Raw genomic sequence first — 115,381 nt, forward strand, 5'->3', positions numbered from 1 at the left:
CCCATCTTACTATCCCCAGGCTCCTCAGACCTGAACCCCTTCTCGGATCCCCGCCAGTTTGACCGCTCCTTCCCTACGCTGCAGAGCCTCACGGAGAGCCGCTTCCCGGACCCCAGGATGCACTACCCGGGCGCCATGTCTGCTGCCTTCCCATACAGCGCCACACCATCAGGCACCAGCCTGGGCAGCCTGAGCGTAGCGGGCATGCCGGCCAGCAGCCGCTTCCACCACACCTACCTCCCGCCGCCCTACCCCGGGGCCCCGCAGAGCCAGAGCGGGCCCTTCCAGGCCAACCCCGCGCCCTACCACCTCTTCTATGGCGCCTCCTCCGGCTCCTACCAGTTCTCTATGGCAGCTGCGGGCGGTGGCGAGCGCTCGCCCACCCGCATGCTGACCTCCTGCCCCAGCGGCGCTTCGGTGTCTGCGGGCAACCTCATGAACCCCAGCCTGGGTCAGGCTGATGGCGTGGAAGCCGACGGCAGCCACAGCAACTCGCCCACGGCCCTGAGCACACCGGGCCGCATGGACGAGGCCGTGTGGCGGCCCTACTGAGCATCCCGGGGACTTGTGGGCCACCCGGACCTGACCAGTCCCTCCAGCCCAAGGCTAGGGCTACAGGAAGAAACAGACTTTGGCCTGGTCCCAGGGGCCAGAGCTGGTGATGGCTCCCAGAGCTCTGTCCAGCCACAAGTCTGAACAGAGGATGTGGGGACCTCTCACAGGACACTGCCCCAGCCCAGACCTGTGTCCTCTCTCCCCTGCTCACCCCCAAAACACATGTTGTCCACAGCCATTGCTCAGGGGTAGCTCCTGAGTCAAAGGCTATCCCTGCCCATGAGGGAGGTGGCCTTTGCTGGCAAGAGAAGTTCAGGCTCAGAGATGTCCAGACATTTTCTCACCCTCCACCCTGGGGACCAACCTTCCCTCTGCATCCATACTCATCAACTGGAAACCCCACATCACTGTAGAGAGAGGGGACCCAGGACATCACTCCTCAGAGAAGATTCAGCCCTGGTAGCAGGTCCCTAAAGTGAGGACCGTTAAGCATATTCCAGCCTGAAGCCTAGTTCTCAGGAGCAGAGAGCTCCTGGCAGAAAGTCTTACCTTGGGGATGGATGGGGTCTCTGCTCACTAGGGCAAGCCAAGCTGTGCCCCAGGCCTTGCCTCCCCAGCCCACAACTCCACTCCCAACTTGTTTGTACCTAGAAGCAAACAACTTTGAACACCCCCCACCCCCCCCAAAAAAGGTGACTCGGCAAGAATTTTAAATCAAGGTCTCTGATAGGTGAAGCTCTGTGTCTATGAAAGGCCCACCCCCTGCTAGTGTGATGTCATGGAATCCTGCCACCTCCCAGACCTCATATTCCTCACAGAAGGGGACCTGAAGCTCTAGGAGGCCTTGTGGAGGCTCTGGTGAGGCGTATGATGACACAGCAGTGTCCAAGCAGAGGTCAGATGTCACCGTTAGATCTGGCGGATGGGAAAGGGAGGCTTTGGCCTAGGGGGCTTGAGTCATGGGGCTTGTGGGAGATTATCAGTAGGACAGGCTAAAAAGCTCTTAACCAAAGCTGGCCCACAGGTGATTTTTTTTCCTCTGTGGTGGTTGAACTCACCTCCACAAGGCTCCTTAGGGATGCTCTCTGTCACAAATGCTTGGACTTCTTCATTGCCAGCACCTGTAACTGCCACATACATGTTCTGGCAGGTCAGGGGGTGCTGACAATTCTGGGCAGATACCACCTGTTACAGGTTTTTTGTTTTTTGGTTTTTTTTTTTTTTTTTTTTTTTTTTTTTTTTTGTTTGTTTGTTTGTTTTTGGTCCCACCCTTACTGGGGAGGGGGTAGGGATCGCTCTTGGAAGTAGCTAAGGTAACCTTTCAGCTCCCTGCACCCAGAGGGGACTCCCCACTTCTCAGGAAGCAGTTAAACCCCATTGCCGTCCCACCTGGTCTGCTACTGGTCCAGATTTCCAAGGGAGGTACTTTGGAGCGGGGGTCCCAACGCCTACCACTGTGTAAGCCACCCCAGACAACTACCCTTCCTGATCCCCAAACACTGATGAAGATGGAAAATCACCCCCCCCCCCAACCTCCCTACCCCATGGTCATCACTCTTTTTTCCCATCCCAGATTAACAGGGACAGCTGAATCTCTTGGTTCTACAGTGCAGCCCAGGCTGGTGGGGGGAGGGGAAAGGCTCCTTATCTGTAAGGCTACTTTAAAGTGCTACTGGAAAGCACTGGCTAGAAAGAAAGCACAAGGAAAGCCGAGGGTCTTGATACAATGTTACTGTGGGTGGATGAGTACTGATCTTTTGTAACATTGTTACCCCCAAGGTATCCTACCTGCTGTGAGCAGGTCTTCCTGTAGCGGGCTCAGAGTCGTGGGCAAGGGAGGGCCTGCTTTGCACTATAGGCTGCTTGGTGTGTTTTTTGTTTTGTTTTGTTTTGTTTTGTTTTTTTAATGCACAACTTGCTTGTACAGTCAGCTGCCCATCTTGGGTACTATTTAACTGTAAAGTGAAAATTGTATTTGTTACAATAATATAACAGATGCCTTGAAGGACCTGTGTCAGGCTCCTGGAGTTGTGAAGGTGGGTTGGGACCTCCTGGTCTTGGGTGGGAGATAGGGGATTGGACATGGTTGAGCTGGCTGTGTCCAGGAGTACCCTAGTGCTGGGGTGTCCTCCATCCATCAGGGTGGCAGGCTACAGAGACCCTGGACCACGGACCTGTGGAAGGCTACCTTCCTGCCTGGGCTAGAACATCAGATGGGCTTTCAACATTACACCAAACTTCTTTCCCTCAGCTGGCCCTGTCCATCACACAGATGCAGAAGCCACTGTGTGGACCTGACACCCAGATACACATTTGTTGAAAGAACAACCAGCCACCACATGAATAGGGTCCTCTCTGGAATGGGTGTGGCAGAGGCCCCTCTAAAGTGGAAACCCCTCTTGGGTAAAGACTTTCCCAGACAGAGTGAAGGGCTCCAAGGGGATACGGATCCCTCTTGGAAGCTCCTAGGAGGTAGATGCACCCCTTACCCCCGCCCCCACACACACACACTGGGGTCTGCTTGCTGCGACACTGGCAGCAAAGGAGACAGGACTGCAAACCGGTCTTTCAGAGATGAGATCATCCTGACTAGCAAAGAACTGTCACGGAGTCCATGGCTCCCTGGAGCTTCTTAGTTTCCAAGCTGAGATGGTAGCCTGAAAGTGGGGGGCTGTGGGTGATGGTGCGGGGACCTAGCCTGATGATCCCCTTCTATCCTTTCATCAGGGAAGCCCAGAGCCCCACCTCAAACCTGTGCTTCATCAGATGAGACAGACAGACAGACTTTCATAGGATAGCTGTGGTGCCCGCTTCTAAGTTCCAAGCTCTTACCGGTTGTAGCATTACTTTGCCTACGATTGACCCCCAACAGGAAGCTCCTGTTTTCCCAGCCCAGACCCTGGACCCTTGCCTTGCCTACCCAGCAGTACCTCTGCCCATCAGGATTCTAGCCACTGCTGCTGCAGGACCTGTCCCCAGGTACATCCTGGATGAGTCACCCAGCAGGACCTCTCCCTGGGTTAGAACAAACCTAGAAGTAATGTCGTCACAGTCCCCACGCTTCTGTTTGCTTTATCTGAGGGTGGACCTGTAGGTGGACCCTACAACTGAAAAGCAAAACCCCTGACTTTTAATTCCTGTCACCCGCACCACACCTGTAAAAGGAACCAGGCCAAAAGGGCCCAGCCAAGCCAGAGGCCTGGCCCTGGCTGGAGGAAGCCATTGTAGTGGCCTATGGGTGGCAGCTGGAGAGACTTGCAAGCCACAGAGAGAAAGCAGCCAAGCCAAATCTCCCCACCTAAGCCCCCTGCTTTGGAGAGAAATGTGAGCAGCTCTTAGGAAGAACTCTCTTGCTGCAGGAGAGTGGCTCTTGGCCTGCCTGGCAGTTTCCTCACCCAGCAGTGGTAGTGATGGTAGCAGCTTCCTGTCTCTGACCCTCAGAGCCACCCTCCTGGTCACATGTACCACATGTCAGCACAGTTACAGACCCTGAGCTTCCCAGGCCCCACCAGACCACAGGGGCCCGGAAGGAAGAGCTGACTTCTGGGTAAAAGGCTTAAGACACCCCAGCCAGGCTCATGCACTTTCCAGGGTCAGAGGGTCTGACACTGCCAACCCAGGTGAGGAGGCCAAACAGTGGCCAGCCTGGAAGTCCTGAGGTGCTTATGTGTCATCTGAGAGTCAAGGAGTCCATTTCCTTGATGGTGTGTGCCTGGCTTAGGGACAGGCTGAGAGGCAGCTCCCAGGAAGGTTCCAACCCTGTGACACAAGGCCTGGGATGGCTTTGAGCCTTGTTCTGAGAAGTGGACATCGTGTCTCAGCCAAAGGAAAGCAGGTCTGAGAGAGCCAATGCTGTGTGACCCAAAGACACGGCCTGACACAGACCTGGATCTGCCTCCCTTCTCAGCCTGCATCCCTCCCTGCCCCAGACTGCACTCCCACAGACCGCCAGACCCCTACCCCGGGAAAGAGCGGTTCTCTTCTGCACCCCACACTCAGCTCGGAGCATGGAGCATGTTAGTGGCTCCGTTCATTTCAGGGTCGTAAATGAAATGAGCTGTCAAAGGAACCGAGTGTAAGAACCTTCTCTGGCAGAAATCCAGACCTCCCTTGACTCCTCCCCACGGGGGCCTGAGCAGAGTGCGGGTGAGGGCCCGTGTCCCCCCAATATCCGCTGCTACACCTGTGTGGTCCAGACCAGGGGGGTTTGGGAAGCCGGATTCCAAGCTTCCTATTTTTAGTTTGCAACTAAGAGTGGGCTGCTTGTTTTATATATTTATATCCAGCACAGAGTGCCTGCTTGAGCCAGCCAGGAGGAATACAAAGGGGTGGGTGGCCCTGCTGCTGTCAGTGCCACTGCCCTGCTGTGCCCCAATGCTGGAAGCATCCACGGCTCCTTGGTGCTCTAGTGGGTGGCTCCCATTGACCACACGACCAACTACTTCTGGGGACAACTTCAAGGCTTTGGCCTTGGACTCATTCAGTCATCGCCCAAGTCCCATCTACAGATGAATAAGTCACATCAAAACTAACTTCTCCTCGGGACAGACAGATAGGACAGCAGGTTGTAGAAAGCACAAAGGCTCAGAGGAGGAGGAGGAGGCATCTCTCCTCCTCAGACAAGATGGAAAGATGAGCTCATAGGACAGACAGGAAGGCCTTCTCCATGCCGAGAGTCTCGTGTATAAAGGTCTGGGGGTTGGGCTTAGAGTTAAGATGGAAAGGAGGGGTGGGGAAGGGGGGGCTAACCTTGGCCATGGGGCACTTGGGAGCCAAGCTGGGGAGGGGAGTGTCAGAAAGAGAGAGCCAAGGAGAGAAACTTGCTTGCAGGCCTCATGATGGTCTGAGCACAGGAAGGGGAGGGAAGCTATGAGCTTTGAAACGGGAAGAGCTAGACACTGCCATGGGTACCTCCAGCCCTGACATCACAGGAAGGACTCCATGCCCTGACCATCATCAAGTTTGGACAAGCTCGAATTGTGTAGTCCTGCCTGTCCTGAAACTTCCTATGTAGACCAAGCTGGCCTCGAACTCACAGAGATCCACTTGCCTCTGCTTCCAGAATGCTTAGGTCAAAGGCATGTGCCATCACGCCTGGCCAGGGTGAATGATGTTTAATGAAGACATTGGAACAAGACTTTAGGAATAGCCATTGTTACTACGCAGTTAGCTCTTTTTGGGATTTCCCCATCCCTGTCTTAGTTTCCTCATCATAGGCCTCTAACTACAGCCAAGGTCTTGGGTACCACAGTCTAATGCAGCCATACACTCTCTGCTGGAGACTCAGGATGCAGAGGTTATTAGAGGGAGTCCCGGGTCCCCACATTTATGTATTACATTTTAAATACTTTTTTCTTTTTCAGTTAGTGTCTCCTGTAGCCCAGGCTGGCTTTAAACTCCTGATCCTCCTGCCTCCACCTCTCAAATTCTGAGATTTAGAGTATAAACCATATCCACTAAATAGTGTTTTTAAAAATGACATTAAATAATCCCTTAGGGGGTCTGGAGAGATGGCTCAGTGGTTAAGAGCACTGACTGCTCTTCCAGAGGTCCTGAGTTCAATTCCCAGAAACCACATGGTGGCTCACAACCATCTATAATGTGATCTGATGCCCTCCTCTGGCCTGCAGATGTACATGCAGACAGAGCACTGTATACATAATAATAAATAAGTAAATCTTTTTTTTTTTAATCCCTTAGCATGGAAGGAGAAATAGAGCAAAACAGATTCCTAAAAGGAACGTAAGAAAATTTATGGGTAAGTTCACTCCCTCCAAAGGTGGTCACTGTGACTGTTTAGAGTTTTCTCACATTCAGGCCTTTGTCTTGTATGAAATACATTTATCAATGTAGTTTTAAAACTAGATAAAGAGGGTTACACAGAGAAACCCTGTCTTGGGAAACAAACAAACAAACAAACAAACAAACTAAAGAGCCAGGCATAGTGGCTCACCCACTCAGCACTCAGAAGGCAGAGCCAGGTGGGTCTCTGCGGGTTTGTAGCCAGCCCGGTCGACAGAATGAGTTCCGGTTTCCCATATATCAAGTCTTCGTAATCTAAAGCAAGTCCCTCAGGGAAGGGGTTAACACTAGCCCTGAGGGGAAACAGGCCGTTCTCATCCCTTCTGTGTTGTGCCTTCCATGACATAATTTTGCTATTAAAAAAAAAAAAAAAACCATCATCGGAGGAGAAAGGAGGAAGTAGAAATGAGAAAAATGTCCTTTCTTAAAAGCCGAAATGGGAAGAGCGCAAGGCTGGGGATGAGGCTCCACGGAGGAGTGCTTGCCTGCTATGCTTCAGGCCTAGTTCCATGTCCGACCCCTGCACAAGCCAGGCACGGGTGCTCACACTTGTCATGTCATCACCCGGGAGATAGAAGCAGGAGGATCAGGAGTTCAAGGTCACCTGCAGGTATAGCGAGCTCAAGACGACGACGATAGTGAGTCTGGGCTACATAAAACCCTGTCTCAAAAATAAATAGATAAATAAAGATAAAGAGAGAGATGATAGATAGATAGACAGATAGATAGATAGATAGATAGATAGATAGATAGATGAAAGGCTGCTTATAGCCCCTTCTCCATTTTAGAAAACAAATTGATTTCCTGGTTGTGTATGTTTGTGTGCATGTGCATGTGTGTACACACGCATGTATGTGTGCCTGTGTGCATATGTACACATATGTGCTTGTATGTATGCGTGTGTCAATTTGTGTGCATGTATAAATCCATCTATATGTATGTATACACATGTGTGTCTGTGTATATGAGGTGCCAGCTGAACCCTCCACCTGGTTATGCATTTGGCACTGTCCTGTGCACTGCATTGTGCCTTTCAAATTTTGTTGCCATGGGGACCTCAGAGTGTGTCCTGACTTGGAAACAGGGTCAGTGTGAGGCCTCTGGTCCAGGTGGGGGCACACTGACTGAGCTGGAGCAGGAGTTTTCCAAGTGACAGGGTCTGCATCAGTACTGTGACTGGCAGCATGGGGAACCAAACCCAGGCTTCCACGCACACTGGACAAGCATGCTGCAGACACGCTCTGAGCCAACCCTCAGATACAGCAGATGTCTGCCTTTAAATTATTTTGGTTTTGTTTGTTCACCTAATTTTTTTTTTAAGATTTATTTATTTATTATTATGTATACAGTGCTCTGCTTGTATATACTCCTGAAAGCCAGAAGAGGGCGCCATATCACATTACAGATGGTTGTGAGCCACCATGTGGTTGCTGGGAATTGAACTCAGGACCTTTGGAAGAGCAGGTGGCCCTCTTAACCACTGAGCCATCTCTCCAGCCCCTGCTCACCTATTTTTTAAGTAAAGAGGGAGCTGGAGAGCTGGCTGAGTGGTCAGGAGCACTGGCCTCTGGGAGGTAGACACGGGTATCAGGAGCTCCTGACTCAGCCAGTGCAGCCTGGGAATTTGCATTTCTGGTAAATTCCCCTAAGGGTGCACTGACATTTGCATAAAGTCACTTGTAGACAATACTCTAGGTCCGACCCTAGACTGAAGACTCGGTGTCCTGGGAACACACTGCCCTAAGCCCCACAGCCAAGCACTCCTGTATGCTATTGTCTTGGTTTTCCAGTTAGGGAAACTGAGGCTCCGAGAAAGCAGTGGCTACTGGTAGTAAGGAGAAGGGCAGGACACGCAGAGCTGGGTCCTGAGTCCACGGCATCTGGCATTGGTTTGAAGACTTGTCCCAGAATTGGAGGTGGGAGGGGACCAGCCCTCTGCCCTCACCCCATTCCCTAACTCCCCACCTCTAACTCAGGATATGCTTTCCTCCTCCGTGCCACTCTCCCTTCCCTTCCTCTGCTCTCTCTGAAGCAGAGGTTCCCCACCCCCACCCTCGCAAGAGCATTCTCCCAGGCTGTCATTGTTTACTTTTGTTCTCAACTTATCCCAACCTAGAATCACCTGGAAAAGGAAATTGATGAGGGACTGTCTACATTGGCTGGGGGAATTGTTCCTATGTCTGTCGGGGGTGGGAGGTGGGGGTGGCGGTCATCTTAATTAAGTTGATTGAGCTAGGAAGACCCAGCCCACTGTGGGCGGCACCATTCCCTAGTCAGGGGGTCCTGACCTATCTAAGCGTGAAGAAATCAGACTGAGCACCACGCAAGTGAACACGCATGTATTCATTACTCTCGGCTCTTGACTGGTCGAGACGTGCCCAGCTGGTCAACTTTCCGCACTTGACAATGGTGGGATGAAACCTGGAAACATAAATGGGAATAAAACTGTTCTCCTTGGGCTGGAGAGATGGCTCAGTGGATAAGAGCACTGCCTGCTCTTTCTAAATGGACCCAGGTTCGATTCCCAGCATCCACATGGCAGCTCACAACTGTCTGTAACTCCAAGATCTGACACTCTCACACCAATGGACATAAATTAAAATTAAATAAAATATTTTTTAAAAAATGTTTTCCTCTAAGCTGCTTTTTGTCAGGGTATTTTATCACAGCCGTAGGAATGAAACTAGGGTACCACTCAACCTGGGCCTGGCCTGTGTCACAGCAGGTGAAATCAAGATAGGACAGTCTGAACCAAGCCACGGAAGACATGGTTCTCCCAAGGGTTCGTCTGAAAACAGTCACAGCTGGGCATGGTGGCACATCCCTATATCCACAGCACTAGGAAGATAGAGGCAAGAGCGTCATGAGTTCAAGGCCTACCTGGGTAACATGGACAGGTCCTGTCTCAAATACTAAAACAAAATAAAGACTCTCACAATGATTTCCATGGAGCTTGTTCAAGGCCACGTTGTATCAGTGGCTTCTAGCTGCTGTCACTAGTACAGAAAGTGGCCCTCGCGGGGCCAGCTTTGCACAGCGAAGGCACTTGCTCCCAATCGGTCCTTCGCTCCCTGCTTCAGACGTCGCCTGGCTCCTGCTCTGTCTGAAACATACTTAGCTTTGGGGATACAATTTGGATCCAAATCCAGCTGTAGGAGCTTCGGAGCCAGTGAGGGCAACCTCTAGCCTGGAAAAACCATAGCAAAGGGTGTCAGGCCTCATTCCAAGAGCCCCATGCACAGGCGCTAGAAAGCGTGGCTCAGGCCACACCGCCGGATCCAGCAGGTGGGGGTGGGGGCGGGCGCGAGCGTGTGAACCACAGACCAGGGACACTGGTGGCCAGGAGGACGTGGTCCTGACTACTTCTTAAGACTCAAGTCTCAGGATTGTGCTGCTTCTCATACGCCCCGTTTCCTGTTTGACACACACAGTGGTCCCCAGTGGGGAGATGCTGTGTTTGGGTGTCTCTGAGTGGCTGGGGGTTGTCGTGTTTTAATATTTCTGGAATTGGGTGTGTCCCACCGCAGCTGCTGGCAGGGCTCTCTCGTTGCCTGCCGATGCTGAACGTCACATTCGTAAGGGACTCTGTGGCTTGGGAGATCCCTTGGAGACAATGGGGGAGTGTTCTTTCAAGTTCTAGTAAGCCAACCATTGTGGGCACAGGGTGGAGGAGGTGGTAAAGCCTACAGGCTTAGCAGCATTCTTCACTGGGGAGTCGCAGACACTGGCCACACAATGGCATGGCTTGTGCCGGTGGCTCTTGGCCATCTGAGGACTCTGAAAACAAAAAAACAAAAAACAAAAAAAACAAAAACCACTGCTTCCAAGTTCAGCTTGGTGACTCATGCCTGCAACCACAGCACTCGGGAGGAAAAGGCAGGAGGAAGGACCAGCCGTTTGAGGCCAGCCTTGGCTGCTTATGGAGCTCAAGGCCAACCCGGGCTACACGAGACTGTCGTGTCTCAAAAACAAGACAAACCAACAAAGAATGAAACAAGAAACAGCACAAGCAGAAGCTGCCTAGGTAGAAACAGGCTGTGGAGTGTCCATGCCCGGCTAAAAGAACTCTTAGGAATAGAATAAAATGGCCAGGTGTGGTGGTGCACGCCTTTAATCCCAGCACTTGGGAGGCAGAGGCAGGCAGATCGCTGTGAGTTCGAGGCCAGCCTGGTCTACAAAGCGAGTCTAGGACAGCCAAGGATGCACACAGAGAAACCCTGTCTCAAAAATAAAACAAACAAACAAGAATAGAATAAAATGTTACAAGGGATAAAGTATTGTGATTTTACTGACTGTGCTTTTATTTTCCTAGGGCATATAAAATAAAGGTGTGTCTACTTTGAAAGATGCTGTAGACCTGTTAAAATAGAATCATAAATCCCTTTAGGGTTTTTTTGTTTGGTTCGTTTGTTTTCTTTTTTCTTTCTTTCTTTTTTTTTTTTTTTTTTTTTTTTTTTTTTTTTTTTTTTTTGGTGCTCTTGAAAGCTGGGTAGAACCCTGGGCCAGGAATTAGGACTAAGAGATGGGTTGTAGGTGTTCTGTGCTGTGTGACTTTAACCAAATCAGTCATCCTCTCTGATCATCAGTTTCCCTAGTTCCAAAATTGGAACTATACTACTCTCTCCCCTACAGGGCTAGGTATGGTAAAGCTTCTGTGCAGGACGGTTGATTGCGGCATGCTTTAACAAGGCAACTCCTAGCAGCTGTTGTCATGGCCCTAGTTCTCCCCTCATGTGACACAGATGCAGAAGAGACACCCAGACTGTGACTGGACATGTCACCCACAGGCGAGGTAGGATGCATCCTGAGAACAGTGTGACAGGTTTGAACCCACTTCCACACGTGGGAGAACATCTGTCTTGTGGTCAGACCTGCTACCCCGGCCTGGCGTCTTGCTCACTCAGAATGGAGAAGTGGCTGTGTGAACGACTCCCTCTTCTGCAAGGGGCTGACATAGACCCTGCGACAAAGGAACCAGACTCTCACAGCTGAGATGACTCATGGGAGCTTACCCTACTGCCCAGCTCGGTGGGACTGAGACCTCGTGGCTGGGCTATCCCAGGCTCTGTCCCCACTAGCCTCGCTACCTCAGGGCCCTCCTCTCTGAAGCTTGGCTTCTGCTGCTGAGCAGTGCGGATGATAACATCTGCTTCCGGAGTCTGGGAGGATTCCAGCCGGCGACGCTTACATCACGGGCAGCATCCCTGCACACTGTGGGTGCCTCCGTTGGTGCAAGCGTAGAGAGGCAAAGTCAAGTCCCAGCACACCGGTACTATGGACGGCGAAATCCACACTGAACAGAATAGGTGCTCGGTGGAGAGGGAAGCCTGGCGCTGTGAGACAACACGGGGGAACTGTCGCACAGTGCGGGGTGCGAGTTTCCTAGGAGAAATGCATCTCTTTGGTGGTTGGAGGCTAACAGAGAGCAGGAGAGCAGGCATTGCTGGCTGGTGACAGCCTTCCGCTACAAAGGCAAGCCCGGCTTTAGGTTGGGATTTCAGAAAGCTCCGAGCTTGCCCATCGCTGTAGTCAAATCCTCGTGCACTGCTGGCCTGGTCGGCACTGAAAGGACCCTAGCTGCTGCCTTTGGAGTTAGCCGAGAGCTTCCCGATGCCCAGAGCTTGACTGGAGCCCCCTCAACAGTGCTGGACTCTGACGTTTGTTGTGTCCTTCCTGTGTTACAGGGGGCTGACCTGCATGCTGCTTTGTCCTGGCCTGCTTTCAGGGTATGGAGAGAAGCTGGAGTGTCTCACTTCCCTCTTACCTCAGCAGGTCCCCTGGAGTAGCCGAGCCTCCTCTATGTCCCACCCAACAAGCCTCTGGTGGCCGCTGTGGCTGGGACTCTGGCCTCTGTTAACCCCATCACTTCTGCTAGTCCTTCCATCTGCAGGATGGTGGCTATCTCCCCAAGTGTTTCTTCTCCAACTCCACTCACTGTCTCCTCATTTCATTGGTCTAAGCTCCCCTATAGCCTGTGTGCCTAACTCCCTGTATTAAGCCCTTTGTCCATACAGAGACAAGAGCGCTTCTGGCCTGGCAGTGGTGGTGCACGCCTTTAATCCTGGCACTTGAGAGGTAGAAACAGGCAGGACTCTGAGTTCGAGGCCAGCCTGGTCTACAGAGTGAGTCCAGGACAGCCAAGGCTACATAGAGAAACCCTGTCTTGAAAAAAAGAAAGAAAAAAAAAAGAGTGCTACTGTTTCTGGAAGGTTCTTTGCAAGCCTCAGTCTCTGGGCTTAACCTTAGGTGAGGTCATCACTATGCCTTCCTATGTGAACGTCAACTTCCCTGAGGTGGGCATCAGATATGCCACTTCCACCCAGGCTGACAAAGGTCCAACAGCAGAAACTTCCCCCCTCCAAAAAGACAGACAAGCAGCAGGGCAGCCCAGCTGAAAGAATTATCCAGAGTGCTGGAGATGGTCCCTCGTCCCACAGCTCCTCAGACTGGCATCCACATGCATGGCTCGCAAGGCCTTCAAGAGGCTCAGGGCAGACAACTGCCACCGACACCGACACTGACACCCCCACATGAGAGTGAGAAACTGAAGGAATTTCAGCCAGCCAACAGGGAGGGACACAGATGGTGTGGGACTACCAGGCCTCCAGCCCAGGCTGGGACTCTGTCCCCTAGCATACACAGGAGCAGGGTCCTCAGTTCTTGGTGAGACTGGATCAAGGTGAGCCTCTAGAGAGTGACTTGGCAAAGGCCAGCAAACCTACGCTCGGCAGCTAAGACTTAGGGAGCCCACATTGGGGGAGCCTCCCCTTAGCCATGTTCTCATGCAGAGTCAAGTTAATAAATAATACAGCAGCCTCCTTGAAAGGGAATCCCAAAAGAACTTCGTGGCTCTCAGCAGGCAGTTGGCTGGGGAGCAGGGAGTACCCCACCTTGTTGCTCACAGGCCGGTGGGCCAGTCTGCTGTAGCCACAGCAGGCATACGAAGAAAACCTCCATAGCTGTGATGGTGCAAATGAGACTGTCCCCCTGGGCTCAGATGTGTAAATATTTGGTCCCAGTTGGTGGCATTGCTTAGTAAGTTTAGGGGGTGTGGCCTTGCTGGAGGAAGTATGTCACTGGAGGTGAACTTTGAGGTTTAAAAGCCACAAGCCATTCTCAGGGCACTTTCCCTGCTTCCTGCTGCAAATGGCCTAAGCAGCTTTGAGGGATGAGGTGAGAAGAGTGGATGGGTCATAGGAGGTACAGACGCATTCTTTGATCTCTAGGGTCCCTTCCACCTGAGTTTATGACCCATGGCTGCAGGACCCAGGACAAGGACTGCACCAGTAATTTTTCTTCTGCTGTGATAAAACCTGAAGACCAGGGCAACATATAAAAGGAGGCAACTAATTGGCCTTCCAGTTCCAGGGGGCCAGAGTCTGTGATGGTGAGTGAAGGGGCAGGAACAGCTGAGAGCTCACATCTTGACTGGCAAAGCAAGAGGCCCAGAGCACTCTGGGAATGGTACACATCTTTTGAAAGCTCAGACCCTGCACCAGTGACACGCCTCCTCATCCTCCCCAAATAGTTCCACCAACTGAAACCCAACTATTCAAAGATGAGTCTACGGAGGCCGTTCTCACTCCAATCACCACAGAGAAATATCAGTAGCACCCCACACACACACTGGCTGAACTATACTGTTGCCACACCCTACTTGCCGAGGGGCCTAGAAGTGACATTGTGCCTCACAGCATTGCTGACCGAAGTCGCCTGAACCTGGCCAAATCACAAGTAAGGAAAGAGTCTAGGAGGCTGAGATTCCAGAAGATCCCATCAGACTCTGATGCCAGGAGGATCCATCCATGCCAAATGACACAAAGTCTTGGCTGTCAGCTGAACGCATCTTCCAAGCCAGCCACATAATCCCCAAATGGTCTGTGAACAGGATTTTTTGTTTTTGTTTTTGAGACAGGATTTCTCTGTGTTAGCCTTGGCTGTCCTGGACTCACTTTGTAGACCAAGCTGGCCTCGAACTCAGAGCAATCTGCCTGCCTCTGCCTCCTGAGTGCTGGGATTAAAGGCATGCGCCACCTCGCCCGGCATGGACAGGATTTTTCATTGGGACAATCAGAGTGAGCCAGCTTACCCCCGAGCAATGGAGTCTCCAGTCTCTGGATGCATGGCTAATGGGTTCTCTCCAGAGTCTGTGCTAGGAAAGCCAGCTGCACCCTGCTGCTTCAGCCACAAGGTGTAGTGTGGGCCATTGAACCTCACAGTCCCCACAACCATAAGCTGCAGAGACCTTCCTTCTCTGTAAGTTACCCAGCCTGTGACCCTCTGTCGCAGCCAGGACAGTCACCCCATCCAGGCCTGCCAACGCCCGTGCTACATGTTTTCACATTCTGTTCTGTTCCATTCTGTTAAGAAAAAAATGAAACCCTCTCTCTCCGGGGTGGCACATACCTTTAATCCCAGCACTTTGGGAGGCAGAGTTTTGTGATTCTGTGTGAGTCTGAGGCCAGTCTCATCTACACAGAGAGTTTCTGGACTGCCAGAGTGATGTAGAGAGACCTGTCTATAAAACTAACAACAACAATAATAACAATAACAATAAATAATGATGATGATGATAATGGTAATAATAATAATAATAATAATAATAATAATAATAATAATAATAATAATAATAATAATAATAATGCAGCCCTGAAAGCATGACAAGAAAAGCAATCAAGCCCAGATTCCTCTCCCTGGCTTCACCCCCCAGTTAGGATGCAGCTCTTTTCTCCCCACCCCAACAGTCCCCCACACACATGGTATCTGTTGAGCTCCGGGTATGACATCAACCTAAGCCGACTGTGCTGGCTTTTGAGTCCCCTTCAGCATAGCCTTATGAAACAAAGACCTTGTCCTGCACAGCCTGGAGCACAGCCATCACTTGAAGAGTGAACATGGGCAAGGGTCGGCTCCCATCCCAACAACCCAACCCTGTCCTTCCACAGTCGTTGATGGCTTTGAGCTGGGTTCTCAATTACCTGCCCTCTTCTACCCGCCCTTGTTCCTGGTCTCCGCTCAGCCCACTGGTACGTGAATGACCTGGATGCTGCACATCGTGTGTTTTCTGTCACACGGGAGGCTGTCTTAGACCCCCACACACACCCTGTGCCCTTGGCCCAGCTCCACTCAGTCCCGCCATGACAACTTGGTGAGTACAGGCTCTGTGGTGCTCCAGGCCAGGAAACAGGCCCTCCTGACATGTGACATGTGACATGCAGGCACCGCTGGCTCAGAGCAGCTCCTCTGTGGGAATGAGGGGCAGGAGGCGGAGTCACTGCTTATTTATTGGAAGGCTGGGTGTGAATCCAGAAACACAATTGAGGTTTTGAAAGTTTGGGTTAGCATACAGAATGATGGGTTAGGACATCGTCACACATGTGCGTTGTCACGCTTTGTTCTGATTCTGTCCTTCCCCATACAGCCCTGCCCACACTCCTGAACTCTCTCCCTTCCTTCCCACAAGATAGCCCTTTCTTCTCTGTGCCGTCCATCTCCCTTAAGACCTCTTTCTCAGCCAGGTGTGGTGGTGCACGCCTTTAATCCCAGCATTTGGGAGGCAGAGGCAGGTGGATTGCTGTGAGTTCGAAGTTAGACTGGTCTACAAAGCAAGTCCAGGACAGCCAAGGCTACACAGAGAAACCCTGTCTCCAAAAACAAACAAAAGAAAAAAGAAAAAACGAACAAACAAACAAAAGACTTCCTCTTTCTCCTCCTCTCAGGGTCCCCTTTCTAGTTTCATGTAAACACACACACACACACACACACACACACACACACACAATTTTAAGTCTAGGCCACATGTGTGAGAGAATTGTGTGACATTTGTCTTTCTGACTGACTGTGACTTATTTCACTCAGAATTACACAGTTCCAGTCCTGTGCATTTCCCTGCAAATGCTTCACTTCCGTTACATTTCATCCATGTTTTTATTTTCTGTACATAAGCTGCACAAAAAGTCCATGGTGTGTCTGAACAGATGGCTTAGTCAACAAAGTGCTTGTGGCAAAAGCACGAGGTCCTGAGTTCGAAACCCACCACTTGCATAAAAAGCCAGGCATGGTGGTGTGAGTCTGTAGCTTCAGCCCTGGGGATCCCCAAAGCTCACCAGGGCTGCTGGTCTAGCCTGTCATCAGTCTCTATATTCAGTGAGAAATTCTGTCTCAAAAAACCAGTGTGGAGTGCCAGTGAGGTGGCACAGTTCTGAGGACCCAAGTTCAGTGCTAGGACCCATATAAAGGAGGGAAGAAATCCATTGTTTTCTGACCTCCATATGTAAACTGTGTCACATGGGTACTCACTCACAACACAAAATAAATAAATAGATGAAAAAAAGAAAAGTGGAGAGTGACTGTGGCATATACCAAATGGCAACCTCTGGCTTCCACGTGCACACTCACAAAGTGCACACACACCTATTGCACACACCCATATGCGCACAACGCATGCATATAGTACAGACACGCGGAATCATCCCTCCTGCCTTCTGCTCAGACTTGCACAGATGGAGATGTTTGCTGGACATGTGGGAACCCCATTTTCCAGCCTGGAAACTGGAGTTCCTAAAAGCAAAGGACATCTGCCAAAGGTCACAAGAGGAGGAAAGAGGCCACCCCTGAAATCTGCACCTTCCACCTCTGGAGTGCCTGAGGATACCATCAGGAATTGGGGGATCAATGGCCCCTCCCAGACAGGTTGCTCAGTGCAGCTTCGCTGACTTCCTTCACACATTCTCCCTTAGCAGGCGGAAGTCTGACATGATGGGTCGCCCAGGAGAGAAGCAGCTAAGCTGACCTCTGCATGTGTAAAGGACAAGGCTAGCAGAGGGCAGGACAGGAAGCGCTCTCTCTCTGTCTCTCTCTCTCTCTCTCTCTCTCTCTCTGTCTCTCTCTCTCTCTCTCTCTCTCTCTGTCTCTCTCTCTCTCTCTCTCTCTCTCTCTCTCTCTCACACACACACACACACACACACACAAAATCTTTATGCTTACCTGTGTTTGCCTTATGAGCTATAATGTGTACCATGTGTGTTCACGGGCCAGAAGAGGATGCTGGACCCCCAATAACTAGAATTATAGATGCCCAGTATGGGTACCAGGAACCGAACCCCGGTTCTCTGTCGGAACAGCTCGTCCTCTTTACTGCTGAGCTACCTCTCCAGCTCTACGGAAGGGCCTCATCTCTACATGGTTTATGGCTTGGAAAACAAGCATGCATTTTTTTATACTAAAAAGAGGAATAAGAGCTGGGCCTGGTGGCACACGCCTTTAGTCCCAGCACTCAGGAGGCAGAGGCAGGCAGATCGCTGTGAGTTCAAGGCCAGCCTGGTCTACAGAGTGAGTCCAGGAAAGCCAAGGCTACACAGAGAAACCCTGTCTTGGAAAAAAAAAAAAGGGAATAAAACAAAACAAAGAAACAAGCCAGGAGGAGTCGATGGAGGCAAGGAAGGGTGCTGATGAGAGAAGCAGGTGACATCATGCTCTGTCCCAGGGATCCAGACACCAGGACCTAGGTGAAGCAACAAAGGAAGTTCGGATCTGTCATCGGAGCTCAGAGTTCTACATCTGGCTACATGAAAGTGACACACCCAATGTTTGGAGTGGAGGATCTGGGAGGGGACCGGGAAGACAGAAAACAGAGGAAAGATGCAGTTTATAGCCAGCAGCACTAAATCGCATCCACTGGGTCCCTTGCAAGGATGACGACGACACAGGAGCATCTCGGACTCGAGAAGATGGAGAATGGGATTAGCCAGATGCATATATGCTTGCACACACCTGCAGAGAGAGAGCGCTCCTCCTCAGCCTTGGGGACAGGGACCATGCCCAGCAGTGGTGCTCAGCGCCATGCCCCCAAGAGTCCCAGTATCCTGTTCACTTGCAAGGAGTGCCTGCTGCACACTCCCGCAGATTCTGACACCTTGCCTGGCAATTTCTTCTTTCTCCACTGGGACATCTTGATGCACTGTAACAAGGTTGTCTGTGGCCCTCTCTCTGCCTTCTCTGGTGGCTGGTGTCACGCTCAGGCTGTGTGGCAGCCATATACCCCAATAGCAGTGCCTGTGACCCACTACCTCCACGCAGCATTCTCTGTGTCCTGTCTCCTGGCTTTTAGCTGCCACCCCAGGCAGGCTCCCAGCAGCACTTCTGTGATATGCTGCTAACCTAGCTCACCCGTTCCTTTGGGGGAAGGCCAGCTGCCAGGTCCAGGTACCCTGTGGAGGGCCACCAGCACTGCAGTCCCCACCAGTGCTCCCAGGAGGACTCTGGACATGGTCATTGCACTTGCTGAGAAAGCTGGAAGATGGCCCACACAACTCAGAAATGGCTACTTTAGGTTTGCCCAGAGGAGGAGAAACCTTCAGTTTTCACACCAAACTCACCTGTATTGGGGGAAGGGGGGATGGAATCAGTTTATAGTACCCTAGTATGAATCCCCAAGCACAGCACAGTGTGCTAATAATAAGAAACCTACTGTCCACACAGCATCTACTATGTGCCAGGAGCTGCTCCGTGGGCTCTAGGCTCATGAACTTCACTTAAACCCAGAGTGCAGTCCTATCTACACACTGTCATCACCTTTCCACTTTAGGGCCACTTTCTCCTTCTGGCCACCGAGGGCCAGAGCCAGGACTGAGACCTGGAAGTCTCCTGTATCCTGGTGATGCCTGAGAGCTTTTGTCCTGGTGATGCCTGACAGCTTCTCTCTGTCACCTCAGAGGCCTCACATAAGCTCCTTTATGTCAGCCTCTGTGGAGCTCCTTGATCGGTTCAAGTACTGTAGATAGACAGCTATAGTCTTTATCTAGAATATTCTCCAAAGGCCCATGTGATAAAGGTGTGTGGTCACAGCAAGAAGGAAAGAAAAAGAGGTAGAAAATGTGAGTGTGGGGCCAGGAGAGAGATTTCCAGGCCTTAGGCACCTGACTTTGAAGGAAATTGGAAAGCCCCAACAGTTTCTTCTTTGTCACCATCCCAGCCGTAAGTTGAATGGTTTTACCCTGTGGGGCAGCTGCCACCACTGTATGCCACCATGGTGGACAGGTCCTAGAGCATCATGGCCAGTGGACCAGAGGCTGACACCGTCAAATGCAGAGGTGCAAGCTATGTGTTTACAAGGCCCTGGTCCCAGGGCGGGGGACAATGTGCTGGCAGTGGGGACGTGGACTCAAAGATGAGGGGTTGAGCAAGACGGCCCCCTCGGTAGCTTGCCCATGTTCTCTCAGCTGGGGTGGAAGTGGCTTAGGATAGCAGGAGTCTTGTCTGACCCACCCCCCCATCCCCCCCCTAGTCTTCTCAGAGGAAGGAACACAGGTGTGTGTCTACACAGGCCGAGCAAGCCCTCAAGCACTCCCCCTGCCCACAGATGCCTCCCACACCACACATTAGCCCTGGTCACTGATGCCCAGGAAACACTAAGTGCCATGGGTCTATGTGACCTAGGGCCAGTGGCCAGTGGCCTGGGGACAAGGAAGGTCAATTCTGCCTCCTCAGGCTTGAGACCTGCCTCTGTGGTGAAGTGGGAGTCTTGACATCCTATCCGCCTCCCCACATGCCCCAAAAGTGAGTCTCTCCCCTTCACCCATCATTCCCAGTACTGTTGGGCCCCAGAGTGGTCACACCACCCTGGAGCCACATCTTGGAATTCTCAAAATAAGACCTGGCCCAGCACCCTGGAGGAGACACACCCCCATGTGAACAGTGGCAGATCTGGGGCGTGAAATTGTGGGTAATTTTTTATTTCCGTCTTAGTACTTTCCCACAGCTTCCAGACTTTTCCACAGTGAATAGGCTATTAAAATTAGAGGAGGGGAAAAAAATAACCCCACTGTGGTGGGTTTCCTTTTTTCCTCCCTTTTTTTTCCTCCCTGGGGACATAAACATCAGAAGTCTTTCTACCATCGAGTGTCAAAGGCACCAAGCTTGTTAACCCAGAAAAAGAAATGGAAAATGAGAGGGGACCACCCTCACTGGTGCCTGCCATGGGGCAGATGTGATGGCATCGACACCTCATCCATTGACTCTGGTCCCCAATTCACCGGTGAGGGTACCGAGGTATGCACACAGGTGGAGCAGCTGGTGCATGGTCAAGCACCTGTGGTAGGAAATTCAATCAAAACATGCAGAGGACCAATCACGAAGGAGCCTGTACCTCATGACAGAAACACCCCTTCAGCCGTCAAGGAGCCACAATCCTGAATGGCTGTTGACATCTGTCATTTGTCATTTCCATTTCTTTTACGTTTTGTTTTGTTTTCAAGACAGGGTCTGTTTCTTTGTGTGTAGACCTGGCTGTCCTGAACTCGCTTTGTAGACCAGGCTGGCCTTGAACTCACAGAGATCTACCTGCCTCTGCCTCCTGCATGCTGGGATTAAGGCTGGGTGGTGGTGCACGCACCTTTAATCCCAGCATGCACGAGGCAGAGGTGGGGGATCTCTGAGTTCGAGGCCAGTGTGGTCTACAAAGTGAGTCCAGGATAGCCAGGGCTACACAGAGAAACCCTGTCTCAAAAAACCACAAAAAAAATTTTTATCTGATTTTTAAGTGTGTGTGTGTGCACGCACACACACATGCACATGAGTACAGATTCCTTCAGAGGCAGAAGAGGTCACTGGATGGCCCGGAGCTGGAGTTATAGGCAGTGGTGAGCGACCAGTGTGCTAGGAACCAAACTCGGGTCCTCTGCGGAAGCAGCACACACTGTTAACTGCTGAGCTGTCTCTCTTGCCCTCGTTTTCTTCAGGACTGACGCCTGAGTTCTACGTTGTATACACTGGCAGCACTGGTATAGATAAAGCCAGACTGCATTTGCCCACGACTTGCTTTCTTTTCTCGGAAACAATAACCATGAATATGTCAAGATCCGTTGACTCAGGGAGTCCGAGTTGGCATGAACAAATTGCTTAGAATAATCCAGAAAGAGGAAGCCATGTGCATAAAGACGTCCATGTCAGTGTCAACTTCTGCAGCAAAGAACTTCCAATTCCAGTAACCAATTGGGAAAGACTATAAAAGGGCATTGTCTACAGTGGGCTAATAGTGGGTGCCAGCTTCTGCAAGGCTGTTGGTGATGCCACCTCCTGATGAAGCCCTTCTTATCCTGAACGGAGCCAAACTCAGTGGTTCAGTGGTCCAGAGATGATGGAAGTACCCCTAAGTAACTTCCAAGGTGAGGTCATGCAAGGCATTGTTGCAACTTCTGCTTTGGTCTTTATAGCTCACTCTGGGGAAGCCGGACTCTTGAAGCACACAGTGGAGGGGCCCGAATGCGAAGCTCAGCAGTGGGGTGGCACAGACATAAAGTGAAGCGAGAGGTCCAGATGTCAGAGAGGACAGCTCTGTGATTTTATAGACGCATGGATCCAAAACAGCCGAATCTCTGGCACTGTGGAGAGAGATGTCTCCGTGAGGGAAGTGTTTGCCAAAACATGGAGTCCCGGTACACAAGGAGAAGGCATGGCGTGGCAGTGCACACCTGTAATCCCAGTGCTAGGGATGCCAAGACAGGAGGAAGCCTGGAGCATCCGGACCAGCCAGTCTAGCTGAGGCAGGGCGTGGTGGTGCACCCCCTTTAACCCCGGCACTCTGGAGGCAGAGGCAGGAGAATTGCTGTGAGTTCAAGAGTCCCTGGCCAGTCAGCTACATAGTGAGACCTTGTCACAAAAAGGAGTTGGGGACAACAACAACAACAAAAACAGACAAAACAAACAAACAAACAAACAAAAACCATGCAAAGTGCTTGAGCAAAACGTGGCATTCAGCCGGGCATGGTAGCACACGCCTTTAATCCCAGAACTCGGGAGGCAGAGGCAGGTGGATCTCTGTGAATTGGAGGCCAGGATGGTCTACAAAGTGACTCCAGGGTAGCCAGGGCTACACAGAGAAACCCTGTCTTGAAAAAAAAAACCCACAAAAATACAAAAACAAAACCAAAAAATGTGGCATTGACCTCTGACCTTTACCACACATGTGTTTACAGGTGCATGTGACATCCCTCCCCCAACACATGAGAACATCTCCATTCGCGCACATGCACAAAATCAGTCACAATTCACTTGCGCTTTGTACATGAGGGCTATGAGCCAGGCATAGTGTCACAGGCCTTTAACCCCGGCACTCTGGAGGCAGAGGCAGGCAGATCTCTGAGTTGGAGGCTAGCCTGGTCTACAGATGGAGTTCCAAAACAGCCAGGGCTATGCAGAAAAACCATGCCTCGGGGTGGTGGGGGGGGGAAAATCAGCTACCTTTGCTTGGGGAACATTTCTGGCCAGACAGGTCAGGAAGGGACTCCCCTCATCACACCCCACCCCCCACCCCGCCACCTGCCACCAAGAGATGGTGGTACCCTTTTCCTTTCATGTGTATGGCTGGAGGTTTTTTGCTGTTGTTGTTTGTTTGTTTGTTTGTTTGTTTGTTTTGCATGCTTGCATCACACTCAAGCAGTGCCCTCAGCAGCCAGAGAGGGAGTTGGGTCCCTGGGGACTGGAGTTACAGATGGTTGTGAGCCACCAGATAGGTGCTGTGACAGGAAACCAGACCCTCTGGAAGAGCAGCCACTGCTCATGACTGGTGGCCCATCTCTCCAGCTTCAGCTCCTCACAGTTTGCAAAACTCCTCCCATGCACTTGTGACTGGGCCAGCCATCTTGCGGGCTACAGTGGGTCTCAATAAACATTTTTCTATGTTTAAAGATTCTCTATTTCTCTAAAAACAATGTGAGGTTCCATTTTACAAAAATATTTTAAAACTATCATTTCTCATTCACTGTAAACGGCCAGGCTACAGCCAAAAAAAAGAGGGAAGCTCCTTATAATGGGGGGGGGGCGGGGAGGGGGGAGAGAGAGAGAGGGAAAAGAAGAAGAAAAGAGAGAGGAGAGAGGGGAGAGAGGGGAGGGGGGGGGGAAGAGAGGTGCATACAAGATGGAAAAAGAATGCTTGTATTATTAGAAGACAGGAATTCTGGGTAATTTTAAATTGTTAAGTATATCATTCAAGAAGCATCACACTGGGGACTGGAAAGATGGTTCAGTGGTTAGGAGCACTGACTACTTTTCCAGAGGACCTAGGTTCAATTCCCAGCACCCAGATGACTCCTCACACCTGGACCCAGGTTCAATTCCTAGCACCCACATGACAGCTCACATCTATCTGTAACTCCAGCAGGCAAAATACCAATGAACATAAAATAAAAATTTTATATATATATATTATATATATATATATATATATATATATATATATATATATATATATATTTTTTTTTTTTTTTTTTTTTTTTTTTTTTTTAAAGACGCATCATATTGTCTTACAAAAGATGAAATAGTGGCCAGGGTATAACACATTGCTACAGAGTGTCTACCTAGAAGGAAAAACACAGTTCTCAAAGGAGTCAGCCTTTTAGTTACCAACAAAGCTGCTGCCCAGAGCATCCTTGGCAAAGACTCCCTGTGGAGACTGCAGGCTCCTGGAGCAGGAAGGCAGAGCTCCTCTGGCCTCATGGTGCAGTGGGGCCTGATACACACACACACACACACACACACACACACACACACACACACACACACACATATAATGTATATATATATATTCTCAGAGTCTCTACTAGGATGCTTTCAGCTGGCAACATCCAAGCTCCCCGACGAAGTGGTTGGACTTCTAAGGGGATAAACATCCTGCTCTCTCACAGGTCTGTTCCCCATCCCACACTTGGGATCAACACAAAAACATGTTTCTCTCTCCTACAGTGTACCGCACAGACCACAAAGAGAACATTAGAATCGGGGCTGGTGATGTCAGGCCACTTCTTGCAGAAGCCCGGAGACTTATGTTTGGTCACTGTAACCTACAGAAAAAGAAACACAACTCCCAAAAGTTCCCTCTGACTGCCGTGTGTGTGTGTGTGTGTGTGTGTGTGTGTGTGTGTGTGTGTGTGTGATAATAATAAATAAAAATCTCTCAAATCATTAACTTGTAAAGAACACCTATGTTAGTTGAAAAGATGAAGATGCCAGTGGTAAAATACTAGTCCGTAAAACAAGGGAAGATAAATAAAAAACAGCGCTGGGACTGTGGACTTTGTTAGGCCGCCAGAGGGCTTGGGTTCCATTGAAGAGGAGTCGAGCAAGCACCCACTCTCACCCCATAATACCTGACGAAAGCCTTAAAAGGGCTTCTTTTGTTCGCACTTCTTTTTCCTTTTCTGGTTTTGTTTTGTTTGTCTTTCCAGACAGGGTTTCTCTGTGTAGCCTTGGCTGGCCCCGAGCTTGCTCTGTAGACCAGGTTGTCCTTGAACTCACAGAGATCCACCTGCCTCTGCCTCCCCAGTGTTGGGATTAAACGTTCACATTTTTTTCCTTTCTTTTTGTTTTTTGTTTGTTTGTTTGTGGCAGGGTTTCTCTGTATAGCCTTGGCTGTCCTGGAGTCACGTTGTAGTGTTCACATTTCTTAATCCCTTCCCTAAAACCCTGTCTGGAAGCTACATTGGTGGAACACTTCCCCCTCCCTTCCCTTCCCCTCCCCTCCCCCCCCTCCCCCTCCTTCGGATGTTCACACTTTCATTTCCCGTTTCTGATTATTTCCTCTGAACTCCATACTCAGGACTACAGCCCGAGATGTGTGCTCCATGCTGTCCCCTGTCACTAAGTGTGTCACTGCGAGAGCTGGAAACAACCGAATCTTGCTCATCACGAGATAAGCAGCAGTGAAGGGGACCTGACCAAAATCTAGAGTTCCAGATAACGTAGTCTGTCAGTGATAGAGAATACAGCCCCACAGCTCTCAAAGGAAAAGAAACCCAGCAGCCAGCAGGCTGGAAGACACACAGCACGCAGCAGCAGGCTGTCCCTGAGGACTGACTGTCACCTTGGGGCGGGGCCGGGGGAGGGGGGAGGGGCGGGGAAGGAGGGTAGCGGGGCGCGGTGGTGGCTGCCGCCAGCCTCCCGCCTTCTGAGCTTTTCAAACACTCTCAGTAAGCAGACTGACTCCCGTCATCACTTAAAAGAAAAGAAAAAAGAACAGCAGGACTTTCCATCTCTTGTCATTTTCTCACTGGCAGGTTTCTTCCTCAGTCAGCTGCGTCTGGTCGGGTTCGTGAGGGTGCCCGTGAGCAGCACTTTCCTGAGTCACTCTTAGCCTCGGCTTGCACTGCCTGCCTGTCTCCTTGGATCGTTTCTCCCTTGCCGTGCTGGAAGACAGAAGCCCAGTGGCTCCATTTATTCACGTTTAGCCACGCCACCGACACCGGTAAATCGCACGGCTGTCCCACGCAAGTGTGTTTGAACCTGAGATGGACGCCGGGTGTCAAGGAACGCCTGTGGGCTGGAGAGTGGCACTGTGATACCCGGAGCTAGCGGGAGAGGATGAAGGCACAGGTGTGGCCCTTCTGGCAACTGCATCCCCACCTGCTGATGCTAGAGGCTTCATACCAAATCCGCATTCACCCCTATCCTAACGCCCGCCCCGCTCTGCCCCTACTACCTGCTCCCAGTCTCAGACGCTCGCTGGGCCTTAGCGGTCCTTGTCGCACAGAAGCGGGAGGCCGCCCAGCTTGGTGCTGTGATCATTTCTCTCCACCGGACATCAGATAAGGAAAAGCAGGCGCAGAATGTCAAGTTGGAAAGCAACTGCCGAGCACTGCAAGGTTTTCCCTTCGACAACCAAAACTGCCCCTAATGAAATTGATACTGGGCCAGAGACTTGGAATCGACTTTCCTTTACATTTATTTACATTTTCTGATTAAAAAAAAAAAAAAAAAAAAAAAAGCAAAACAGGCAGCCTCGGGATTCCTGCAAGGAGCCTTGAGTTCCAGAAGGCTCTGTAGAAATTGGGAGCAACTTTTTTTTTTTTTTTTTTTTTTTTAACTATTAAAGAGAAGGCAAAACATTTTTCTGTGAGCATATTTTTGTATGTGGTGTGAGTGCATGTATGTGTGTGTGTGCTCACATATGTATGAGTGGGCATGTGTAGGCAAGCCTGTGAGGTGCCAAGCTTGACAGGTCTACCTCCTATGCCCTCCATCTTGTCCATAAAGGCAGGGTCTGTCGATTAAACCCTGGCTTGATGATTCCCTACTAGTCTTACCTACCCAGCTTACTCAGAAACCCCAGGGCTCCACCTCCCTGGCGCTGCAATTCTGGGGATCTGAATTCGCATCCTCACATTTGTGAGGCACGTGCTTTACCCACTGTGCCATCTCCCCAGCCTGGGGGAAAAAAAATTGTTGGTGGTGGGGGGGAGCTTTCAAAAAGGTGTTTCCAAAGAAAGAGTAGTGAGGGAGAGAGCCTGAGGCCTCATTCTGACTTGCCAACAGAATCCTCCTGTCCCCACCTCACACATGCTGGGATTCTAGAAGTCTCCAAGCCTTCTCTAACTGCCTGCTTCCCGCCCCCCACCACCTCCCATGTAGGCTCAATTTTCTTAACAATTATACTTTATTCTGAACTCACTAACCCAACCAATAGGTAAAGGAGATTAACGAACACAATAATGAAACCTTAAGGAGATCAGTTCCAGGGAACGATTCTCCTGCTGTAGTCAGCAGGCCCTCAGCAAACCTACAATTCAACCAAGGTGGCTGCCGGAAACCTGGAACAGCAGCTGAGGCCCCAGAGCCATGAAGCCTTGCCTGGAGCAGTTCTCTCTAGGAGAGGCTCTCAAAATGATGAGCAGCCTCTCCTAGAGGCTCTGGGGCCTCCTGTTTGGGGTTCATGTATCTATTTCTCCTCTCAGGGTCTCTGCCAGGATGTTTTCAGCTGGCAACAGCCAAACTCCCCCACTAAGTGGTTCGACTCCTAAGTGGGAAACCATCACCTGCTCTCTCCCAAGTCTGTTCCCCATCCCACACTTGGGATCAGCACAAAAACATGTTAATCTCTCCTACACCCACGTTCCCATTGGAGCAAACAGGACCTGCCTCTGCCACCCCCCCGAAGACTTGGCATGTGTCACAGGGAGCCACTGGGCTAAAATGAACACCCTCACAGAAGAATCCCTTCGGTAAGCTCTGTGGGCTTCTCCTACCCGAGAAGCCAGCGTGGCTAGACCCCTGCTAACATTGGCAAGTGTGTGTGTGGGGGGGGAAGGTGTGTAACAGCATCCAACTCGGTGCTAAGGGAGGAAGGGGGGGGGAGAGAGGAAGAGAAAAAGAGGGAGGGGGAAGAAAGGAAGGAAGGAAAGAAGGAAGGAGGGAAGGAACCAAGCAACCAAGCCTGCAAGCAAGCAGCAAGCAAGCTACCTTAGTGCTATAGCTGGCTGAATGAAAATAGTTTGCTCTTGTTTAGGGAGGGAGTCAGAGAGCAATTAGACTCTTGAGGAAACCAGAGTTGTCGTTTTTTCTTATTTTATGACATGGGATCAAAAGGCAGGAGCAGATTTCCCTTTTGTTCTAGGTGCATCAACACACACACACACACACACACACACACACACACACACACACACACACACGTGCATGTGTTCCAATCATCCCTTCCAAGTGCACACCTAGGAAACCTAGTCCATTAGAGCCTAAGGTATTTTTTATGGAGACAATGTCACCAGTCTTTGCGCATCTTTTGTGCACCATCGCCTTTTTTAGGTGGCACCCACTACTCAGTGTGGCTCAGGCCAGAGCCCCGTATTGCAAGTGCTGGGAGTCCTACAGGTCCAGGGGCCCCGCGGAGAGAAGGCAGCAGCGTTCCAGCTCAGCTCCGACGCAACTAGCGGCAGGTATCGCCCCTCCCCCTAACCCCGCGGGGCCCCGGGGTGCGAAAGTCGCTCCCTTGCTCGATGGCTGCGTCCGTTCGCCACAGGAAGGAGGGAAGGAGGCCGGAGGTGCCTTCACGACACGCCGCGGCCCTGACAGATCTGATAAAGAGGAAGGAAGCCGGCGACACTGCGGATCTGAGCTGACAACTCCCCAAACTGCCGGCGTCCTGTATCCGCGCCCCCCCCCCCCGCGCGGTTTGCAGAAGTGGCTCCTGAGAAAGGGTCGCCTGCGCCCCCTGCCGACCATTTGGAGAAAACCCCCGCCCTCTCCTGGTGACAGCCAGGGCTTTAGGACCAGGGTTCCACCACTTGGCCTCTTGCCACGAAGCTTTAAAGCCAGTCTTGGGTGTGCACAGCTTGTCTGGGCCTGGGGTCTCTTAACTTCTGCTTGTTGCAAAAGACGTGCCCCTAGGTAACAATTCCAGCGTACCGGGGCGCCCCAGCTGGACCTCGGTTTACCTGATAGTATAATTAGTTTGGTTGCAAACCTTAGTGAGAAAAACAGGCACACTTCTAAAAACTACAGAGCAGGACTTCCCACAGGACTTCAGACCGCTACAATCCGACATTGGGACTGTCATTCCCTAGCTGTGTGACCTTAAACAAATGTCTTATACCCCCGTGCCTCAGTTTCCCCATCCACTGAACAGGGCATGTTCTATATAAGGACTGTGAGAGAGCTCTAATAGGTAAGGAATTTAGAGTGGTTACTAGTGTACTTAGGCACACATTTGTTAAGTGAAAGCATTTAAGTAGCAGTGTGTGGCTGGGAAGGCTGGCGGCTGAGAGAACGAATTTTCCCAAGACAGCAATCACAGACCAGAGTCTATGCTGTTTTGCTAGAAGCCCCGTGTGCACACGAAGCTACCCAGAAGTTGCTGAATACAGTGGTCTATATACATCAGTTAGATATTTTTGGTTGTTTAAATTTGTCCTTTCTCTCTCTCCATCTCTTTTCTTCGAAAAAAGAAAATTGAGACAGAGTATCATAAATCCCAGGCTGGCTTTGAACTCAGAGCTGAGATTTCAGGTTTACACGGTACTGGGGATTGAACCCAGGGCTTTCCGCTTGCTAGGCAATCACTCTCCCATCTGGCCTACAATCCAAATCCTATTTCCTCCTTAGACTGAGCTAGAGCCCTATTCTGCCTGTCTGTCCGCCTTGTGGAGGGGACCTTCACTGAGTATGGGACTTCATATTGGCAGACCCCTCCCCCAGCTCTTTAAAGACGCCCTGACTCTCAACATAACTTCAAATTTGTATTTCCCTGTTAACTAAGAATGTTGAACAGTTTTTCAAATATATGTATTGGTCATTTGTGTTTCTTCTTTTAGGACTGTATTCAGTTCCTTTGCCCACTTACTCATGGATGGTTCTTTTTTTTTTTTTTTTTTTAAGATTTATTTATTATGTATACAGTATGCATCAGACCACATTATAGATGGTTGTGAGCCACCATGTGGTTGCTGGGAATTGAACTCAGGACTTCTGGAAGAGCAGTCAGTGCTCTTAACTGCTGAGCCATCTCTCCAGGCCAAGATGGTTCTTTTTTTTTTTTTTCAATTAAAAAAAATCTTTGCAGATTCCAGATTATTCCCCAGCCAGATATATAGTTCGTAAAGATTTTCTCTCATTCTGTAGGCATCTCTCCATGCTGGTGATGACGGCTTTTGCTGTGCAGGAGCTTTTTAATACAGGTGTGTTGCTGCCTATATGTCCTGAGTTACTTTTCCAGAAATGCCTCGCCTGTGGTGGGTAGTTTTAAATGTCTGCTTGCCACAAGCTAGAATCTCTGGGCAGAGAGCCTCACTGACAAATTGTCCAGGTCAGGCAGGCTAGCTTGTGGGCATGTCTGTGGGACACTGCTGACCCAGCCTACTGTGGGTGGAACCATTCCTTAGGCTGGGCCCTGAACCATGTTAAGTGAAGGAAAATGGCTGAGCAAAACAGCTGCCTTTACTCCTGTCCGCTCCTGATTTTGTCTCCCCTGCCAAGACTAACTTTAACATGGAATTGTAGGCCAAATAAACCCCTCCTCCTCAAAGACACTTTCTTTCAGGCGGGGTACTTTGTCACAGCAACGGAAATGAAAGTAGGGCAGTATCTATGCCTGCGATGTTGTGTGTTTTCTTTCCCTGTCTGTTTGCTTCATGTCTTATGCTATGGCTTTGGCCCGTCTTGAATGACTTTTGCCAAGTTTTGTTCTTCTGCCTGTGGATCTAATTTTCCCAGCACTGTTTCCTGCCTTTCCTTCAATGTGTGGTTTTGGCACCTTTGCCAAATATTAGGTAGCGATAGTTATGAGTTTGTTTCTATTCTCTTCCTTGATCTACATTTCTGAGTTTGTGCCAGTTCCATGATGTTTTTGTTTCGTTTTTATGGGTTTTTTTGGTTGTTGTTTTTTTTTGTTTTGTTTTGTTTTTGGCTTTGTTTTTTGCGACAGGGTTTCTCTGTGTATCCCTGGCTGTCTTGGACTTGCTTTGTAGACCAGGCTGGCCTCGAACTCACAGAGATCCACCTGCCTCTGCCTCCCGAGTGCTAGGATTAAAGGCGAGCGCCACCATGCTTCCTCCTCTATTTGTATCAGGGGGTTTCTGGCTTCCTGTGTTGGACGTGAGGATCCTTTCCTGGCTCTCCTTTGCTCATGCAGCCTTTGTACGAAGTGTATCTCCAGTCTCCTATCTTCTCTTCCCCTCCCCCGACCCCAGTTGTTTAGGGATCCTTTTGAGTGTCTTCTGCAAGGCTGGCTTGGCAGTTTTGAGCTGTTGAAGTTGGTGCTTGTTTTGAGATGTCCTCATTGTCCCTTAGGTTTAAGAGAACGTTGCTGGACGTAGCAATCTCAGCTGGCAGGTATTTACCTTTGGGGCCTGAAATGATGCCGTGTTTCCTGGCTGGGGGGACTCTCTGGAGAGGCCTAAGGTTGTTCTGATGTTTCTGCGTGCGCTTCTCGTACGGCTTTTACTACTTTTGGAATCCCAATAATTAGGCATCATTGTAGGTCCTCTGACCACGTGCACTTGGGCTCTATATACCTTTGGGTTTGGATGTCAATTTCTTTCTTTAGATTTGGAGATTCTCTGCTACAACTCCACTGAATGCTCTCTCAAATGTGTGCACTTGTGTGTGTGTGTGTGTGCGTGCGCGCATGCTCATCCATACAAGCATGCAAGGAGGCAAGAGGTAGATGTTTAGAGTCTTCCTCTACCCTTGCCACCCACTCATTCATTGAGACCGTCAGCCTCTTTTAACCTGGAGCGTGCTCTTTCTGTTAGACTAGCAAGCCCGTGAGCCCCAGGGATCCACCTGTCACCACCCCACTCCATCCTCCAGGCTGGTGTGACACATGCATTTCCATGGCTGTGACTTTGAAAACGTTAAGAACCATTTTATAAGCTTATGTCTGATATTTTGCCAAAGTGGTGGAAAGTTGGCATTAAAAATGTATTTGAATCACTGGGAGTTTGAGGCCAGCCTGGTCTACAAAGTGAGTCCAGTACAGCCAAGGCTAACACAGAGAAACCCTGTCTTGAAAAACCAAAAAAAAAAAAAAATAAATAAATAAATAAATAAATAAATAAATAAATATATATATATATATATATATATATATACACACAATTGGAATTCTTATGCTTTTATGAACATGGTATGTGTATCCACACCCAGCAGATTTCTGTTCAGTGTTTCAATCCTTTGTATTTTCCTCCACAAGGGAACCGTATATGCTGTCATTTAATCTTCTATTGGATTGGTTTAAATTTCTTAAAAGTCTTTTAAAACAAGTAAGATCAAAGTTTTCCCACTTATTTTTCCCTCCATCACCCAGGTTTTCTTCTGAGGAAAGCAATATTAGCTTAGTATCTCATTTGCTTAGTGTATGGCATTTAACTGACTTGTAAAAATGTTTAAATTTAAACATTAAGATGTAACAAGAATAAATTTTAAAAATTAAAAAAAAATGTTTAAATTTTACATATCTGGCTGTTTTCTCTGCATATGTGTCTGTGCATCACATACATGCCTGGTGCCCAGGGAGGGTGATAGATCCCATAGGACTGAAGTCACAACTAGTTATGAACCAATTATGGGTCTTGTGGGTGCTGAGCCACCTCTCCAGCTATTTAATGCTGCACGTAGAAATTCAACTGAATTCTGTTAAGAGTTTGCACATTATTTTAGATTACACACAGACACATGTGCAAAAACTATCGTTTCTCACTTCCATCCATTCCTGCCTTCCAGTCTCACTGTGCTTCTGCGACACCTCCACAGCAGCTGTGAGAAGCCGAGGGATCCTGCTGCGACAACCCTGGGTGGCTCCAAGGCTCTCGCACCATGCTCTTGCCTCACACTTTCTGGATGTCACTGTGAAAGTTTTTATCACTTTTTGTAAAAAAGTTTATTATGCACACAGAGTTCTGCCTGTATGTACACCTGCAGGTCAGAAGAGGGCATCAAATCACATTATGGATGGTTGTGAGCCACCATGTGGTTGCTGGGAATTGAACTCAGGAAGAGCAGACAGTGCTCTAAACTCTGAGCCATCTCTCCAGCCCCTTTATCAGGTTAAAAAACAAAACAAAACAAACAAACAAACAAAAAAAAACGGTCACTGGTTCTGGGGCTGCAGAGCCAGCTCGGCAGTTAAAACTGTCTACACTTGTCAAGGACCACACCAGGCAGCCTGTCACTCCAGCTCCAGAGAACCTAATGCTCTCTTCTGCCCTCTGCAGACACCCCACACAGAGCACACATGTGTGCATGCACATACATAAAAATAAATATTTTTATATGTGCCCTACTTTGCTACGGGTATTGGTTTTTACTAAGTTATTCTCCGCGCTGGTTATGGGTTGATAAGCATTTCCTTTTCCTTTCTAGTGACTGTGCTGCATTCAGATCTGAAAAGTAGTCTCAGAAGTTTTATACCAAATTTATGTCCAGGAAGGAGAAACACGAGTTCTTTGATAGTGAAAATATATTTATTTTTCTTAATACAATAGCTGCCAGCAATATACTGGTGTTGATGTTCCCGAGAGAAGAAAACGCAAGCATTCTGTCACGAGCTTTCATTCCTACCCAAGGAATTCTATAAAGAAACACTCAGCCTGCTCAGCCCTATGGCTTCGGAGCTCCATTTTTATGGCTTGAGACTTAAACTTTGCATGATGAAGTAATTTTAGTTGTCCCCACTTTGATAATTGTCACAAACTTTTACGAAGGCTGCTGTCAATTTCACTAACAAACACTCTCTCTCTCTCTCTCTCTGAACCAAATGTTGATTACTGCCAGCCTGAGACACTGGTGAGTCCATTACAACTCCATGAGGTGTGGCCCAAAATCTTCATGAAAAAAATAATCTCTACTTCCACTCATTTCTTCTTTGTAGATATATCCTAAGTGGGTTTTTAAATATGCAGAAATAAATGCTATCTACATGCAGCTCTGAGGGGGTTATGGAAGCATAGCTCAGAAGTAGAAATGCCTAAAGTCTAGAGCTGATCCCGCCTAGTGTACAAGCCAGTCAGAACCTCTTCGTGGTAGAGGCCAACTGCAGAGCCTGGAGCTATGACAGCTCATGTTATCTCCCTTGCGTGTACTGAGAGTCTGTATCTACAGCAACAAAGAGTAATGGTACTTAGAACAGTGAGGCTCCCCAAGCCCCACCCCGCTCAACAGTTTCTCAGTATCCACTGGAAAATAGGGAGTCTCCACTCAGAATCTCGCTCCTGAGATGACGGGTTTATAAGGAAAGGAGGGTAACAAAAGCAGAGGCATGGGTCACTAGGGTGGGCATAGGTCAGTCAGCATGCTGGGTCCACACGGAAACACTCACATTCCACGGCTTGAGCCCGGAAGCCACGACCTCCGCACGGAGGGCAGGTGAGCCCCTGCTGCAGGGCCTTCCTGTTTACGGCCTCTGTCCATTTGCCAATCTCAATTTTGTTTGACCGTCTTGATATAAAACTAAAACGCTTCTCTCTACAGAGAAAAACAATGCTACCTTCATCAAAACCAAGACAGACTGTCGCTTCCTTGGACATCCAGAAACACCAAGAGCAACCACGAGGCAATTTAGGAAGCCACCAACAACAACCACCCAAGTGTGGGCATTTCTGGCAGTTTCTGCGCATCCTCTTCACTGTCCCAAACATCCTCTGCTATGAGGATCGGAGCTCTTCTTCCAGGAGCCCTCACTTAGAGCACTGACAGAAAGAACAGCCACCCTTCTCTGGAATCTTCTAGACTCAACCCCACCCAAGGCCAACTTGTCACTATGTAGAGTTCGGACACTCCATCCTCCAGACAGGGCAGGGTCACTTCTCAGAGAGATGGTACCTGTGGATCCAGACACATCAGCACCCAGTGTTTGCACAGTGGTGCTCACATGTGAGGAACAATCCAAGGCATCTCCCTGAGCCACAGGGACAGGATGAAAAGCTGTCCCCGTGCTGAGGAAATTTCTGGTAAGTTCTTAAAAGGGAGCTGCTTCTGAGTCAGAATGCTTCCATTTATTCCCAGCACACCAGGTGGAAAGCATGGCTGCCTTAAAGCGGAGCCTGTGAGAAACAGTACTTCTTGAACAAACTTTATGTAAAACAAAAGCCAAAAAAACAAACAAAAAAACCCACATAGCAAAGTCACAAGCAAGCGCTGGAACACTACCTAGAAAGCCCATGTCATTTGGGAGGGGATCTCTACTTTACCAAGCTCTTTCTTTTCTTGGACTACATATAAGTTTCAGCTTACACAGAGGGAGGCGGGCTTGGTGCGGCTCAGGGACAGAGCCTTGTCAGGCCTGCACGAAGTCCTGGGTGCCATCCCAAGCAACACACACACACACACACACACACACACACACACACACACACACACACGGGTGGAAGGGTGAGGGGGGGAAGGGGGGGGCAGAGAAAACATCTGTTACAATGAAGGCAGCAATACTGTTGTAAATGTCTGACTGGCCCTTGGTGAAGCCAGCACAGCAGAAGATAACATAGTAGACAGAACCCACCCATCTTCTCTTGTCATTTTGAGAGTGCTTCCCAGTCTTTCAGTTTCTACATAGCATTGGATGTTACAATTTATACAAATGAAACACATTTTAGGCAAAACTAAGTGTCTATCAAGAAGCCAGCAGTCTCTACAAAAGGCAGTCTCCTCAGACTGCAGCGTCCCTCAGCACACCCAGGACAGACTACACTGAAATAGCGTGTCTGACACAGCAGCTATCCTTCCATATTCCTTACTCGATAGTACAACCCCCAGTACATAAATATTACTTGTACCATGCATATACCCCAGCGTGGGGTCTGCTGGTGTCACACTGCACCTCAAGTTCTGCCATCTACAGTGAACGGGTGATGGTCGGGGCTCCAGAGTGACAGCAAACTGCCTCTCGGGTGACAGCGCTTGTAGCAGAGTGCCTCCAACTTGGAGGATAGCAGATGGCAGGGCAGTGGGGTGGGGTGGAGGATTCTGGAATAATACTGCTTAGGAGTGTGTCCTGGAAATAACTACTATACGTTGTCTACCCTTAACCCTAGTCTTGAATAACTGCAAAGTGTTCATGCAAAATACACTTCTACTTTAGAGGAGGCGGAGCAGTCTGTTAGGAAAGCGGATTCTTGGGGGAATCTGAAGGCATCTCTGTCAGAAGTGTGGTTTACTTGGTGAGTCTCTTGGCGACATCGCTGTATGCGATTTCCACCTCCTTGTCACTGGGACACGTGTTGGTGAACTCATCCCTACTGTAGGCGTTTGTCAGGTATCTCCAGATGCCTGTCATGCCTTTAGGAATATCAAAGTTGCGGTATTTTTTGGCCACCACCTGAAAGGCAAGAGATCAAGGGTTACATCAAAAAGCCAGGGGGTAGGGCTGGAGAGATGGCTCAGAGGTTAAGAGCACTGCCTGCTCTTCTAAAGAGCCTGAGTTCAATTTCCAGCAACCACATGGTGGCTCACAACCATCTATAATGAGATCTGGTGCCATCTTCTGGCCTGCAGGCACACATGCAGGCAGAGCACTGTAAACATAATAAATAAATCTTTTTTAAAAAAAGCCAGGGGTGGGTGGTGGCACATGCCTTTAATCCCAGCACTCAGGAGGCAGAGGCAGGCCCATCAGTCTGAGTTTGAGGCAGCTGGTCCAGGACAGCCAAGGTTACACAGAGAAACACTATCTCAAAAAAAAAGAAGAAAGAAGGAAGGAAGAAGGAAGAGGAGGAAAAAGAGGAAGGAAACAAGGAAGGAGGAGGAGGAAGAAGAGGAGGAAACAAAATTATATGCCAGGTGGAGGTGGCGCATGCCTTTAATCCCAGCACTCGGGAGGCAGAGGCAGGTGGATCTCTGTGAGTTTGAGGCCAGTCTGGTCTACAGAGAGCCCTGAGAAACCCTGTCTGGGGTGGGGTGGAGTGGGAAGAGTGACAGTAATCTTCCAGGCATGTCTGACTGGAGAACCTTTATCAGCATGTTCTAGGGGCAGAAGCTCTCCAAGAGGACTGGGGTTTGGTTCCCAGCACCCATGTCAGGCAGCTGCCAGCAACTCTGAGAGGGGAAAGGCACCCACCTCTGGCCTCCCAGGTAAACAGACACACTGAGAGAGAGCCAGGCCCAGCTCACATGTAGCCTAGGGCTGTACATGACACCATGCACTTGGAAACCCAGCAGTAGCTAGGAAACCTGCCTGGGACTTGGGGAAGCGGCTGAGTATAATCACTGGATAAATTTTTGTCTGTTCTTGTTTTTTGAGACAGAGTTTCTCTGTAGTCCTGGCTGTCAATTTGTAGACCGAGCTGGCCTCTAACTCACAGAGATCCACCTGCCTCTGCCTCCCAAGTGCTGGACCCCACTGCACCTGGGTATATCTTGGAGAAATTTCTTGCTCAAGTCTCAACTTTTTTTCCTCCCTGCAACAAGGCTTCCTGCAGCTGAATCCAGCCTTGAGAAGGAATCCTGACTCTCCTGTCTGTGTGCTAGGATTACAAGTACCCGTTACATCTGAATTTTAAAGACACTTTCTATTTAATTAGCCCCAGGATGCGTTCCTGACAGCACTGCCTGACTGGGGTGGAGAATGGCTTCGTGAGGAGTGCTGCTGCAGGCAGCAGCGCCCACTCCCGCAGACCCACCTTGACAATGTGTAGCTTGGGCAGCAGGTTGCAGTCGGCTAATGTCATCTCATCGCCATCCAGAAATCTGCGTGTGGAAAATTTGATGTCCTCCATGCTGTTCTCGTCAATTTCATCCGGGAGGGGAGAATTCAGGTATTCATCCAGTTTCTGCAGCGTCTTCAAGAGGCCCCTCTCCAGCGCTGAAAGCCATGAGAACACCGTCAGGGAGGAAGGCCAGCTCTGAGCAGGGGCTGTGCCTCAGTAACCGTCAGGGTTTGCTCTTACCCTCAGCTCCCAAGAACAAGACTGAACAAGGCAATATAAACTGGCCCTTGTAAGCTAGGATATATTGAGTGCTTGGTCGGAAGTTGGAGGGTGAACTGTCTGGGAAGGGTTACACAAGATGTGGCCTTTCGGGAGGAGGTGTGTCCCTGGGGAATGTGTCATTCCCAGTGTCTGTCTGTGTGTCTGTCTGCGGCCTTTCTGCCTTGCGCTGCAGATCAGAAGCTCTAAGCCCAGCTGCTCCAGCGCCACGCCCGCTTGCCTGGCACCCAGCTCTGCTGTGATGACCCAGACCCACCCTCTGAAACTGTAAGCCCCAATAAACTCTCTCGTTCGTACGTTGGCTGGGTCTTGGCGCCCTAGGACAGCAATAGGAACATAACTGAGACACAGACCTTTCGTTTCCCTTTCTTCTCTTAGGCTAATGCTCCCAGGAAAACATTTGGGAGGAAGCGATGACAGTGAGTGCCCATTTTTAGCTCCCAGTCGAGGAAACGGAAGTCTTCCACTATTTCCCAAGTATGGCGTTTGCTACAGTTTTCTACAGAATGTCCTACAGAAAACTGCAGCAAACAGCAAACTGTGTGCAGCAGAGTCTCGCTCTGGAGTCCTGGTTGGCCTCAAACCCGATAGTCACCCTACCTCAGTCATGTGAGTGATGAAATTATAGGAGCTACCAGGCCAGGCAGGGGGCAAATGAGTTTCTTAAAAATGTATGGAGAAGATGTATGGAAAAAAGAGAGAAAGAAAAGGGCTCAAAATGAGGAATACTTTCAAAGTCAGGTATGGAAGGGCTGGGTGTAACACCGTGACAGTCCTCTCCTGGCACTCTTGAACCCTGGTTAATCAGAGTGAGGCACATGAGGGGGGAACTTTGTATTAGTGTCTGGGGGGAGGGAGGGAGATGGGAATGAAGGAGGCACGAGTTGCTATAAAGCAGAAAACCCGGGGCTGGAGAGATGGCTCAGTGGTTAAGAGCACCGCCTGCTCTTCCAAAGGACTCGGGTTCAATTCCCAGCACCCACATGGCAGCTCACAACTGGCTATAACTCCAAGATCTGACACCCTCATACCAATGTACATAAATTAAAATTGAATAAAATGCTTTTTAAAAAATTTGTTTAAAAAAAAAAAAAAACAGAAAACCCCTTTTAAAACATGAAAAGAGAATGGACCTAAGTTTCTACTTAGGTAAGTACTAAATTGTAATGTGTTATCTTAACTGACAGTGACAAGCTCATAGGTCTGGATTCATCAAGATCACCCTCACTATCTGCACGATGAAACAGGGTGTTTTTGGTGTTTTAGCTTTAGGTTTTTTGTTTGTTTGGTTGGTTTGGTTTGCTTTGGCGTTTAGAAAACAAATAAGCAGCAGAGAGTGCTAGAGCTCAAAAACAAATTTGGGGAATTATGACAACTCAGCGGGACCTGGAGATGTGGCAGGAATCAGCAGTTAAAAACAAAAAATTAAAACCACACAGCAACAGATACTGTCTTCTGCTACTATTATACAGCTTGATGGTAAAGCACAAATAGCTAAAACAAAGTTCATGAATTAATGAGTCCAGGGTTAGAAATAAGTAGTAAGGAGTTGGGGGTATGAGGAAAATCTTTTTTTTTTTTTTTTTTTTTTTTGGTTTTTCGAAACAGGGTTTCTCTGTGTAGCCTTGGCTGTCCTGGACTCACTTTGTAGACCAGGCTGGCCTCGAACTCACAGCGATCTGCCTGCCTTTGCCTCCCGAGTGCTGGGATTAAAGGCGTGTGCCACCACGCCTGGCTGAGGAAAATCATTTTATGGTTGTACTTAAGAGAAAAAAGCATAATCTTTTGGGGGGGGTAGAGAGGGGGGGCTGAGACAGAGTTTTCCTTGTGTAGCCCTGGCTGTCCTGAAATTTGTTTTGTAGACCAGGCTGGCCTCCAACTCAGATCCACCTGCCTCTGTCTCCTGAGTGCCACTGCCTGGTCAAGAGAATCTTAAGACTGAATAAAAACCAGGGTACACAGAAAACCCAGAGGAAAGTTAGTAATAATTTATGTTAATCAGTGTTTTTTAAATGTTTTTTAACCTTTTATTTTATGTATAGTGGGTGTCTGTACACCATGTGTGTACTGGACATCCTAAGACTGGAGACAGTTGTGAGCTGCCATGTGGATGCTGGGAATTGAACCCAGGGCCTCTGGAAGAACTTCTGAGCCATCTCTCCAGCCCCCTATGTTAATAATTATTAATAATAATTCATGCATCATCATAAGATATATGACACAAACAAGCACTAGAAGGTTCCAAAACAGTGCTAGCCAAAGAATGGAAAGAAGTTCTAAAGCTGAGTCCAGCAAAGGTGTGAGTCATGAGGATAAGAAAACTCCAAGACTAACCACTGGGAGGCAGCAGCGAGTCACCAGCGAGCAATGGGTCTGGACAGTCTGAGCACTGCTTCTCTCTGAGCATTAAGACACTATCACACTGGCACACACCCCAAAATCTCAGAAACAAAGTGCAGTATACATAGCTTAAAATTAATTATGAAAATAAAAAAAATGCCGGGCAGTGGTGGTGCACGCTCTTTTTTTTTTTTTTTAAAGATTTATTTATTATGTATAGTGCTCTGCCTGCACACCTACAAGCCAGAAGAGGGCATCAGATGATTATGAGCCACCATGTGGTTGCTGGGAATTGAACTCATGACCTCTGGAAGCACAGCCAGTGCTCTTACCCTCTGAGCTATTTCTCCAGCCCCCCTCCTTTTTTTTTTTTTTGGTGTGTGTGTGTGTGGCACACGCCTTTAATGCCAGCACTCGAGAGGCAGAGGCAGGCGGGATTGCTGTGAGTTCGAGGCCAGCCTGGTCTACAAAGCAAGTCCAGGATAGTCAAGGCTACGCAGAGAAACCCTGTCTCAAAAAACAACAACAACAACAAAAAAAAAAAAAAAAAAAAAAAGAAAGAAAGAAAGAAAAATTTTTAAATAACATTTTTGGCCTATGGAAATACAGCAAAAATTTTAAATGCAGACAAAGGCAAGTCAGAAGCATGTGGAGATAGACACTTTGAGGCTAGTGGAAATATAAACTGGTACAGACTTGGCAAAATTAAAATGCATAGAGTAGCTGGACATGGCGGCACAAGCCTGTAATCTGCATCTAGGAGAGCTGAGGGCCAACAGTAAGATGCCGTGCAAAATGCATATCTGCCCACACCTACTTGTGATTTAGCTCAAGGACATTCACTGGTACCATGGTCATAGCCAAAACCTCTTGGGACAGCTACAACGTCCAACACTTGGAAGTGGCACATAAAAACTCAGTTATATTGAATTTATTTTCCAATTGTAAGTCAGGGAGGCTCAGAGCTGTGTCTTCTGGACTGGACAGAACAGGACCAGACCGGACCGGACCCCTGACTCATGAATTCACAGCAGCTGTGGCAGCCTGCACATGACTACACCAGTCAGCACCCCAGCCCGGGAATGGGGGAGACTCGTGAACCCCCACCCCTAGCTGAGGAACTACTGACAGCTGATGGCTTAGGGGGAGGGAGAGTCACTTTTCTTTAAAGGTGTGGCTCCTGGTAGGTCATCCATGTTCCAGCGACGGCCCCACCCCCAGGAATATATGAGCAGCACAAACTGTAAACAGTGGGTCATCACAAGTGAGATTAGTGGAGGAAGGGAGTGGACAGGCTCAAAATACACTGTGTGCATGCATGGTAACCTCAAAGGAAAAAAAATACCATATTTTTTTAAAGTGTCCTGTCCAACCTTAGCTTTTCCAATAAGCATAACTTGCTCTATTATATAACTTGAATGGCAGATTCAAAGCAGCATATTAAATGTGACATAAACATTCTTGTTGTTAATATATATATATATATATTATCTGATATATATCTAAACTAGGGTGTAGCTTGGTGGTCAAGCCCTTGGCTAGTGTGTGAGAAGCTCTGGGTTCTATCTCCAGCCCAGAAAATTTAATTTTGAGATAAAGCCTCACCCATCTCTCTGGCTGGCCTGGCCTTGCCTCGCCATTGCCCCATTGGTGCTGGGATCAAAGGCATGTGCCACCACGCCCAGCTCGTCTCTCTCTGAATGCTGAGGTTATATAAAGCTACTCCCAGCCAACCTGTACCTGTCACCAAAAGGTCCATCTGTCTGTGTCTATGTATCTATCTGCTGTTTCTCTTCATTTAATTCATTAAATGCTATTGGTTTACATTGTACCCTTGCCCACTCTCACTAGGCTAATGTACAGCATCTAGACATCTAAGCGCTTAGAATTAGATCCTAAGGTTCTTTGTTCAAATATATTGAATTTTAAAAATATTTAGTAGGCTGGTAAAGCAAAGACTTGTCATGAAAAAGCGACAGCCCAGCTCTGTGTAAAGTGTTGGGAGGTGGATGTCCCACTGCCTAGGCTTACTAAAAGCCTGCAATTGCTCTCAACAGACAAAGAGCTGCAACAAGCACACAAGGGGACAAGTATTCAGCTCAAATTTGATTTAAAAGTGTTTCCTAAAGTCTCAGGGCAGTGGCAGGTCCTTGTGGGAAAAAAGTAGCTTGGCAACTAGAATTCTTTATCTTCCAATAGGTACTGAGTATAAAGCCTGCGTGCTGTGTTTGCTGGTCCCTTTTCTTACTGGCTGCAGCATTCTAAAGACAGTAGGCGTGGGTGGCCACTTAAGGCTACAACAACTTGACAGATAAAAAATAGAATACTAAGTTATACTTAAGTGAGTCACTTTCTCTTCCCCCAGCCTCCATCCCGCAAGGCAAAGGAAAGGTCATTTTATTCTCCTCTTCTCCCCACCATGTAGGAAAAGATATTCAAACAATTCTCCAGCCCTCAAAACTGCACACCGAAATAAACACATTATGACTGAGAACGCAGAGAGCTGGCGAGCTAGCAGACCTGGGTATAAAAGCCAGCTTTGTGAACACGGGGCTGGAAAAGCAGGCAGGAAAAACGCTTTAGGAAGAAGGGATTCCAACTGAACCATTTGCTTACGGTATAAATTGCTCAGATGGAAACTTTAGTTAGAAAAAAGATTGCTCCTAAACCAAGGCAGGCACAGAGCACATTATAAAAATAGATGTAAGCCTGGCCTGGGCACTAAAACTGTCTCTTCCCCCTTCACTGAAAAAAAAAAAAAAAAAAAACCCAAACTAAGAGCAGAGACATGGGAATCGCACGCTGAATATGAAATGCTGTAGTATTGGCCAGACATTAGGAAGGAGCCAGAGCTGGAAACTGAAACAACAGGGAAACCGGCCCGTGTTTCGTGGTTAGGTATTTGCTGCTTTCAACACCGTATGCCGGTGTGCTGGCCTACAGGCCGCCAGAGCCTGTGGAGCACGGACGGCCCTGCTGCACCCAGGGCAGACTCAGAACATTTCTAGAGTGCAGAGTTTTGTGTTTCCTCCTGTTACTGCTCTAACTTTTAGGGACTGGGTTGTATGGAGGGTTTTGGTTTTTCGTTGTTGTCTTGACAGAGTTTCACATAGTCCACGCTGGCCTCACACTGAGCGTCATTTAATTAAAACAAATTGTATCTGTACCACTAAACTATCCTCACCATAATAATGACCTGAAATGAAAACTTTCATTTTATGATGTAACAAGATCGGGAGGCTGGTGAGTCCAGAGGCCACTCCGAGCACGGCAGTTAGTGCACACGTACACAGCAAAGGCACAGGGGCTAATCATAGGCTGCCAGTACCCCATAATCAACAAGAGATTCAGTAACTAATCAAAGCTAAATCTATTCAGTTCATCACTACAAAGGACTGTCCACCGCCCTGGATGTACCTACCCTCAGTTTTCCACACAGCGCCCTTCGAGATAACTCCTCAGGAGTCTGTGAGCTCAATGTCTCCCTACACACACCTCCAGGTGCCAGGCCCAGAGCTTGTGCTGGAAAAGCAGGGGCTTAGCCACCGACTCCGGGTCTCAGCCCTCTCCTGGGCTGACACACTCCCTTACACCAACTGTCCTCACAGCAGCTCAGACTGTTGCTTGGGTTTCCGTTGCCTTTCGCTTTCTGTTGTGACAACCCTGCTTGAGTTGCCTCTTTACCTTCATTAGCCTCTGGTCTTGAGTTCTTGATGTAAGCAGAAAATTTGGCAAAGATGTCCATTCCAGCCGTGTTTGACTCTGGGTGCTTTGGTGAAAGCTTTAAGTACCTGAGCAAAAAAAGGCCACACTGGATTAGCCGTCTTTCCAGGGGAAATGACTCGCATTCTATCAACCAGCAAGCCACTGGGCTGGCGACAGCCGTCTCTGATCTAAGAAATGCTATGGTACTTTTAAAATGTCCGTCGTCCCTGCCCCCCCTGCCCGCCCCCCCCCCCCCCCCCCCCCGCTTAGGAAACAAAGCTCTGCATGGTGCTTTCGCTTACGTGTTAATATTCTTGGCCATCAGAGACATCCACTCCCCACCTCCATTTAATGCTTAAAATGCTATGGGAAAGGTGGCATGTTAAGGGGGAAACAGAAGTCCTAGAATGAGACTCCTCAAGCAGGCTGTCCACAGCAGCTTTCCACGGTGGTTCCACCTTCACGTCCAGCATGCAGCCACTAGCGCCAAGAGGCTATCAGAACAGCCAGGGACAGAACTCTTCCCGGCTGGGTGCTTAGTGTGCTAGGCACTGACCAGGAGCTGGATGGGCGCTGCGCAGCAGCATGGGGGAAGCAGACGGCAGAAGAGACCAGGCCGCCGGTCAAGCATCTTGCCGGCTGAGGACAAAAACAGTAGGAGGCGGACCCGCTCACTTCCAGGCTGTCCCCACCCCCCTGTGCTAAATACGCTGTAGTGTATTTAGGACACAGTGCTATGCAACAGATAACTGGGATGTCAGACGTTATACAGACCCCTCTCCTGTGTCAGGACAAGTTTTCAACTTAAGACAGACCATCTTTAAGCAGGTGTGCACACTCACGCACGGCACGTGTTTACATTTCAACCACATGGGCTGGAGAGGCGGCTGAGTCATTAAGAGCACTGGCTGCTCTTTCACAGGACCCAGGTTCATATCCCAGCACCCACATGGCAGCTCACAACTGTCTGTGACTCCGGTTCCTGTAACGTCCACCCTCACACACACACACACACATACATGTAGGCAAAACACAAATGTAAATAAAATAATTTAAATAAATACATTTCAACCACACGTGCTCAGTTTCATGTTTCCTCCTCAGAGTGGGAAGTCTGTGGGAAAAGGCTCGCTGCTCCTCTTTCCTTCAGCAGGGCTCAGAGGCTGGGCCTGAGGCACTCAGACCCCGAGCCCTGCTCCAGAGAGAATCAATCAGCTGGAAGGCCCTGGAAAATGGAATGTGAGGTACAACTACACACTAAATTACTTCAACTTATTTTGGAGTATGCGGTCTGGTTTATTTCCCTTAGATTAAAAGGAAGGGGAAGCAAATGTGTAAGTCTCAAACTGTATTACAGTGCAGTGTCTTTTACTCTGTGCTGTGAAATAAGGTGTCACCACACACACACACACACAATGTGTAAGTGCCAAACTGTGAAATAAGGTCTCTCTCTCTCTCTCTCTCTCTCTCTCTCTCTCTCTCACTCTCTCTCTCACACACACACACACACACACACACACACACCCACAGGCTGGTCTCAAATTTAGTCCTCCTGCACCAGCCGCCTGAGCATTGGAATCTGTGCAGTAAACTCAGGGAAGGGCTATCTTCTTTTTAATAGGTTCACCTAGTCTCCAAATGTCTCAGTTTTTAACCCTAGGAACTTCTCCCATAAACATTAGTTAGATCAAGTGTATTTTTTTGTTGTTGATAGTGGTGGTTTTTGTGTTGGGGTTTTTGTTTGTTTGGTTGGTTTGGTTTTTCAAGACAGGGTTTCTCTGTGTAGCCCTGGCTGTCCTGGACTAGCTTTGTTGACCAGGCTGGCCTCAATCAAACTCACAGCAATCCGCCTGCCTCTGCCTCCCGAGTGTTGGGATTAAAGGCGTGTGCTACCATACCCAGCGTAGATCAAGTGTTTTAGTGAACAAATCTAATGAGTTTACCTGAACCACACATGCCCACAAATGTCTTCCTAACTATATACTCTCTCCATACCACCCGAGTGGAGACAGCTAATCCCAAGGCCAACATACCTGGATTTTCCCTGACTCTGAAAACAACAGCTCTCACAACGAAGACCAGCATCCAGCATCCCAACAGAGCCAGTGCAGGGGACACGGCTAGCAGAGTTCTGCTGCCCCTACCCACCTCGCTTACCCATAATGGGGCAGCATACAAACACAGCACGACGAACACATTAGGCCTGGAGTGAGCCAGAGCTACAGACATATTTGAGCGCAGCCTAGATTACACCAGACCTTGGTTTTTGTTTGGTTTGGTTTTAATTATGTTTTTATTTTATATACATTGGTGTTTTGACTACATGTATGCCTGTGTGAGGGTGTCAGATGCCCTGGAACTGGAGTTACAGACAGTTGTGAGCTGCCATGTGGTTGCTGGGAATTGAACCCAGGTCTTCTGGAGGAACAGCCAGTGCTCTTAACCTCTGAGCCATCTCTCCAGCCCTTTGTTTTTTTGTTTTTGCTTTTTTTTTTTAAAGGAGGAGGAAGAACAACAAAAATAAAAAGTTTGTCTATACGAAACTTTACTCAAAAATTCTTCAGCTATAAATAAAAAGGTAAATACCCCAGGAGAGAATGCAGCATACTATAAACACTGCAACAGAAAGACATTTGTGTTAAACTTGGAAAAAAAACAAACAAACAAAAAACATCTCCAGTTATATCAGCTTTATAAATCTGTCCACATAAAATGGAAATGTGGGAGATATATCTATCTATCTATCTCAGGGTATAGTAGCACTCCAGAGGCAGAGGCGGGTGAATCTGAGTTCAAGGCCAACACAGCCAACTAAAGCACTGTCTCGATAAACATATAAATAAAAAAGAAAAAGGGAGAGTAAAAATGTTTAATTCAGCCGGGCATGGTGGCGCACGCCTTTAATCTCAGCACTCGGGAGGCAGAGGCAGGCGGATCGCTGTGAGTTCCAGGCCAGCCTGGTCTACAAAGTGAGTCCAGGATGGCTAAGATATAAAGAAACTCTGCCTCGGAAAACACACACACACACACACACACACACACACACACACACACACACACACACACACACTCTCACTATATCTATATACCTATATCTATATATATAGTTGGAAAACATACCCAATGAGCATTTCAGAAATGGTTTACAACCAAATACAATTCCTTCATAGAAACTGGATATGCTGGCTATACCCAAGCAGCAGGTGAGGAAAGTGACCAGGCTCCCCGCACCCAGACCGCTCTAAACCAGCCTCTACTACTAAGGTCATCCCCAGCCCTCACTAGGATCCCCCACCCCACCCCCACCAAAGGCTGTGTCTGCTCCGGTCCCTGTTCTCTTCTCCAGAGCAGAGGCAGCCAACCCCAGACACGTCCCTACATACCCTGGGCCCTCACAATATATTTCTTTTATGAGATTTGGTGCCTGGTGTGAAGCCAAGAAGCAGTGAAGGGAAGTGGAGTGGAGCTGAGGCTCCTTAGCTCAGCTGGGGATACCCTGCCCTGGGAGCTGCAGCCCCTCTGCTGAGGAGGAGAAGGAGGAGGCTGCTTCTCAGAGCTGGAAGGTTCCTGGGATTCTGGACCCAGAACACCTACCTTTTCATCCAAGCAGGAAGGCCAATGGATATGTCACTTAAATTGCCTCTCTACTTACAATTTAGGGTCAACACCATGAGCCTGGCTACACGAGAGGCTGACTGCTTTCTGACTTTTGTTGTTTTTGTTTTCTGAGACAGAGTTTCTCTGTGTAGCCCTGGCTGTCCTGGAACTCACAGAGATCTTCCTGCCTCTGCCTCTCTAAGGCAATGTGGGCCACTATGCCAGGCAAGATAACTTTCAATCAGCTGGTAGACTTAAGACCAGATCTAGAAGCTTCCGTGATGCAACAACACTCTAGAGACATTTTCAGTGTGTCAGACACATGTTCCCGATTGGGTGTGTGAAGCTCCTCCCTGCTGAGCAGAGGCCGTGAGGCTGGGGTTTACTGGCATCGCATGGACACAGGAGCCAGAGAGGGAACTAGGGTAGTAAAAAGTGTTGTTCTGCAGATGGTTTTCAGGAAAGGAAAAGGCACTGGGAGCACTGGAAAGCAGAGCTAAAAGGAAGGTGAGACTCTTACAAAGAAGGACAGCAGAGGGTAGCAGTAGGCGGTTAGTATTTTAGAGCAGGGCTAAAAGAATGCAATTTTAGGTTTAGCACAAGATTGCTAGGCCAAAGCAGTTCTCTTAGCAGCACACACGGGCTGATTGCAGACAGAAGGATGGCTCCCAGCAGCCTTCCTTCCTACAGCCCTCAAAAGTAACACCATTTAGTCAGTACGGTCTCTTGCCCTAAAACGTGGGTCTTCCTCTACTCACCTGCTGTGATTCTCCAGATGGCTTAAAAATAACTAAGTGGCACCTAATTTCAGTGTCATCTCTTCTCTAAGCAAGCTTTCTCTGCAGCTATTCCTGTCTTTCCACTTGTATCCGACTGTGCTTTTGTTTGGTTTATGAGACACGGTCTCCCTGGCTGGCCTGGAACTCACTCTGTAACAAGAGATCCATCTGCCTCTGCCTCTGCCTCTGCCTCTGCCTCCTAAATGCTGGGATTGAAGGTGTGAGTCACCACCACGCACGTGCTGCTGTGACTTTAGTTTTCTTTCTTTCTTTCTTTTTTTTGTTTGTTTGTTTGTTTGTTTTTGTTTTTCGAGAGAGGGTTTCTCTTTGTAGCTTTGGCTGTCCTAGAACTTACAGAGATCCGCCTGCCTCTGCCTCCCGAGTGCTGGGATATTTTGAGAGTACGAGCTCAGCCTCAGTTCCCACTGATCTATGGTGCTCTGTAGTCTAACAGCTGCACAGAAGACAACTGATGAGCAGATGAAGGAGAGTAAGGAGTTAGTAGGGAGATGGATGGACGCTGAGCAACTAATTTTAGAGCTACCTGACCCAATAATCCCATTGCTGGGAAATTCATCTGGACCACAAAGAATAAAGATAAAACCAACTAGCAAGAAAGGGTGGGCCAGAAAAAGAAGACTTGTTTCCAGGGGCTGGAGAGATAGCTCAGAGGTTAAGAGCACTGGCTGTTCTTCCAGAGGTCCTGAGTTCAATTCCCAGCAACCACATGGTGGCTCACAACTGTCTATGATGGAATCCAATGCCATCTTCCGGTGTGCAGGCCTACATATAGACAAAACACTCAAACACATACACAGATAAATACATCTTAAGATGGGAAAGCCTAAAAGAAAACTAATAATGCTTTAGGAAGGAAAATAGAGTATAAACCTTCTCTCTGGAGTTTCACTCACCATTACAATGCACGTGGGACTTGAAAGTTTGGAATGACTTAAGGAACCCGAAGCAATTGCTTCAAAAAACTCATTCAAAACTGAGCAGGAACGAATGGTGGTGCTGGAGCACCACGGCACATCTGGACGTTCCAACTGGCCGCAGCTGGAACCCGTCTTGCCCACCAGTAGGCAGATTAGGGACTTTAGCTTAGACGGGTCCCAGCCTTTCTCAGTCCAGCTAAGCAGAAAGCCCCGTTCTGACACTGAAGCATCACTCTCACGGGCGAGCCCTGGCTATTCCAGACCAATGCTTTGAGAATTTAAAGACCCTCAGGAAAAGGTGTCCAGAGACAAGGAAGTCGAAGCTCCACAGCACTTTGATACTCACTTGGGGGGGCATAAGACTTCTTCAAGAAACTCCTCAATCTTATTTACATCCGTTTTGACTTCGCTGTTGAAGGTTATGAATGGTGGGTGGGTCCCGGGAGCCAAGTTCTGCAGATCTGCAGGCTTCCTGTTAGGCAAAACAGTGGTCAAGATGAGGTCACTATTCACGCTGCTAAAGGGTAGCAACAGCAAGTTCTCGGTGTTCTAACAAGTCTGTAAGGATGAGCATGCGCAGTGCTGCTCACTAAGTACCAGAACTGCACAGCGCTGTGATGGGGCTCCACTCAGCATGTAACATGTTGTAAAAGGATGAAGAGTCGCTAATTTATCAACGCAAAGACGAATCCTTCATTCTCGGGCCTGGAAAGAAGGATCAGTGGTCACAAATGTGCATGGCTCTTACAGAAGACGCAAGCTCAGCTCCAGATACAAAGGATTTGACACCCACTTCTAGGCTCCATTCATGCAGACACACATGCCCATGCTTAAAGATAAAAAACAAAGTCCTTTGTTTGTATTCCGAGTTCAGGTCCCTTACGCTGGTGGCCTTTGGTCTGTAAGGCCCTCTTGCTACAGGCCCTCAGACTCACAGTTAAAATCTACTTCCTTCTCAGCTCCTTCCTCAGGGCCCAGAGACTCTGTACGTTCAAGGTTTACACATGTTCAAATCTTCAGTTTCAAATTCAAAAGCTTAAACAAACAAAAAGCAGAAAATAATAAAATAGCATCAAATCAGAACAAAGGGTAGAAAACTCAAACTGCACTAAGTAGGGCTATGGCTGAAGCTCAGTGTCAGTACACCTCCTGGAATGTGCAAAGGCATAACACGCACATGGGCTCGCTCCCGCATGCACACATACACCACACACACTTGTGCATACATGCATGAGCACAGAGTAATGTAATGCTAATGAGTAAGAAAGTTCTTTAATGCGATCACCTGCAAATTTTGACTACCTAGAAAATAATTTTATCACTCCAAATTCACAAAGCATGACTTAATCAAATGTTATATAGCACACGGTAAACTATTATATGCCTAAATGTAAAATACATAAGGCTTGTATTTTAAATTTTTGGTTTTTCGAGACAGGTTTTCTCTTTGTAGCCTTGGATGTCCTGGACTCTCTTTGTAGACCAGGCTGGACTCGAACTCGCAAAGATCTTCCTGCGTCTGCCTTTCCAAGTGCTGGGATTAAAGGTGTGCGCTACCACCGCCCAGCTAGGCCTGTCTGTCTATAAATCTTATTTTATGAACAGGTTAGCGTCTGATAAAGGAAGAAAAGGCCCAAGCTTTAAAAATAGCCCCTGGAAGGGACCAGAATAAATAGCTCTTACTTCCATAATTAAGCACAGCAGCTTTTATGCTCCCCAGAAGGAAAAGAGTGCACCGGGAAGAGCACTGGGTAAAGCCTCCAGCTGCATAGTTCCACAGTCCCCTGCTCCACCAGGGACCAAGTGGGAAACAGCATCTTTGGGCTGGGATTTCATCACCACAATTAGCAAAATCAAACAATGCTCAACAAAGGTATGCAAATAAAGTCATTAGGGCTTCCCAAGTCAAGTTAACAAAGCTTTATGAGAGGGGGGAAGTCACATCAGTTTTTTTAAATAGAGTTACCAGTTCAGAATTAGCTTTTCAGAATCAAGTGACTTGTAACAATAAAATGATTCATTTAGAGGATTTATTTATTTGACAATGGAGCATGAAGCCAGGCACACTTAGGATTAACAATTCCATTAATATTAATGACTAATAAGTAGTCTATCTTATTTCTGCTTAAAGCTATACAGATTTTGAAAACAGCAAACAAAGGTCATACACAGCTGCTTTCAAGGATTAGCTGTTAAGAAGAACCCTTCACTCCCAACAAGAGAAGACTTCGGGACAGAGTCCGCATCTCTGAACTGGTAAACCACAGCCAGCAGAGAGGCGACTCTTTCAGAGAGCCATCTTGAACTTCTGTCGCCTCCTGGCACTTTAAGGACTTTAGTGTCCCATGTGACCCACAGAGCTCCTTTTCGGGGCTTTCCCGATAGTGACAAAGGAACCAACCTCCGGGCAATGCCTGAACATCCTGGGGCATCAGCTTATCTCCTGAAGGGCCTTCAACACACAGTCCACACTGGACTCAAGTTTCCCTAAGTGACAAAAGCTAGGACCCTGGGCTCGCGGCTGAGCTGGGCGGACTCAGGGCTGAGGCCTGGCCTCCGACTGCAGCCCTGGTTTACTCCAGCAGTCTCCTGACTCAGAAACATCACTCTGCTCTTTCCCGTTTTACTTCTAAATGGAAAACAAACAAACAAACAAAGACATAAAACAAGAAAAGGAACAAGAGAGAAAACAAGGAAAAAGGAAACCCAATTAGACCTAATATTGTAAGTAGCTTAAGTGGCTTAATTTCAATTAAAATATAATTCATCACACTCGAAAAAACTGGAAAGAGTGATGCTGGTGGCTTAGTTACGGTTGCCTAGCATAAAATAAGCACAGCACAACTATGCCACATGAGAGCTTGCTTTCTTGTGGGTCACCTGTCTGAGTGAAATGGAAGGGAAGGGATTGTTTTAGAGGTACTAATTTTCAAAGCATAGCATTATGCATACTGTATTATATGCATATATATAAACAGAATACTTGACATATAAACAATGAAAAACAACAACCAAAAAGCACCCAGTCTCACAAAGGTTAATAGCCAAGGGCCTCTAGTTGTTTTGTACTTTTTTTTTTCTTTAAAGATTTATTTATTATTATGTATACAGTGTTCTGTCCACAGGCCAGAAGAGGACATCAGATTACATTATAGATGGTTGTGAGCCACTATGTGGTTGCTGGGAGTTGAACTCAGGACCTTTCAAAGAGCAGGCAGTGCTCTTAATCACTGAGCCATCTCTCCAGCCCCTTTTTGTACTATTTTATTTCAAATAGTTGTTCCTTACTATGCACTGTCTGCAGTCTTCTGGCCTGACCAAGGAAGGCCCAGCTGAGTACTGCACAGGTTAAAGTGGTTACAAAATTTCACTGAGGTTTGCTACATGTTATAATCAGCCCATGTTTGTGTATTTCAGGATCAATTTGTGAAGCAATGGTCATTTTGTTTGTTTTGTTTTGTTTTTTAAGACAGGGTTTCTCTGTGTAGCCGCAGCTGTCCTAGAACTAGCTCTGTAGACCAGGCTGGCCTGGAACTCACAGAAATGGTCTGCCTCTGTGAAGCAAAGTTTTAAAAAAAATAAACTGTCACTCTAGACTTCAATGACACATTTTAATAACAGAGTTTGCAGTATAAGCAGAATCTGTGTTGATAAGATGTTTAGAAAATATTCATTATGGGGCTGGAGAGATGGCTCAGGGTAAGAGCGCTGGCTGCTCCTGCAGAAGAGCTACGTTCGGTTCCCAGCAGCTACAGCAAGCAGCTCAGGAGATAGGATGCTCTCTCATAGACTTCACAAATATGCATAATTTTAAAATAAAAATGACTTTAAAAAAATAAATATATAGCCAGTTATGGTGGTGCACACCTTTAATCCCAGCAACTCAGGAGGCAGAGGCAGGAGGATCTCTGTAAGTTCAAGGCCAGCCTGGTCTACAAGGTGAGTCCAGGAGAGCCAGGGCTCTTGTTACACAGAGAAACCCTGACTCAAAAAAAAAAAAAAAAAAAAAAAAAAAAAAAAAAAAAACCATAAACAAACAAATTTTGAGAAAAGAAAAACATTCACTAATCATTTTTCTAATTCACTCTTAGCAGCCTCAGGATTTACTGTCTCTGACATTCTCTTGGAGGAAAACAACAACAAAAACACGTGGTAGCAAAATTCTAGAGGAGGACAGAGGGAAGAGAACAGAAAGGCAGATGGAGGGATGGACACACACTATCTCGTTCAAACCCTGTTTGTAAGACTGGAGATGAACTGCAGAGCTGGTCTCAGCGTCTCAGCAGCTAAGTCAGCTTCATGGAGGAAGATGAAGTCGGCTTTCCTGAATGACTAAGCAGCCACAGGAAACCGGCAGTTCCTCTACAAGGCCGCCCTGTTCCAGCACATTTATACTCCGCGTGTGTCATTCGTGCATCTGTCACTGAGGACCTACCAGGAAAAAGGCACTCATTTCTCAACTTACCGAGGACGTCAGAAAGCAGGACAAGAAAGACATACATGGTGGCGGGGCTGTTGTTTTGGGAAATGGGCTGCTGATGTTGCGGCTGCTGTTTTGGAACACGGTCTCATGTGTAGTAGCCCAGGCTAGCCTGGCACTCGAGATTCTAGCTCCTTATAATCCTGGGGTGCAGGCATGCATCACCATGCCCAGCTTCCGATGCAACAAACTGAAAACATCTTGGGGGTCTATTTGGAAAGTAGAGTTTGCTCTGAGTTTATAACTCCATCTCTAAGAGGCTTGGCACGCTGCTTCATGTTATGTTTTAAACTACTAGAAAACTACACTGACGTTTAAACTATCATGATCATCTTCCATAACAATGTTGTTACTATGGTAACTTGACTGTGAGTCTGATTCACGTACATTACAAATGGTATGCCTACATTTGGGGAAGGAAATCATCATGACAGTGCAATTAAGGTTTGCTTGTTTGTTTTTCCTTTCATGGTTAATAGAGAATACAAAGGTACATTTCCCAGGCTTGGGGGGGAAAAAAAACAAAAACAAAACAACAACCTCCACATTCGTTCTCTCAAGGAAAAGCACACAGGAAATATCTGATTAACTGGTATTATGGCAGATGCCATTGCTTCTCATGGTAAAAAGCTAATGACTTGGTGTGGAAAGTAATTGCTGGCAAGCCAGAGGACTGAAGTTCAGATCCCCAGGACGCATGTAAAACCCTGCTACGGCCACATGTGCCTGCAACTCCAGCACTGAGAGGAGATAGAGATCTCAAGAGCCAGCCTGGCCAAATGCTGAGAGTCCAGATCTAAGGGATCTGATGCCCTCTTCTGGCCTCTGTGGGCACCAGACATCCAAGTGGTGCACAGACATAAATGCAAGAAAAACACCCACACATAAAATAAAAGAGAGCCTGTCCTCAAGGGAGTAAGAAGGGTGATATAGCGGGGCACCCAGCATCCCCTCCGGCTGCACACACATGCATACACCAGACAGTAGGGTAACTTTTTTTCTTAACATGAAAATATTACTCAAATTTTTATTATTTTACATATTACTAAGAATTAATACGTAAATAAAAATTTATAGATATGTTAGGTGTTAGAATAATATTTGTAAATGTATTTTTATTAACTTATTTACTTTAAAGTCCATCACAGTTTCCCCTTCCTCCTCTCCTCTCAGTCCCTCCCCCCCCCACCCTCCCCCATAATCCCCTCCTGCCTTTCTCCTATGAAAAGGAAAGGCCTCCCATGGGTATCAACCCGACTTGGCACATCAAGTTGCAGTAAAACTAGGTGCATCTTCTACTGAAGCCAGTCAAGGCAGCCCAGTAGGAGGAAAGGGATCCAAAGGCAGGCAACAGAGACAGTTAACTTCTTTTTGTTTTTTGTTTGTTTGTTGCTTTTCCCCCCAAGACAGGGTTTCTCTGTGTAACAGCTCTGGCTGTCCTGGACTCTCTCTGTAGAGGAGGCTCACCTCAAACTCAGAGATCCACCTGCCTCTGCCTCCGGAGCACTGGGATTAAAGGCATGTGCCACCACGCCTGGCTTTTTATATATATTTTTTTTTTATTTTATGTACATTACTGTTTTGACTGTATGTACATCTGTGTGAGGGTGTCAGATCCTCTGAAACAGGAGTTATAGACAGTTGTAAGCTGCCATGCGGGTGCTGGGACTTGAACTTGGGTCCTCTGAAAGAGCAGTCAGTTAACTTTTTAAACCTAGCATTTCTATGTACTTCCCCAAGGCAGAGCTATCTTAGTGAGTCCTCCTGATCATCTCTCCTCAGATCCCTAATCTTATACCTTGTTTTGTTTTTGTCCATATAACCCTGGCTGGCCTGGAACTCAGCTGAGAGCCTCCTGCCTCTGCCTCCCAAACTCTTAAGCTACCCCACAAGGTTCACCTTACACGCCAGCTTCTCTCCCCTTCTCATCTTTAACAGAGCAAGAGAGATGCTGGTCTCTGGCTTAGAAACTCCTGGGTAGTGCAAGTCTTCAAATTAAGACCCTGGCTACTGCCATGAGCCTGTCAGCCACACAAGGTCTGTAACCCAAGAAATTATTAAGAGGTCAAAAATGGTCTGAAAATAGTCAAAAGCACCCTTAAACGGTGCCAATACTGATGGTCAACCTTCCCTTTGTCCTAACTTGAATGAATAACTGACCTAAGAAGCTAAGCCTGCTTGCCTATGTCACAGCATAGCCAGTTCTTACTCCTTTCTCACAAGCCACCTGCTTCTTCCCACGTGTGATGACATGTGATGGCGTCTCTCGATTCTAATACATGTTCATCCGCAGCTTTTGTTCAAATGGCAATTGTGAAATCAAGATTCGTTCTGTAGCCGGGATGCCATTTAATCTAAAATGCCTTTAAGACAACTTCATCATGAAAGAGAAACAGGCTTGGAAATAACTCCCACTAAAGCATTAAGGCTGCACTGGAAGCAGGCACTGGAAGTGCTAGAAGGCTCGCAGAGGGCACATCTACCCAGCCCAGTCATTAGCACCGCCTGAAGCTCAGAACGCACGCCAACGGGCCAGAGCCAGGCCCACTGCTCACAGGATGAAAGCTACCAACCACTGCTTCAGGGGGCGGAGTGGGCTGCTCAGAAGCTCTCAGGGGGCCGTCACTCTGTGCTGGCGTGCTCTGAGATCAGTACTTTCACTGCGGCCGTGAGCAATTTCCAAGATAGGCAGGGAAATAAGCTCAGTGGGTTATTTTCTCCCCCACAGACTTCTAAAAAAAAGAGTCACAAAGCTGTAAAACTCAGTATACATTATGGGAGGCACTTTATACCGTGGGGTGTGTCACTCTCTGGTGACAACTTCGTTATATGCCGTTTCTGAGCCAGTGCTCATTCTCTTGGGTTGGTTGCTTTCTTTATAAACTGTTCACAGCTCTAAGCTTGTGGGAAAGGTCCGTGCCTAAAAGCAAGGATCTATCTCCATGACAGAACACTGAGAACCAGGCTGGAGGCTGAGGGGGTCATTGTCATCACGTGCCTTGCACACCTTCATTTTATCCTCCTACAGGTTTAAGCTGAGTGTGGTACCAAACACCTGTCCTACCTGCACTTGGGAGCAGGGGAGCAGATACAGGAGGACTGCCACCTGGGCACACTGCAAGCCTTGTCCCTAGGAGGGAAATACATGATGAACAGAGGCCTAAGCTTTCTAGAGAAAACCAAAACACCCCCAGCCTTAACTGCAGGTGTTCTCTGCTGCTGATTATGATACACAGTCCTAGAAAATGTACATCTGGTATTGTCTGGCTATAAGACCCCAAAGACCTATTTCCCATGTATCATTTTTGTATATGGAGTACATACAATACCCTCAAATATACCAACTCTCAAGTGCCAATCAACCTGCAGCAACAGTGCCTCGCAGAGTCTGGAAGTGACAAGTGGCCCTGCTGCCTTCACTTCATTTTTCCCCCCCAGATTCAGCCTTCCTGGTCCGTCATACAATCAGGCACTGTACTCAACTGTTCAAAAAGAAGGCTTTTCAAAGCACGGCACTCAGCTCATTTGTTCCACGCCAAAACCGGAATAGGAGAATGCCACAGAGTTTAGGACACAGTAAGGGTGTGTGTGTGTGTCTGTGGCATGGTCTATTTTAGGAGTGATACTGAGAAACTCCCTTTTTGAATATATGTAGGAAAATAAATGTAATAGGAGGATTACTGCATGACTTTTTTTTTTTTAACTTTTTATTATTAATTTATTCTTGTTACATCTCAATGGTTATCCCATCCCTTGTGTCCTCCCATTCTTCCCTCCCTTCCCTTTTCCCCTTATTCCCCTCCCCTATGACTGTTCCTGAGGGGGATTACCTCCCCCTGTATATGCTCATAGGGTATCAAGTCTCTTCTTGGTAACCTGCTGTCCTTCCTCTGAGTGCCACCAGGTCTCCCCCTTCAGGGGACATGGTCAAATGTGAGGCACCAGAGTACATGAGGAAGTCCTATCCCACTCTCCACTCAAGTGTGGAGACTGTTCTGACCATTGGCTAGATCTGGGTAGGGGTTTAAAGTTTACCCCTGTATTGTCCTTGGCTGGTGCCTTAGTTTGAGCGGGACCCCTGACTTATTTTATTCTTAAACTAGCTCTGTCCAACACGAATGAACTAATGTCTTCCCAAGAGCCTGTAGGCATTGTAACTCTACCCTCTACATCAGGGGCGCAGCATCTACATTCATATACTGTCTCCAAAGGGGTTATTTTCATCAAACATTGCCCCCCACCCAAGCCCTGAGTGCGCCCTTATGAAACAGAGTCTCACTTTATAGCCCAGGCTAACCTTGAATGCACAACAATCCTCCTGCCTCTGCCTCCAAAGATGAGCTGCCACACCCAGCTAACTAATATACCTCTAAATCTTCACTATTAAAAAAAAAAAAAAAAAAAGCCAGGAATCGGTGGCTCAGGTCTTTAATCCCAGTACTGGGAGGCAGAGGCAGGATGATCTCTCTATGAGTGAGTCCAACCTGGTCTACAGAGAGAATTCTAGAATAGCCAGGACTACACAGAGAAACCCTGTCTTGAAAAAGAAAAGAAGGGGGGGGGCCCAAAAATTAAATGATAAGGCACTGAGAGACACCCTGGGATGCATACTGGGAACAGCTCTCTCTGTGTTAGCTGTCAGGATAAACAGCCATCGGTTCTGCCACCGTGAACCGCAGCCTGACAACAGGTTTCCCTAGACACATTAACAACTTGAAACGCTTAAAAAAGTAACTAGCACACAAGACTGCAGCATTTATGTGTGGATGTCAGGAGCACTGTGTGGGGTTATAGGGATGGCTCAGGGTTAACCTAGCATACACAAGGCCCTGGGTTCAAAACACACCATCCCCCCAAAAAAGGAGTGTATTTCCACCGCTAGGTCCTAGAGTTTCCAATGGTACAAATTTTTTTCTTTGTGTGTGTGTGTGTGTGTGTGTGTATTGAATGTATATCTATCTGTGGACCACTTGCATGTCTGATGCCCTCCAGAGACCAGAAGAGGGTGTCTGATCACCTGAACAGATAGTTGTGAGCCACCATGTAGTTGTTGGGAATTGAACTCAAGACCTCTGGAAGAACAAACAGTGTTCTTAACCACTGAGCCCACTAAACCTGAAGCTCACCATTTTGGCTAAGCTGGCTGGCCAGAGAGCTATTGAGCTATATCTTTGGGGCCTATAGGTATATAACTGCCCTTCAGAGATATTTGCTGAGGAAAAAGCAGCCGTCCCTGAATGAAGAGAGCTCCCTTCTGTCAGACTTCTTCTTAGCCTCCCTTTTCAGGCCAATGGAGAGAAACCTGGACACACATCTTCAACTAGCAAGACTGCTCTTATTTTATTTATACCAGATGTGGCTTAAATACCACAGAAAACATACTATTCCCTGAAAAACGGGTTAAATAAAACAGACCACAACATTATTCAGCCCCCTGAAACTCCTATTCTTGTGTTCCCCACCTCAAACTGCGACTGCACCCAGTCTTTGTGCATGCTAGCTGGGCAAGGGCTGTATGCTGAGCTGTGCCTCCCATGCTGTACTCCCCTCAAGGACGCGCATAACACTGTCCACAGTTTAGCACACCCGAGACCAGGAGGATGGCAACCAGAAAGCAAAGCTCTTGGGGCCTCATGTTTCTACTGAGAAACTCAAGGGTTTCGCTGCTTCCACATGACAGCTGGCCTCAGGTGCTGTTCGGGAGATTTAAGGTGAACAGGGTTCCAGGGAAGACCCAACCGCGTTTAGCCAAGGGTGTAGCAAATACACCAATGGAAAAACTATGATTTGGAAGCGACATTGTAAATAGACCCTAATGTTTATACACATTAACTCTTAAACAGAAAACATGAATCACTTGTTTGTTTCCTTATTGTGCGATCAAAGCTCAGGGCAGAGAGAAGACCCATGCTGAAGATAAACTACTCACTTGCAAGCTATTCCACAGCAAGCCAAGTCTTCTTACCTTTTCAGGTCAACGGTTGTGACACTGAACACAACTCCTTTGAGCCAGAGTATCATGAAGAGCCTCTGTGAGAAGGGGCAGTTTCCTATGCTCTCGCCATCACTGCCAGCCTGGAAACAGAGCGAGACATTACAAACAAGGTGAGGACGGTGACACTCAAGCAGCAGAGCTTCCTAGGAAATCCATCCAGAAAGACAAGGAGTGACAAGGAGGATGGAAACGCAGGCCGCCTTAACTACTATCGTTTTAGAAATGGTCAGTCCAATAAAGCATTGTCCCAGATGCCTCTGTAAAGGAGGCTTTAGTGCCACTTTCCAACCTGGCAGCCAGCAGCAACATCTGGCTAATGAATACTTACAACGAGGATAGCGCCAATGTAAAGAAGACCTCGTTTTACTTATCTTTAAAAGTCACATTTGGCTAAGAGCTCTGTGATGGTTTGATTGATGGAGATGCCCACCATGTTTTGTTGTTGTTGTTGTTGTTGTTTTTAAGTACTTGAATACTTTGACCCCAGTTTGTGGCTCTGTTTGGGTATGATTAGGAGGTGTGGCCTTGGTGGAGGGAGTATGTCACTTGGGGGGGGTGGGGGTTTGAAGGTTCATTTGTGCTGGAACTCTGCTCCAGCAGCCAAGGCTGGAGCCTGCTGTCACACTTTCCTACTGTGATGGTGGCAGACTCTTATTCTTCTGGAACCCTTAATCCCAAAACAAACCCTTCCTTCTGCAAACTGTCTTGGTCACAGTGTTTTATCACAATGGTAGAAATAACTAATACAGGCTGCTATGTTGAAAAGTGCACCATACCCAAAGACACATATACCCCTGACACAGGCAAAGGCGAAGTGTGCTACAGGTCTGTCAGTGTTCTTTTTCATTTTATTTTATTCATTCATTCATTTATTTAGATAAAGGGTTTCTTTCTTTCTTTCTTTCTTTCATTCATTCATTCAGATACAGGGTTTCTCTGTGTAGCCCTGGCTGTCCTGGAACTCACTCTATAGACCAGGCTGTCCTCAAACTCAGTTCTCTGTCTGAGTTTGGTCAGACTGCCTCGGTTGCCCAAGTGCTGGGATTAAATGTGCGTGCCACTACTGCCTGGCAACAGTGTTCTTTATTAGGCAACATAAAACTAGGAAATTTAGAGATGTCTGTTACCAAAGAGTTAAATAACTGCCAATCATCATAATCATGAGAAGTGGTGTGGCCTGGCAGTGATGGCACACGCCTTTAATCCCAGCACTCAGGAGGCAGAGAAGGGCAGGCAAATCTCTTGAGTTGGAGATCTCGCTCCCGTCTACAGAGCTAGTTCCAGGACAGCCAGGGCTACACAGAGAAACCCTGTCTCAAAAATCCAAACAAAGAAATACATTATAAATATCCTACACCCATGTTACTTCATGGAGCAAGAAAATAACCAGACACTTTTGTTTGTTTGGTTGGTTGGTTGGTTGGTTGGTTGGTTGATTTCAATTTTTTGAGACAAGAGTTTCTCTGTATAGCCCTGGCTGTCTGGGACTCTCTTTGTAGACCAGGCTGACCTCAGACTCATAGAAATCCGCCTGCTTCTGCCTCCTGAGTGCTGAGATTAAAGGTGTGTGCCACTAATCAGACACTTTTAAAAGCTTTTTTTACTCCTACTTGAGTGAAGCAAGTAACTTCTCTGAGCTTCCCTGAGTGCAAGGATAAACGGGGTAGAATTTTCTGCAATTCAAGCCAGACAAAATTCTAATTTTATCAGGTATGTCCCCAAGATTAAAAGGGAAGCCAGGGTGTTAAGCACACACCTGCAATCCCAGCTCTCGAGAGGCAGAGGCAGAAAGATCAGGAATTTAGAGCAAGCCGGAGGCCAGCCTGAGCTCGCCTGGCTCAGAGAGACACACTTCAGCTGATCTTCACCCTGATCACTTCAGCTAGTCCTTCACTGTGGTGCCACTCACAGTGACAGCCTCGAGGACTGAGCCACTGTGGTGGCCATGCCTGTAATCCCAGCACTCAGAAGGCAGGTGGATCTCTGTAAGATTGAGGCCAGCCTGATCCACACAGACTCCAGAACAGCCAAGGCTACACAGAGAAACCCTGTCTCAGGAAAAAAAAAAAAAAACACTTAAAAAAAGAAAGAAAGAAAAGAGGAAGAAGAAATATGGAAGTCCATCTGCTTGATTGCACACACAGCAAACACAGCCATATGAGTGTCTATGAGCAGAAGGCAATTTAAGCTATGCAATATACTGGAATTCTTGAATTTCCTTTGGGATGGGAAAGCTTTTAAAACCATAACATGTTTTAGAAAAATTAAATCTACAAAAAACATACTTTCTCTTTATTTTCTCTCTCTCCAAGGCCTGTGTCACTTTCTAAAACAAACTACACTAATTGGTGATGAACATTTGGGGTTGGGGGAGGTACCGTTTGTCACTGCAGACAAACTATTGACAAGATTATGAGCCCTCAATATTTTCCTCCTCTCTTTGGCTTCTTGCCCTAATAAGCAATTTGTTCTGCTGTATCCCACCAGCCGCTGCCATCCAGCTTCCACGCCCAAAGCTGTACCCCTCCACAGCATAACCCAGACAAAGCTCTTCAGCAGTTCCTTGAGGGTTTTGTTACAGTAACAGGGAGCTAATCGACACAGCCTCCAAAGTCAATGGCAGGCAAAGAGGAAAGAACCTGTAAACCAGAAGAGTAAAGATCATCCAATCTGAACAAAAGAGACAAGGCAGGCTTAAAACTGGACACATAATGCCAGGCATAGTGGCACACACCTTTAATACCAGCACTTGGGAGGGAGAGGCAGGTGGATGTCTGTGAACTCAAGTGAGTTCCAAGACTACATATAATAAGATCCTGTGTCAAAATAAAATAAAATAAAAACCCACAGAGGAATTTCTTCCGGTTTTTGACAGCATATGCCTGTGTACGTAACACTCAGGAGACTGAAACAACAGGATCGCCAATTCAAGGTCACTAAGGGAAAGTAATAAGGGGGTAGGAGTGGGGGTGGGTCTTGTTCTAAAAAGGGTATTTTCTGTCCACCATGCTGCCTGATGTTGCTCTCACTCACCAGCACCCCCCCCTCCTCCTTCTCCTCCTCCAAGTCTGTTGTAATTCTGCAATTTCACAATACCAGCATTTAATGAGAAGCCGCTGGATTAGCTCCCACATTGCAGATTAGGGGTCAGTGGCAAATGCCATGAATGTTTTAATGTTTTACTAAGCCAAGGTTAAGAAACTGCTCACTTAGAAAACCTAGCTTAATCACTCTTTAGACTAGTCGGATTTTAAAATAACTAAAAGGGAGCTTTAGTAACTTTATCTGTTTCTTGGAACTAGGGGTGAGGGGAGAAACTGACCAGGGTAAGAGAGTAAAAAGCTGGGACCTAAAGGCAAGAATGGCCTGTTTGCCACTGATTTCTTTCCTACACAGATTTTCTCTAGCACCTACAGAGCAATGTGTTACCAAAAGATGGTTGGGAGCTACCACGTGGTTGCTGGGAATTGAACTCAGGACCTCTAGAAGTGCAGTCAGTGCTCTTAACCACTGAGCTACCTCTCCAGCCCACAACTTCATTTTTTTAATACTCCATTTACCTTTAGTGTAGATGTCGTTGATCTAAATTAAGACACGTGCCTGTAGTATCAGAACGCAATAGGAATGAGCGTTTCACACTAGCAGACTACACAGTGACGTTGAGGCCAACATTTCTTTTTTTGTTGTTTGTTTGTTTGTTTTCTTTTATGTGCATTGGTGTGAGGGTGTCAGAGGCATTGGATCTAGAATTAGAGATAGTTGTGAGCTGCTACATGGTTGCTTGGAATTGAAGCCAGGTCCTCTGGAAGAATAGCCAGCGCTCTTAACTGCTGAGCCATCTCTCCAGCCCAAGGCCACCATTTCTTGAACCTAGAGAGCAGTGGTTCTCAAAACTTCCAGTGCTTTGACCCTTTAACACAGCTCCTCATGTCGTGGTGACCCCCAACCATAAAATTATTTTTGTTGCTACTTTATAAACTGCAATTTTGCTACTGTTGTGAATCATAATGTGACTATCTGATATGCAGGACATCTGATATGTGACCCACACACACTCCATAACCACAGAGAATAAGTAAACAAACAAACATACATATGATACTCCACATGATAAAACTGAGCACAGCAAATGGAATGAAGCGGAAAACAGTCTTTGCTTAGGATATTAAAAATCTCAGGCCTTTAATCCTAGCATTTGGGAGGCAGAGGCAGGCGGATCACTGGGAGTTCGAGGCCAGCCTGGTCTACATAGTGAGTCCAGGACAGCCAAGGCTACACAGAGAAACTCTGTCTCAGAAAAAACAAAAAAAACAAAAAAAAACAAAAAAAAAACCTCAGGCCTTGCCCAGCCTGTACCACATCACAGTACTATAATTTGATAAATAAAGCCATGATAAGGCATGGATGAACCACTATGCTCCCAAGCTCTGTCTTTGTAAATAAAAAAGCCAAGGACGGGATTGCAGACTTGTTCCAGGACAACCAGAGCTACACGGTCGAGAGACCCCGTCTCAAAGGAGCAACTACAAAGGCTGCGGACGTCAGGTGGCTCCCGTCTGCTTGTTCCTGAAGCCTATGCCACGGAGAGAGGAGCTGACTGACCCTTCTGAAATCATACGCAACCAGGCAGGGCAGACGCAGCACTTCCCCTTGAGGATGAACTATGCTCTTGGAAAGCAAGCTCTTCCAATAAATCCAGTTAATACTTGGATCCGCCCACTCAGCAGAGGCTGGCAGCTAGGAGCGCTCACCTGGACATAGACTCTCGGGAAGTCCCACAGCTCCCTCTAGTCAAGTGACCTAGCCTTGCCAGGGTGTTTGCCTAGGCTACAAAAAAGGGCTGTAGAGAGAGATCTCATGGTTACAGGATCAACAGTTAACACAGAAAAAGAGGTAGACCAACAGAAGGCTCCAAAGCAAGGGGCAGGGGAGGCAGCTGTTCACTGTATGCCCTTTCTTTCTTTTCAGTATGTATAATTCGTGTGCAACAAATGTAATTAACATACAAATGGCCATGAACTTTTCATACACACACCACAGTAAATCAAAACCTTTCTCCACAATATACATGAAAATGAAGTAGGGTTCCAGAATGAATGTGGAAAAGCTCTGAAGATAAGATCTGTTTGAGAAGTACATAGAAGCAGAAGTCTCAAATACCTAGAAATACAGTCCTCAATGCAGTAGATTTAAATGCAAATTATGAGATTCTGACTCCAAGGAGGGGGGCTGGGGGGCGCTGGCTGCACCTGAAATCAAAGACTGAGGCATTTGGTGGGTAGATCTTATTTTCATAAACACTGACATGGTTAGGGGTGGGGATGGGGGTGGGGGGACAAAATGTGGAAAAAGCTCGCTCCAGGGCTAAAGTCTCCTTTGGACTCTGCTCTTTGAAAGCCGGTAACCAATAGCCAGTTGATAAATAACTGTGTGTTCCCCTCAGCCCCATTATTAAAAGAATGCTTCTTGGCCAACAGTGATGGTGCAAGCCTTTCATCCCAGTACTCAGGGAGGCAAAGGCAGCAAGGAGGTTCTCTGTGAATTCAAACGTGGTCTACACAGCAAATTCCAGGCCAGCCAAAGCTACCTACATATTGAAGCCGGGCATGGTGGCGCACGCCTTTAATCCCAGCACTCGGGAGGCAGAGGCAGGCGGATCGCTGTGAGTTCGAGGCCAGTCTGGTCCACAAAGAGAGTCCAGGACAGCCAGGGCTACACAGAGAAACCCTGTCTCGAAAACAAACAAACAGACAAACAAAGCTACATATTGAACTCTTTTCTCAAAAAACAGGCATGGTGGCGCACGGCTCTAATCCCAGCACTGGGGAGGCAGAGGCAGGTGGATCTCTGTGAGTTAAGAGGCCAGCCTGGTCTACAAAGGGAGTCCAGGACAGTCAAGACTACACAGAGAAACCCTGTCTTGAAAAACAAAAACCAAAACAAAATACCACACAGAAGAAAAAAAAAAAAACAAAAAAAAAAAAAAAAAAAAAAAAAACCTACCCTATCTCATCTTAAACTAGAGCATACTCAATTTTAACTAATCCAAACCAGTTTGTAGTCTCAAAGCCAACCAGTCCCTGAAACTCAAGAACAGCTGGGTGTGGTGGGGCATGCCTTCTATCCCTTTTGGGGAGGAGGGGGAAAGGGTGCCATTATTAGTCTTTCTGAGTTTTGGTCTAATGAGTTCACCATTGGCTAGTCCTCTGAACTGGCAGTTCATATGAACAGTTGACAGTGTCTGATTTTAGTCTAAACCACTAGGAATTGAGAAGAGGGCAACCAAAACCACAGCAGCCGCCGTGCTCCTCTGCCCGAAATAACCTTAGCCCCAGTCACTACCAAAGTCACCTGGAATCAAATGTGGTAACCAAAATGGGCAACTGTCCTCTTCACAGCTGCCCATGGTTTGGCCTGCAGCGCTGGGAAAGAAGTGTCACCTTCCAGGAGTCTCAGACATTGTCTAAATTCTCTCCAGCTACCAAATGTGGCTAATAATTCTATTTTTAAAAGAAAAGGTCCCAGCGCACACACGGGTGTTTGTAAGCTGAGGTCTGGCAGAGCTCTCCCCTCCTCCCTTAGCTGGCTCCCACCTGCAGCACCGCACCTCATCCCATCCATCCTGGCCAGTGTGGCCCATGACCATGTTCTCCTCCATCCAGGGTGACCTCTGTTATCCCGGCCCTTGTAGAACGTGCAGCATGGGTTGGTGGCTCTGGGGCCCTGATCAAGGCTCTCCACCTTGTGATGACCTATGTCACTGCTGTGTACCGTCACTCTGTCTTGTATGCCTGTGGCCTGTGCTTGGCTGCATCTATCTGACCGGTTTTCTCACTTCCCACAGGACCTCATCTGCTGTATTAGCTGTGCTGCTTAGAAGCTTTCTACTGATTGGTTAACGAAGCCTGTGAGTTGCAAAGAATGTGGTTTAGGCCATGACCACAGAAAAATGGATTACTATTTCCTGACGTTTTTATCAGGAAGGTAAAGTTAAGGAGGGGAGTGTGCTTCGGCTGGCCCCCGCTCAGCATAGCACTCCCTGGGCATGGTGTCACGCACCTGCTAACTCCAGAACTTGGAAGGTGGGATCAAGACGATGAGAAATTCAAGGTCACATTCAGCTACACAAGGAGTTCGAAGCCAGCCAGGGTAACTAAAGATTCATTCATTCATACTAAGTCTCACTCATATATTCATTTTCTCTCTCTCTCTCTCTCTCTCTCCTCTCTCTCTCTCTCTCTCTCTCTCTCTCTCTCTCTCTCTCTCTCTCTCTCTCTTCCCTTCCCCCTTCCCTCTCTCACTGGGACAGAGGCTCAGTGGTCAAACATTTTTCTGGCATGCAAAAGGCCTTGGGTCCAGTTCCCAGAATCTTTCATATAGACACATATACACAAAAATACACACACACAATGGTTGTAGAAGGGGAGCTCCCTTCGATGTGACTGTTATAACAAGTATCCTGAGGTTGAAATCAACACCAGAAGTCAGAGCCAAGAGTCAGGAGGAAGCAGCTGGTACCTGACGTGCCACACACAGAGCCAAACCCTTAGTGTGCTTTTGGCACTGTGTTTCCGTAGCTGTTGAAGGCACGCTGAATGTGGAGTTTGTCCTGCACAGTCCCAAGTAGCTAAAACAATGTTGCCATTTACACTGGTCGGAAGGGCTGGGGTGGCTCAGTGAGCAGCGCTAGCACGAAGAAGAATGGAAGAACTTGTGACCAGGAGTGAGAACAGGACCCGCTCTTTGAATTCAGAAGAAGCAGCAGTCCAGGGCGCTGCTCCATCTACTGCTAGCTCTTCCCAACAGGCTGCCATCTAGACTGCTCTGAGCTGGGTAGCATTTGCTCCCCAAGGTCTGAGAACAGAACATCTTACAGATCGCCCTGTGCCTGGAAGCCAGCTGTTTTCTCAGCATTGCACACAGCCTCGCCTCCAAGACTGCAGCTGGGACTGGGCAAACGAATGGACATGAACAGACCTGGTCTCCCGAACCTTACGCATTTGTGGAGGAAACGGTGCTACTAAGTGCCTAAGGGTAGGTAGCCAAGTACTCAAAGGGATGCTCACAGACATCTCCTGGACCAAGGACAACAGAGTTGCTGGGTTAAGGCTCAGTGAGCACAAGGCCAGGCCACAAAAGACATCTGAAACAGCATTAAAGGACAAGTTTTTATGCTCAAAGAAGCAACTCATTGGTTTAACAAATGTTTATCAAGAGCTTTCTTTTTGTGGTTTTTAGAGACAGGGTTTCTCTGTGTGGCCCTGGCTGTCCTGGAACCCACTCTCTGAAGACCAGGCTATAGCCTCGAACTCACAGATCTGCCTGCTTCTGCGTGCTGGTATCTAACAAGGAATGCCTTGGCTTTAAGCATACCAATGCTCCTATTTCACCACCTGTGTGATACTAGAGACTTGTTTAAACCTCTCTGGCTCTCAGTTTTCTTCTCCATAAAATGGGGAAGAACACGCACTTCATGTTATTATAGATATTTAATGAGTAAATAAAGTCTTCAAAAATATAGCCAACATGTGGAAAGTGAGCAAGCAGTGAGCATACACTGCAGAGCAGAGAGCCTAGTTCAGAGTTGGACGGCTCATCCGAGGAGGAAGAAGACCAGGGTCAAAAGGAGCACAGGACAATAGGTCACCACCGAGGAAAGGACTGAAAGGAATGGACAGCACTGAGGCCAAAGCCCGGCTTCCATTTAAGGCAGTGAGACTCGGGCTGCAGGTACGGAGCTGACAGACAGATGGGAGCCAGGATGGGCGGGACTGTTAGAGGCTGTGGAGACACAAAATGTGGTCAAACGGGACCGGAAGATACAGCCCAGTGTTTGTCATGCTAATGCTGGAATGGAGGAAGTCACAGAGCTCAAGGGGCTTAGGAACCTTTGAGCTGAGCACCTGGGTGGAGGAAAGCCTCAAGGTGGGAGGGGGAAGAGCTACAGCGCGCTGCAGGGCGGTGTCCAGCCCTCCAGGACACGGCAGAGGGAGGGGTCCACTCCCCACCAAAAGCACCCCAACCTCAGCAACACCAGGAAGAGGAAGGTGGGAATGAGGCTTTTTTCTTCTTTTTCTTTTCTTTCTTTCTTTTTTTTTTTTGGGGGGGGGGGTTGTGTTTTTTGTTTGTTTGTTTGTTTGTTTGTTTTTTGGAGACAGGGTTTCTCTGTGCAACCATCCTGGCTGTCCTGGACTTGCTTTTTTTGTAGACCAAATTGGCCTCAAACTCAGCGACCCGACATGCATGCCTCTGCCTCCCCGAGTGCTAGGATTAAAGGCATGCGCCACCATGCCTGGCTTCTTTTCTTTTTCATGTAAGAAAACACACCAAATGCTTATAAATGCTGCACAAATATTAAAATGCTCAAGCATAATAGAGCTTAAAATTTAAAATACTAAATGCAAGGTGGCTAATCCAAAGCTTCGGAGGGGACGAGCTCCAGCTGAGCACGCCCATACTCAGGTTCCCGACTTGAAGCACATGCTGACCAGGAAGGAAAAAAGGGGTCCAAATCTGTACTAAGCTCAAACCTGAACTGTCTTGGCCAGAATCTTTTCTAGAAATCAAGTGTCAGGCACTCCACCTGAGCAGAGCAGGGCCACAGTGACAACCAACGATGGCTCTGTTTATCTGTGCTCACTGTCTGAAGCCCAAGACAGGAGAAGCAGGGCCTGTCAATTCTATAGAAATTTAAAACCTGGGCTGAAAGTTATCATGGAACACTGTCAGGTGGGCATGGTGGCACCTGAGTGCAGGGTTTACGATTGTGTCCTTTTCCCGCTTTTCCAGACAGAGCCTCTTGTCGTGTTGCTGACTCTGAGTTTACCAGATTAGCTGAGCCTGATCTTGAGCTCCTGAGTCTCCTGTCTCACCTCCCAGGGTGGCCTCGCTCAGAGATCCACTGGCCTCTGCCTCCCTGAGTGCTGGGATTAAAGGCGCGCACCACCACACCTGGCTAGTCAAAAGCTTTTTAACGCTAAGCCTTCGATGGCCATGGTAGCATAAATCCTAGCATTTGACAGACTGAGGCAGGCAGGAAGCCTACCATAAGTTTGAGGCCAGCCTGGGCTAGAATAAGATCCTGTCTCAAACTTTTTTTTTTTTTTTAAAGAGAGGCCATAAGTAGAAGCACGCACATTCTCATGTGGTTGGGTGTCTTGGCAGCTTGCAAAGGGCTCTAGGAAGGACCACAGGCGCTGAGCACAGTTATTGTAGTAAAAAAAAAGCTTTGAGAGCTCTTATCTGAGAACAGTATGTGCTCTGGCCAAAACCAGGAGCTTTTATGCCATCTTTCTGTTCTTCTGGTATAAGCAGCCAGTCAGAACAGATCGTATAGCTGCTTAGCCACATTGGGATTTAACCAGTGAAAACACTGAACAGCAGCACCAACAAATTACATAGAACAATCTTCTTACACAAGTCCAACCCCAAAGTAAAAATAGCTTTGGCAGAGGCTTAACATTTATAAAGCCAGCTTGAGAAAGTGGTGGCAAGACAGTGACTAAAAGTCCTATACTTAGAAGTTTTAAGAGTCCCTGTAAATGGCTTGATAGCCACATAGGGGACACAGGACTAACCCACGGAGTAGCCTAGCCTCTCCAGTGAACAAAGCCAGTGAGGCAGGCAGACTGGAAGAGCACTGGCTGATCTCATTAGCCCTGCTTAGGAAGCTGCGCTGGTGTGACTTCACCCCTGGACCACACAGCTATATTTAGTTTATACCTAATATGGATGAAGTCCTGGCCGGAGCAATTTCCTCTCTCCACAAAAAGAAACTTCCTTGCTTTTCTTCTATCAACAATGCAAAGGGTGGGCTCCTCTGAAGGGGGTGTTTTAAAAAGGGAAAGAAAGCAAAGAGAGACAGATTGAGAAAAACATTAGCAGATTAGGATGTGGTTTATTAAAGCCTTGCCCACTCTGACGTTGCGCAACTGGAAAACAATTCTGAAATCAAAATACGTGCTGTTTAAGCGGGGCTCCTCTATGAGGCTTCTAAAGTAGTTTACAAGAGCCTAATTTACCAGGCCTCCACAACACACCGAGGTGAAGCAATGGAAGCCTGTGACTTCCTACCAAATCTTGTCAGGAAGTGTGTCAAGGTTGTCACTGTACAGTAGAGCACTGTGTGCCATTGGGTGAGGCCCTGGGTTCAAGAGTCAGCGCCTAAAAAGAAAGAGGTGGGGGAGAAGGAAAGGGAAGAGAAGATCAGACAGGAACTCTCCAAGACCGTGGTGCGGATCCCAGCTCTGCTCCTGCCTGAATCTCACGTATGACAGAGTTGACATGCCTAGTTCAGAGCTTATGTGACGACTAACTTGGCCAGCACATATAAAAGGCTGGCGGACTGTGCTGGGCCCATGAGCAGCAGACAGCGCTGCCTATGTATTACCCTGGCTTTAATACCCTTTCCTTTTATCAGTCTACTGTGTCCTGCGTGGGCGTAAATTAAGTGCTTTTAAAAAGTTTATAACATTATACTAGATAAAAGATAAAGTCACTTTATGATCCTTGGGACACCTACTAATTACAGCCATACTCAAGGTTTAGAGCTTTATTACCATCCCACTGTGGCACAAGCAGGAAACTTGACACTTAGCATCTAGAAGTAAACAGACTAGGAGAGTGCAATTCCACCCTTATCCCTTAAAACTACGACCCAGTCATGACAGCCCACGCCTTCAATGCCAGCACTCAGGAGCCGGAAGCAGGACGTCTGAGTTCTAGGCTCCAAAGTCTACAGAGTGAATTCCAGGTCAGCTAGAGATGGAAAATCTACCCATAAGGCCTGCACAAGCTTGTAACCCAGCGCTCGGAAAGCAGAGGCAGGAGGATTTCAATTCCAATGATGGCCTCGGTTGCAATACGTTGATTCTCTCAGAAAGAAAAGGAATGAAAATGCATGTAAATGTACATTACTGCTATTTCTTCTGTTACAAATTAAATGAACTCAAAGTCTCTTGGAATGGAGAAGATGTTAGGATACTTAGACATGTCTACACTTCCCCTTTTAAAGCATTTTTTTCAGCCTGGTCTACAAAGCAAGTCCAGGACAGCCAAGGCTACACAGAGAAACCCTGTATCGGAAAAAACAAAAGCATTTTTTAATGCCAAAACCAAGTTAATACTAGCATACCATAAGAATAAAAAAAAAAAAATGAAATTTGGTAACATGGGAAAACAAAAATCATTAATTAAAGTACCTCTACAGACCACTGTACCCAATACCACAAACTGACTCTTGGCCTCTTTGAAAATTCACTTTAAAAGAGGAGGAATAGAATACTGCTTTAGCCTGAGAGCTGAGGCAGATGACTAAGATGGAGCACATCCCTGCCTGCCCTTCGGTCACCTAGTGAGTACCAGCAGGACTGTGAGCTGCTGACTCAGAAAGGAGTCCCAAGTCTGGTCCTGGGACTTTTTTCACACTAGCCCTTCCCTTCTGGTTTAGAATGGAAAGTCCTCCGCCTATTTGAGAAGCCAGACAAGCAAATCTTAGTAATGTCACAGAGGCTGAAACCACAGATTACACACAACGCTAAACACAGGCCAACGCAGTCTAACTCAGCATCCCAAAGGCAACAGGAAAGCAAGTAAGCGGGGCCAAGGTGTGTCACAACTAAGTGGTTTCCTTATTAATACTTTTAATCTCACCAAAGCCCCAGGGTCAGGTGCTATTATTACCTCAGTGGAGACACCAAGTGAAGGGTGGAGCTAGGATTTAGACACAGCTGCATAGCTCCAGCATACAATTTTTTAAAATAAAGTATGTGTGAGTGGGTACACATGCCACAACACGCACGCACGCACGCACGCATCAGAGGACAGTCCTAGGTGTGGGTCCCATGGTCTCTCGCTACTTACAGCTATCCCTGAGGCGAGCTGGTCTGCAGGCTTCTGGAGATTCATCTAGCTCCCAGGAGCACTGGGATTACAGGCACACGCTACTGGGTCTGGCATGACAGTGGCCCTGGAGATCCAAACTCAGGTCTTCATGCTTGCAATGGCCCGCATTTTACCCACTGAGCATCTCTCCAGGAACCACTCCTCTCTAGAACTCTGACAAACAGCGAACCTACACTTAACTGTATACTTGAAGCATTCATTCTAATTCCCTGCGCCGTTGGAATGGACAAGGACTCCAGTGCCCGCAGAGAGCACAGGGGGACTCTGAGCCACAATCACCCTTGGACTCTAACTTGGGGGTCTCGGATCTCAAATAATATGTCTTAGCAATTAGAGGCTGTGGTGGGGAAGGCTGCGGCAGGAAGGCTGCGGCTTCAAGTCTAGCATGGGTTAGATATTTACGCAGCATTTAAAAGGTGTCAGCTCTGCAGTGGGATTGTGAAGACTCAGGAAAATGCCTGAAAGCCTGAAGAAGGCATCAGAGCCTCCGGAAATGGAGTCAACAGATGGATGTGAGCCACCATGTAGGTGCTGGGAATTAAATACTGGTCCTCTGCAAGAGGACAAAAAAAGTAAGAAAGGGGAAAGAGGGAGAGAGGGAGAGAGGGAAGGAGGGGGAGGGAGGAGAGAAGAAGGGAGAGGGGAGAGGGAAGGCGGGAGAGAGGGTAAGTATTTTATTTGAGTGTATCCTAAGACCCACTCTGAGATACACTAAAACAAAACAAGTGTGAACTAAGGCACTGACTTTCCCAGATTGCTTTTTTCATTTGTTTTATATGGATTTGTTTGTTCTACAGCACTGGAGATCGAACCCAGGGCCTCATGGTTGCTAGGCAAACACTGCCACTGAACTGCATCCCCAGCCCCAACCCAGTGATTCGCTTCAGTCTTTCAACCTATTTATCTGGCTTCTTGTATGAGCATTCTTGTGAATTTAACAAGCACTTACATTTTCCCAGTCATGTGATTATTTTTTTGTTTTAATTGTTTCTTTTCCCACTGGCTGCCTCTGGAATAAAGTGTGTGCAAGGAGGAGGTGGGGTGGTTGGGAAATGAAGGGAGGAGCCCCAGCACAGTTCTTCAGCAAGCATTTTAGTGAATAAACAACCCAATGAGTTAATCCACAAGGCATTTACACACAGCGCTCCGCATTTATACTCAGCACTCGCATTTACACACAGCACTGCGCAAATGTCCGTTTGGGAGTCTACCCTGCATTTGGGAAACGCAGCTTAAAAACAAGCCCATGAGCATAAGCACCTGCTGGGGTAGCACTCAGCCAGGGAGCTGCAATGGCTCCCCAGGAGAGAGCTCCTTCCTACACTTCTGCTCCTCTGGCCACAGGAGAGCGAGTGAGTGCATCTGCTTTGTCTCCCCTGGGTCTGGAGCAGCTCCTCGCATCCAACAAGAACAACGGAAAGGCTAGTTTAGTAAAAATTGCTTCAACTGGCACTAATTTGTACCTCTCTGTGTTTGCAAGGGGGGAAAAAGAGGCGATGAAAAAAGGACACAGAATACAATGTGCTTTATCGGAGAGGCCTAAATTTGTTTGAGGCATTATTTTAAACAAGACAAAGTGACAGGTTTGGCAATTGCAGATGCCCAGCACCATAGCCTCCTAAGAACAATATATTTAAGGCGATAGCTGCCAAAAGAAAGGAAGAAAAAAATGACACAAATTCTATGAAACAACAGGATATAAGCAGCACAGGAGGGAAAATCAAGTTAAATCTTGAAAGCAGATTCAAGCCTGAACATTTTATTTTGGAAAGCACTGCTCACAGTTCCAGCGTTAGAGAAAAGATCCCGTACTTGACCATGCAGGTCTATCTTCAAAGCCTAACTGGACTACAAAATAAGACCCTATTTCAAATAGGGGGAAATTTTTTTTTAATTTTAACAAAGACCTACACACAATTTACCTAGAGCCAGGAGTGGTGGCACACTCCTGTAATCTGCAATCCTAGCAACCAGAAAGCAGGGGCAGTGTGCCGTGCATTTGAGGCCATCCTGGGCTACATGAGTTCAAGGCTAGCTCTGACTATAGACCCTGTCCCAAAGATCATTCCCTAGCTGGTGAAGGGAGGCCACACCTAATCAGGCACCTGAGACGAGAGGGAAAAAATTTCTTTACAATAAAAGGTTTTGGTTTTGGTTTTGTTTGTCTTGTTTTATTTTGTTTTGTCTGTTTGTTTGTTTTTGTTTTTGTTTTCCAGAGGTTTGGTAGGGAGACAGGCCTCAGTATGTAGTAGCTCTGGCTGTCCCCAAAACAGCCCCAAGTACTGGGATTTAAAGTCAGAACCAGCACACTCATGCAGTTTACTTATCTTTATTTTAAGTGTACGAGCGATTTGCTTGTGTGTGTATGTTACATGCACGCTTAGTGCCCCCAGGCCAGTAGGACATCAGATTCTCTGGAATTAAGAGTTACAGGCAGCTATAGGCACCAAACTGGGTCCTTGGCAAGAACAGCAAGTTCCCTAATTGCCGAGCCATCTCTCCAGCCTCCAAAAGTCTTCATTCATTGCTATGGACTTTGAAGATAACTAAAAATCAACAGAGCTGTAAGCAGCACCACACCGTCTACAAGCTGAGTCAAATGAGGTCTCTGTGTACATTGAGATCTCTTTCAAGCTAAGGACTGTCACACAGAGAGTGGGTGGAAGACTTCCGAGAAATACACTTGACAGCTGATGAGGCAAAAATCTCACCACTAAATCATCAGTGTTTTAATGACACAGCCAGCAATATCAGCCAGCCTATGCTTTATTTCCTGTCAACCATCCATCAGATACAACTGGTAAACAGATGTTCCTTTTCCAATGGACTGCGTATTTCTTTCTTTTCTTTTCTTTTCTTTTTTCTTTTTCGTTTTTTGAGACAGGGTCTCTCTGTGTAGCCTTGGCTGTCCTGGACTCACTTTGTAGACCAGGCTGGCCTCGAACTCACAGTGATCCGCCTGCCTCTGCCTCCCAAGTGCTGGGATTAAAGGCGTGTGCCACCACGCCTGGCTGGACTGCGTATTTCAAAGGGTATTTGTAGCCAACTCTAGTCAGCATCAGTGGAGGTAGGGCCCTATCAACTAACTGTATATACTTAAGTGCATTTACTCTTCATAAGATTTATGGAAGGCCTATTGGGGGTGCAAGGCATCTACTAAATACAGCAGTGGACACAAAGATGAACTACAGTGGGCCCTACCTACATTGAGCTCTCTTTATTATGACAAAGACATGGGGTGAAAAAAACCAAAGCAAAACAGCTCTCCACAGAGGTAGCAGAAATGTGATCCTGGAGATTTAATAAAGACTTTTAAACAGACACGTAGAATTTACAAATGAGAGACTGTGATAGGAGGCTGCTCCAGGCAGCATAGCATGCAGGAAGAAATAAGCCTTCCAAGTAGCTAAGGCAAAGGCCCAGGAAACAGGAGGTGTGAGTGCCCGTCCACTGGGCCTGTATTATGACAGGCGTACATGTGAGTGCTAAGCTATGGCTTTGAAGTTAGTTCTTCATTCAGCAGAGAGCACAAAACGGTTTCTGTGCTTGACAGAAAAGGAAGAGGAGAAAGGCGTCTTGGCTGGATCGGTGCTTACCTCCCACTGTGGCTGCAGTGTACTTACTGCTCTACGGAGACTGGGTTTAAACATGCCCCATACTTTGCGCTTTCATATTCCAATCCCTTGAAATACCTTAGACTTCTACAGCCTTTCTTGTACCCCGAATTTCAGCTTGCAGATGAACAGCTGTTTGGGCATCTTGTTCTTAGTTTGGTTTGGTTTCGTCTTTTTTCTTTCCTTTAGTAACTTTTCAGGCAGTGCTGTAGCGCTATATGTATGGATGGCCAACATCTTTGTTACAGCATGCGGATTTAGTTGGAGTGGAAAAGCTGACATGTGTCTACTTGTGATTAAGTGCTGTACAAAGGAAGAGAAGGACAGCAGGGAAAGGGGACATTGGCCATGGCCTGTGTGTGCTTGCTTCCCGGTCCTTCCCTTCCGGTCTCCTCTCCAGCCCCTCCCTCCCTCCCTCCTTCTGAGTCTCCTGTAGGCCAGGCTGGCTTCAAACTTGCTACACAGCTGAGAATAACCTCAACCTTCCGATCCTCTCGCTTCCAACTACGATTACGGGTGTGTGCCACCGTGCCTCCTTTTGTTGTTGTTGTTGTTTTTCGGCAATGCTGGGAACCCAGGGCTTCCTGGATGCTAGGCACGCAGTCTAGCTACGTCCCCAGCCTCCACGGAGGCCTTTGTAAGAAGTTTAATCCTAGTACAAAATGGCATTTCTCCAAAGAGTTTAGGTGAAGCGCCAAGGTTAGAATTCTATTTTAAGATGAGTAGCCTGGTCACCCATGGAAAATGGGCTAGGGGTGAGGAAGGAGACACAGAAAACCGCTGGAGGCCGTTGCACTTGAGGAGGACGATGGTAGCTCAGATTAGAGAGAGGAGGGAGAGAAGAAAGGCACTCAGGGTAGACTGGGGGAGAAGGCAGCAGGAAGATATCAAAGGAAGAAGTGTGCGTGAAGCCTGAGAAATGGCGTGCCCTTCTAATTGTGTTTCATGGAGACGGGAAAGGAACAGTGTTGAGACTGACTTCGGAGTCTAATATTGCTGAGCTTTGCCATCTCTTCAGAAAGAAGTCTAGGTAGCATTTAAAAGTTGTCAGTTTGCCGGGCACAGTGGCCCACGCCTTTAATCCCAGCATTTGGGAGTGTGTGTGTGTGTGTGTGTGTGTGTGTGTGTGTGTGTGTGTGTGTGTGTGTAGACATATATGAGACTCACACTGTATAGCCCAGGTTAACCTGGAACTTGGGATAACCCTCCTGCCGCAGCTTCAGGAGTGCAGGATTAGAGGCATGAACTACTACGTAGTCCCAGTTTCAACTGGACTGCTGAAGACTGAATAAACAAAATGCTGGTGCATACTACAGTAAAGAGATGGTGCTAAGCAGCTGACTACCGACAGCCGTCGTGGCTCATCTACCTGCCATCCAACTACCCACTACCCTTTCAAGCTCCCTGAAGAGAGAAGAAAAGGCCTGTGCCCGTCCTAGGAGAGCCTCTATCCCACCAGCTCCCTGGTCCACACATGCAGAAGGGAGACGTTAATTCTGAAAAGCAGCTTCATCTTTTTAGAACAGATTTCTCCTAAAGAGCACAAAGGGAGCTCCTACCTTAAAGCCATTCAATCAACACTGACGGGAACACAATTCCAGATGTTAGCTGAGCTCTTTGATAGCTAAGTCGGTAGAGCAGGGGGCTGTAGCTGCTGGTAGGTTTCACAAACAGAAGCTTCTGAGGCAAGCGTGGTCCTGCATTCCTTTAATCCCAGGGGAGGCAGAGGCAACTGGATCTCAGTGAGTTGGAGGCCAGCCTGGTCTACAGAGAGAGTTCCAGGGGCAGCCAGGGCTGCACAGAAAATCCCTGTCTCAAAAATAAACAACCGAAAAACCAACAAACAAACGCTATTGCTTTCTTCTACCAAGGACCAGACAGGACAATTGTTTATAGGAAGATAGATATAGATACCATTTAAGTTTCTTTTACAAATCTAAGTAAGTTTTCCTTACACCAACTCAATTCATGCTGTATTAATCAGATTGGGCTTCATCTTTCACTTTAGTTTTACAGGAAGACTAAAACGTTACATACAAATTCTCAAGGAGTCATTTGCAAACGTTTTTGAAAAGGACTTGGGTGTGTTTGCAGTTAAGAGTCCTCCTGAGTGCGAAGCACAGGGAGCACCTCCTGTGTTATGATGGCTGGAGACCTTTACTATACACTTAGGAATTGCTTGCAAAGCACTAACCATCGCGAGGGCAAGATCCCAGACTTCCGTGCTCACTAAAACATGCTGTCCTCCGTCAGGCACTACAAGTGGTACACCCTTCGTAAGCTTCCATTTTTGCAAAAGCTTTGATACAGTCTTGCATATTCGTTATGCTCAAGCCCAAAATTTCTTTTCTGAAGCCTAACTATCTTCTCTTCCGCCCCCCTACTCCCCACGCCCCCCACCTCCCGCTGCCCAGTTAGTGTACATAGTCAGATTTCACAGCAGCCACTCTCCCAGTATTGCTAAGCGGCACAAACACCTACTTTGATTGATTCCCTTTTAGTTTTTAAGGGCTGAGTAATCTACCACCTGGTCTCTGCCTTCAAAAATAAAATGCCTGGTTGGGTTGTTCGGCAAGAAAACTATACAGAGTGCTGTCAAATCCTCACAGGCCCCTACCTGGCCTCCATCTAACTGGGCAGTTTTCATCTCCCGTGTTTGTTCAGAGTTTCTTTTATTTACTCTTCTCCCACACATACAACTGAATAGCAGTGCTTCGTGCTGGAAAAATTCAGTGTTTGTATTATACCAGGTGACTGACAGTTTTACAAGTCTACTACAATGAGAATTTAATGTTCTTCCTAAGAATTATTTCACTCATAAAACTGGAAATAACTTCATCTCACACACACCCCACCCCTCCCCCCACCCCCAAAGCCACAAGAAAAGAAAGACTGTTGGGATTCTTGCTTAAAGCAGGGTTCTTTGGGGGGGGGTGTTTTTTTTTGTTGTTGTTTGGGGTTTTGTTGTTGTTGTTGTTGTTGTTTGGTTTTTTGGCTTTTTAGACAGGGTTTCTCTGTGTAGCCCTGGCTGTCCTGGACTAGCTTTGTGGACCAGGCTGACCTCGAACTCATAGTGATCTGCCCACCTCTGCCTCCCCAGTGCTGGGATTAAGGGCATGGGCCACCATGCCTGGCTTTAGAGCTGCCTGGCTTTAGAGCTGCGTTTTAAATTCAAAGAAAAAGGAAACAAAAACCCAGCCGTGGTGAAGTATGTGGTGAGCGCTATGCTGCACTCTGGGGTCCAGACCTGGCCCTAGCTCCAATATTGTTACCTGTTCTAACAGTACTCTGATTTAAATGTAGTCTAACACATTCTCTGGATTTTATATTTTAAATAAGGGGGAAAATTAAATACTGCTAATTGCAGGGCCTAGTGTCCTAGCTATTATGGAAGCTGAAACAGGAAGATCAAAAGTTCCAGACTTGGGGCTGCAGAGATACGTCAGTGGTTAAGAATGAGCTGTTGGGCTGGGCGTGGTGGCGCACGCCTTTAATCCCAGCACTCGGGAGGCAGAGGCAGGCGGATCGTTGTGAGTTCGAGGCCAGCCTGGTCTACAGAGTGAGTCCAGGACAGCCAAGGCTATACAGAGAAACCCTGTCTCAAAAACTCAAAAAAAAAAAAAAGAATGAGCTGTTGGGCCTGGAGAGATGACTCAGAGGTCCTGAGTTCAATTCCCAGAAACCACATGGTGGTTCACATCCATCTGTAATGTGATTTGGTGCCCTCTTTGGTGTGCAGGTGTACATGCAGGCAGAGAGCACAGTATACATAATAAATAAATTTTTAAAAATAAAAAGAGCGAGCTGTTCCAGCACCCACGAGGCAGCTCACAACTTCTGTAACTCCAGGGGACCTAATAGCCTTTTCTGGCCTATTTGGGCAAGAGGGACACGCATACATATAGTACACTCCAGACAAAACACCCACACATATACAATAAAGAACTATTTTTAAAAGGAGCCAGGAGTAAGGGGGACACCTGCCTTTAATCTCAGCACTCAGAGGTGGGTGGATATCTGTGGGTTCAAGGCCAGCCTGGTCTATATTGAGAGTTCCAGGTCAGCTAAGGCAACACTGTGAGACCTTGTCTCACATTAGTTACATTTTTAAAGAGCGCAGCCCTGACTTAGTGGTAGTGTGCCTGCCTAGCATCCCTAAGACCCTGAGTTCCATCCCTAGGGCCACCGAAACTGAAATAAAACAAGAACCTAATTGATATTCCTCACGCTGACACTTGGTACTGACCACTGAGGTCCTGTGAGCCAAGTCGCATGAAAAGCAACAACGGAGCTAAAAGCTCCTAAGAAATTCACAAACACATGCCCTGAACTAAATTTAGATCTAGGCTAAATCATACTCCAATGGCTTGCCATCGTAACCCGAATGTCATTTTCCATCAGAAACTCATTTCCGTGCTCTGCACCAGCCTTGGACTGAGCAAACCTCTCCTGGCTTTCCGCTCTACTCAGTAAGAATCTTAACTCGCGGCCTTAGTCACACGTCCAACTCACTTCCCAGAGACTCCTTCCCTACTTGGGAAACACAGGAAAAGAGAACTTCAGCTTCGGTGGAAGGGTGGAGATGGGGGTGGGGCGGGGTCCGGGGGGCGGGGTGACCTTGCTCACTATTCCTCTACTGGCTTCTAGGCACCCCTTAAGGCATACTTCCTAAACAACCTGAGTGTCCTTTTCCTGTCCCCACTCCTGTCCCCACTGCACTCGGCTTCCCCTGTGTTCAGTCCCCTAGGCTCCAACACCTCCTTCTCTTCCTCATTCTGAGCTCCTTTTGGAATTTTATATTTAACCCAAATCACCGCCTTGGTATTTGCCAAAAGAAGCCTGTTTTAGGGTCTACAGAAAGAGCCCCAGGAAAAGAGGAACAAGGACAAAGTTTCCATCAACCTCACATTTTACACAATTTCCAAGTCCCTGAATTCCCCTCGAGAAGCCCCAAAGGAGCAAACCAGTTAGACGAGGGAACACTGTCTTTACACTGAATTTTAAGTTCGATGTACTTCATCTGTTGTCTGAAAGTGTTAAAGTCTGCCCTTGAAACTAAACATAAAAAAACACCACTTCAGACTGGCAGCAGGGTCCGTTCACACCTTCCCGAGGGGACTAGGAAGGTGAGCACAGCAGGGGAGAGCCAAGCCTGTGAAAGCGCCCAGGTAGAGCTTGCAAGTCTCAGCCTTGGCTTGTGGATACAAATCTTCTGGCTCCTTCTCTCAGAGGCATCCCGGTCAGCTGCTCCTGAAGGAGTTCACAAGTATGTCTAAACTCACATTGCCTTTCTCGGCTACCTCCAACCTACATAGTCCCCCAACTTTTTCATGGTCAAGTTCAAGCCTACTTCAATCTTGATGTATATCTCCTAGCTTTACTTCGTATGATTCATATTTGACTCCATAAGCATGTACCATCTTGCCATTTGTCTTGCTTTGTGGTTCTGGGGATCCAGCCTAGGGCCCAGCAAGCAAGAACTCTACCACTGAATTACAACCCAGTCCCTCCTGAGAGGTGTTATCACCATATAGACTGGCCTTGAACTCGCTCCACAGATGAATGTCCTACAAAAACCACTCAAATCGCCAGGCATGGTGGTGCATGCTTTTAATCCCAGCACTCGGGAGGCAGAAGCAGGTGGATCTCTGTGAGTTCGAGGCCAGCCTGGTCTACAGAGTGAGTCCAGGACAGCCAAGGCTAACACAGAGAAACCCTGTCTCGAAAAACCAAAAAAAACCACCACTCAAATCTCACAAGCTTAGGAACTACTGCAGACAGTGATATCCCAATTCAAACGGCAGTACAGAAAAGCACATCAATTACAGCCCATAAATAAATCCAAACCACGCAGAGGGATGATCTCCAGCCTGGAGGAGAAATGTATCACTTCATACAGATGCAACCAGTGAGAGCGGAGAAACAGTGGTGTCAATACAAGTTGGGCTCATAGAAGCAAAAACAAAGATCGAAACCCCTGATGACCCTTCCTACTGCAGGTAATCCCTGCACTCTGGAGGCTGAGGCAAGACGGCCACAAATTCAAGGGTAGCCTGGGCTGCATAGTAAGGCCTGTCTCAAATAAACATATAAATAACCAAAAAGAGGGACACACTAGGTATCCAGGTCAGTAAGCACTTCTCTGTTCCTCTCATGTGTGGTTTCTGAGTTACTATTTACCTTTACCTAAAGGGAAATCTTGGGCCCTAATTATTGCTATAGCCAAGAAATATTGGTAGAAAATATCGGCAGATACATGGAAAAGATCTCAAGTACTAAGTTGTGAAGGAAAACGAGCTAAGCAGATAAAAACCACATGGGATTGGCAACCAGGGGTCAGAGAGAGTAGGACAAGGATCAAAGTTCATGACTCAGAATATCAAGACCTAAGAAGTAAGTTTTTCAAGGGAGACAGGGCGTTGCACGTCTATAACGTCAGCACGCAGGAGACCGCAAGCTAGGGGACAGCCTGGGCTACATAGGGAGTTCTAGGCTAGCTGATATACAAAGGAGAAGCCTGTGCAAAAAACAAACAAAAGGCAGGCTGATCTCCAAGAGTTCAAGGCCAGACTGGTCTACAAGTCCAAGTCAGCCACAGCTATACAGAGAGACGCTGTCTCAAAAAACCAACCATATAAACAAAACCCCACAAAAACAAAATGGAGGGGAGGGTAGTTTCCAATATCAAAGAAGGACAGACAGACATATACTAACAACAACAATGCTCTAGAGACTGCTCAGGGGTTAAGAGAGCTCAATGCTCCCACAGAGGAACAGAGGGCCAGAGTTCAATTCCCAGCACCCACGTTGGGCAGCTCATAACCACCTGTTACTCTAGTTCCAAGGAATCTGATGCCCCCCTCTAAACCCAGAGGGCATCTGGTTTGCAAAACATGTGCACATACCCACATGCTGATGTATACATGCATACATACATGCATGCATACACACACACAAAGTATATGAGTTTGAAGGTAAGACTAACTTTTAAACATGTATGTTTGAGTGCCCTGGAACGGGGAAAGAAGCAATCTCCTTCCCAGCACCGGGTAGCTTAGCACTCAGGACTCAGCAAACAGCTCGCTCAACCACTGCGAGCCTTGCAAGCCTGGCACCTGCGGTCAAGCTTCAGAACCCACAGGGAGGGCGAGAGAACTAACTCATTAAGTCGCTCAATGACCTCCATGCGCGTGTTGTCGGGTGCGCAGACACAATGAAGGCATTTTTCTAAGCAAAAAGTTTTTAAGCGAGAGTGGTGACTCATATCTATCAATCGAGCTCTGGGGTGGCTGAGGTGGGACTGCCATGAGTTTGAGGCTGGTGGGAGCTCCACAGGGAAGTCAGGCTAAACTATAGTAGGAGGCCATGTCCACGAAAAAGGAAAAAAAAAAAAAAAAAACCAGTTTTCTGCTACAAACTCAGGATACTTGGGTGAAAAACTACTGCTGTTTAGCATGCCACCTTAAGCCGACCAGTTTCTGCCCCTCACTGCTTTCAAAATAATTTTCCTATTTGCATTTCCCACATACAGGGTTTGAAAAGAAAGCAACACCTTTGACAACATTTTACTTTTCCTTTTTTATTTTTCTCCTTTAAAACAACTAACTGGGTCTGCATCAGCATAAAATTGGTTTATGGTCTATACTAAAGTACAAAAGAGCAAAAACCATTTCACAGAAAAGAAAACAAATTACCCAGGCGAGCCCAGTCTGGCCTCCAAGCCCAGAGAGACCTGTGAATTCGGTGGCTCACACCACAAATAGAGAACACTGGGAAGGGGTCTGCAAGTGACTCAGCTTTGGGACAGTGCACCCCACCCAACTCCTTATGGAAGTATTAAATCAACAGCAATCAGGGCGTTAGGAATCCATCATGTCCTCTCTTGGGGGGGCGGGGGGCGGGGAGTGTGTGTGTGTGTCTGTGTGTGTGTGTGTGTGTGTGTGTGTGTGTGTGTGTGTGTGTGTGTGTTAGGGGCTGCTGAAAATAGCACACAGGGCCTTGCCCATGCTAGGCCCAGTATTCTACCACTGAGCTACATCTCCAACCCCTTCCTAGTTCTCAAACATTTTTCTTGCCATGTTAGCTTAGCCAAGACCGCCCCCCACCCCCCAGCAACACACTGAGCAGAAGCTACAGTAGTAGCTGTGTGATTCTAAGTTGTTGTTTTTTGCTGCTGTTGATCTTGAGACTGGGCCTCCCTATGCAGCCCTGGCTAGCTTGGAACTCACTATGGAGACCAGGCTGGCCTCCAGCTCAGAGGTCTGCCAGCCTCTGCCTCCCAAGTGCTGGGATTAAAAGGCCGGGCTTCGTATTACCTGCCTTATAGTTCCAAGCTGAATAACGCCTCTGAGGTTTTGCCATCCTTAGCATGCCCACTTTTGGAGGTTGTTTTTGGCTTTGTTTCGCTTTGTTGTTTAGTTTATCAAAACCCCTTCCTGTCAAGTATGATGCTTGTCACCTGTGACCCCAGCGCAAGGCAGCCTGGGCTACATAACAAATTCCATGACAACCAGAGAGAGGAAAGGTACAGATGAAAAGAGCTGTCTTGATGGCTGGCCCAGCCTGCTCCCTTCTCTGTGTTCTCCACTCCCCTCCCCTCATTTCTCTTACTTCAGGTGCCTTCCTACAGGTCTCAAAAGAATTATGTCAACGGGGCGGTGGTGGTGCACATGCAGAGGCAGGTGGATCTCTGAGTTCGAGGCCAGCCTGGTCTACAGAATGAGTTCCAGGACAGCCAAGGCTACACAGAGAAACCCTGTCTCGCAAAAACAAAAAATAAAATAAAGTATTATACCTGCCACCTCGAATAACAGAAACTGTTATTTTGAGAGCTCTCAGCCTTTCTCTTTCAAGTCTCTAGACCAGTGGTTCTCAGTCTTCCTAATGCTGCCACGTTTATCACAGTTCCTCACGTTGTGGTGACCCAACCATAAAATTATTTTCGTTGCTACTTCATAACTAACTTTGCTACTGTTATGAATCGAAAGGAAACATCTGCTGTGTTTTCCAGGGGCCGGTTGACTCTTCAAAGGTGTCTTGGCCCACAGTTAAGAACCAGTGCTCTAGGACTGGACAGATAGTTCAGCAGTGGTTAAGAACACTCACTGCTCTTCCAAAGGTCCTGAGTTCAATTCCCAGCACCCACATGGCAGCTCATATGCAAAGTACCATATACGTAAATTTTTTTTAATTAAAAAAAATATAAGAACCAGTGCTCTAGACCAAAACGTTTCTGAAACTAGCAGCTAAAAGAAAAACCTAAGACAAAGAATGTTACCACCCTGCAGATTTCTGCTTTCCATCTCTGGAACACATATTCCAATAATTTCCACTCTTTCTAATTAAAATTAGGAAAGGGCAGACTAGTACTGGAGTCCTGTTGAGTTTCTAATGCGCGGCCTGCTTCTGTATAAGCCCAGCTATTTAGCGGCTGACAGAAGCTCAGGGTTGCAAAGGCAGGTCAGTAAAGCAAAGGACCCAGATGTTTGTAACTTTTCTCTCCTTTACTATACCCCAGGCGAAGAAAGCAGGCAATTCCAGGATTTACAAACTGAAGGGAACGGGAGGAATGAACCTTTTCAAGCCCGAGGGAGCGAAGAATTCTTTCTGGCATCAGTTTTCCTTTCAACCCAAAAGCGCTTGCCGAGGTGGCAACACCAACCCGAGCAGCCAAAAGGTTGCATCATGCGAAAACACGCCGCGCTTGAGAAACAAGAAAACCAGATGGTGTTAAAACACCGGACAGGAAAACCCACGTCGGGAATCTCCGTCTTCTCCGGAAGCACTAGGGCATACGCCTTTCTAATTTTTGCTTTTTCTTTTCTTTTCCTCCTTCTCCCTCCCACCTCCCGCCCTTGCTGTTGTTGTCTGGGTTTTGGGTGTGCGTCAGGGGCTCATATTTGTAGCCTAGGCTGGGCTCGAACTCGAGGCAATTCTCAAAGCCTCAACTGCTGGGTCATAGCCTAGTCATCATGCCCGCCTTTAAAAACATTTCCCCTCCTCGACGGATGAGGAGGGCTGGGTTGAGGGTCGCACGTATCCTAGGCTTGCCCCGAGCTCACTAAGCAGCCAAGGCTGGCCTTGAACCCCCGATCTTCCTGGGTCCACCTTTCCCGTACGCCTAAGGCGTACGCCACCAAGCACAGCTCTCGGATCTTTATTTTAGTTAACATTGCATCGAAATTAAAGTTTCAGTTTCACACCAGCGGGACGCGAGCGTTCGGAGTTAAGTTGGGTGAGCTATCTACCAGCCCCGGGGGCCCGAGGCTTGGGCCCCGGGCGGGGTGGGGTCGGACATGGGGAGGAGGGTGACAGGACCCACGCGGCGCGTCCCGCCCAACGGAGCCCGCTCTCTGCCGCCGCGCCCGCGGGGTCCGCCAAGGTCCCGCTGCGAGGCGGGAAGGCGCCGGGCCGAGACAATGGGAAGGGGCGCGGGAGGCACGGCGCGGCCTCGGGCCGCGGGGACGCCGCGTGGGGGCGCTTCGGGGCGCGGGGGACACCGGCCCGCGCCGCTCGGGACGGCGAGCGCTCACCTTGACGAAGAGCTCGATGAGGGGCTCTTTGTCCTCCTCCTTCAGCCCGTTGAGGGGCATCGACAGCGCCATGGCCGGTTAGGCTGGGCTCCGCGGACGGCGGCTGCGGCTGTGGCTCCGGGGCTGATGTGGCTGCGGGTTCCCGCCGCGCTGGCTGGCTGGCTGGCTGGCTGGCTGGCAGGCTCGCTGGACCGTCCCGGCGTCTAGCTGCCCGCGACCTCAAATCCTCGGCACCGCCTCACGCCTCGCGCGCGACTCCGAGGAGGTTGCTGTCCAAGCCACTTCAAACCGCTGGGCGGGGCCCGGTAGGCGTGGCGTGGGGCGGGGCATCGGCTGAGCGCCTCGGGACTATGAGGGGTGGGGTGAAATGGACGGCTGGACCTCGAGGGGCGTGGTCTCGGGCGAGGGACGGACCAATGAAGACCCCGGAGGACGCTGGGGGGGGGGGGGGGGCGCGATCTAAAGTGGGCGGAGCGGACTGGTGGGGCGGTTCCCGTAGCCACGCCCCTCAGTGGCGGGAGGGGACCAGTCCCCGGAGCTGGAGCCTGACACCGCCTCCCTCCGCGGCGCGGGCGGGTCCTCCGCAGCTGCTGCTGGTTGGGTGCCAGGTGACCTCATGCGGCGGCCCGCCTCGCGCCCTCTCCTCCGATGCAGCCGCAGGACTCATCATCCCCCGCCCGTTCCCGGGGAGGCGGCCTCCCGGGCTCCTTCTGTTAGGCGCGGCCGCCTTTTCCTGGAAAACTTTTTGCGAAAGTTTTCATGTCCTTAAGAAGAACTTTTTTTCTTCTTCTGACTGTGGGCTTCCTTTCGGGATTCTATCTCCATTAGAAGTCAAGATGCTCAGAAGTTCTTGTAAGGGTCTTTAAAGCCCTGCTGTGTCCCAGGCTCCGAGGCAGGCCCAAACAGGATCCCACTCCAGCACAACCCGGTGCCTGAGGCAGACTCCTAAATAGTTACCGGTGCTGTTTGCCCCACCTGGACCGATTCCATTCCTCGGTTCACCTGGGAAACGTAGTGCGCGTGAGAGCCACCTGAGTGCGGGGGAGGGGGCCCAGCTTGTAGGAGCCCGGAGTACTTTAGACCCTGAGGACAGGGGCCAGAGACACGTGGTCTGCCACGGACTGCCAAGGGTGAATGTCCCCGCTGGAAAACATGCCTTCTGGCTTTTCTTAATCTACTCATTCTGTGGTACCTCCCAGGTTAGGGCGATGAGTGAGTGGATTAAAAAGCCAAATTGGAGGGTATCTTGCATCCTCTGTGCCTGGTGTAGATCAGAATGCTTCAACATACAGGAACGATGTGTTAAAACACAGTACTCCAGCAACGCCCTAGAGTAGGACTGTCTTAAATTCACAGTTTGGCAGTGGTCTTAAAGACCCTAAGCCTAGACCTGACTTGGTGACACATGCATGGCTCTCCGGAGACTCAGGACAGAAACCTGAGAGTTTGAGGACAATCTGAATATATGGCAAGACTGTCTCAAAAAAGAAAAAAAAAAAAAAAGGGCCCGGCGTGGTTGCGCACATCTTTAATCCCAGAACTCAGGAGGCAGAGGCAGGCAGATATATGTGAGTTTGAGGCCAGCCTGGTCTACAAAGCAAGTCTGGGACAGCCAAGGCTACACAGAGAAATCCTGTCTCAAAAAAGCAAAATAAATAAATAAATAAATAAAATAAGGGCAGTCAAATGATTTAGCAGGTGAAAGCACTTTGTGTTGACAAAGCTGATACGATGTTGGGGGACCCACCTAAAGGTAGAAGAAAAAACACCAACGCCACATGACTTCCACATGAGTACACACACACACACAGACACACACACACCAGGTTATTGGTTTTTAGGTAGGTTCCCACTATGTAGACCAGGCTGGCTAGCCTCACCTCCCAAGTGCTGGGGTCAAAGGTGTCCACCACTGCAGCCAACAATAATAGGGCTTTGTTTGTTTGAGACAGGGGTTCTCTGTGTAGCCCTGGCTGTCCTGGAACTCCGTCTGTAGACCAGGTTGGCCTTGAACTCAGAGGTCGGTCTGCCTGCCTCTGCCTCCCAAGTGCTGGGATTAAAGGTGTGCACGCCACCACCTAGCCTCGTGAATTTTTAGTAGAGTAGGCATGTAGGCATGCTCAAAGCCTTGGGTCCAATTCCCAGCACTACATAAACTGAATGGTTTCATATACCTGTCATCCCTGCACTGCAGAAGTGAGGCAGGAAGATCAGGGCTTTAGGGGTCATCCTTGGCTATATAATGAGTTTAAAGCCAGTCTGGGCTACGTGAGAGCCTGTCTCAAAGTAAAAACTCAAGACTTCTTTTCAGTATCTAGACTAGAGGATGGTGTTATTTTCTGCTCTGTGTAGTTAGGGAGGACTGGTACTTCGTGGGGCCTTCTGGCATCCTGTCCACACATACAGATGAGGCTGGCACCACATTCAGTTGTTGAAAAATAAGAAAAGAGCCAGGCATGGTGGCTCATACCTTTGATCCCAACACTCGGGAGGCAGAGGCAGGAGGATGACTGTGAGTTTGAGGCCAGCCTGGTCTACAAAGTGAGTCCAGGACAGGCAGGGAGAAACTTTGTCTTAAAAATTAAAAAAAAAAAAGAAAAGAAAAGAAAAAGAAGAAGACGGGTGGTGGTGGCACACGCCTTTAATCCCAGCACTCAGGAAGCTGACAGATCGCTGTGAGTTTGAGGCCAGCCTGGTCTACAAAGTGAGTCCAGGACATCCACGGCTACACAGAGAAACCCTGTCTCAAAAAAACCAAAAGAGCCGGGCGTGGTGGCGCACGCCTTTAATCCCAGCACTCGGGAGGCAGAGGCAGGCAGATCGCTGTGAGTTCGAGGCCAGCCTGGTCTACAAAGTAAGTCCAGGATGGCCAAGGCTACACAGAGAAACCCTGTCTCGAAAAACCAAAAAAAACAAAAAAACAAAAAAAAAACAAAAGAAAAAGAAAGAAAGAAAAGAAAAATGAGACGGCTGCCCTGGAGAGTAAAACTTGAACCAGAAACAAACTGAAGTGATGGGCTGGACTCTGAACTGGGCCTCATGTTAATTTTTCACAGAACTGTGAACAGATTAAAGTTCTCTCAAAGCCTACCCTTTCCACCGTGATCCCAAATGGTTAAAATCAAAACATAGGCACACCTAAAATGGCCCAGCACAGCTTAAAAGATTTCAGACTGAGGCAGAGGCTGGCAGATTGCTGTGAGTTCAAGGCCAGCCTGGTCTACAAAGTGAGTCCAAGACAGCTAAGGCTACACAGAGAAACCCTGTCTCAAACAAAACAAAACAAACAAACAAAAAATAGACAACAACAAAAAAAACTTAATTATGTCATATTTCGGCCAGGTGTGGTGGCACGCGCCTTTAATCCCAGCACTCAGGAGGCAGAGCCAGGTGGATCTCTGAGTTCGAGAACAGCCTGGTCTACAAAGTCCAGGACAGCCAGGACTACAAAAGAAACCTTGTCTTGAAAAATAAAATAAAAAGATTCCAGACTGGCCCAAACAGATCTATGAATCCACGGGGTCCTATTTAGGGTTTATCCTAGTCAGTTTGGGCCCTTGAACTGCTCACTCAAATGTATCTGTGCTGGGCCCATGTCGCCAGCCCACAGCACCCCAGCACAGAGATGACCTGTGCTGGGAACAGCAGCACACCAGGATTCTTTCTGTTACTTTACCTAAACGCACATCTCTAATTCGAGGAAGCCTGTGACATTCTCTTCCAAGCCCTGAGGTGGTGTGGTCACTAGGACTGCTCCTGCCCCACCTGGACACCCTCAAGCACCGGCTCAGACCTGGAGCCTGTGCCTTGGAACCGGGTCATAGTCATGCCTGGTGGCAGGGAGGGGGTGTCCCAGTTTCTGCTCTGAAGCTCAGGAACATGGGAGCACAGGTCTGGGAGGAGGAGAAAAGATAGTGTTTATGCAGGGAGGTCCCATAGCACCTTGCTTCCAACTGGGTAAGGCAAGGCTGTTTCACACCCTGTGCTCCTTCCTGTTTGTTTTTATAACACAGGGAAATCTTGAAGATGGGTGGAAGTGCAGTCCCCTCCATAAACACCCCTCTGACCTCATCCCCTGGTGCTCTCCCTTGTGTGCCCCACCCAGCCCCAATTGCCTCCTTTCTAGATATATCAAGCACACTGCTGCCTCAGGGTGTTTGGCACTTGCTCTAATCTACCCCTGAACCCTTTGTCTTTCAAAATTCCGACAACTCTCACTCACTGGTCTCCTTCAGATCTTTGCTTGAATAGTTAACTCCTTAAGAGTTCACTAGGGCAAGGCCAGCCTGGTCTACAAAGTGAGTCCAGGACAGCTAAGAATACACAGAGAGACCCTGTCTTGGGGATGGGGGTAGGGGGTGGAGGTGGAGGAGTACGGGTGGGAGGGAAAGAGTTCAATAGGGGGCAGGAGAGATAGCTCAGAGGTTAAGAGAGCTGTCTGCTCTTCTAAAGGACCCAGATTCAAGTCGCAGCACTCACATGGCAGCTCACAACTTTCTGCAACTCCAGTTCCAGGTGATCTGACACCCTCACACCAATGCACATAAAATAAAAAAATAAAAAAGAGTTCACTAGGGCTGGGCGTAGTGGCGCACGCTTTTAATCCCAGCTCAGGAGGCAGTGGCAGGTGGATCGCTGTGAGTTCGAGGCCAGGCTGGTCTACAAACAGTCCAGGAGAGCCAAGGCTACATAGAGAAACCCTGTCTGGAAAAAGCAAACAAACAAACAAAAAGAGTTCACTAGGTACCATCTGTGCAATCTGGGTGCTACCAGCATTCCTTCAGCCTCTGCTTTCTTCCTCTTCAGAACAGTGTGTGTGTGTGTGTGTGTGTGTGTGTGTGTGTGTGTGTTCCTACCATGTAGTCCTAGGTGGCTTTAACCTGACACAGACTAGAATCATCTGACAGGATAGTCTCAATTGAAGAATTGCCTAGATCAGATTGGCCTACGGGCATGTCTATAAGGGATCTTTTGGTTATTAATTGATGCAGGAGAGCCAAGCCCACTGTGGGCGGCATCATCCTCTACAGGTGGTCCTGGGATGTGTAAGAAAGCTAGCATAACTGTGTGAGTGAGTAAGCCAGCAAGCAGCATTCCTCCACAGTCTGTTCCTGCCTCGACTTCCCCTCAGCGAAGAACTGTGACCTGAAGGCTCAAGCTAAGTAAACCGTTTCCTCCTCTCAGTCGCTTCTGGTCTTGTTATTTGTCACAGCCACATATGGACATAGACCGCCTCCCCAGCAACGCATACACTCCTCTAGGGAAGAGGTTTGTTGGGTTTGCGCGATGACTACATTCCTGAATATTCTGGGCTGGTCAATAAGAGTGTGCACGGCGTGCCCGAGCCCTGTGGTTGGGTGGCTTTCCTGGGGAGACTTAAACACCTATTCACTTCAAATAGAGAGGGAGGAGGCAGAACAAAGAAAGAGTCTGTCAAGTCCAGTGAATTATTGAGTTTCCGGGGATACTGGAGCCTGGGTGACTCACCAGCAGCTGACATCTCGGAGAAGTCCCACCCAAGTCAGTGGCCTCCGTGAGCTGCAGCACTTTTAAGAAGACGTGTAGTTAGGGGAGGAGGAAGTGGTGACTGGAATCTCAGGGGAGGGTCTGGTGACCTTCTCGCCTCTTCTCCAAGAGGGAATGTTAACAGCCCCAATACCTTACCCTTAGCTATCTGATGGATAGATTTGTTTGTTCTGTTGCCATGGCGACAGGCAAGGTTTCTGTGGGTCACTACAGCTGTTCTGCTCCATAACAGCTAGGGCTACACCAAACCTACAGGAAACAGCTCCACTACATCAATCGTAGTGTGGCATCGTGTACCTGGGCACATCACCCATGACCTAAGCACCAGGGAGGAGCCTTCGGGCTCCTCACACCTGAATCCTAGCACTTGGAGGCTGAGGCAGGAAAGCAACAACGAGCTGTAGGCTAGCCCAGGCTAGACAGTGAAACCCTGTGTCTAAAAAGCAAGGGGAGGGGACAGTGAGCTGGCTCAGCTGTGAAGGCACTTGCTTCTTAAGCCCGACAGCCCGAGTTTGGGTCCCAACCTCACATAAAAGTGGAAAGGGGGCTGGGTGTGGTAGCGCAGGCTGGTGATCCAAGCACACGGGAGGTAGAGGCAGGCAGATCTTTGAGCTGGAGGCCAGCCTGGTCTACAGAGCGAGTTCCACAACAGCCAGGGCTACACAGAGAAACCCTGTCTTGGAAGAAAAAAAAGAAAGAAAGAAAGAAAGGCCGGGATAGCCTTGGCCATCCATCCTGGACTCACTTTGTAGACTAGGCTGGCCTCGAACTCACAGCAATTCACCTGCCTCTGCCTCCTGAGTGCTAGGATTAAAGGCGTGCGCCACCACATGCAGCCTGTTTTATGTCTTAAGTATGTGTATATGAATGCTATGTGAGTATATGTCCGTGGAAACACCAATGCCCACAGACACCCAGGCATTAGACCCTGCCTGGAGCTGCGGGCACATGTGGTTGAGAGTCCCCTGACGTGAATGATAAGATCTGAACTCAGCTCCTCTGCAAGAGCAGAGCATGCTCTTAGCTGCTGAACCACCCCCTGCCCCATCATTAAATGGTTTCCTTTATAAGAGCTGCCTTGGTCCTGGTGTCTCTTCACAGCAGTATAAATGTGACTAACCAGCAGGGTGTGGTGGCACACGCCTTTAATCTCAACACTCGGGAGGCAGAGGCAGGTGGATTGCTGTGAGTTTGAGGCTAGCCTGGTCTACAAACCAGGTTGAAGACAGCTGAGGCTACACAAAGAAACCCTGTCTCAATAAATAAATAAATAAATAAATAAAACAAGCAAAAAACAAAAAAATAAAAATAAAAAAAGTGGCTAATCCTGCTATGACTGGCTAATCTCTGAGTTTAAGGCCAGCCTGGTCTACAGAGCAAGTTCTGGGAGGCGAGGGGCGGGGAGGGGCCAGGAAATGCATGAACGAACAGCTCCCATCTCCTGAGTCTTGCTTGGCTGTTTCTCTCCAGGCTCCTATCGCATCATAAGTCCTCAGTTAATCTTTGGTGATGTCAGTCAAGACCGCTGCGGATCGACTCTGCTATGGAAAGCTTCAGTTTGGCTTTGACTTCGAGTGTGTCAGTACAAAGGGAATTAGATCCTATAATTTCCTGCCGGTCGTGGCCACGCCATAAGTTTGGCTGAAGTTTAACCCTGAATGCAGTATTTATAGAACGACTGGCCTTTCCAGCCTCCCAGGAGGGAAGCGAGTCATCGAACAGCCTCAGAGGTGGAGACACACTTCAGGTCAGCTTCTTTCAGCTGAAGAAATACAATGTTCAGGAGCCTAAAAGCTCAGAAGCTCTTCCTGGCTGGCCATCGGCCTGGCCTGGTCCCTGGACCTTCACTTGAGAAAAGACTAGCTAAATGCATTGTATACAGTAGAGAAGACCAAGGCTCAGAGAGGTTAAGCAGCTTGCCTAGGGTCACACAGCTAGTAAATGGTAGAATCTGTCATCAAACCCATGTTTCTAGCTGGGCGTGGTGGTGGCGGCGGCGGCCCACGCCTTTAATCCCAGCACTCGGGAGGCAGAGGCAGGTGGATCTTATCTCCAAGTTCAAGGCCAGCCTGGTCTACAGAGTGAGTTCCAGGACAGCCAGAGCTACACAGAGAAACCCTGTCTCAAAAACTAACTCTCAGGCAGTGCTGGCACATACCTTTAATCCCAGCTCTCTGGAGACAGAGGCTGGTGGATCTCTAAAACCAGATTAGCCTGATCGATACAGTGAGTCCCAGTACAGCCAGAGCTACACAGAGAAAGCCTGTCTCCAAAGAACCAAACCAATCAGATAAACCAACAGGTGGAGGTATGCAAATTCCCATAGTTTTCGGCAGCTTAGTGGAAAGCCTAGGGTGCTTTTAGGTTCTGTGAGAGGCCCTGTCTTGAGACAAAGGACAGAAGGAAGTCATAGAGGAAGAGATATCAATTGCTCTCCGCTGGCCTCCCCACAGATGTCTGCACCCACACGTTTACAGGCACACATCATCCAAACACAAAGAAATATTTTGAAAAAAATTTTTTTTACACAGGGTCTTACTGCCTGGCCTGGAACTCACAGATATCTGTCTGCCTCTGACAGACTAATACTAATTTTTATGTTAAATATAAAGATAATGATAACAGATAATAAAGTAATAATGCACTAGATGCCAGATATTATGTTGTAGAGGAGTTTATTAAATGAGCATGGGGGGAGAAGGAAAGGGGAGGAGTACCCCAGAGAGACAGAGGAAGAGGAAGAGAGGGGAGGAAGAGGAAGAGAGAGGAGTAAGGTAGGACTGTCCTTTTATATAGCCCTGGACAGGGCCACGCCCAGTGGCAGGTAAGCAATGACATCACAGGTAGGCAGACTGAAGCAGAATTCTAACACTAATACCTAGGCATGTGAAATCATGCCTAGCTAAATTAAAATAAATAAATAAAGTATACTGTTGTGGCCGGCATAAGCATCCCCAAAAGTGTCCCCTGCTTTTTCTGCATGACCAACTCCCCAGCTACATATGCCCCTTACCTTCAGGTTCTGCATGAAAAGGCCCTTCACTCAGATCCTAGGCCAGCGCTTACTAATTTAGGCAAATCACTTCTCACCAGCTTCCCCACCTCACACCTGGAGAATGCATCCATTAGAAGCAACGTTGAAGCTTATTGGCTCACTCCTCTAGTCCCGGCCCTGTAGAGAGGTAGATCTCTGTGAGTTCCATTAAGTAGAAAGTTCCAGGACAGCCAGGACTCGATGGTGAGACCCCATCTCAATAAGCAAACAAAAAATAAAAAATAAGCCAGGCGTGGTGGCGCACACCTTCAATCCCAGCACTTGGGAGGCAGAGGCAGGTGGATTGCTGTGAGTTCGAGGCCAGCCTGGTCTACAAAGTGAGTCTAGGACAACCAAAGCTACATAGAGAAACTCTGTCTCGAAAAACCAAAATAAATAAATAAATAAATAAATAAAATAATAATAAATAATAGGAAGGAGCGTGGCACATGCCTATAATCCCAGCATTCAGGCGGATCACTATGAGTTCGAAGCCAGCCTGGTCTACAAAGTGCGTCCAAGTTAGCCAGAGCTGTTACACAGAGAAACCCTGTCTCAGAAAACCAAAATAAGTAAATAAATAAATAAAATGAAAAGAAAGAAAGAAAGGAAGAAAATCAAAAAAGTTAAGCACGTTTGTTGCACTTGCAAAGGACCTGGGTTCATTTCTCAGCACCCACATGGTGGCTGCTTACAACTGCTCACGACTCCAGTCCCAAGGGCTCCTAGACCCTCTTCTCACCTCTGTAGGCGCCAGGCATGCATGCGGCACACGTGCATCTATGCAGACAAAACACTAATACACATAAAACAAAATTAATACGTTAAAAGAAGCAAAACAAAATGAAGAGAGGGAGGGATCCACAGCACCACATAAAGCCAAGCACTTGAAATCCCAGCACCAGGCAGGTGGAAGCAGGAGAATCAAAAATTCCAGGTCATTCTCTGTACACGTGGAAGTCCAGGCTAGCCTGGACTACCTGAGATCCTCTCTGTATGTGAAAGGGGAGGGGGGAAGGAGGAGGGGTGAGGGGGAGGAAGAGGGGGGAGAGGAGGGGGGAGGGGGAGGAAAGGGAGGAGAAGAGGAACAGGGAGGAGGGAGAGGAGGAGGAGGGGGAGGAAGAGGAGGAGGAAAGGGAGGAGGAGAGGAGGGAGAGGGGGAGGAGGGGGAGGAGGGGGAGGAGGGGGAAAAGGAGGAGGAGGGGAGGGAGGGAGGGAGAAAGGGAGAAAGAGGAGAAAGAAGGAAGGTGGGAAGAAGCTGGAAGCTGGGGCTGCAGGTGGTAGAGCACATGATCAACAGGAGTTAAGTACAGAGTACCAAGCCCTTTGCCCAAATTTAAAAATGAAATTAAAAACACAACACTTGGGGTTGGGGATTTAGCTCAATGGTAGAGCGCTTGCCTAGCAAGTGCAAGGCCCTGGGTTCGGTTCTCAGCTCTGGGGCAAGGGGGGGTGGGGGGGGAGACAAAAACGCAATACTTGTGTCTAGGGAGACAGCTCTGCGCTTACAAACATGGCATAACTCTTCCAGAAGACCTGAGCTTGATTCCCAAACACTCAAACACACACACAGACACATGATTTAAAGTCAACTTTGTGTGTTTATTTGTTCTGTGGGGGTTTTTTGTTTGTTTGTTTGTTTGTTTGTTTTGGTTTTTCGAGACAGGGTTTCTCTGTGTAGCCTTGGCCATCCTAGACTCACTTTGTAGACCAGGCTGGCCTCGAAGTCACAGCCTCCCGAGTGCTGGGATTAAAGGCGTGTGCCCCCACACCCAGCTTGTGTTTTGCTTTTTTTGAGACAGGGTTTCTCTGTGTAACTGTGGCTGTCCTGGACTCATTTTGTAGACCAGGCTGGCCTCATGCCCAGCTTTTGTTCTGTGTTTTGAGACAGGGTTTCTCAGTGTGGCCCTGACTGTCCTGGAAGTCCCTATGTAGATCAAGCTGGCTTTGAACCCACTGATCTCCGCCTGTTTCTGCCTCAAGAGTGCTGAGATTAAAGGCGTGTGCCACCATGCCCAGCCTAAAAGAAAACAGATCTTTAAAAGAGAAATGCAGACAGCGCCTTCTGAAAGGGCATCTGAGCCTGACTGGGGGCCAGCTGCTTGCCTTTCCAGTTCTGCAGTGAGGCATGCTGTGGCCTCAGGCAGGCTCTCCTCCTCATTTGTTCCCTTCCCTATCACCTGGTAGATGGGAGCAGAAAAAGACCAGACCCCTGACCCCTGACCCCTGACCCCTAGCCTGCTCGGCTCCTCACTGCTTGCAGTGCCCCTGCCCTGTTCTCTCTCTACTCCACCCAGATCCCTTGGCTCCCCTGAGAGTAGAAACCCTACTCCTCAATGCCCCACCCCCTTCAGCTCTGCCAGCAAGGAGATTGGCTTGTCTTGGGGAAGTTACAGGTTTCCTTTTGTCACTTTGGAAGCTGTTCCAGCCAGGAAGGGAACCCAAGTTGACTTGAAGCCAGGCCCTTAATTGGATTGGGTTCCTGGGGAGGCCATAAGTCCTCTCTGCAGCTCTGGAGAGAGAGGAAGGACTTCCTCCCCCAACCCCCTGTGCACCCCTCCACAGCACAGCTGAATCCTGCATGGCCCTACCACCTAAATAAGGACAGGATTAGGTAGCCAGTGATCTCAGCTCTCCCTAATATCAGGAAGGCTGACACACCAGCAAATACTGTGCATTTGTAGTCCTGTGTAGTCCAGTTTGATCTCTTTATTCACTCAGGCTGCCGATTTTTATCGAGAGTCTACAATGTGCCAAACACCAAACAGCATCTTGGCTTTGGGAAAGACTTCAATAGACAAATACCCAAATCAAAATGTCCTAGGCAGGCGACAGCAATGGGAGCGGTGAAGGAAAGCCCCAGGCACGGGGCTCAGCCAGCAAAGGTGCTTTTAGATGACCTGAGTTTCAATTCCTGAGAGCCACATGGCGGAAGGCGAAACACACATTATATGAGTGGGCTATGGAGAGTAAAGGAGAGGGGTTAGAAACAGTTGTTTAGCTGAGCAAGATAGAGCACCTCTTATCCAGCACTTGGGAGGGAGGCAGAGGCAGATGGATCTCTGTGAGTTGAGGCCAGCCTGGTGTACAGAGTGAGTTCCAGGGCTACATAGAAAGATTCTGTCTCAAAACAAAACAACGAAAAGTTTTCTTTTTAAGAAGATTTTATGCGTGGCTGGGCGGTGGTGGTGCACGCCTTTAATTTTAGCACTTGAGAGGCAGAGGCAGGCAGGTTGCTGTCAGTTTGAGGCCAGCCTGGTCTACAAAGAGAGTCCAGGGCAGTCCAGGCTACACAGAGAGACCTTGTCTCGGAAAACAAAAAATAAATAAATAAATAATAGAAATTTTATGCATGCTGGGTGTGGTGGCACATGCCTTTAATCCCAGCACTGGGGAGGCAGAGGCAGGTAGATCTCTGAGTTTGAGGCCAGCCTGGTCTACAAAGCAAGTCCAGGACAGCCAAGGCTACACAGAGAAACCCTGTCTCAGAAAAGCAATCAACCAACCAAACAACAACAACAACAACAAAAAAAAAAAAAAAAAAAAAAAGAAGAAGAAGAAGAAGAAGAAGAGAGAGAGAGAGAGAGAAAATAAATAAATAAATAAATAAATAAATAAATAAATAAATAAGTGTTATGTATGTGGGTGGTTTTCCTGTACATATGACTCTATACCATGTTCAAGCAATGCCCCCAGAGGCCAGAAGTGGGAGTCAGATGACCTTTTGGGGCTGCGGTTGTATGTGGCTGTGAGCCTCCAGGTGGGTGTTGGCAATCGAACCTGGTTGCTCTGGAAGAGCAGGCAGTGATCTCAAGCCCTGAGTCATCTCTCCAGCCCCCAGAGGGATTGAACTCATGTTGTCAGGTTCACCACTAAGCTCTTTGCCTGCACCGGCTCCCCGCCTAGAGAAATGGTTAGCCTAGCAGACTCTGCCGGGAGGGATGGATTAATCCACCCAGGATTAATAGATCAATGAATCACCTTGATGGTGACGGTTATAAAAGCCAGTTTGAGCTGGCAGTCCAAGCCTGTAACACTTGGGGCTGGAGAGACGGCTCAGGGGTTAAAAGCACTGGCTGCTCTTCCCAAGGAACCCGGTTCAGTTCCCAGCACCCACATGGCAGCTCACAAGTGTCTATAACTCCAGTTCCAGGGGATCTGATATCCATACTAAAAAAATAAATAAATAAAAGGAAAAACCGCACTTGGAAGCCAGAGGCAGACGGATCTCTGAGAAGCCAGCCTGGTCTACAAAGTGAGTCTAGGACAGTCAAGGCTACACAGAGAAACCATGTCTGGGGAAAAAATAAAAAAGGAAAAACTGAAATGCATGAAGTCCTTAAAAATTATTAAAATATTTAAAAGCTAGGCATGGTAGCACATGCCTTTAATATCACCACTTGGGAAGTAGAGGCAGGTGGATCTCTGTGAGTTTAAGGCCAGCCTGGTCTACAAATCAAGTTCCAGGAAAGCCAGGGCTACACAGAGAAATCCTGTCACAAAACAAAACAAACAAAAAAAAAAAAAGAAAAGAAAAGAAAAGAAAGCTGGGTGTGGGGGTGTACACCTATAATCCCAGCACTTGGGAGGCAGAGGAAGGGGAGAATCTCTGATTTCGAGGCCAGCCTGGTCTACAAAGCGAGTCCAGGACAGCCAAGGCTGTCTTGAAAAAACAAACAAACAAATTAAAATGTTTTTTAAAAAAAGAAAAGAAGCTGGAGATTCATAATTTTATAGATGGTCAAGGCTAGCCTGGACTATATAATGAGCTCAAGACTAGCCTAAGCTGTATAGGAAGATCCTGTCTCAAAACAAAAGTTGTCTTTTAATGTCCATACATGTGCTGTGGTCTGGGTAGCACACACACACACACACACACACACACACACACACACACACACACACAAATAAAAGCTTTTTAAATTTTATTAAAGGTGGCTGAAAATGGATAGGAGCCGGGCATGGTGGCGCACGCCTTTAATCCCAGCACTCGAGAGGCAGAGGAAGGCAGATCGCTGTGAGTTCGAGGCCAGTCTGGTCTACAAAGTAAGTCCAGGATGGCCAAGGCTACACAGAGAAACCCTGTCTTGAAAAACCAAAAAAAAAAAAAAAAAAAAAAGGATAGGAGGTGACAGGACTGAAGTTATCTAGATTATGACCTCCTGTTCCACCTACTGCTCATTGGTTGCTCCCTGTCTCTACCTCACTAAATTCACACTGGCTGCAACTTCCTACTCAAGGCTCACACCATCATCAATCATCACCACCACCATCAGCATCATCGTCATCAGCATCATCATCATCACCATGATGGAGCACTTACCATGTGCCTTTTGCATGCATTGCAATGTGCCTTCGGCTGTGGGACACTGTCCTCTAGGCACGACAAGGCCCTCGAGGGCCTTGAAATCTCAGCAGCTGGGCCTAGTCAAAGGGCACTTGCTTAGGCTAAGCCAGTTCAGCTTTCCAAAGTAGGAGTGCTTTGGAAGACCCGACCCTCCCTGAAGACAGTTAGCTGTTGCTAGGGGAGCCACAGGGATGCGCACACAGAGACACACAGGGGTCAGGTTGGGGGTGGGGGGACTTGCTAGGGGAAAGGCTACAGAAGCCCAGACCCCAGGATTCATACAGAGAAAAGAGGTTCTGGAAGACCCACCCTCCCCAGGAACCTGAGTGTACATAAGCAGCTAATGGTGGCTGGAATAGGTTCACAGGACCCTGCTCCTCCCTGAAGACATATAGACAGTTAACTGGGGGTGGGGGGAGGGGCGGGGAGTAAGAAACCTTTTCTTCACTGAGTAGCCAATCACAAGCCACCATGGACCTGTAAGTAACCCTAATTGAATTTGTTGGTAAACCAAGCCAGACTTGGGTGTGAATTGTTTCTTTGGCCTGTGGTTGGTAAATAGACATTTGTTCATCTGTCTAGGAAAAATTCACAGGAGACTGTCTGGTTCCATTTCCCTATCCAGCTAAATGTCATAGTGCTCCCGTCACGGGGGGGTGGGGGGCGCGCTTCCGTCATGGGGGGAGGGGCAGGCTCAATGGGAATGCATCACTTATCAGAGCAAAAACAGCTGGCAAGTGAAGGGGGCGGGACCCAAAAGCAAGCCTGCTCTGACGTCACGCACCTTTCACACCTCCCCCATCTGCAATCACCTCAACTGTCATATGGGCAGCAGGAGGGTGACCCGGAGACTCTCAAATGTGTCTGCCTTTCCAGGTGTCCTTTCAGCTCGGAACACAAACCTGAGCTTCAACCTAGAGAAATGGCCCTTCACCACAAAGCTGGTGGCCCTGGCTCAGATGAAGTGGCCGTTTCCCATTCTGAAAATGTGCAGGACAGCCAGCATTGCCCTGGAAGACATCAACCCCTCCGTTGCTCCAAAGCAACAACGCCAGAGCCAAGCAGGCCAGCCCTTCCTCCTCAGAAAGTTAGCTTTGACTAAGGACCTTTCTGCTTCTCTTCAGTGGTTCACGGTTCATTTATCAGCTTATTTATTTGGTCTTTTGAAGCCTGAACAATCAGTTCCTCACATCACAGCTTGTAAGCAGAGGGGGCAGGAAGCCATCTGAAACTCTTTCCCAGATGACAAGAGCCCTGCCCTTCCCAAAGAATAACGGTGCTCTCCGGTTCCGAGGTGCGCTGAGATCCCAGCAACCTACGGGGGTGGCCCTTGCAATGCAAGACCAGAAGCAACCATGCACCTTATGTCTTCCCACCTGTACCTCAAGGCTTGGACAGCCCCAGGCTTCCCACTCCCTGGCTGGCAGCTTGTGAGCTTGGGCTTGGCTGGTTGGTTTGCTTCCTGTCTGGGCCCTGCCCTTCTGGAGCCAAGCTTCCTACTGCATGTCCGTATTTGGAGCCCAGCCTGCCCGGCTTCTTGCAGAAGAACTCCCTGTACCCAGCTCTCTGCCTCTGCCTACCTCATCCCACAATGCACCGGGAACAGCCCGTGGCAGAAAGACAAGCTCCTTGTCATAACTGATCTCTCTCAGATACCTTCAGGGTCCTGACAAGTGAACCCCCCCCCCCGCACTTATCTGTTGTTCCTGTCTGTTTCTGGCCTCTGTGTCTGGTGGTTCTGGAAGGATTCCTTTCTTCTGCGGAGCCAACACACACCCATCGGCTGCTGGGTCCACCCGGAGACCGAGAAGAGGATATCCAAGCACACAGCCCTGTGTGCTGCTAACAGTGATGGATTCTCACAGCAAAAGGCTTAAAGTCCAGGCTGAGAGAAGCACATAACAAGATCTGCTGGGGGTGGGGATGACAGAAGAAGGTAAAAAAAAAAAAAAACAGGCTAGAAGCAATAGTTCCTGCTGATGAGAAGTGACCCCGGCAGGAACCAGCAGGAAGGGGATATTTGTGACCTGGAAGTGTCCCTGCAGACTGCCCTTTTCTTACTTGCCGGGGCGGGGGGGGGCGGGGGGGTCTGTACTTTATGGAGTGGAAAAAACCTGCGGGACCTACAGCAGGTGACAAAACCTAACGTTAGCCTCTCCAGGCACACAGTCACCTGGCACTTCTGGAAATGCCCAGCCTACAGGGAGGCGAGAGCCCAGTGTGAACTGGAGGAGAAAGGGCACACTCCACACTGAAGGAATGCTCTGCAAAATAACTGGCCCGTTTCTTCTAAAGCACCAGACTAAAGGAAATTGGCCCTGGCATGGTAGTAGTCATCTACGACCCCAGTGCTCAGAAAGGCCTCGAGTTCAAGGCCAGCCTGGGTTACATGGTCCATCTGTCTCAAACACAAACCAACAGAGAAATGACAACCACAGCCAACAAAATAAACACGTGAGGTGGTGGGGGGGGGGGCGGGGCTGAGTTGAGTTTGGTATGCTGGTATGGTGACTCACACCTGTAATCCCAGAATTTGGGAAGATGAAATAGGAGGATGGCCATGTGCTCGAGGCTGCCTCAGGCTGCATAGTGAGTGGCCACTGAGATGGGGGAAGGGGGGGGCAATGAGGTGTGAACAGCTATACTCACAGCAATTGAGGGGGGAGGAGCCTAAGTTCAATGCCTGGGCTGCATTGCCGTGGGTGGAGGATGGTGACAGGCCAGTGACGTGTAAGACGCAAAGGAATTTATGGGAAAGACAGAAGCAGATGAGGTAGAAGTTTATTAACTGCACTGTGGTGTATGAAGCAGCTCAGCTCCCTGGGAAGGGGGTCTCATCTCCAGGCCGAGGGGTGGAAGAGTTTTACCAGCAGGAGCCAGTTGTTCAGTTATCTCACAGGCCATTTGTCTGGGTCTATATCAGAGCGGGCAGGCTGGCTGTGCCGTTAAGCAGTAAAATTTAAAGCAGGACTCATCCTTGTGGGCCATTTGGGGCCAGGCACTGTGGGTCACTGGGAGTTAGGCTCTGAATGTTTATATAAGACGTTCCAAGTCACGGGTCAGGATCCAACCGTTAAAATGTGGGGATTTTTGTCTTATTTTCATTTTGAACTGTTTGTCTCTATAACCCGGAGCTCTAAAAATAAAAGTACTGACTTGATGGTAAATTTCCCAAATCTTTTTGTTTTGGTTTGGTTTTGGGTTTGGGTTTTCGAGACAGGGTTTCTCTGTGTAGCCTTGATTGTCCTGGACTCACTTTGTAGACCAGGCTGGCCTCGAACTCACAGCGATCCACCTGCCTCTGCCTCCCGAGTGCTGGGATTAAAGGCGTGCGCCACCACTGCCCGGCTCAATTTCCCAAATCTTATTCCTCGAAGTTGCCCTCTGACCTTCACACACATACACACACACACACACACACACACACACACACACCCCACATATATGAGACACTGACATTACAGTCTAGGGATGTACCTCAGTTAGGAGACAGTATTTGCCTAGCATGCATGAAGCTCTGGGTCCCATCCTCAATACCACATAACCAGGCATGGCGACATAACAACACTCCCAGTTTTTGGGATGTGGAAGCAAGAGCTTCAGATACATGGCAAGTTCAAGGCCTGGAGATGGAGGCAGGAGGATGAGGAAAATCAAGGTCTTCCGTGCTCGACCTGGGACATATGACATGTGTCTCAAAACAACAACAACAAACAAGACTGGGGAGGATAAAGAGAGTTGAACGGAAAGGCAGAGTGTTATAGAATACTGTCTCTGGCCATGATACAGCTCTTTCACTCCAGAACTCACAAGCAACTATGATAGCCTGGAGGATATTGGGAGCATTATGCAGGAGGGAGGGAGGCCCCACCCGGAGGGAGGCCCCACCCCTCGCTGAGGATCATGGGAGTTCATGGTTGCTGGGGAGGGAGACATTTTCTTCGTTGGTGCAGCTGCTGGAAAGGTGGCCCCTGCTCCAATAAGTGACCTCTCACCCATGCACCTGGATGCTGCCCTAACGAAGTCCATTGAGAAAGGAAAGAGCGCCGGGGCGTGGTGGCGCACGCCTTTAATCCCAGCACTCGGGAGGCAGAGGTAGGCGGATCGCTGTGAGTTCGAGGCTAGTCTGGTCTACAAAGTGAGTCCAGGATAGTCAAGGCTACACAGAGAAACCCTGTCTCGAAAAACCAAAGAAAAAGAAAAAAAGTGAAAGGAAAGAGCCTGGGCAGTGGTGGAGCGCGCCTTTAATGCCAGCACTCAGGAGTAGAGGCAGGCAGATCTCTGGGTGCTAGGCCAGCCTGGTCTATCGAGGGAGTTCCAAGACAGCCAAGGAGCCTGCCTGGCCTACAAAGTTAGTCTAGGACAGCCAAGGCTACACAGAGAAATCCTGTCTCGGAAAACAAAACAAAACAAAACAAAACAAAAAGTTTAAACCATGGATATAGATAAACAAGGTAAAATAGATAAGATCTTCAAAAACCTCAGAGACCTAGAGAATATGGCATTTAAAGATGGTTTTTTATGATTTTAAAGATCCTTCGACAATAAACAGATTAACTCCTGGCAACACCCAGCCTACCTCAGAGAAGATGATGAGCATCAAAGAACCTCCTTATGGAGATGGCTTCAGATGTGGCAAACCAGCTACTGGGCAAAATGTCCTCATTTCTGCCACAGACAAGCTTGCCTAAAAGTGGGCAGCCTTGGATGCAGGCACAGTCGACGGCCAAACTCTGCCAAGACAGGGTAAGCAAATCCTCAATAGTTCCTGCTTCACAAATATGTGTGCCAGATATTCTGGGCCAGAAGGCTGAAGATGATGCTCCAACGTTATAGAGAATTTTGGATGACTGTTCAGATAGCGAACTGTCTCAGTCATTTTCTCATTTGGGAAGCTGCTAACCCAACCCCCCCTGTCTACTCAGATAATTAATTTTATTCCTTCTCAAGTCTCTGATGGGGTTTGAAGATCAGATAGTTTAGTTTTACAATTAAGCTTAATTGTTTATGGGTTTGTTTTGTTTTGTTTTGTTTTGTTTTTGCCTTTTGAGACAGGGTTTCTCTGTGTAGCCTTGACTGTCCTAGACTCGCTTTGTGGAACAGGCTGGTCTTGAACTCACAGCGATCCTGAGTGTGCCACCACGCCCGGCTGGGATTAAGATGTTTTTAGGTCTAGTTCTATCCAGGTTTCTAGGTTGATATGATAGATGTTGATTTGCATTCAGAGTTATAGACTCACCAAGATAGGAAAGACATTTTCTCTAAGGTTGCAAATAGGCAAAACCACCATGAGTATAACATTTGTATAATTCCTAGTTGTCTTGTGGTCCTTCTTGCTATATGTAGTTTATTGTATATATGTGTAATAATATAAATGTATATGTAAAAGTAAAAAAACAAAATAAACAGATAAACAAACCATAGGAAGCAAAAGGGGGATTAGTTGAGAAAAGGAAGGGGTTTCAGCAGGAAGGATGTACTGGGGGTGATTATGATAAAAATAATTATATTTACATATGAAGATGCCATAATAAAGGCAGTATCATGTCTTAATATGTGCTAATGAAGACTGTTAAAATATTTTATTTACATTTATTTTATTTTTTCTGTGTATGAGTGCTTTATGTGTGCATATCTCTGTGTGCCTGGTGCCCTCAGAGACCAGAAGAGGGCGTAGGATCCCCTGGAGCTGGAGTTACAGATGGTTGTGAGCCACCATATGGGTGCAGGGATAACTAACCCAGGATAAGCAGATAGTGCTCTTAACCACAGCGCCACGGGTCTGGCCCCTTAAAATAGTTTAAAGCCAGCATTCCTGCCTTTAATGACTTTCACTTGCTGTGTGTACTTGTGTGTGCACATATGTGTACGTGTGTGTGTGTGTGTGTGTGTGTGTACATGTGTTGGGGCACATGTGTAGTGGTCAGAGGACAGCTTTAGGGAGTCCATTCTCTCCACCACGTGAACCCCAGACCTAACCCAGGTCGTCAGGCTTGGCAGCAAGCCCCTTTACCCACTGAGCCACCTCACTGGCCCTGCGGTATATTTTCACATAGTTAAAATACAAATATATGATTGTTGTTGTTTTGTGACAGGGGTTCCCTGTTCCCCAGGCTGGCCTTGAACTCTCTATGTAGCCTGGGCTGACAGTCTTTCTGCCTCATCCTCCCAAATGCTAGAGTACAGGTGTGAACCACCATATTCAGCTATAGGTTTATTTACCTAGCTAGGCATCATATCTTTAAACCTTTTGTAATATACAGAGATGTGACAAAAAAAGAGGTGACTTCAGCAAAGGGCATTTTAGAGTTCATTCTATGAGTCTTGCAACCTTTCTATAGGTTTGAAATACCTTCAGTGATAAACATTACAGGGGCTGGAGAGATGGCTCAGAGGTTAAGAGCACTGGCTGCTCTTCCAAAGGTCCTGAGTTCAATTCCCAGCAACCACATGGTGGCTTACACCCATCTATAATTGAGAGCTAGTGCCTTTTTCTGTTGTGCAAGTGTTTATGCAGGCAGGCAGAACACTGTATACATAATAAATAAATCTTTTTTTTTCCCCTTCGAGACAGGATTTCTCTGTGTAGAGGACTCACTTTGTAGACCAGGCTGGCCTTGAACTCAGAGCGATCCACCTGCCTCTGCCTCTGGAGTGCTGGGATTAAAGCCGTGTGCCACTATGCCTGGCCTTTTTTTTTTCTTTCTTTTTTAAATGCTTTAAAAAAATATTTGAAGCCAGGCATGGTGGTGCGCACCTTTAATCCCAGTACTCGGGAGGCAGAGGCAGGCGGATCGATATGAGTTCGAGGCCAGCCTAGTCTACAAAGCGAGTCCAGGACAGCCAAGGCTACACAGAGAAACCCTGTCTCAAAAAACAAAAAACAAACAAGCAAAAATATTTATTTATGTATTTATGAGTGCTTCTTTCTGCATGTACACTACAGGCCGGAAGAGGGCACTAGATCTCATTATAGATGGTTGTGAGCCACCATGTGGTCGCTGGGAATTGAACTTAGGGACTCTGGAAAAGGAGGCAGTGCTTTTAAGCCACCAAGCCATCTCTCCAGCCCAAAAATTTATTTTTGTATTATTATTATGATGATGATGATGATGATGATGATGATGATGATGATGTCACATTACATCCCGATTGTAATCTCCTGGTTTTTACCTTCCTGTTCCCCTCTCCCTCCCTCCCTTTTCTGGTCTATTCCTTCCCCTAGACCTTTGACTGGTAGGGTCCTCTCTCATCCTCTGACCACAGCCTACGGGGTCTCATCTGGATGGAAAACTATTATTATTATTATTATTATTATTATTATTATTATTATTAATTATTACATTTGTTATTTACTGTTTGTGTGCTTGACAGGCCTGACATGGTACCCGTGTGGAGGTCAGAGGACAATTTACAGGAGCCTGTACTTCACTTCCACATGTGTTTTTGTGCTGAAACTCAGGTCTTCAGGCTTGGCAGCAAGTGTCTTTACTCACTGAGCCATCACACAAACCTTCCTCTTAATTTCGGAGGCAGGGTCTCTCCACTGAACCTGGAGCTCACTGATTGGCTAAGCTGTCCAGCCAATGAGCTTCAGGGATTCACCTGTCTCCACTGTGGGTACAGATGCCCACTACCAGGCTGGCTTTTTATGTGAGTGCTGGGGATTCGAACTCGGGTCCTCGTGCTTGTGATGCAAGCACTTTACCCACAGAGCCGCTTCCTCAGCCCCCAGAATGTTCTTGTTTCCTTAAGGGGAAGTCCATGAGAAGATAAAATCTCTTCCTTGTAGAGACGGGGTGGGTGGGGGGATGGAGAGGGGGGAGGGGCACAGTAAAACAGACCACAAGGCCAAGCCACCATTCCAGTCACACTGACATCCACATTCCAAGCTCCCACAGCCCATTCCTGCTGGCATGGTATCTGAACCAATGAGGATTGCAAACTTCAAACTGCGAGATTTTAGATCTGCCTACAGCAGCTCTCAGGCCTAAGGAAAGGGTTGGGCTCAAAACAAATGCTCCTTCCTGCCCTCTGGGGACAAACTGGGGCTTGCTTTCTTTGCTGGATGTGGGTGTCCCCAGCTGCAGTGACTCATGGTAGGAGGGCCTAGTGACTCTCTCCTTCCTGCTACCAGGGTGGGGACCTGAGTCAGACCACCTGGACTTGAAGCTCAGCTCCACAAAGGACAGCTGTGTGGCTCTGAGCAAATCACCTGACCTCCCTTGAGTCTCGGTCCTATGGGGAATAACAGTTTTTCCAAGTAGATAACGCTGTCAGAGGACTTAGCGCTCAGCAACATTCCCTTCTCCAGCAGCATGGGGGAGGTGAGGCCAGCGATTTGAACTCAGACCATGCAAGAGCTCTCTACCTTTGGGCTCCACCCCTTAACGCCATAAGCTGAACCTCTATTCTATTCTGTTGTGGGATATCCCAGGCTAGTTTTAAACTTGCCATGAAGCTGAAGATGACCTTGAACCTCTGATCCTCCTGCCTCCACTTTCTAGTGATGTCTGGCATTTGCCATGAGGCCACAGCCTCTGTCTTATGAGGTGCTGGAGACTGAACTCAGCCTTGTGAAAGCTAGGTGAATGTGCAACTAGCTGAGCTATGCCTGCCTCTAGCTTTAATTCTGGCTCTGATCATTGTCGCCCCCGCCCCCCCTCCCTCCCCTCGCACCCCCCCTTCAAGCTTTTCCCACAGTGCCCCTGCCTTCTAAGTCTTTCTCGGATTTCAGGCAAACACACCTCCACCCTCAGTCCAAATAAACCACTTCCTCCAGGGATCCACAGCACGGAGTGGAGCGCCGCTCCTTGCTGTTTAAGTTGTTTGTGTAACTCGGGATCCCTCCTGCCCTAGCCCCAGCCCACAAGGGTCACAGAGCTCTAAAGCTCCATCCACAGCCCTCCTGGGGCTTTCCCAACAAATTCCTCCTCCCTCCAGCCCACTACTGCCGGGAAGGGAACATGCCCTCCCAACTTCGGGTACCAAAGGCTTCAGGTGCTGTAATTGGTCCGGGCTAGACCACATGATTCAACTCACCCAATCCTAAACGGCTGGGGTAGAGGCCAAGCTGCTCTTTAGCTTTGCTACTTTGTGCGTTTTAGGTTTTCCCTTTTCCTCTTTCCTTTCTTTTCTTTTTATTTTTGTTGTTGTTGTTGTTTTGTTTTTCGAGACAGGGTTTCTCTGTGTAGCCTTGGCTGTCCTGGACTCACTTTGTAGACCAGGCTGGCCTCAAAACTCACAGGGATCCCTCTGCCTCCCGAGTGCTGGGGTTAAAGGTGTGCACCACCATGCCCGGATGTAGGTTTTCATTCCTTTTTTCGAGATAGGACAGGCTTTCTCTGTATAGCCCTGGCTGTCCTGGAATTCACTCTATTGACCAGGCTGTCCTCGAACTCACAGAGATCCTCCTGCCTCCGCCTGCCACCGCGAAGCTGTTACTTTTTGGGTTGGGTTGGTTTTCGTGTGGGCTCTCACTCTGTACTCTAGGTTGTCCTCAAACTTGCTATTATGGCTTTAGACTCTCAGTGATCCTCCTGCCTCAGCTTCCCAAGTGCTGGGATTGCAGGTTTGAGCTACCATGCCCTGCGTGGACTCTGTTTTGCAAGCGTCAGGACACTTTGTCTCCAAGATGTTGTGGGCAGTCATCATGAAATTACAAGCTCATCTACTCTTGGATCAAAGCAATGCAGAGAGAGGCAGAGTTGGGGACATAAGGTTTCCTAGGCCTCCCTGAGCCACCGTGTCCATCCATCTCCAGGCCTGGCGTCTCCTGAGAGGGTTCCGTCCCTGCTCCCCACTGTCACCCCCAGCAGTCCCAGGCATTCCTGTGGATTTTGGGCACCCAGACTCAAGGCAAGCTGGGATGGATGGGTCTGATGCTGAAAGGACTATAAATGGAGACTTAAGGAGACGTTTAAGCGTTAGGAGAACGAGAGGCGCTCAGAAAGATGGGGGACACACTGGAGAACCCGAGTGTGGGTCTTTCGAGGAAGGATAAGACGTAACAAGTGTGGGTCCAGGCTTCTCACGCGGGCATCCAAGCCCACAGTGTTTTTCAACGGCCATGTGTAGGATTTGGTGGGGGAGGGTGTTGGTTGTTAAGAAACCTGTGTGAGGTCACTGGGTGGCTCCCCAGGCAGTATCTGACAGGATTGAGAATGATAAGGCAGCCAGCCACCCACAGGGATCCAGGAAGGTAGGCTATCTTTGACTGTAAACAGTTTGTAGTTTTGTTTGAGAGCCTCAGGAAATCTGAGGAAAGGAATGATGCCATACCCAAGGTCACGTGTGTTCAGACTTTTTCTTTCTTTCTTTTTTTTATTATTCTATTTTATTTTATTTTTTGGTTTTTTTAGACAGGGTTTCTCTGTGTAGCCTTGGCTGTCCTGGACTCACTTTGTAGACCAGGCTGGCCTCGAACTCACAAAGATCCACCTGCCTCTGCTGGCATTAAAGGCGCGCGCCACCACTCCCGGCCCATGTTAAGACTTTAAACCCAGGCTGTTGTTATTTAATCATAAAGGGCTATTACTATTATTGTTGTTGTTTGTTTTCCGAGACGGTTTTTCTGTGTAGCTCTGGCTGTCCAGGGCTAGTGTTGTAGACCAGGCTGGCCTCGTTCTCACAGATCCACTCGCCTCTGCCTCCCGAGTGCTGAGATTAAAGGTGTGCGCCACCACTGCCCAGTTAGGGCTATTAATTCTGTATCAGAACCCCTGGAGCCAGAGAGTCACAGGCAGTTGTGAGCTCTCTGACACAAGTGCTAGGAACGGAATTCAGGCCCTCTGCAAGAGCGGGAAGTGTTCTTAGCCACCGAGCCATCTCTCCATCACTTTGAGAGGCCTGGCTGAATAAGTCTAGCAACAGGCTTCAGTTTCTGTTAGTTCAAAGCAGGTCTGGCCCTCCGTTCATCAGAGGTGGGTTCAGCAGGCACGGGAAAATGTTGCAAGGAGGGAGCAGCCAACCAGAGACAGCCATAACCAGAGGAAGGCAAATTTTAAAGTGGTTTTTGCTGCTGGTATAATTGGTTAAGAAAGATATACTGAGCTGGGTGTGGTGGCACACGCCTTTAATCCCAGCACTCGGGAGGCAGAGGCAGGTGGATCGCTGTGAGTTCGAGGCCAACCTGGTCTACAAAGCGAGTCCAGGACAGCCAAGGCTAACACAGAGAGGCCCTGTCTCAACCCCCCCCCCCAAAAAAAAAGAAAGAAAAAGAAAAAAGAAAGACATACTGCCTGTCTGGGAATCTTCTGCCTCATGATGAACTCATGACCTGGCCAGAGTAGCCTTGTGTTTATTCAGTTTGCCCAGGCTTTCTAGTTTAAATGATTACTTAACTCACCTTTGGAATTTAAATGCTTGTAAAAACAGCCCTGGAGCTCACCAGGGGTCCCCATCCTGTCTGAATGGTGATCCCAACACGTTAATGATTATCTAGACCTCCCAAAAGCCTTTCAAAGGGTGTGTGTGTGTGTGTGTGTGTGTGTGTGTGTGTGTGTGTGTGTGTGTGTGTGTGTGTCACCATCCTGTCCGAGTGGTCACCCCAACATGTTGGATCCTGCAGAATAAATGCTCTTTGTTGTTTGCATACTGTTTGAGTCTGGGGTCTGTTCTTCAGAACGTTCCAGACCCTAACACCTCCTTTCTTGTATTAACTTTTTCATTGGTTTGTTTTGTGGATATGGGTGTATGCATGCTATGGCTTGTATGCGGAGGTTTGAGGACAATTTGTGGGAGCTGGTTTTCTCCCTTTACCACTTGGGTCTCAGGCCCAAAGTCTTGTTGATCGCTGAGTTTGGCAGCACTTGCCTTTTACCCTGTAAGCCAGTGGTTCGCAACCTTCCAAAAGCTGTGACCTTTCAATACAGTTCCTCATGTTATGGTGACGCCCCCCCAACCATAAAATGATTTTTTAAAAAGATTTATTATTTGTACAGTATTCTGCCCAGATGTGTGTCTACATTCCAGAACAAGGCGCTAAATCACATTACAGATGGTTGTGAGCCGCTATGTGGTTGCTGGGAACTGAACTCAGGACCTTTGGAAGAACAAACAATGCCCTTAACCTCTGAGCCATTTCTCCAGTCCCCCGTAAAATAATTTTTTGCTGCTACCTCATAATGTAATTCTGCTACTGTTAGGTATCGTAACTTAAGCACTTTTGGAGACAGAGGTTTGCCAAAGGGGTCTCCACCCACAAGCTGAGAAGAACACTACTCTAAGTCACCTCACAAAGGCTTCCTCAGTCTTGCTGGTGGTGACATAACACCGAGTTGGGTTCAGATCTTCACCCGCTTTTCTGTATCTTATGACTGTTTTGGTTGTATGTATGTCTTTCTGTATACGATGGGCATTCCTGAGGCCCTCGGAGGCCAGGAGAAGGCACTGAATCCGGAAGTGTTACAGCTCTGTGAGAAGCAGCAAAGAACTGATCCTGAGACAGGTTTTATATAGGGTTTCAGGGCTGGGGTCAGCACCTTTCCAGGGTGGCCTGGGATTGGTGGGATTTTGTGGCCTGATCTTGGGGCAAGCTCAGGGATTGGTGGGATTTTGAGTTCAGGGATTGGTGAGATTCTGTGGCATAATCTTGGGCTTTCTTTCTTTCTTTCTTTCTTTCTTTCTTTCTTTTTTTCTTTCTTTCTTCTTCTGTAGGTGGAGCTTGGCTGCCTGGGGGGAGAGAAGTTGGAAGTGTCCCCTGCATCCCTAAGAGCAGTTGAGAGGAGCGGGCGGGGGCAGCCATGATGGACAGTAGAGCAGTCTTAGGGTGGAGCCTGGTCACTTGTGTCTCGAAGGGCTTAAGGATCCTGTGGTCCTCGAGTTACAGATGGTTCTGAGCTGCCATGTGGGATCTGGGAACTGAACTTGGGTCCTCCGGGAAAAACAGCAAGTCCTCTTAGCTGCTGAGCCATCTCTCCAGCCCTTCACCCTGAGTTCATGAAGTGCTTGCTGCATGCCACAGCCTGTCCTGAGACTTCATGGGCACACATCTCCCACCACAGTTTTGAGGTGTCACTGTGACACCCTACCCATTGCGCCCTTGGGAGAGAACTTGACTTTTCCCGTCTCGGCTGCTTACTGTGTGAGGTGGAGGTTAGGCCTCCTGTGTGTTGTTTGATTCTGAAAACTGGAACCTAGTTCTCTCGCCCTTGCAAAGATGAAGACAGAATACTGGAGAGGTGGCTTGGGGGTTAGGAGCACTGGCTGCTCTTCCAGAGGACCCAGGTTCAATTCTCAGCTCCCACATGACAGCTCAACTCTCCCTGACTCCAGCTCCATGGGCGCCAACCATGCACATGGTAAAGGAGAGATAAACATGCTTTTTGTTTAGATCACAAGTGGAGGGATGAGAAAAAGACTTGAGAGCAGGTGATGTCTATACCCTTAGAAGTTGAACCACCGTGTGGGGGAGATTGGTTGTTAAACCAGCTGGAAAACATCCTTGAACATTCTGAGAGGAGGTATAAATGTGAGCCAAAAACAAGAGGCGGGGCCTTTGGAGACTTGGGATAGTTTTGGCTGTTCATCACTCCACTTCAAGATGCTCCTAGAGAGAACCACTTGAGGGAAGGCTTCGGGGCTCCGGGTTCCAGCAGAAGAAATCCTGCTGATTACGCCAGGAGACTTGTTCCTCAGAACTGGTATCTTTATAGTTTCATTATTGTATTCTTTAATCTCCTTTTCCTATTGTTTAGGTTAGTCAGGTTATAAGTGAGGTACTCTCGGTTAATAAGTTGGTAATAAAATATAATTGTTAAGAAAATTGAGCCTACCCACATGGTGCACATAGACACATGCAGACAAAATACTCATATATATAAAATAAAAATTTAAAGCAGAATACTCAAAGCTGGGCATGGTGGCTCACGCCTTTAATCCCAGCACTCAGGAAGCAAAGGTAGGCAGATCTCTGTGAGTTCGAGGCCAGCCTGGTCTACAAAAGCAAATCCAGGACAGTCAAGGCTACACAGAGAAACCCTGTCTTGAAAAACAAAATCAAAACAAAACAAAAAACAAACAAAAAGAACCCAAAACAAACAAAAAACATAGGGAGCTGAAGAGATGGCTCAGCAGTTAAGAACACTGACTTCTCTTCCAAAGGTCCTGAGTTCAAGTCCTAGGAACCCTATGGTGGCTCACAACCATCTATAATGTGATCTGATGCCCTCTTCTGGCGTGCGGTGCACATGCACACAGAACACTGTATATATAATAAATAAATAAACCTTTAAAACAAAAAACCAGACCCTGTCTCGAAAAACAAAACAAACAAAACAAAAACAAACAAACAAAAACCAGAATACTTCAAACTGGGCTGGGCAGTAGTAGCACACTGCCCTGTAATCCCAGCACTCAGGAGGCAGAGGCAGGCGGATCGCTGTGAGTTCGAGGCCAGCCTGGTCTACAAAGCAAGTCCAGGACAGCCAAGGCTACACAGAGAAACCCTGTCTTGAAAAAACAAAAAAAAAACAAAAAACAACAAAGCAAGTCCAGGACAGTCTAAGCTACACAGAGAAACCCTATCTTGGAAAAAGAAAGAAAAGAAAGCAAGCAAGCAAGAAAGAAAGACCAGCAACAACCAAACAAAAAGAGAATACTTCAAACCAGGGTTGATGTTGCATACCTGTGAGAAGGTAAAAGCAGGAAGATTTGAAGTTCAAAGTCATCCTCAACCACATAGCAAGTTCTAGGCAACTTAATCTACCCTGCCATAGAAAACAATACAAGGGCTGGAGAGATGGCACTGACTGCTCCTTCCGAGGTCCTGAGTTCAATTCCCAGCAACCACACGGTGGCTCACAACCATCTGTAATGTGATCTGATGCCCTCTTCTGGCATGCAGGTGTATGTGCAGCCAGAGCACTGCATACATAATAATAAATTTAAAAATTAAAAAAGAAAACAATACAAAAACAAGTCTGCTGGGGTGGCACACATGGTTGGAGGCTCTGTGCCAGCCTGCTCTGAGAAGCCTGGGTGGTGTAATGGGCAGTGGCTGGTGGTAGTTTCATCAGTCGTCAGGGCTACTTGTCCTAATCTTTCTAGAAACTCTT

At 48.0% G+C, this 115,381-nt stretch overlaps 2 protein-coding genes across 2 annotated transcripts in view; one reads left to right on the forward strand and one right to left on the reverse strand.

The window, feature by feature from the left end:
• Runx3 (RUNX family transcription factor 3) overlaps positions 1–669 on the forward strand; it is a 23,115-nt gene extending 22,446 nt beyond the window's left edge. Inside the window, exon 5 of the mRNA XM_051171829.1 lies at positions 20–669. Within this exon, the coding sequence (XP_051027786.1) occupies positions 20–552 (533 nt within the window). The 3' untranslated portion in view covers positions 553–669. The remainder of the gene's footprint in view (positions 1–19) is intronic.
• Positions 670–35,233: 34,564 nt separating this feature from the next.
• On the reverse strand, positions 35,234–86,687 carry Clic4 (chloride intracellular channel 4). The gene is made up of 6 exons (XM_051171062.1): positions 86,419–86,687; positions 59,340–59,449; positions 49,241–49,366; positions 43,560–43,666; positions 37,230–37,411; positions 35,234–35,929 (listed from the first exon to the last, which is right to left on the reverse strand). Exons 1-6 carry the CDS (start codon positions 86,488–86,490, stop codon positions 35,765–35,767), a joined length of 762 nt encoding a protein of 253 aa, XP_051027019.1. The 5' UTR covers positions 86,491–86,687; the 3' UTR covers positions 35,234–35,764.
• Between the last annotated feature and the right edge of the window lie 28,694 nt (positions 86,688–115,381).

Source organism: Acomys russatus, chromosome 29, assembly GCF_903995435.1.
Source record: "Acomys russatus chromosome 29, mAcoRus1.1, whole genome shotgun sequence".
NCBI classification, from domain to species: Eukaryota; Metazoa; Chordata; class Mammalia; order Rodentia; family Muridae; genus Acomys; species Acomys russatus.

Bases quoted from the DNA above. Each gene is read 5' to 3' on its own strand.
- Clic4 (XM_051171062.1), bottom strand. From the start codon at position 86,490: ATGGCGCTGTCGATGCCCCTCAACGGGCTGAAGGAGGAGGACAAAGAG. The intron at 59,450-86,418 runs GTGAGCGCTCGC...CTCTGTTTCCAG, and splicing joins TCATCGAGCTCTTCGTCAAG to GCTGGCAGTGATGGCGAGAG. The intron at 43,667-49,240 runs GTGAGTATCAAA...TTTTTTGCTCAG, and splicing joins GAAGTCTTATGCCCCCCCAA to GTACTTAAAGCTTTCACCAA.